Source organism: Bufo bufo, chromosome 6 (genome assembly GCF_905171765.1).
Source record: "Bufo bufo chromosome 6, aBufBuf1.1, whole genome shotgun sequence".
Lineage (NCBI taxonomy): Eukaryota > Metazoa > Chordata > Amphibia > Anura > Bufonidae > Bufo > Bufo bufo.
Window position 1 is genome coordinate 326,185,147 of NC_053394.1, and position 117,954 is coordinate 326,303,100.

General features: G+C 44.7%; 1 protein-coding gene across 4 annotated transcripts; it reads left to right on the forward strand.

Moving 5' to 3' along the window:
* The first annotated feature begins 25,942 nt into the window (after nucleotides 1-25,942).
* ACSS2 (acyl-CoA synthetase short chain family member 2) lies at nucleotides 25,943-109,813 on the forward strand. Of its 4 annotated transcripts, none has more exons than XM_040434942.1 (20): nucleotides 25,943-26,379; nucleotides 26,511-26,627; nucleotides 31,521-31,716; nucleotides 41,984-42,075; nucleotides 43,822-43,925; nucleotides 45,279-45,351; nucleotides 45,455-45,530; nucleotides 46,393-46,504; nucleotides 50,241-50,279; nucleotides 73,187-73,324; nucleotides 74,254-74,424; nucleotides 74,543-74,676; nucleotides 75,948-76,080; nucleotides 76,216-76,272; nucleotides 76,876-76,956; nucleotides 82,112-82,220; nucleotides 94,089-94,157; nucleotides 94,307-94,483; nucleotides 95,259-95,333; nucleotides 108,403-109,813. In XM_040434942.1, the coding sequence occupies exons 2-20, from the start codon at nucleotides 26,516-26,518 to the stop codon at nucleotides 108,528-108,530; spliced, it is 2,076 nt and encodes a 691-aa protein (XP_040290876.1). In that variant the 5' UTR covers nucleotides 25,943-26,379; nucleotides 26,511-26,515; the 3' UTR covers nucleotides 108,531-109,813. The 4 variants fall into 4 exon arrangements, with proteins under 4 accessions (XP_040290876.1, XP_040290875.1, XP_040290874.1 ...); XM_040434941.1 differs by having other exon boundaries at nucleotides 25,943-26,337; XM_040434940.1 differs by having other exon boundaries at nucleotides 25,943-26,627.
* The last annotated feature ends 8,141 nt before the right edge of the window (nucleotides 109,814-117,954 follow it).

The following is a 117,954-nucleotide window of genomic DNA, read 5'->3' on the forward strand; positions in this document are numbered from 1 at the left end:
GGTTGCAAATGTGCAGTTTGCAACTTTTTGTGCCACAAAAGTGGCATAAGCAAATGATAAATATGGCCCAATGGGTTGTTTCTGTAAATATGTGTTACAAATCTGTCACATGTGAATACACCCTTATATATCCTTCCTTCTACATTCCTGTTATACATCTCTACTTATAAAGCAAGGCTTGCTTGGCACTAGGAACAGTCTATGTTAATTTAATATATGTAATTGAAAGCTCACATACAGGCCAGAGCACTAGGGCGGATTAAAATAAAATCAATACAGATTTCTATTTCAGGAAGGTTTCATTTTGTTAATGGCTCAGGGTAATAAATATATGGGTAGCCTCCAAATGACAGGCAGCATTTCGATGCAGAGAGGAATGAGTAATACAAGGCTGCGGGAATGAAGCCAGTCGCATCCTCATCCCGTCCCATTATAAGATTATGAGGACGCTGTCCTGGTTTTTAATGTCCCCTTTGGAAAGTGTTAAGCTTTTCTGTGATATGGCAAATATAACAATACACAGTGCATGCAAAATAAGAAATCAGATAATGTCACTGTCTAGAGCACTGCAGCAGTCTATTGATAGAACTTATATTTTACTACACAGGTTAGAAGCAACCTGATTAATTTATACCCTGTGTGGTAAAGTAGATGGAAAAGTATTGGAAGGGCTGTATATCTCACCCAGGTTCCTCAACTAGGTGAGGTAAGTAAAATCCAGAAAAGCTAAAGTGGTGTCAGCAAGGTGTAGGTTGCTGAGACAGTTTTGTTAAAAGTTCAAGGGCTGGATTTTATTTGGACTGGGAAGGTAGGTTTGGAAGTGGGACCTCCTCAGTCCACCCCCATTCCAGTGCAGATTTTCCCGTAGCTTGAGGAATCCCAAGGTGTAGCCAACTGGGATCGTTAGGGGGAAATAAAAGCAAATCCCAGGCTGTCAGTCAGAGTGCGTTATGCCTGGAAAAGCCTAGGAAGCTGGCTCAGGTAGGTGAGTGTTAGGACCCAAGCTACTTGAGAAACCTTGGTGCGGTGCTCGGGCTCAGACATGTCCTCCACAGTAGGATATGTTGGCTAATCTCTCAATTTTAACATCAGTTTGAGGGTTTTGTAAGACCGCAGCATGCACCTGTCTTTGCTATTATTATATTATTATATTGGTTATCACATCCACATAATTGCTATCTTGTGTAGGATGTTTATTGTGGTACTTGCTGCTGCTTCTGCACCTTTTTTTTCCACACTTGTCCCTTCCACATAACTTTCTATTAATGTGCTTTGATACAGCACTTTGGGAACATCCAACTTCTTTTGCAATTACTGTACCTTTTGAGGCTTTCCCTCAATGGAGGGTGTCAATAATGGTTTTCTGCACAACTGTCAGGTCAGCAGTAATGCCGGATCTGTCTTGCATTGTGAACCAGACTGAGAGACAATTTAAAGGCTCAGGTACCCTTTGCAGGTGTTATGGATTAATTAGATAACTAGAATGTGACACTTTGAGCCTAGAATATTGAACCTTTTCACAATATTCTAATTTTCTGAGATTGTGAATTTGGGGTTTTCATAAACTATAAGCCATAATCATCCAAATTACAACAAATAAAGGCTTGAAATATCTCGCTTTGCATGTAATGAGTCTATCTCATATATTAGTTTCACCTTTTAAGTTGAATTACTGAAATAAATGAACTTTTGCACAATATTCAAATTTTTCGAGTTTCATCTGTATTTAGTAAAACAGACCTGCCAGGAGTGTTGACAGGTCCTCTTTAAATAAATTAGGGATAAACAAATCGATTTGTTCATCTGAATGACTTTTTTGTATGTGACGGAACTTCCCTCTACAGTCGATTCTCTAATGTGTCAGCAGATTATGTGAGATACAGGTGCTACAGTCTCACTGGTCTGGTGGCCGTCTCCTCTTAGCCACATACTCACTGCCTTCCATCATAAGAAGGGAAATACTTCTTCACACCGTCCTTCTTTGCTCTTGACTCTGCATAGACCTGGTACACACTTTCCTGGCTGCCCTGCATCACGCTGGGGGACCTGACCATGTCACAGGATGCACACTCTCTACACAGGAGTATGCCAACCTAGTCCTATTTACAATGTTTCTTCTCCTTTCCCAGTGAATGCTACTGTAAAGGGGGAATATTAATCACCAATATTTATGCAACTATCAATAATTAATATTCATAAATGGGAGGAGCCGTCTATTGATAACTCCGCCTATTTATGCCTTTATATAACAACAACAATACCTTCGCTATGCTTTACACTAGTCACTTATGCTAACTGCATGCGCCTTACTAACTAACTATCGCCAATAACTACACGTTACACAGATACAAATATAACGGTATTTATTAACAATACACTACGCAATACACTAACAATACAGCACTAAATATACAGTACTCAACTACACTACACGTTCCCAATTCCACCCATAAACTAACTATACGATACACACATTCAATATTAACAGCCCACCCACCTAGTACTATATACTATCCCTATGGGGTAGACGAAGGTTGACGGTGGTCTTACAAGGGTGTAAGCCAACCACAAAGCATAAATATACCGCGGGAGGTGATTAGAGTAAATCAGGGATCAGGGCAACAAGGGGCGTAAAGGGTTACCAGGGGTGTAGGATTATCAGGGGTAATAGGTAGGGACCAGGGGTATGTAGGGTAGGGTTACCAGGGGTATATAGGGTAGGGTTACCAGGGGTATATAGGGTAGGGTTACCAGGGGTGTGTATATCAGGGGAGCAGGGGATAGGGTTACCAGGGGATATATAGTGAGGGTTACCAGGGGATAGCAGGAGGGTATATAGTGAGGGTTACCAGGGGATAGGGTTACCAGGGGATAGCAGGAGGGTATATATAGGGTTACCAGGGGATAGCAGGAGGGTACCAGGGGATAGGGTTACCAGGGGATAGCAGGAGGATATATAGGATCAGGGGGGTATATAGAGGCTCAGGGAGGTATATAAAAGATACTTAGGGTATAATGCTCGTTGTCCAGGGGGGCTCGTTGGTCCAGGGGATGATTCTTCTGGCCGGTAGTAAGCTGGACTGCTGAGCGGAGCGCCGCCAGCCTATTTAAGCTTGGCAGCGCCCGCTTGCAGTCCCTTCATTGCCGCCGTGCGCATGCGCACCGCCGGCCTGAACTCGTTGGCCGGCGCGGTAATATGACGTCACCGCGCCGGCCCGAGGATCTTAGAGCGCGCTTCCAGGAGGGGGGATCCTTTGATCCTCCCGCCTGTGAAGCGGACGCCTACCTCCGGCGCTGTAATTACAGCGCCGGAGGTCAGCCACTCACAGGGGCTTGGGAACTCCTTGTTCCCATGTCTCTGTTAGGAGCATCATCTCCGGCGCGGCCGGAGATGGTGACAAAGGGCAGAGGATCTTATTGATCCTCTGTCCTTTGTAGAGGCCGACGCTGGACATAATTGTCCAACTGTCGGTCTCCTCCACCACCGCCAGCAGACGCATCCGAGCGGGGATTTGGGGCACCAGCAACTGCCATATATGTTTATGGATGCTTGAGGCACATCCATAAACATATATGAATGGAATCACATACATATAGGGGGCATATATCTATCTATATGATAAGGGGGCATATATTAAGGGGGCACAAACATATAAATCTGTATGATAAGGGGCGCATACATATAAATCTATATGATAAGGGGCATATATTAAGGGGGCACATACATCTATATCATATATTAAGGGGGCATATATTAAGGGGGCACATACATATGAATTTCCACAGGGGCATGAATGAGCCCCTGGGGAATATCAGAGGCGGATGGGCGCAGGTGCTGGGCACATCTGCGCACATCACCCTCTGAGGGGAACATTATGCACCGCTAATATATACATATATGCATGCCCCAGTAGGCATGCATATTTATATATCTATGTATACCTGCCACCCTTCCTCAACAGCTACCATGCAACATCCTTGCACCCTCATGTTCCATGAAAAGTGCCTCCAGATTCTCAAGAAGTGAAACACGACTAATTACATCAGTAAGGGTACTCCGGCAGGGTCCAGCAAAAATGCTTCCGTTACTGATAATACAACCGGATCCGTTCATAACGGATTCAGACGGTTGTATCTTTTACATTGCCAAGACTTCATTGAAAGTCAATAGGGGACGGATCAGTTTTCTATTGTGGCAGATTGTGGCAGAGAAAACGGATCCATTCCCATTGACTTGCATTGTGGTAATGCTTAATGCGTCTTGCATCCGCATCCCAGGACGGAAAGCAAACTACAGCATGTTGCAGTTTGCTCTCCGGTATGGGAACGCAACTAAATAGAGCGGAATGCATTTTGGAGCATTCCTTTCTGTTCAGTTTTGTCCCCCATGTACCTTATCTTTTTTTTTATCCACCATTTTAGGTGCAATGATAGTTTACCAAGATCTGACCCGCGCTAAGTGACTGTTTCTTTACTTTATATGAAGTAACTGCTTTGCTACTTTATCTGTAGATGTCTTTTATTACTGCTATTATTCAGTAAATCACTTATTCACTTAACCATTGTTTAAGCCTATTTATTCCTGTATCACAGAATTACTGTTGTCAATTCAGGGTCGGGTGACTTTAATAAAAATGATTTTTCTCCCAAAAATACTGTATGTTTTCCAAAATGCCCCAATGAGGTTGCTACACGCTCCGGACCCCTGTACCAACACAGCTCCCTCGCGCGCACGCCAGCCACCGGCCGGGGCGGCATACGCGCTCTGAGGTAGAGCAAGAAACAACAAACAACAAGCATCGCAGAACTATCTTATCTTACTGCCAGACCGGACAGACGGTTCATACCTCATCTGACCATACCCCTGGTCCTGCCGGAATAAGGTAATTACCTAACTAATACTATCTATTACACCCCCAGCGCTGGTACCGAACATTAGTTTGTTCATCTCTCTTTTTACATATACCACTTTGGATCGGAGCAGCCGTAATCCACCCAGGTACCAAGCAGCGGCTCTGTCTGCCTTTGTGCATATAGAGATAAGTTAATAGCGTTAGCGCAGGCACTACCGTATATTTACCTAAAGAGAGAAGTGCTTCAGCTCCCAGTAAGAGAGCAGTTCCTAACAGTTTTTTTTAGGGGGTGAATACCTAGGTGAAATACCTAGGTCAAGTATTTGAGGAAGATAAACTGAAGGATTTTGGCACCTTGGTAAGGGAGTTTGGGATCCCCCAAAAGGATATCTATAAATATTTTCAGCTAAAAAATGCTATGAAGATACCGGTGAATTTAGATAAATATAGAAAGGAACATTCAGATAGAATAGATTCTGATGGATAAAGAAAAAAAAAACGGATTACAATACCAGAGGAAAATGGGAAAAAGAGCTCCAGTTTTTTACGGAAGAAAAATGGAAGGATGCTCTTAGAAGTTATATTATGGTGTCGGAAAGGGCCTCACATAAGATCTCTCAGTTTTTTATAGTTCACAGGCTACATCGATCTCCTTGGGTGTTAAAGAAAATGGGGGTAAGAACTTCTGATAAGTGCCCAAAATGTAAGGGAGAGAAGGCGGATCTAATACATTGCTTTTGGAGATGCCCTAAACTTTTTAGGTATTGGACAGAGATTGCAGAGATTATATCAGTATTTCTGCGTGTTCAAGTTTTTGAAGACCCAGTAGTTTGTATATATGGGGCTACAGAACATCCTAAATTAAATAAAGAGATACGATTGGTTTTAGGCAAAGTACTATTTCAAGCCAGACTTCTCATACTTCGGAAGTGGGTAAATGGAGATTCCCCCACAGTGGGACAGTGGCAAGAAGCAGTTACTAATTTGATTAAATTGGAACGGGTGTCCGAGAGATATAGTGAGAGAGTAGGAAAAACTGATAAAATATGGAAAAAATGGTTGCACTAGGGCCAGATGTGTTTTTTTTTTTTTTTCTCTCCAAAGGGTAGGGGGTGGGTACTTGGGGTAAAATGTTATTATATTGTTGATTTATGTAATATGGATCTTTGGATGGTCTGATTTTGGATATGTTTCTTATATAATAGATAAAAATAAAAAAAATTATAAAAATAAAAATATCACAGAATCCACTGTAAAACACTTATGTAAGCCCTACCCATCAGTGTGTGGGCCAAACTAGTTTTGGGTACATTCCCAGGGCAGGGCTTACATGCCCTGAATTTACCAACTGCAATGTTGGTAAGTATGCAAATAATCTTTTACTAGTTCATAATTACATAAACATGCACCATGAATAGCATTTTAAAAAGTATAATATCATTCATACCCATAAAATATGTGTACCCCTTTTTGCTACCTAAAGTGAAATAAGCCACCCTACCCAAATCAGAACTTGGAAAAGTACAGTGGTGTAAAAAAAAATCTGCCAACTAGCTACCCCTTTCTATTAAGGGAAGAGTGCTGTCCAAGGTGAGGTTCTCACTTTGTCTTATGGATAGCGCAATCTTGGGGGTAAAAGTGTCAGAACTGTACGCTCCAGATATCTCATCTACAGTCTAAGCACCTCTGCACATAAGAAGGTAGACAATGAGTAACTGCAGTAGCTAGCCACTTCAGCTATATGTAGGAAACACTTCTGGAGTTTTGAAGGATAAATCAATAATGTTGAATGACTGGAGTTGCTATGATAATTGATTCAAATGGATTATTTGCTGAAAAGTCCCCGTGGGAATTTGGTTTCACCAATCTACACAAACTAGCTGTGGTTCCGAAACTGTGACTATATGTGCAATCCTGCTATTTGTATTTTTCCACAGTAAGGGAGCTCATTGTTGGCTTAAGCAATGGGAAACAATGGGAAGCCACTACATATAAAGTAGAAGGTGCAGAATTACCAATGTGTCGTAGCTACAAGGCTGGGGATCCACAGCAACTTACTACATATGAGTTTACATGCGTTTGGGGGATGGAGCCTTATCTATAAAGTATTGCATTATGTAGGGGACATCGCAATTGCATAATATCAAATGTGATTTTAATAGAGCCCTATGAGGGGGGAAGTCCTGTGCAATTTTCAAATGTCAGCAGAAAATCATATGCAATATTGCAATGTGACTTATTGTGTTTGAATAAGGTTGGGGCTACATGATGACATACATTTATTTTACAGGTGCGATTTAGAGGTATAAAAAGAGCCAAATCACAAACAGGTCTCAGGCAAGTTGCCGTTAAATGCGACTTGCATTGTAGCTTATGATGGAAAAGTTGCATGCAAATTACGACCTGGCAACAAAAATCCAACAGGGTCTTACTAGAAACCTATTGACAACCATTAGATGTGATGTTGTAGTACAACTTTGCTGTCTTCATATGACACTGGTCTTATTGGGGGTCTGATTGAGGGTCTGGAAGTCTAATGGGGGTCAGATATGGGGGTCTAGAGGTCTAATTGGGGTCAGATATGGGGGTCTGGAGATCTAGTGGGAGTCTGGAAGTCTAATGGGGGTCTAGAGGTCTAATATGGGGGTCTGGAGGTCTAATGGGGGTCTGGAGGTCTGATATGGGGGTCTAGAGGTCTGATTTGGGGATCTGGAGGTCTAATGGGGGTCTGGAGGTCTAATGGGGTTCTTATATGGGGGTCTAGAGGTCTAATGGGGGTCTTTTCTGAGGTCTGATATTGGGTCGGGGTCTTACATGGAGGTCTAATGGGGGTCTGATCTGAGGTCTAAAACTGGGGTCTTACATGGGGTCTGACATAGAGGTCTAAAGAGGGTTTGGTCTGAGATAGGGGGATCTCATTTAGGGTTTTATATGGGGGTCTGCTCTGAAAGGAAGGGGGATTTTTTTTGTACTAGCGCACAATATAAAGGGGTGTTTTTGTACTGACGCACTATCTGTGTGGTACCAGTATTTTCAGGGGGACTGTTTCTGCAGGAAAGTATTGGGGAACACAGTGGGCACAGTATTGGGGGTGGCAGGATGGGGTGTTGAGAAGGTGAGGAGGAGGTTGGAAAAGTAGGAAAGTAAGATGTCTGTTTGTTGAACTCTGCAGAGACAAGGCACGGCTGAAAGAAGTCACCATGGCGGTCTGATCTGACAGGAGAAGAAGAGGAAAGAGAATATCTACATCAGAGAGGAGACACCAGTGGGTGTAAGAGGTACATATGTGGCGCTGTATTACCCTATATGTTCTGTAGCGCTGTATGTAATGTTTTCCAAGTATGTCTTTAAAGGGGTTGTCCGCTTTTTTATTTTTTTGTATGAGCGCTGCCTTCTCTGCTCTGTTTACCTTTATCTCTGCAAATGCTTCGGCGAGCAGGTGAACAGAACAGAGAAAGCAGCTCTCATATGAGCGCTGCCCTCTCTTCAAATAGCTGATCGTCGGGGGTGCCGGAGGAACCCGGCTGATCTGATATTGATGACCTATCCTGAGGATAGGTCATCAGTAGTAAAAAGAGGACAACCCCTTTAACAGTAGGACTGGAGGGAAGGCGGGGGGCATTTCAATATTTACCTTGGGCAGCAGAAAAGCTAGGTGCACCAGCGCTGAGTGAAGGGGGGGGGGGCCAAGCTGAACTCCTGCACCAGGGCCCATAAGCCTTTAGCTACGCCCCTGTGTGTAACACTAGCCTTAGTGCAATCATAAGCTGTGAACTCTACTGACCAAAATGGCGTAAGTATCATTCAGTAGAGGCAAGGTTGCAAGATGCTGTGTGGTCCTGTGAAAGGTGCAGTGTCCATGATGGGAAATCACACTTCCACACGGAGCGTGTTTTCCGCAGTAGACATTCTCGTTTGAAACTGGCCTTAAAGGAGTGGTGCCATAAACTAGTTTTCACTCTAAAGCTTTTTTTCAAGTACTCTAGCTCCATTTCATCTTGGATTGTTTGTTTTGTTTTTTAAATGTGCCTCAATGTGCAGTTTTCTCCTATCCTCCATAGAGAGATGTGTCCCTATGTTTTCTTTATTTTTTTCTGAATCAGATAATTTTTAACAGTTTTTTCTCAATGTACATAAACAAAAGAAGAGAGAAAACATCCCGTCAGGAAATACATGAATGGGTGCATACATTCCTATTAGGCATTTAGGAAATTATCAAGGCATTTTCATGCATCGCATCCAACTTTCGATACCCAAATTGCATATCACAGGAAAATACCCATTCATCTGTAGTACATAATAACATTGCAATAACCACCCCACTCCCCAACCAGGGATGAGGCGGGCACCACCCCACCAAGTCAGGCATAATAGGACAGAGCACCAAGAAAAATATTGCCAACTCTCCACCCATAAGTTCCACACCTGTTCAGTCTAAGATAAACTATTCATTCAGCACCTTCTCGCCTGGTCACCTTCCACACTGCCCCATCCCTGTTCCGGTCTCATGTATGCCTGTTCCAAAATCACACATCTCTCTGAGGACACTCCTCCCACCTCATCCAAAAGTTCTATGTATCAGGCTATATTGCCATAGTCCTATACGCTTCCCATTAGTTCCATATTTTGGTATACTTGGCCAAGCATTGCCTTTTAGAATATATACTTTTTTCCAGGCGCAGGATTTCGGCCACTCTGTTTAAAAATTCAGCCCTAGATGGGGGCTAGGGTCTAAGGCAGTATTTAGCAATTAGTTTGTCCCTACTTTTTCTCCTTTACATATTCAAAATGCTCTGTGTAACTGGATTTCTAACAGACGCCACTTGTGCGAACGTCCATCATTTGTCAGAGCAACATTAATTAATTTTTCTGTTATCGGACTGTCTGTTCATCCATCCATAACTGCTCACACTGCACGTAGAGGAGTGGAAAAGAAGCGCTGTGAGCATGTGCGTCCAATATTACAAGGCTCCATTACAGGACGTAACCAACAGCAACTGAAAATTGGAACTGATTTTCCACCGGATGCAATGGTAAGTGAGTAACTTCAGAATAATAAATGGTGGTATTTGGGGAAAGTGATATAACACTGATATTAGTTGGGCGGGATACATTTGAATTAGTGGCACAACCCCTTTTAGCAGATTTGATGGGAGTTTTCCATGGGAGTCAATGGGAAGGGGGTAAATACATTGATAAGCAGGAGGAGTGTTTTTGGGGGCTTTTCTGATTTCAGCTCCTATTTACACTGGTGATCTTCCACAGATTTTTCTGCTACGTATTTTACCGTGTGAACATAGCCTCCCTCCAGAGTTCAGCTTCCCTTTTGCCCATGCTTTGTGCTATGCTAGATTGGCTGCCTGGTCAATATTTAACCAACCTCAGACAATCAACAATTGGTGCCAAAACAGATAGAGAAGTAGTGGCATTTCTCTCCAGAAACAACAGCAGCAACCTTTCTCTGAGCTCACAGGATGGTGAGCAGAAGATCAAAGTCTATGCATAAATGAATAATGATATGACACCGGAACAGTCGGGGAATGTTTGGAATTATAATGTATTGCAATCTTTATACTGACATCCCAATGGTCTATCACACAGGGCAGACATCAATGTTACTGTAGCCTACTCCTTACAGTGGCGTATGTACCATATGTGTGACCTGCTGTGCACCTGTACAGGGGAAGGATACAGGACAGAGCACACTGCAACCATCTATGCGACATTCTAAGCAAAGGACTGAACTCATGATTTTCATAGTTTATAATCAGTCTCGGACTGGGATTCCTTGGGCCCACCAGAGGAAATTATTCTCAGGGTATAACCCCTATATCAACAATACAGGTTTTTATGCAAATAAGTGGCCCTAGTGGCAAGTGATTGGCTCCAAAGGCAGCTCCAAATGTTATTTTTCTCCTGGACCTTTGGAGCCCACTATGATATCAGAGCCTGGGCCCACCGGAGGATCCTCTAGTACTCTGGTGGGCCAGTCCAATGCTGCCCACAATAATGTATCGGCGGACGGGATCTCAGATACACAGATAAACCAAGAAACAAATTTCAAGGCGAGAAGCTGGGGAAAGGTCACCTCCTAGCAAATCCCTGACTTCTCTCCCTACACTGCTAAACCCACATTCAGACCTTGAAGGTAGGAATAATGTGTCCTCGTACCTGGGCTGAAAATATCCTAGAATCCCTGAGATGGTGAAAGGGGAATAGGGGCAGCCTGCTCCCTCAGAACCTGGAGGGGACAGACGTCACACAAACAGCCTAGACAGAAAACAACAAAAACAGAAACCAAACTTATCTTATCTGAGCTGGAACAGACAATCCTTCCTTCCTTGCTTCCAAGGCCAGACTGATTTCTTTAACCCGCACAGAACACTGGGAATGAGTGAAATTTAAACCAATGACCCCACCCAGTGCACCTGAAGAGAGGCGGATCTAGCACGACTCCAAAACAAAACAAAAAACTAAACACGTGCTGCTATTCTGGCCGACCTCCGCACATAGTCAGAGCAGGGCATGACAAATAACTAGTGGATTGTAAGGCTGTGTTCGCATCTTGTGGCTGTGTTGTAGTTTTTGCCACTGTTTTCCAAAATTGAAGCCAAACTGCTGTATTTTTGCTGTTATTTTGAAAAGAACCAATAAAATCCACAACACTACTACAACATGTGAACACTGCCTTATTGACAAAAGGGGGTTTCTCTATCATAAACTAGGGGGGCCTATACAGTGGCATGACTAGAAATGACTGGGCTCCACTCAAATTCTTGAATGGGCTTCCCCGCCCCCTCTCCCCCCAGCTACTTCTTTCCAACCCCCGACTCCCATGCAACTCCCACTTTTGCGGCTAGTCATGATCACTTTCAGACAAGGCCTGGCAACTGCTCAGTACATTTCCTACAATGTCACTGTATATAATGTAATTGTATAATACTGTTGAGGGGGCCCTGACAATAAAGTCTTTTAGTCCTGCTCCTGGGTGGGCCCCTCCTGAGTTCTGGCCCCAAAGCAGCCGCTTCCCCTGCTTCCCTTATAGCTACGCCACTGGGTCTATATACTGTTCTTGCCCAGAGGCCCTGACTAGTTATTCGGCAGTCTGGGAGAACTGGGCGTCAAGCTTGTTGGAGTTAGTCTAGTGCTGTGCAAAAGTATTCAACCCTCATGGTGTTTTGCTGCATTACAACTTGGAACTAAATTAGATTCTATGTAAGGAACCTGGCAAAATAGTGCAAATTGTTTCAGTGCAATGAAAAAAATACATCTGTTCTGAAAGGTCCTGAGTCTGGAACACTGCTAAGCCACACGAAGACCAAGGAGCTCTCCGAACAGGTCAAAGAGGCAAAGTGGTGGAGAAGTATACTGTAGGTCACAAAGAAAAAAAAACACAATGCAACAGCCCTCTGCAAACCAAATAAAGTACAATAATGCCATATTAATAGAAATTATTCTGGTGCTAATGCTCTCGTCTTACAGAGATCGCTTTGACGTGTGGCAGACGGGCCCAAATGATTTTGTACAAAATGTATTTGCCAAGAAAATTTACAAAATAAGCATAGCATTAGCACCATAATATTTTCTATTACTATGGTATTATTGTACTTTATTTGGTTTGCAGAGTGCTGTTGCATTGTGTTTTTTTCTTTGTGTTTCTAGCCATGGCAGCGTGCACCTGCGCATTGGGATGTGCTGACTAACCCCCTTTTTCTTTGCAGTTTGTACAGGAGTTGTGGCTGACTCCATTTAGTCTTGCATCCCTGAACAGCCTGTCTGCCCCATAGGCTGATTTTAATTAGTGTAAGTATAAGGCTAGATGCACATGAACGTATTTTGTCTCCGTGTCTGTTCCGTTTTTTTTTTTGCGGATAGGATGCGGACCCATTCATTTCAATGGGTCCACAAAAAATGCGGACAGCACACCGTGTGCTGTACGTATCAGTATGTCCATTACGTAGCCTCGCAAAAAACATAGAACATGTCCTATTCTTGTCCAATTTAGGCATTGTTACAATGGATCTGCAAAAAAAAAACTGATGGCATTCGGATGTCATCCATTTTTTTTTGCGGACCGCAAAACACATACGGTCATGTGCATGTAGCCTAAAGCTATAGCCTGCTCTCCAAGCACTCACTGGAAGCCTTTTGGCACCAGGAGAGGTATAGAGTGGGCTCAGCATGCATGTTGGTACCTGCATCCCCTATATTTAATGGAGGCCATTTTGGCACCAAAAATGATAAAAAAACAGAGTGGACCCAGCATGCATGTGGAACCTGCACTCCCTGAATTTTATGGTGGCCGTTATGGCACAAAACAGGTAGCATTTAGTGTTAGGTTTCCGTCTTACAGAGATCGCCTTGACGTGTGGCAGAAGGGCCCAAATGATTTTTTACAAAATGCATTTGCCAAGAATCTCAAATTTACAAAATAAGCGTAGCATTAGCACCATAATATTTTCTATTACTATGGCATTGTACTTTATTTGGTTTGCAGAGTGCTGTTGCATTGAGTTTCTAGCCATGGCTATGCGCACCTGAGCATTGGAATGTGCTGACTAACCCCCTTTTTCTTTGCAGAAGTATAGGTCAGGATTAAAGAAAAAATATCCCAAACTTTGAACATCCTTCGAAGCACCATTAACTCTATTTAAAACAAAATGGAAAGAATATGGGACATCTATAAACCTGACAAGAGAAGGTCACACACCAAAACTCATAGACCGGGCAAGGAGGGCATTAATCAAAGATTCAACAAAGACACTGACAATAACACTTAAGGAGCTCCAAGGATCCACAGTAGAGATGGAAGTCCGTCCATAGGAATACTATAAGGGTGCCTTCACACATGGTGGAATTTTGAACAAAATCCGCACCATAAAGACATTCCTATGTTAGCCTATGTTAGACATAGGTCAGGGGCGGATTGGCCATAGACCCTACAGGGAAATTTCCCGGTTGACCGATGCCTAGGAGACAAAAGATTTCAAGACAAAACATTTCTAAATTGTAAATTTTTTAAGAATGCAAATGGAACAATTTTTTTTATACATATACAGTTATGTCCATATATATTTAGACAGATACAACATTTTTCAAATTTTTGTTCTGTACATTACCACAATGGATTTTGAACAAAACAATTCAGATGCAGTTGAAGTTCAGACTTTCAGCTTTAATTCAGTGGGTTCAACAAAATGATTGCATAAAAATGTGAGGAACTAAAGCATTTTTTTAACTCAATCCCTTCATTTCAGGGGCTCAAAAGTAATCGGACAAATAAATAATTGTAAATAAAATGTTAATTTCTAACACTTGGTTGAAAACCCTTTGTTGGCAATGACTGCCTGAAGTATTGAGCTCATGTACATCACCATACGCTGTGTTTCCTCCTTTTTAATGCTCTGCCAGGCCTTTACTGCAGCGGTTTACAGTTCCTGTTTGTTTGTGGGCCTTTCTGTCTGAAGTGTAGTCTTTAACAAGTGAAATGCATGCTCTATTGGATTCAGATCAGATGACTGACTTGGACATTCAAGAATATTCCACTTCTTTGCTTTAATAAACTCCTGGGTTGCTTTGGCTTTATGTTTTGGGTCATTGTCCATCTGTATTATGAAAGGCCGACCAATCAGTTTGGCTGAATTTGAGCAAACAGTATGTCTCATGTGGCTGCTTCTGTCCTGTGTCACATCATCAATAAACACTAGGGACCCAGTGTCACTGGCAGCCATGCATGCCCAAGCCATCACACTGCCTCCACCGTGTTTTACAGATGATGTGGTATACTTTGGATCATGAGCTGTACCATGCCTTCGCCATACTTTTTTCTTTCCATCATTCTGGTAGAGGTTGATCTTGGTTTCATCTGTCCAAAGAATGTTCTTCCAGAAGTGTGCTGTATTTTTAAGATTTTTTTTTTAGCAAAGTCTAATCTAGCCTTCTTATTCTTGAGGCTTATGAATGGCTTGCACCGTGCAGCGAACCCTCTGTATTTACTTTCATGCAGTCTTCTCTTTATGGTAGATTTGGATATTGATACGCCTATATCCTGGAGAGTGTTGTTCACTTGGTTGGCTGTTCTGAAGGGGTTTCTCTTCACCATGGTAATTATTCTGCGATCATCCACCACTGTTGTATTCCGTGGGCGTCCAGGTCTTTTTGCATTGTTGAGGTCACCAGTGCTTTCAATCTTTCTTTCTCAGGATATACCAAACTGTAGATTTTGCCACTCCTAATAGTGTACCAATTTCTTGGATGTTTTTTTTCTGGTTTCGCAGATAAGGTATGGGTTGTTTCACCTGCATGGAGAGCTCCTTTGACCGCATGTTTACTTCTCAGCAAAATCTTCAAAATGCAAGCACCAGACCTCTAATCAACTCGAGGCCTTTTATGTGCCTAATTGAGAATAAAATAATGAGAAGGAATTGCCCACACCTGCCCATGAATCAACCTTTGAGTCAATTATATAACTATAACTTGAATATGTTTTAGTAAACAGGTAATAAAACAAAATTTGTGTCAGTGTCCAAATATATATGGACCTAACTGTATATACTACTCACAAAAAGTTAGGCTAGTAAGGCTTTTTGGCTTTCGGGTGAAATTTATGGAAAACATAAAAATTTCACGCTACAGCATGCTATCACGAGTTGGAGGTCCAAGGAGAGACCTCTGCGTCGTCAAGCAAAAACAAATGGAAATCAGGTACAGACACACAAGAGTTTATTGCACAAACAGAATCCAAGGAGGGAGACACAGGGAAATTGAGAGCTCTATGTACCGTCCGCACAGTGGGAGGAAAACCCCCACTGCGCCACTGTCTAGTAATACTCCAGAGGGGCGTGACTAAGCAACTCCTGGTATTCACTAGGGCCCCAGATGGTAGGGTTAGGCTTTGCCGCAGGGAGTTGCCAGGGTCCACTCTGGAGCGTGAACTAGACAGTGACAACAGGAGCAAACGGACAACAGGTAACAGAAGCTACCGACGGTACATAGGCAAACATAACAAACAGGCAAATACAAGCAGGCAACTAAAAACACAAGCAGGAGTTCACGCAAGGGAACAGGAGTGGCAATGAGCAGAGAAGGACTAGCTCCACCAGTGGTATACTGCGTGGCCTTGCCCATAGCACGCTGCAGCAAGGGCTTGCTGAACAGAGACAAATGAATACACACAAGGTGACTCAAACATAACTGGCAGAACAGATAACAAAACACAGGAAAGAGGATGGGAATGAACAAGTAGGAAACCCACAGAGCACAGACAGACACGGATCCCATGGGTCAGCAGCATGGGAGAGAGAGTACAAACAAGGATCAGGACAAGACAACACACACCAGGAGAGCTGAGGAAACCTCAGCCTTATATGCAGGTTCCATGGGTGCAGCAGAGAGGCCACACCCATGGAGCAGACAGAGAGGAGTTAACCCATAAAGAATCACAAAGAAAACACAGAAACGAAACTGCAGCGAGGAGCGCCGAACGAGCAAGGACGGAAGGTCACAGCCAGAGATAGTGGCTGTGACACATGCAATGGTGATTTTCTCATCTCAAACAATTTATTGAAACAAAAGCCAACACCAGTGGTGGGTATACCCCCACAAAAATGTCTCAATAACTTGTCAGGTAGCCTTAAGCATCAATTATAGCTTGACAATAATGTCTGATGCTGTTCACTAGACGACTTATTGTCTGCTGAGGCATGGCACCCACTCTTCTTGAAGGGCAGCCTTCAGGTTATTGAGGTTCTGGAGTACAAAGTTATGAGACTCTACACAGCGACTCAACTAATCCAATAAGTTTTCAATGGGATTCAGGCCTGGAGAAAGTGCAGGCCACTCCATTTGAGGTCCCCCAGTCTCCAGCAGTCGTTCCCTAATGATGCGACCTTGATGAGCTGGCACATTGTCGTCCATAAAGATGAAATTAAGCCTGTGTTGTTTATGCAGAGGCACAATGACTGGATTATTGATGTTATTCAAGTAGTATGGGCTTGTCACTGTACCATTCACAAAGTGTAGGGCAGTTCTGTATTGACTTGACACACCAGCCTACACTGTAACACCACCAGCAAGGCTTGTCTTGTCTAGCGTTCTCCTTGACATCTCCAACATTGTTGGCAGTCATCATTTTTTCTCAGCGTGAATCGACTTTCATCAGTGGACAGCACTGAGGCCCACTGGTCCCTCGTCGTAGATGGCCCATGCAAGACGAAGCCGCCTGTGCCTGGTGGTGTGGTCAGGTACCCTTGCAGGTCGTCTAGCACGCAGATCACGCTGATGTAAACGGTTTTGAATGGTCTGACGTGACAGTTAGGTGTCTCTCACCTCCCTTAAATTTGCCTGGAGTTGTGTGGCATTCATCTTCCGGTTCCGCAGGGCATTGTTCACAAAGAAGCAGTCATCAGTGTGGGATATGGCCAAAGGATGTCCACTCTTATGCCTTTCTGTGACTCCTCCAGGCTCTCTGTATCTCTGTTGCAACCTGCTGATGTTACACTGTAAGCTCATTGTCCACTTCTGAGAACATCTTGCTTGAAGCTTCACAATGGCAAGGTACTGTTGATTAATTGTTAGGTGTCATCTTGGTCTCATGATGTCAAAATGTGAACAACATGATGAGGAGCACTGTTTAAATACCAATTGTAAATGACCCAGGAAATTTATTGGGCGATTCATGGATCAAACACCTGTTGTAAATTTTGCAATATTTATGATTTTTTACATTTTATTTTTCTTACATTTTTTATTAATTTTTTTTTTTATGAAAAAAGCTGAATTGATTCATAGCCTATAAGCTCACAGTTAATTTAACAGCCAGCAGGGGCGCTCTCACATCAAAAGGAGTGCCCCTCCGCCAACTTTTTTTTATTTACACTGCGATGGATAGTTGTGCCATGCAGCGAGACCGCTTCTGCTGGTCTTGGTGCTCCCGAATGTGACCTCGGCTGTCTAATGACAGCGTGGTCACAGAGAGCTTCAGTGCCACGGGGTTCTTTCAGATCACAATATTATAGTTAAGAGCTTACCGCCACAACATATAAAGTCTTGCAGTGGTAGACAAGGGATTTAGCAGACTGCAGGTGGCAGACTTCCCAAACATCTGGAAGAAGATTCTCTGGTCAGATGAGACTAAAATTGAACTTTTTGGGCATCATTGGAAACCCTATGTGTGGATCACCCTAAGAACAGCGTCCACAATAAAGCATGGTGGTGGCAGCATCTTGTTATGGAAAACTGGAAAACTGGTCAGCATTGAGGGTAAGATGGATGGCAGTAAATACGGGGTAATTCTTGACAAAAACCTGTTTTAGTCTGCCAGAGATTTGAAATTGTGATGAGATTTAATACTGCTAAAGCTACACTGGAGTGGTTTAAAGATTTATCCTGGAACCTGATATTGATACCCTATCCTCAGGATAGGTCATTAATATCAGATCAGTAGGGTCCAACTCCTAGCACCCCCATAAATCAGCTGTTTGAAGAGGTGGCTAAGCACTGAGGTCTCTTCACAGCTTACCAAACCCTATACACTGTACATTGGCTGTGCTTGGTATTGCAGCTCAGCCCCATTGACTTGAATAAGACTGAGCTGAGCCTAGGCCATGCACCGATGTATGGTGATGTCCCGGCCTAGGAAGAGGCCTAAGTGCTCACGGAATGCCACGAAATAAGACCCTTATTGCTGACCTGTCCCATATTTATTCTATAAAATCTTGCTTAGACGAGTATTTTTGATTGAATACGCCAGACCAGGCCCCGGCGCCCATCATTTGGGAGGCTCGCAAATCTGTAATAAGAGGCAAACTAATTGCTCTAGGTTTAAAGCTCAAAAAACAACGCACCAAGGCCCTACATTCTCTCCTCTCCCAGATTTCCCAGTTGGAAATCACGCATAAACAGACCAAAGCCCTTTCCAATCTGAGAACAGAACTTAAGAATTTACTCAATATTAAGTCGGCTAAATTTAGGTTTTACACTCATAGTGACCTCATTAAGTGTTGCACCATGTCTCCAACCCTCACACCCCAACCCTTTAACCTCCTATCCCATCTTTCCTCTCTCCTTCTCTTTCCCTTTGTGTTAGTTTCTCAAAAATTCCAAAAGAACCTCTTTAAGGGGAAATACGTAAATGTCTTGGAATGACCTAGTCAAAGTCCAGAACTCAATCCAATTGAGAAGGTGAGGCACGACGTAAAGACTGCTGTACACAACACATCACATCTAACCTGAAGCAGTGTCTAGACCTGCTGAGCTAACAGACATAATCCAAGAGACCTGCATCTGTAACTGCAGCAAAAGGTGGCTCCACTTTAAAGCGAACCTGTCATCAACTTTATGCTACCCATACTAACAGCAGTATAAAGTAGAGACAGGTGAGTTGATTTCAGAGGTCTGTCATTTAAAAATTAAAAGTAAGTGGTTGCCGAGAACCAACATCATAATCATTGCAGACCGGGCCTGGAAAAGAGTCACGGCCACCTGAGAAGAGTCCTGGTTATTCATGATGTCCTGATCTACTGCCCACCTGCTGACGACTGACAGTCTTCTACCTAGTTCTCTCCCTTTCTCTCTAGGAGAGAACTGCCAATCATCAGCAGATGGGTGAGAGTGCAGGAGATTAGGAATAACCAGGACTCTTCTCAGGTAGATTTGACTCTTTTCAAGGCCTGGGCTGCAATAATTATGACGCTGGTTCTCAGCAACCACTTACTATTAGCTCATGAGTGACACACCGCTGAGATCAGCATTTCTGTCACTATTTTATGGTGCCTCAGTGAGGTCAACATAAAGTTGATGACAGGTTCCCTTTAAGGGATTGAATAGTTATGCACATTACATTTCTGTGTTTTTTTTTCTTAATCTTGTTTTTGTCACACTACCAAACATTTTGCACCTTCAAAGTGGTAGTCACGTCGTGTAAGGCTACTTTCACACCTGCGTTTGGGTGTCCGCTCGTGAGCTCCTTTTGAAGGGGCTCACAAGCGGCCCCGAACGCAGCCGTCCGGCCCTAATGCATTCTGAGTGGAGGTGGATCCGCTGAGAATGCATCAGTCTGCCAGCGCTCAGCCTCAGCGGATCCGTCCAGACTTACAATGTAAGTCAATGGGGACGGATCCGTTTGAAGATGACACAATATGGCTCAATCTTCAAACGGATACGCCCCCATTGACTTTCAATGTAAAGTCTGGACGGATCCGTTCAGGCTACTTTCACACTTAGAAATTTTTCTAAGTTATAATGCAGACGGATCCGTTCTGAACGGATACAAACGTCTGCATTATAGGAGCGGATCCGTCTGATGAAACATCAGACGGACCCGCTCCGAACGCTAGTGTGAAAGTACAAACCGGATTCCAAAAAAGTTGGGACACTATACAAATCGTGAATAAAAACTGAATGCAATGATGTGGAGGTGCCAACTTCTAATATTTTATTCAGAATAGAACATAAATCACGGAACAAAAGTTTAAACTGAGAAAATGTACCATTTTAAGGGAAAAATATGTTGAATCAGAATGCTCTCCCATTTTTGTCTAATACAGGCCTCTAACTGTTCAATCGTCTTGGGCCTTCTTTGTTGCACCTTCCTCTTTATGATGCGCCAAATGTTCTCTATAGGTGAAAGATCTGGACTGCAGACTGGCCATTTCAGTACCCGGATCCTTCTCCTACGCAGCCATGATGTTGTGATTGATGCAGAATGTGGTCTGGCATTATCTTGTTGAAAAATGCAGGGTCTTCCCTGAAAGAGATGACGTCTGGATGGGAGCATATGTTGTTCTAGAACCTGAATATATTTTTCTGCATTGATGGTGCCTTTCCAGACATGCAAGCTGCCCATGCCACACGCACTCATGCAACCCCATACCATCAGAGATGCAGGCTTCTGAACTGAGCGTTGATAACAACTTGGGTTGTCCTTGTCCTCTTTGGTCCGGATGACATGGCGTCCCAGATTTCCAAAAAGAACTTTGAATCATGACTCGTCTGACCACAGAACAGTCTTCCATTTTGCCACACTCCATTTTAAATGATCCCTGGCCCAGTGAAAACGCCTGAGCTTGTGGATCTTGCTTAGAAATGGCTTCTTCTTTGCACTGTAGAGTTTCAGCTGGCAACGGCGGATGGCACGGTGGATTGTGTTCACTGACAATGGTTTCTGGAAGTATTCCTGAGCCCATTCAGTGATTTCCTTTACAGTAGCATTCCTGTTTGTGGTGCAGTGTCGTTTAAGGGCCCGGAGATCACGGCCATCCAGTATGGTTTTACGGCCTTGACCCTTACGCACAGAGATTGTTCCAGATTCTCTGAATCTTCGGATGATGTTATGCACAGTTGATGATGATAGATGCAAAGTCTTTGCAATTTTTCGCTGGGTAACACCTTTCTGATATTGCTCCACTATCTTTCTGCGCAACATTGTGGGAATTGCTGATCCTCTACCCATCTTGGCTTCTGAGAGACACTGCCACTCTGAGAAGCTCTTTTTATACCCAATCATGTTGCCAATTGACCTAATTAGTGTTAATTGGTCTTCCAGCTCTTTGTTATGCTCAAATTTACTTTTTCCAGCCTCTTATTGCTACTTGTCCCAACTTTTTGGGGATTTGTTGACACCGTGAAATTTTGAATCAACGTATTTTTCCTTTAAAATGATACATTTACTCGGATTAAACGTTTGATCTGTCATCTACGTTCTATTACAAATAAAATATTGACATTTGCCATCTCCACATCATTGCATTCAGTTTTTATTCACAATTTGTTTAGTGTCCCAACTTTTTTGGAATCCGGTTTGTAGAAATCAGTACAAACTCCCAGAAAATCCATTTTAATTCCAGTCTGTGATGCAACAAAACAGGAAAAACAAGAAAAGGGATAATTTCACAAGGCAGTGTATAGGAGACATGGTTGCCACTCAGATACAGGGCCACCATCAGAGCAGAAGAGATGGTGCTGTTGTCAGGGGCCCAGGCAAATAAGGACTCATTTATGACTAATTTCATTTTTGAAAAGTCTGTTTTTCTCAAATCTAAAACTTTTGTTTTTGTGTGGTGGGACTGTGAAAGAGTCCGACCACACAAAAACAAAAGTTTTAGATTTTAGAAAAACAGACTTTTCAAAAATGAAATTAGTCATAAATGAGTCCTTATCAGACTGGAACGGATTACATGGAGTCCAGGAGAAATGGGACTACTTAAAAGGTGCATTATTGAAGGCAACAGAAAATTGCATTAGACTTGTCAGTAAAAGCAAAAAAAGGAAGAGACCACTGTGGTACTCAGCAGAAGTGGTCCAAATCATTAAAAATAAAAAGCTAGCATTTTGTAATTATAAAAAAAAACAGAGCAATGAAGATAAGGAAATCTACAAGATTAGGCAGAGAGAGGCCAAGCAAGTTATAAGAACTTCTAAAGCGCAGGCAGAAGAAAAACTAGCTCAGTCTATGAAAAAAGGGGATAAGACATTCTTCAGATATATAAATGAAAAAAGGAAATTAAAACAAGGAATAACTAAATTAAAAACAAAGGACGGAAGGTATGTAGAAGAGAATAAAGGGCTAGCCGACTGCCTTAATGAATACTTCTGTTCAGTTTTTACAAAAGAAAAAGGAGAAGGACCTCCACTAGAAAGGATGACTAATAAATCGTTTGATGCATGTATCTTTACAGAGGAAGATGTTCTAAGTTTGCTGTCTAAGGTGAGGACAAATAAGTCACAGGGGCCTGATGAGATACACCCAAAATTATTAAAAGAGCTTAGTGGTGAGCTGGCAAAACCGTTAACAGATTTATTTAACCAATCATTAGTAACAGGAGTCGTCCCGGAAGATTGGAAATTGGCAAATGTCGTGCCCATTCACAAGAAAGGTAGTAGGGAGGAATCGAGCAACTATAGACCAGTGAGTCTGACATCAATAGTAGGCAAATTAATGGAAACCCTATTAAAGGATAGGATTGTGGAACATCTAAAATCCCATGGATTGCAAGATGAAAAACAACATGGGTTTACTTCAGGGAGATCATGTCAAACAAATCTTATAGATTTTTTTGACTGGGTGAATAAAATAATAGACGGTGGAGGTGCAGTAGACATCGCATATCTAGATTTTAGTAAGGCTTTTGACACTGTCCCACATAGAAGACTTATCAATAAACTGCAGTCATTGAGCATGGACTCCCATATTGTTGAGTGGATTAGGCAGTGGCTGAGTGACAGACAACAGAGGGTTGTAGTCAATGGAGAACATTCAAAACAAGGTCATGTTACCAGTGGGGTTCCACAGGGATCTGTACTGAGACCAATTTTGTTTAATATCTTCATAAGTGATATTGCAAAAGGCCTCGATGGTAAGGTTTGTCTTTTTGCTGATGACACAAAGATATGTAACAGGGTTGATGTTCCTGGAGGGAAACGCCAAATGGAAAAGGATTTAGAAAAACTAGAAGAATGGTCAGAACTCTGGCAACTGAAATTTAATGTGGATAAGTGCAAGATAATGCACCTGGGGCGTAAAAACCCAAGGGCAGAATATAGAATATTTGACACAGTCCTGACCTCAGTATCTGAGGAAAGGGATTTAGGGGTAATTATTTCAGAAGACCTAAAGGTGGGAAGACAATGTAATAGAGCAGCACAAATGCCAGCAGAATGCTTGGATGTATAGGGAGAGGTATAAGCAGTAGAAAGAGTGAAGTGCTTATGCCGCTGTACAGAACACTGGTGAGACCTCACTTGGAGTATTGTGCGCAGTACTGGAGGCCATATCTCCAGAAGGTAATAGATACTTTAGAGAGAGTTCAGAGAAGAGCTACTAAACTAGTACATGGATTGCAGGATAAAACTTACCAGGAAAGGTTAAAGGACCTTAATATGTATAGCTTGGAAGAAAGAAGAGACAGAGGGGATATGATAGAAACTTTTAAATACATAAAGGGAATCAACTCGGTAAAGGAGGAGAGCATATTTAAAAGAAGAAAAACTACCACAAGAGGACACAGTTTTAAATTAGAGGGGCAAAGGTTTAAAAGTAATATGAGGAAGTATTACTTTACTGAGAGAGTAGTGGATGCATGGAATAGCCTTCCTGCAAAAGTGGTAGCTGCAAATACAGTGGAGGAGTTTAAGCATGCATGGGATAGGCATAAGGCCATCCTTCATATAAGATAGGGCCAGGGGCTATTCATAGGATTCAGATATATTGGGCAGACTAGATGGGCCAAATGGTTCTTATCTGCCGACACATTCTATGTTTCTATGATTGGCCAATCTGGTGCCCAATATGGTACCCATTTGGACTTGAGAGGTTGTGTACAGTGATGGTCAGTTCGCAGTGTTCGCCAGCGAACACATGTGGGCTGCCATCTTTAGTAAGATAGACTCACCCGTCCGGCGATGCACAGGTAAGGCTACTTTCACACTAGCGTTTTTCTTTTCCAGCATAGAGTTCCGTCACAAGGGCTCTATACCGGAAAAGAACTGATCAGGTATATCCCCATGCATTCTGAATGGAGAGTAATGCGTTCAGTTTGCATCAGGATGTCTTCAGTTCAGTCATTTTGACTGATCAGGCAAAAGAGAAAACCGTAGCATGCTACGGTTTTATGTCTGGCGGAAAAAACTGAAGACCTGCCTGAATGCCGGATCCGGCTTTTTTCCCCATAGGAATGCATTAGTGCCGGATCCGGCATTCAGAATACCGGAATGCCGGATCCGTCCTTCCGGCCTGCGCATGCGCAGACCGGTAAAAATGTGAAAAAAAATACAAGACGGATCAGTCTGTCCGCATGACAAGCGGAGAGACGGATCCGTTCTTGCAATGCATTTGTGAGGTGGATCCGCATCCGGATCCGTCTCACAAATGCTTTCAGTCACATCAAAATCAGCGGATCCGGCTGGCAGTTCCGATGACACTGCCGCAAGTGTGAAAGTAGCCTAAGCCCTTACCTGTGCTGGTCTGAAATCAAATGCAGTTCCGAGAACAGCCCGATGAAGGCCCCCGGGGGCTGTTCTCGGAACTGCCTGCATTTGATTTCAGACCGGCTCGAGGCACAGGTAAGGGCTTACCTGTGCATCGCCGGACGGGTGAGTCTACCTTACTAAAGATGGCAGCCCGCATGCGTTCGCTTGCGAACACTGCGAACTGACCGTCACTGGTTGTGTATAGGGGGAGATTTATCAAACTGGTGTAAAGTAGAACTGGCTTAGTTGCCCCTCGCAACCAATCAGCTTCCACCTTTCATTTTTCACAGCTCCTTTGGAAAATGAAAGGTGGAATCTGATTGGTTGCTATGGGCAACTAAGCCACAAGCCAGTTCTACTTTACACCAATTTTGATACATTCCCCACTAGATCTGCATAACATGGAGTCCAGGGGCACTGACCACTTTCCTGTATAAGGCCTCCTGCACACTGTTTTTTCCCCCCGTTTACTGGCCGTTTTTTGCGTTCCGTATACGGAACCATTCATTTCAATTGTTCTGCAAAAAAAAACGGAATGTACTCCGTATGCATTCCGTATTTCCGTTTTGTTTAAAGATAGAACATGTCCTATTATTGCCCGCAAATCACGTTCCGTAGCTCCATTCAAGTAAATGGGTCCGCAAAAAAACGGAACACATACGGAAATGCATCCGTATGTCTTCCGTTTCCGTTCCGTTTTTTGCGGAACCATCTATTGAAAATGTTATGCCCATCCCAATTTTATCTATGTAATTACTGTATACTGTATATGCCATACGGAAAAACGGAACAGGAACGGAAACACAACGGAAACAAAAAACGGAACAACTGATCCGTGAAAAACGGACCGCAAAACACTGAAAAAAGCCATACGGTGGTGTGCAGGAGGCCTTAGGGTGAGGCATTTCTGCTGGGATCTTTTCACACACTAGAAACCTTTATGATGTGACTGGGTGACATATTACTGGGGCCTGTGCCATCTCTGCCTCTAGTTTCCTCTGCTGCCCAGTCCTTCCCCGCGCCTCCTCTATCTCTATTTATCACCGGCCACACCCATACGTCACCGAGCCGCTACGTGCTCCTCCGGACAGCAGGTGGCGTCTTAGAGCAGCTGAGCACAGACCAGGCGCCGCTTCTTTGTGTGTCTTGAAGTCTCCTCCTCCGTAGGGTCAAGCCTGGACATGAGGAAGGTCTCCTCACGCCTCCTGTGCTCGGTGCCGCCCGCACACTGACACCTCAGGGCTTTCTCAGAGGACACTGTCGCCCGCGGCAGCTCTTTGAAGACCCCGCTCCTCCTCAGGCTGCATTGCATTCACAGTCCCTGTCACCTTACTGGGGACTGAATGAAACTTCCTTTTCTCAGTACTTTCCCCCAGAGCGGCTCTTCGTGATTCTTCTTCACCACACTGCACATTGGAAAGATTTTTTTTAATTAGTCCCATTTTTGTTTTCTAGGCTTTCTTGTGTAGAGAACCTCCTCAGCCTGTTGCATAGGACATTAGCATCGTTTTTGGCAGAGGTGGAGTTGTGTTCTGTGTGACTGATTTGTTGCATATTTCATGTTCAGTATTTTATTTTTTTAGCTTTATTATGTTTTTACTTTAGTTGCCTTTTAATATAAATAGCAGTATTTTTTTTTCCTGCTCAGGTGGTACATTTTTTACACCGTTAGTATTTGCCGTTGCTGTATAGCTGCCATGTCTACGGCCGACGTGTTCCCTCCTCCGCCGGAGGTCTCTGCCGCCGCGCACGTCCCCTCTTTTCAGAAATATCAGGAAATGTACGAGAGATCGGTGCGAGAACCCAGCGGTGAGTGATGTCTTATGTTACCGTACAATCCGCGGGGTCCACAAAATCGGGGTTCTCTTTTAATGACCCCCTGTCTATTACTGTATGCCCCCTATTGGAGGGGTGGTGCTTGTGCATGGTCTACGCTGATATAAAAGTAATTCCCCAGAAAATCCCATTTTTACAGTATTACTAATAATTCAAATGAAGGGTTTAGTGTTAAAACCAGAACAGGTTTAGAAGCGACAGTATGTGGCAGAACCCTGCCCATAGTAGTCTATAGTCTGGGACCATCCATCCTTTATGTATAACTCATAGAGATAAAGCAGAGTCGAGTTTGTCACTTGACCGTTTTGCGCAGCCTTGTTTGTGCATTACGCCGGCTGATGAAATGAATCCTATGTGTTCTTATATTATATAGACCCCAGACTGCGCTGAACACACGCACGCATAGTTCATACATCTATGTGTTAATGTCTCTCTCCTGTCTACAGACATCTTTCACCTATTATGTATAAAATTGCTGCTTTCTTGAATCCGTGTTTTCCCTTAAACCTTGACATGGGCTCCTCAGAAGACAGCAGCCGCAAGTGACGTCACTTTTCCGAAGTGGTTTCAGTTTGCCCATAGAGGAGCGGCACGGGGGCAGATAAAGCACTCCAATTTTTTTTGACCGGAAAATAGGTTGTAGAATAGGATTGATTGCCAGCTCCTCTGCCAAGTTTCTTTTAGGTGTGTAAGACAGTAGAGAATCAGATATGGATCCCTCAGACAATCCTTCACGACTCTTGGTCAGAGTTCATGTAAACGCACACATCCTCCGCCTCCAGCCATGATACCAGAGGAGCCGTCCCCTCTTGGTAACTACTTGCATTCCCCATGTACTATTCTATTCTTAGGACTGTATTTTGTGCCATTCCTTTGATATTTCTATTAGAAGTTAATGAATGAATTGCTTGCAGGAAAGGTACAGATGGGTGTTACCAGTTGGGGGTGTGTCCCTGCACAGTCTGACACTGGCAGCGCTGATGGCACAGAGTCAGACACACCCGCTACTTGTAACACCTTTACTGCAGACTGCTGGCAGTTTAGAACCTTCTAGCAGGAATAATAGAGGAATGGCACAACATAGAGCCATAAGAAAAGAGGCTCCAGGATTGTTATTACATGGGGACATGTCTGGAGAGGGGACAGGTTATCTTTAAAAGGGTTTCCCCTTGAATAACTTGTATCACCTATCCATAGTATATGATCTCTGATGGACCGACCTCAGGACCCTATAGGGGGTCCACTGTGTGAATGGAGCTGTGGTGTGGATGTGTGACCATCTCTCCATTCACTTCAGCACTCCACGTTCTCCATCAGTCCCATAAAGGCCCTTGCACATGACCGTATACCCTCCAAGACATACGGTCCGTGAGCCCGCGGTGCTATTGTCCTACACTCATATGTCCCGCGGGTGACCCGACGTGCACAGTATCACAGTAACCTATGATGCTGTGCGCTCCAGTGCGCACGATCAATGCCGCTCCGGGACGTATGCCCCGCTCACGGACCTTATGTTTCGGATGGCATACGGTCGTGTGCAAGGGCCCTAAAAGTGAGTGGAGCAAGGGTCACACACATGCACACCACAGCTCCATTCACACTTTGGATTCAGAGGTCCCAGCGGTCAGACCCCCGGTGATCATACGTTTATCACCAATGAATTTTAGCACTGAGTGCATAAGGCTACTTTCACACTCGCATTGTTGCTTTCTGTTTGTGAGATCCGTTCAGGGCTCTCACAAGCGGTCCAAAACGGATCAGTTTTGCCCTAATTCATTCTGAATGGAAAAGGATCCGCCCAGAATTTATCAGTTTGCCTCCGTTCCGTCTCCATCCCACTCTCCTGCTTGCAGCGTTTTGGTGTCCGTCTGATGAAACTGAGCCAAACGGATCCGTCCTGACACGCAATGTAAGTCAATGGGGACGGATCCGTTTTCTATGACACAATCTGGCACAATAGAAAACGGATCCGTCCCCCATTGACTCTAAATGGTGTTCAACACGGATCCGTCTTGGCTATGTTACGGATAATACAAACGGATCCGTTCTAAACGGATGCAGACGGTTGTATTATCTGAACAGATCCATCTGTGCAGATATTTCACACAGAGAAGATACAGAAAGATTCAACCGATTCACGTTTATAAATTGAATCAAGCTAAGCATATAAAACGAACGTGACTTAAAAATACCTTTAATGTAAAAGTAATGGGTATTGGTACTGTAATGCCCTAGCCTATCCTCAGCCCAGGGTTGCCCCCTAGTGGTGGAGGTTCCCTGTCCCTGTGCCTAATCCTAGAGTATCCCTGTTAAAACCCTGTAGAAGGGGAACATTTACAAACAAACAAATTCGGATAAAGAAAAAAAGGATAATACATAAATATAAGGATACTGTCTGGTGTACCACAGAGAATCATACACCAACACTTCCTTAAACGAAAAACCCCTACGCGTTTCACCTAAGGCAAGGATCATTAGGGGGTGAGAAGGATAGCACAGTAATGAAAAATTGATAATATAGATTTTTACTTAGCTCCCCGTCCGGATACACGGAAACATTGGTCTTGGCTGAGGATAGGCTAGGGCATTACAGGGATAGCATCCCCTGTGGTCCCCTGACCATCCTCTTCTTTTGATTTATCTTTTTCCCGTTGCCATATCATTATTATTATACATCTCCCCTGGAGGATTACATCACGTATTGTTAGCTATTTGGTACCGTTGTACCAATACCCATTACTTTTACATTAAAGGTATTTTTAAGTCACGTCCATCTGTGTAGATCCATCACGGAGCCGCACCAAACGCGAGTGTGAAAGTAGCCTTAGCTGCAGATCTTATTTATCAATGTGTTACTGTGAATATCGGCAGCACCGGCAGTGTTTTATTACAAGGAGGGGTAGCTCAGCACTTGCCATATTGCAACATGCGTATCCTTCAAGACTCCAGTTATTGATGCCAAAACACTGATCACCGTCAGACCGGGCCATTCTGCCTCCAGGTCAGGCTGCCGCAAATGTGCGTGTCATAAGACCTTGTCATAAAGGTGGAACCAGTTCAAGGGCATCTCAGCCGAAACAATTCAAGTTGGACTATGTCCAGACTTAAAGAGGACCCGTCACCTCTCCTGACACGTTGTAGCAACTGCTTGCATATGCTATGTAATAAAAATTCTGGAGCATCTATTCCTATGCCTGTGTTGTGCCATTCCTTTATTATTCCTACTAGAAATGAATTGCTAGTGGTTTACAATGACGTACCAGATGTGTCCCTGCACAGTCTGACACTGACAGTACTGATAGGGTAATTTTTAGATTGTGCAGGAACACCCCTCTGGACTTTCATTGCAAACTGCTAGCAATTCATCTATAACTTCTAGCAGGAATAAGAAAGGAATGGCACAACCTGGAGACTTAAGAATAGATGCTCCAGAATTGTTATTACCAGGGGGATGAAAGCAGTTACTAAAGCAGACATGACAGGAGAGGGGACAGCTCCTCTTTAAAGGGATTGTATGTTTTTGCCAGTCCTACCCAGAACCATATGCTGCAATTTTAGGCACGGTACATGGACAAGAGTGGCATGATTTCTGGGGGAAAAACACAGACAACCCTTGGAAGTATTGTAGAGACCTCTACCCCATGACAGGACCTTGAAGATCAGTGGTCACCAGTAATGGGTACAGATTATCCATATTTTCCTTCAGGAGAAATCCGAACCATCAGTCCCAGGATTATTTTCTTCAGCCTCATGTACAGTGCAGTCTTATTTAAATCCGCTTTCACTGGTGACTAGATATATGGCACCATTCATTGAAGAGAAAGCCCCCGAGATTGTCCGCAGCCTTTATACATAACTGTGTCCTGCTGGCTTACAAACTGCAGTTTTGTACCCTATCCTAATCCAGGTACATATTCTGCTGTGTGTGAACAAGGTCTAAAGCTTGGGCCTTTTGCACATGGCTGATTATGGATGTAAGCTGTACAGATGTTTAGTATGGCTCTCGGAGCCCACTGCTCATACTGTGCAGCACTGCATCTTCTTCTTGATGGACAGGGCCAGGTTCCTGCGTAGTCAGATCATCTGACCCTGTCAATCAAGAAGGAGACGGAGCGGCTGACAGAGGAAGCAGGAGGAGCGAGAGTGCACCGCGTGGCTTGGGCCTGCCCTCTGTGCACTTAACTGCTCATGTGCATATTGATTCTCCAGAATGAAGCAACTGATCACTAAGTGAAAGGTTATGATTGCAATAAGATGAGCTAGTCCTGCAATGCATTGTGCCTGGTTTATCAGATAATTTCCAGGTGACAGACTCCCTTTAAAGGGGTTGTCCACCTTTTGAAACCCTTTTGCGCAGCTCCCTGTCAGTCAGACTTACCACCTCTCTGACATCCAGTTCTGGTTCCTTCGGTTCCCTGTTTGTCAACTTCCGGAGTGGATGGGGCATCACTTGTGCTGCTACAGCCAATGGCTGTCCACAGCGGTGACATGTCCCCCAAGAGGCACAGAACCCAGTGAGATGCCACTTAGGGGACACATCACCGCTGTGGCCAGTCATTGGCTGCAGAGATACACGTCACAGAAGTGGACAAGCAGGTGACTGGAGCACAGTGGATCGAAGGAGCCATAACCAAGTGACAGCGAGCAGGGAAGTATTCTTCTCAGGCTGGCAGAGGAAGGGGGTGCCCAAAAAGTTTTTTAAAGGTGGACAACCTCTTTAATGTTGTCATTTAGATATATTCGAGCAGTAGAAAATGAGTTTAAAAGTGGCCATTTCTTTTTAAAATGTAATGTTAAATGGAAATACTCTTATTTAGTCATTCAGATCTCTGATTTTCAGCGTGCACTTTTTACTACTTTTTGCAGAGTTTTGGGGGGAAATTGCAGAAGATTTCTACTGGAGAGTGGCTCCTGCTCAGCCGCATTTGAAATACAACTTTGATGTCACTAAGGGAAAGATCTATATTCAATGGATGAAAGGAGCTGTCACCAATATATGTTACAACGTCCTTGATAGAAATGTCCGAGAGAAGAAGCTGGGGGATAAAGTGGCCTTTTATTGGTAAGTTGTATTGTGGGGTGTGAGATATACCTGGGCTTTCAATAATCACTTCCTATTGAATAACAGCAAGCAGAGATCTTGAAAACTGCTAGGAATTGATTCAGTATGTTGGTAAAAAAAAAAGCATTTATTTGCTGAAATCAGAATACTTCTTAATAGCTGCGGCCGACAGAGCATCCAGACCGTCCTACACACAGAAAATTGTAAGTTCTTGTCATTGATCTCTTTGATCTTCACTATCCTTGCACGGTAACCCCGTCTGCTCTCGGGTTGTTTTCTGTTCAAAAATATCCAAATTAAAGCCTGTGATTCAGTGCAACACAATAAATCATGAAAATCCTAGCAGGAGAATCCTTTTTGCTGCCGTGTAGCAGTAGAATTGAATCTGCTGATCAGATACAGTATATCAGTCATCCTAATAGGGTTTGCTGGTAATTTATCATTTTATCATAATCCGTCAACAATCAGTGACACAGAGTCTGCAGGCACCCAGCGGTAATGGCCCTATGGAGATACATGTTCTCCAGAGCTCTGAAAGATGGTAGCATGTTAATGACGCTGCCGTAGCCAAATTACACTCCTCTTCATTAGGAAATAACATTAGACATAGCTCATTGGATTCACTTATATGTTTGTACCCAACATCTGTTTATTGTCATCAGAGGATGAATTCACTAGTGTGTTACCAGCCGAGATTACAAGATGATGGTCTGGTACGCATGGGGTGAAAGATTAGTTGTTACATCACTGCTTGCAAAATGAAATGCAGACAATTAAAGAGTTAAAATCATCTATGGAGACCTGAAAGTTGTTCTGGATATTATAATCATTATCTGTACAGCACCAATGTATTCCAAAGTAACAAGCAAGTAAAATGATAGTTGTGTTATATGGTGACAGTCAAAAAGTATTTTTCGCTCTATAAGACTGCCCTAGGTTCTATGGAACTATATCAGTAAGGCTGGGTTCACACGAGCGTGTCCGGATTAGTTCCGGATGCGTCCCGGTGTGTTGCGGCAAACCCGCGCGAGTAGGAATGCAATTGCAGTCAGTTTTGACTGCGATTGCGTTCCGATGTTCAGTTTTTATCGTGCGTGTGCAATGTGTTTTGCACGCGTGTGATAAAAAACCGACTGTGGTACCCAGACCCGAACTTCTTCACAGAAGTTCAGGTTTGGGTTCGGTGTTCTGTAGATGTTATTATTTTCCCTTATAACATGGTTATAAGGGAAAATAATAGCATTCTGAAAACAGAATGCATAGTAAGTGATCAGTTGAGGGTTAAAAAAAATTAAAAAAATTAACTCACCTTCTCCGTTTGTTCGCGTAAATCCCGGTCTCTTCTTTACTTCTCAAAAGATGAACTATGGGCTAAAGGACCTTTGGTGACGTCAGATCACATGCTCCAATTACATGGTCCATCACCGCGGTGATGGACCCTGTGATTGGAGCATGTGATCTGACGTCACCAAAGGTCCTTTAGCCCATAGTTCATCTTTTTAAAGAACTAAAGACCGGGAGAACTACGCGAACAAGAGGACAAGGTGAGTTAATTTTTTTTATTTTTTAACCCTCAATTGATCACCTACTAAGCATTCTGTATTCAGAATGCTATTATTTTCCCTTATAACCATGTTATAAGGGAAAATAATACAGTGTATAGACAGTCACCTAGCAACCGTGCGTGAAAATCGCACCGCATCCGCACTTGCTTGCGGATGCATGCGATTTTCACGCAACCCCATTCACTTCTATGGGGCCTGCGTTGCGTGAAAAACGCAGAATATAGAACATGCTGCGATTTTCACGCAACGCATAATTGATGCGTGAAAATCATCGCTCATCTGAACAGCCCCATTGAAATGAATGGGTCCAGATTCAGTGCGGGTGCAATGCGTTCACCTACCGCATTGCACCCGCGCGGAAATCTCGCCCGTGTGAACGCAGCCTAATACATTCTGAGATTCGTGTGTCCAGGATGCTGCTGCCTTCCCTCTGCAAATTGCCATATATGTGCTTTCCTGCCTATCTATAGCCAATTCTTCAATTCTTTCCATCTCTCTTCACACACCCTCTTGTTGCACTCTCTAAAACTAAGACAATGGTGGGGGAGATGAGAGAGCCGCCAGAAACAAGAGCAGCGCTCCGATGGATTTATTCCAGACTCCGCAGCACCAGCAGTTAGGTGAAGGATTTGCACACACTCTGCCGAAGCAAAGTGGCAGGAAATGGTTAATGAAGGCTATTTAGAAAGTTGCTTCATTTTGCATCTAGGCAAAGGTGTCCATAGCCTTTAAAGGCTGTTCCCATCACAGTAAGTTATTGTAGATCACTATGAGTTTATTGGCTAAATGGTGGGGACTGTTTCTTGAACTGTTATGTTAACATTCTAGATTTATTGCAAACATTTCTGCAACATAAGGCTACATGCACACGAATGTTGTTTGTTTCCGTGTCCGTTCATTTTTTTTTTGCGGATAGGATGCGTACCCATTCATTTAAATGGGTCAGCAAAAATTGCGGACCGCACACCGTGTGCTGTCCACATCAGTATGTCCGCCAAAAAAATAAGAACATGTCCTATTCTTGTCCGTTTTAGGCATTGTTACAATGGATCCACAAAAAAGGATGGCATATGTTTTTTTGGTTTTTTTTGCGGACTGCAAAACCCACATACGGTCGTGTGCATGTAGCCTAAAACCCATTATATAAATATGCATAGGGTTTGTTTGTGCAGCATATGCATAAATTACTGAAAGAAACATTCAGATAAATGGGTGATTTGCACAAATTTCCACAACAAATCTGCCACTTGCGAATATTCACTTATTGTGATGGGATACCCCTGTAATTTTTTTTGTGCTTGATGACAGCTAATACCACTAAGTGAAGGTTTTCCTTTTGTAAATGTGGTGTCCTTCCTCTGCCTCAGATTTTAATGAACAAGCAGCCATTGATTAAAAGGCTCTAAACGGAACCTGCCAGGTGAATTCTTCTGCTGCCACTGAGCAGGATTTGATAGAGGAAGAGAAGCTGAGATCTGGGATGTATAGGTGTATATGATTTGGAGTAAACTAAAAGTCAGAAGTAGAGTAAATCCTTAAAGGGAATGTGTCATCAGAAAATGACCTGCTGTTTAAATCACTTTTTTATGTTTAACGTATTTTTAAATCATTTTTTATGTTTTTAATTTTCCATTTCACTTTTTATATTTAAACTAAAACAAAAAATCCTGCAGTTTTTGCACTGGCCACTATGTCTAATAATTGGAGCCACTTCTTGGTTTGTACAGATCACTGACTGCAGTTATATATCATTCTAAACCTGCCTATAATGAGATCACCTCTGTGTATAGATAAGACAGGATCCTCCATTAACAAGCTCCTCTATTCTTCCCTAGTGCAATGACCTCTGCACAGGTCACAGAACCTGCCTAGAAAACTCTCCCATAGAAGTCAACGAGGTCCCCTCCTCACCATTGTGTCTATGAACCATGTGGCTGCCGTAAAGCAATTTTTTTAATGCTGTTAAGATGGCCGCCTCCATAATCGTGTTCAGGAAATAAAATAAAATAATCTACAATCAGAAAATAAAAACAGATTATAAAAAATGAGACGTGTTACTATCTGGTTTTAACTGTCAGATAAAATTTTTGGGGACACATTTCCTTTAAAGGACTCCTGGAAGAGACCTTGAGAGTCCTGATTACACCGCCCACATAGGATGGTGTTTACAGCCTTCTGTGTTTGTACACTGATGGTCATTGTGTGTGGGAGAGGTCAGGAGGACTCTCACTGTTGTTGCTAGGAGTCCTGTCGGGATTTATTCTGCCTTTTCTCCGAAATCGTGTCATGTAAACCTGTATATGTATGTGTGATATATCGCAGAGCTCAGCTATTCTCCCTCTATCATTTTCTGCCATCAGAGTGGGCAGCAGATGTCTGGAGGCAGGTTCCCTTCAAGCAGTGATGTGTTAGTGACTGGATTATACACAGAAGTCTGTTTTCTCTGCTGTGGTAGATATTTACATGACAACATTATGGTATAAAAGAAACGAGAAAATGTATGCCACAGGGCTGTACACCTTGTACTTTAGTGAAAACCTGTAGTACTAGACATAATATACTATTGTGTATTCTCACAAGTGCAGTCCTGATCTTTTCAGGCAGAACAGGAGGAAATCACGTGATCTGTTTGCATAATACTTTTAGTATTTGAAAAAGTATACATATGTTTTAAACATACACAAATGTACTAAAAGCATAGGCAGGATTCCTTACTGATGATTTATGGCGCTGTTATGTCTCATACCATTGCCTTGGGTGTATTTTTTTAACCTTTTATGTTTGTACTTAAACATATTTTTATAAATAAATCTATAATTCCAGGAAGCAGGACTGCACCACTGTGAGCTCATGTCGTGTGTTTTGATTATTAGTTTATTTATTAACCCCTTCCCAACCAGCGCCGTAATAGTACAGCGCTGTGGGAAGTGACGTCCTAACCAGCGCCGATGGGGGGGGGGGGGGGTGCCGGAGCTGCGCCCGCCCGATCAGCTGCAGGGGACTGGCTGTTCCCGTTAGCCGGACCCCTGCTGTATGCGTCGGCATTGGTGAATTAATGCCGGCACATTAACCCCCACTATGCCGCAGTCAGGGCTGACCGCACGTGTGTGGAGGGAGGGAGTTCGCTCCCCGTCCCCATCGGGTCCTGTGCTGCAGTGATGGGCAACCAATGGCTGGGACGGCAGCCCGATGCCTTCCTTAGGCATCGTGGCTGCCTTGCCTGTTAGCTTGTGAGATCCAGCACCCTGGATCTCGCAGGCAGGAAGGCTGTAAGTGTATTACAGTGGTAATACACTTACAGCTTATGCATTACAATACAGAAGTATTGTAATGCATTGTACAGGGGATCAGATCCCAAAAAGTTGTGTGGAAAAAAAAAAAAAAAAGTTAAAATAAAGTTTTGCATAATTAAAAAAAGCGTTCTTTTCCCATAATTAAGTAATAATTATTTTTTTTTAAATAGGAAAAAAAAGAAAAGTATACATATTATTAGGTATTGTTGCGTCCATATCGACTGCCTCTATAAAAATATCACATGATCCACCCTGTCAGGTGAATGCAGTAAAAAAAACAAAAAAAAAAAACGCAACAAAACAGTGCCAAAACAGCAATTTTTTTTGTCACCTCCCCTCACAAAAAGTTTAATACCAAGCGATCAAAAAGGCGTATATACCCCAAAATGGAACCAATCAAACCGTCATCTCATCCCGCAAAAAATGAGACCCTACCTTAGACTATTGTCCAAAAAATATTTAAAAAATAGGACGGTCAGAAAATGGTAACACAAAAAAACAAGATTTCATTCTGTTCAAAAATGCATTTACTGTGTAAAACATACCCAATATATCTATTATTTTTATTTTTGTTATCGCTGCGTCAGTAACAACTTGCTCTATAGAAATATCACATTATATGCCCCTGCAGGTGAATACTGTAAAAAAAAATTTTTTTTAACTACGCCTAAATTTTTAACTCATTTTAAACTACACCAAAATAGCCTTTTTTTTACCTTGCCTCACAAAAAGTGTAATGCCAAGTGATCAAAAACTCTTATGTACCCTAAAATTGTACCAATGAAAAGGTCACCTCATCCTGCAAAAAATGAGCCCCCACATAAGACAATTACTCAAAAAATAAAATAAAAGCCAATGGCGTCCATAAACCAATCCATCAAAGTCTGCGCTCCTTCCTTTCTGAGTCCTGCCATGTGCCCCCACAGCAGTTTACCACCACATATGGGGTGTTGCCGTATTCAGGAGAAAATAGGTAACACATTTTTGGTGCTTTTTCCCCTGTTACCCCTTGTGAAAATGAAAAATTTGGGGCTAAAGCAACATTTTATTGGAAGAAACAAAACTTTTCATTTTCACAACCAAGTGTTTTCAAATTCCATATAACGCTTAGGTCAAAGTGCTCAGTACCCCCCTTAATATATTCTTTGAAGGGTATAGTTTTCAAAATGGGGTCACTTATTAGGGTTTCCACTGTAGGGGTACGTCAGGGTCTCTTCAAATACAAAATGGTGCCCAAAAAACATTCTAGCAAAATCTGCCTCCAAAAACCATATGGCGCTCCTTTCCTGCTGACCACTGCCGCATGCCCCGACAGCACTTTACTACCACATATATTTCTGTAAACTGCAAAATCAGAGTAATATACACTGCTCAAAAAAATAAAGGGAACACTTAAACAACACAATGTAACTCCAAGTCAATCACACTTCTGTGAAATCAAAGTGACAATCAATTTCACATGCTGTTGTGCAAATGGGATAGACAACAGGTGGAAATTATAGGCAATTAGCAAACACCCCCAATAAATGAGTGGTTCTGCAGGTGGTAACCACAGACCACTTCTCAGCTCCTATGCTTCCTGGCTGATGTTTTGGTTACTTTTGAATGCTGGCGGTGCTTTCACTCTAGTGGTAGCATGAGACGGAGTCTACAACCCACACAAGTGGCTCAGGTAGTGCAGCTTAGGCTACTTTCACACCTGCGTTCAGGTGTCCGCTCGTGAGCTCCGTTTGAAGGGGCTCACGAGCGGTCCTGAACGCAGCCGTCCGGCCCCAATGCATTCTCAGTGGAGGCGGATCCACTGAGAATGCATCCGCCTGCCAGCGCTCAGCCTCCGCTCCGCTCAGTGAGCGGACACCTGAACGCTGCTTGCAGCGTTCGGGTGTCCGCCTGGCCGTGCGGAGGCGAGCGGATCCGTCCAGACTTATAATGGAAGTCAATGGGGACGGATCCGCTTGAAGATGACACCATATGGCTCAATCTTCAAGCGGATCCGTTCCCCTTTGACTTTCAATGTAAAGTCTGAACGGATCCGCTCAGGCTACTTTCAGACTTCGAAAATTTTCTAAGTAATAATGCAGACGGATCCGTTCTGAACGGATGCAAACGTCTGCATTATCGGAGCGGATCCGTCTGATGAAACATCCGAACGCTAGTGTGACAGTAGCCTTATCCAGGATGGCACATCAATGCGAGCTGTGGCAAGAAGGTTTGCTGTGTCTGTCAGCGTAGTGTCCAGAGCATGGAGGCGCTACCAGGAGACAGGCCAGTACATCAGGAGACGTGGAGGAGGCCGTAGGAGGGCAACAACCCAGCAGCAGGACCGCTACCTCCGCCTTTGTGCAAGGAGGAACAGGAGGAGCACTGCCAGAGCCCTGCAAAATGACCTCCAGCAAACCACAAATGTGCATGTGTCTGCTCAAATGGTCAGAAACAGACTCCATGAGGGTGATATGAGGGCCCGACGTCCATAGGTGGGGGTTGTGCTTACAGCCCAACACCGTGCAGGACGTTTGGCATTTGCCAGAGAACACCAAGATTGGCAAATTCGCCACTGGCGCCCTGTGCTCTTCACAGATGAAAGCAGGTTCACACTGAGCACATGTGAAAGACGTGACAGAGTCTGGAGACGCCGTGGAGAACGTTCTGCTGCCTGCAACATCCTCCAGCATGACCGGTTTGGCATTGAGTAAGTAATGGTGTGGGGTGGCATTTCTTTGGAGGGCCGCACAGCCCTCCATGTGCTCGCCAGAGGTAGCCTGACTGCCATTAGGTACCGAGATGAGATCCTCAGACCCCTTGTGAGACCATATGCTGGTGCGGTTGGCCCTGGGTTCCTCCTAATGCAAGACAATGCTAGACCTCATGTGGCTGGAGTGTGTCAGCAGTTCCTGCAAGACGAAGGCGTTGATGCTATGGACTGGCCCGCCTGTTCCCCAGACCTGAATCCAATTGAGCACATCTGGGACATCATGTCTCGCTCTATCCACCAACGTCACGTTGCACCACAGACTGTCCAGGAGTTGGCAGATGCTTTAGTCCAGGTCTGGGAGGAGATCCCTCAGGAGACCGTCCGCCACCTCATCAGGAGCATGCACAGGTGTTGTAGGGAGGTCATACAGGCACGTGGAGGCCACACACACTACTGAGCCTCATTTTGACTTGTTTTAAGGACATTACATCAAAGTTTGATCAGCCTGTAGTGTGTTTTTCCACTTTAATTTTGAGTGTGACTCCAAATCCAGACCTCCATGGGTTGAAAAATTTGATTTTCATTTTTGTGTGATTTTGTTGTCAGCACATTCAACTATGTAAAGAACAAAGTATTTCAGAAGAATATTTAATTAATTCAGATCTAGGATGTGTTATTTTTGTGTTCCCTTTATTTTTTTGAGCAGTGTATATTGAGGTTTAGTTTGCTGTTGACCCTTGCTGTGTTGCAAAAAAATATTGATTTAGCATGAAAAATCTGCATTAAAATTTTTTTTTTTTTTACATTTCGCCTCCATTTTCCTTTAATTCTTGTGGAACACCTAAAGGGTTAACAAAGTTGTAACATCAGTTTTGAATAATTTGAGGGGTGTAGTTTCTAAAATGGGGTCATTTATGGGTGGTTTCCATTATGTAAGCCCCTCAAAATCACTTTATATCTGAATTGGTGCTTAAAAAAAAAGTGGTTTTGGAAATTTTGTTGAAAATTTTAAAATTGCTTCTAAACTTCTAAGCCTTCCCCTAAAAAAATAAAAGGACATTTACAAAATAATGCCAACATAAAGCAGACTGCAGACATATGGGGAATGATGACTAATAACTATTTTATGAGGCATTATCTGTTTAAAAAGTAGAGAAATTAAAATGTTTTGGGGTAAATTTGGGATTTTTTTTAAATAAACTCAAATTTACCACTGTTGTGAAGTACAATGTATCATGAGAAAACAGTCTCAGAATGGTCTGGATAAGTAAAAGCGTTCCAAAGTTAATACCACGTATAGTGACACATGTCAGATTTGCAATAAAGGACATGGGCAGGAAGGTGAAAACTGGACTGGGGTAGAAAGGGTTAATGTATATAATTTATATCTACATAACAAACTAGCGATCAAAACAAGAAAATATAATAAATGACATAAGCTCATAGACTGGTGCAGAAGGAAAGAAGCCCCACCACCACAAAGTATGAGGCAAAGGGGAAAGGTAGAAACTGCTTAAAGAGACAGGGCTTTACTCCTTTGAGGGTGCTAGTTGTTGGAAGACATATAACCTGTGACGGAGCAAGCAGAGAGTTAGAGGAACATGGGGAGCCGTGGATTTAAGTAGAATTTAGGATGTATTGAAGGGGTGAAAGAATTTTGGAAAAAAGGCTGTAGAGAGCATGTTGCAGTAGTCTAGGTGGAATATGATGAGGGCATTAACTGGCCTTATGGTTGACTTGTGCGTGTAATATATATATATATATATATATATATATATATATAACTGAAGTGTTTTGTGACCAGAAAGGAACAAAATAAGTATCACACTTGGGTACCTTGGGTCAACTAGTGAAAATGATGGTGTCCACAAAGTCTGCTTCAAGTGGAGTTGTCTTCTGCTGGATCTTTAGGGTCTGATTGTAGTAGGGCCCAATTATTGTCTCAGAACCTGACCTCTCTGGAGGCTCTCCTCTGGGACATTGGTTCACACAGTTAAACAAACCTGAGTCTTAATTCTAATTCTTGCACACCTGTAGTAGTACTGTATAAGTTGACTGGAAAGATGCATTAAAGGGGTTGTGTCACTTTAGCAAATGGCATTTATCATGTAGAGTAAGTTACAAACCACTTGCTAATGTATTGCTATTAACCATATAGCTTCCTTCACTGGCTGGATTCATTTTTCTATCTTATTATATGCTGCTTGTTTCCATGGTTACAACCATCCTGTAATCAAGCAGCGGCGGCCATGCTTGTACACTATGGAAAAAAGCACCAGCCTATGTGAGCTCCCATGGTCTCAGCTGCCAGAGAGGCCAGAACTTTTTACTATAGTGTGCAAGCATGACCACCATTGCTGGATTGTAGGGTGGACGTAACCATGGAAACGAGCAGTGTATAATGTGATGAAAAAATTTAATCCAGGCAGCGAAGGAAGCAATATGGACAATCACAGTACAATAGTAAGTGCCTTTCATTAACTTTCTCTACATAATGCCACTTGCTGAAGTGACAAAAAACCATTTAAATATTCTGTCTAATGACAAGCTGTGATTGGAATTGCAGTAGGTAACAGACTGAGACTCGTGTTGCCAATTTGATATGATAGATGGTCGGCGGCCACTTTAAGTTTATAGTTTCTTTTGTACAGTACTTGTTTGAGGGTACAGACCAGATTTGTCGCTTTAAATATAAAATATCTTTCACTTTCTTCAAGGGAAGGAAATGAACCAGAAGACTCAACGTCCATCACTTATGTCGAACTCCTGAAGAAGGTGTGCCAGTTTGCCAATGTTTTACGTGACCAAGGTATTCAGCTAGTTTTGTCATTTCTTTGTGCCAATCGGCAATACTTGCATAATGCTAATATTGTGTATGTGTAATAAAATCATAAGTGTACCTGAGTTTAAAAAAAAAAAAGTTTGCATAATTGTTGTGCTTCTTTGTGCAATCATAACTATAAAGGAACAGTTTTTTTTGTTTTTTTTTTGTTTCCCTAATATCTTTTTCAGCCTAATTTGTCCCCCCTTTAACTGCATAGGTAGATGCATTTCTCTCACAAGCAGGGGCATCTCCCTTCTGTAAATCTGCCAGCACTGTACTGCTGTGCTGTCCTTTCCCTTAATTCCCACGATGTTTGTTTTCAGCGCCTGATCTCACAGAACCGATAAGGGGGATGATCACACTTACATGATCATTATTTGAAGCAGTGTAGAAGCAAAACTTTTATCAGGCTCAGAATGTCAGCTAGCATTTACACACCCGCACACCCCCATTTCCTGTGAGCTGTCATCTTCTTTTTTTTAAATAAAATGATTTCAGGATTTTGATAGTTACACCATTCTCTATTAAATGAAATTAAATTGTGTGAAAGTACAGTGACTAACGCTATTTCACAACTGGAATCCATAATCATGTAAAAAATACAGCCATTAGCCAACCTAAGTCCTTAATCGCCATAATAAGAAAGGTGGCCATTCACTTAAAGAAGACCTTTCATCAGTTTTGACATACCATAATTAGGCTATTTACTGTTTATTGTAGGGCGGCCCCCACTGATGCCATGGGTGTTTTTTTTTGTTTTTTTTTAAAAAGCCCTCCATCCCCCGTTCGTCCGCTGTGGCCCCCCGATGATTTGGTGCGCTGTATTATAATGAGCAGTATAGGCGTCTCCTTCTCCCTGGCTGTGAGCGTGATCCAATCAGAGCGGACCGCTCGCAGCCAGGGAGAAGTAATCTCGCAAGAACTTGAGCTTCTTCTCCCTGGCTGTGAGCGGTCTGCTCTGATTGGATCGCAGATGACTGCGTCTCCTCCCCATTGCGAGTATACTGCTCATTATAATACAGTGCGCCAAATCATTGGGGGGGCCACAGCGGACGAACCGGGGGAGGAGCGGGGGTCGGTTGAAAAAAAACAAAAAAACAACCATGGTATCAGTGGGGGCTGCCCTACAAGGTAATACCAAAATTAGCCTATGTCAAAACTGATGAAAGGTCCTCTTTAAAAAGCATCTGTCACCATGATCAGCCCTATAAATATTGCATATTGCCTGGTAGGGTTGTTGATGGTGAACAAAATGAGCCCTCTATTGCTGCAAGCAAATGTACTGTTGCAGCCTAATTATTACTTTTATTTATATGAATTGAGATGCTCGGAGCACCAAGGGGCTGGGCTTGCTCCTCTGAGCATCATTTCACCTCATCTCCCTCTTGGCCTGATAGAAAGGGGTTCAAGTGCAATATTTCAAGGCCAGGCATCCGAAGAGTGAAGATACATGCCCCTGTCTATCAGGCCAAGAGGGGAAGTTGCAAGGGGGGAGATGAGGAGGTGATATGATGCTCCGAGAAGCTAGGCCAGCTCCTTGGTACTCTGAGCATCCCAACTGCATAAAAATAAAAGTAGTAATTATTCCACAATGGTTCATCCATTTGCAGCAATGGAGGACTCATTTTGTTCACAATAATCAACCGTACCAGGCATTATACCTGGTTTACTGGTTTAACACGATAATTTTTATGCCTCAATTATCCAATGAAACTAACATTGTTTTCTTAGGTGTTAAAAAAGGAGATTGTGTGTCCATTTATATGCCTATGGTGATAGAGCTAGTGGTGGCAATGCTGGCATGTGCCCGAATTGGAGCCATTCACTCTATAGTGGTAAGTTAATGTTTGGCAAATACATTTTGTAATCCCAGTTGGAGCGAGGTTCTAGAGCATTGTATTGATCCCATCATTCACTAAGGGTGCATTCACTCTGTGGTGACAGTGTACATTTGATGAATGCTCTGCAAACGCTTCCTCATATATAGCAAATGTATCCAGAGGCCAAAAGTCTCCTAGGCCAGTATATGGTATTAACTAAGCTATGCTATTCAGAGGCAACAGTAAAAATAACAAAGAAACATACTGTATTTTTGCAGTAACATGGAAGCCTAGGTACGACATATGTGTCTACACAGTGGCATATGTCAGGAAATACAGAATACTAATGCATTGTGAAAGCACACTCATCAGTTCATGCAGAATTATAGTACTGTGCACAGTCTTACAGTAAATTGAATATATATTCTGTGTTAAAGGGGTTTTCTCAGGGGTACAATATTGGTGACCTATCCACAAAAGTCAGTGGCCTAAGAAGAGGCTGCAGCACTCGCCGGAGCTCTGCGGCCTCTTCAAACAGCAGATCGGGTGGGGGTACCAGGAGTTGGATCTCCACCGATCAGATATTGATAAGCTATCTTCAGGGTAGGTCATCTATAATCTACTCCTGGATAAAACCTTTAATGAACCAAAGAGCAGATGAGCATGACAGGTTCTGTTGGAAAAAAAGAAACTCTTTTGCATTCACTCCTTAAGGCCTCATGCACACGACCATTGTTTTATTCCGTGTCCGTTTTTCGTGATTTTCTGCGGACCCATTGACTTTCAATGGGTCCGTTGAAAACTCGGCTAATGCACCGTTTGTCATCCGCGTCCGTGATCCGTGGTTCCAGTCCGTCCAAAAAATATAACCTGTCCTATTTTTTTCACGGAAAACGGTTTGCAGACCCATTCAAGTCAATGGGACCGTGAAAAAACGCGGAGGCACACAAGATTGTTGTCCGCGTCCGTTTTTTTCCTATCATTTGCATGGCAAACTTGACTTGGACTTTTTTTTACTTTCCTTCATGTCTGGTGATCCTCCAAAAATAAAGGAAGACACACGGAAACAAAAACTGAAACGGAACAACTGAACCCCATTTTGTGGAACGGAACACAACAACGATCGTGTGCATGAGGCCTAAGGCTGTATTAGACAGCCCGATTCTGCCGGCGATTGCCAGGAGGGAGGCGTTCCCCGATGAACGCAGTATGGCAGTATTACATTGGCAGATCATTGCTAACATGCATTCATACAAACCCTTGTTACTGATGATTGGCCCAACAATCGCCTGCAGTAATACAAGCTTAACCCTCTAATAGGTAAGGCATTGTTTGTCAGTAAATATATCACTCTTTTTTTCTATCTAGTTTGCTGGGTTTTCTGCTGAATCTCTGTGTGAGCGGATATTGGACTCTCACTGCTGTCTCCTTATTACAGCAGGTAGGCATGGTTCTTAAATGCTAGTGCATACAGTAGATCATTTTATAAATGTTGAATACATTTTGTGATTTGCATAACCTATTGAATATGGTTTTCTTTGCAGATGGGTTTTTTCGTGGTGATAAATTGATTAACCTGAAACAGATTGCTGATGAGGCACTAAAGAAGTGTGCAGAAAAGTAAGCGGTGCAAAATTGAGCAGGCAGAAACATATGACTATACCAGCCTTTCATTGAATTGACGTAATCAAATTCCCCTTTTCCTTCTATATTTTTAAAGGGGATGTTTTACAGCAACCGTTTTCCATATGCTTTAGTATGAATTATGAGCTAGAATATCTTTGGTCATTAAAGGGGATATTCCAGAATGAATGGACTTGCAGTTTAGCATGTGCACTGTTTATCTAGTCATAGTCTATGGGAATGCCGGAGAAAGCAGAGTACAGTGCTCGTCTATCTCAGGCAGTCCAGCAATTTGAATGGAGCTGCATGGTAATGGACATGCTCGACTGCTGCTACATTCAAACCAGGGACAGGGGACCACCACTGATCAAATGCTGATCACTTATTATGGGGCTAGGTGATATGTGTGCTTTCTTGGACAAACCCTTAAGGGTACCGGCACACGGGTGAGGGTGAACACGCAGAAAATCCACATAAATTTCCATGTGGATTTCTGTTAGTTTCTGCACCCAAGCTGCACCAAAGAAACACAATTTATAATTGCAGTTTTTGATGCGAATTTGATGTGGTTTTGCTGGAGATCTCGCCCTTCATTTGAAAAGGGTGAAATCTGCAGATAAAACCGCAAACATAATTGACATCCTGCGGTTTTGGAAATCCATGACAGGTCAATTTCCACACATAAAAAGATTTGTTTAACTCTCGTGCACTTGGCTGGCGCACTGTACTACCTTGCGTTTCTTCCGCGCGGGAATCCGTGCGTATTCCTCAACTTGTGCAGATGTCCTAATGTGCTTGTCGTAAGGTGCTTTCATGAGCTTTAGATAAAATATAATCTATGACTGGTGCTTCTTTGCAGGAACTACTTCCTGAGGAAGTGCATTGTGCTTAAACATTTGGGGAGAGATGATATCTGTGATGGAACAAGCAAATCCTCACCTCCATGCAAGAGACTTTGCCAAAATGTACAGGTAAACCCATGGAGACAGATCCAGTATCCTGGCATGCATTTCAATGGACTCTGTGTGAAACATGCACCTGGTGAGGCCTTTTAAGGCTGCCTGACTTATGTTGGAATGACCACAAACCTTTCGGGTTGATTAGAAGTATGACCTGGATAAGGCAGTCCTGGAGCAGAATTTTTATGAGCCTCTAGGAGTAACAAGGGCGTTGCTGTTACACCTAGAGGTTCAGTATTCTCTGCAATTGCTGTGCCCTCTGCACTTTTATTGACAGGGTCAGGCATGATGACTTTTTGGCTAGGTCTACACGACAACATTTGTCGCGCGACATTTTGTTGCACCAATCTGGCGCGACAATTTTTATAATGGCAGTCTATGGTGTCGCACTGCGACATACTGCGACGCGACAGTCGCAGAAAATCCATTCGAGATGGATTTTTCTGCGACTGTCGCAGCATGTCGCTTGTTGCAGTGCGACACCATAGACTGCCATTATAAAAGTTGGCGCGCGACATTGGTGCAACAAAATGTCGCGCGACAAATGTTGAAGTGTAGTTGTGCCCTATCTGTCGCGCGACTTATGGTCGTCGTGTAAACCTAGCCTTTCACTGCCTGGTCTTGTCAAGGTGCAGAGGGTGCGGCGGTTTCAGAGCCTCTAGGTGTAACTGCAACGCCCCCTTTGCTCCTAGAGGCTCATTTGCATAGATTTAAACATAATTTTTCTCAGCAATGTGGGAACATTTGAACATGGGACCAACACAGATGACTTCACCTGCTAAGTGCACATGTAACAGGTCAGCCAGTGTCATAGGTACAAATCTGCTGACAGATGCCCTTTAAGGCTGGGGCTGCATGGTGAATTTGTCTGTGACACATTGTGCAACCAAAGATCACCGTGTAGCACAGCCTGCATTGTAGCTAATGAAAGCAAATGGGGCTGCGTTGTGAACCCCAAATGGCTGCAGATGGGTGACCATCAGTTCATGGTTGCTCCAACTTGTAGGTCGCAATACAACCCCATTCACTATTACTACTTGCAGGGCAGACAGAACTACACTGTAGTCTTTGGATTTGAAAACATACCATACACAGAATCTCTGTCTAGCTAGCCCCAGCCGCTAAGGCTACTTTCACACTTGCGTTTTGTCTTTCCGTTTGTGAGATCCGTCATGGGCTCTCACAAGCGGTACAAAATGGATCAGTTTTGCCCTAGGGCTTTCTGAATGGAAAAACATACGCTCAGAATGCATCAGTTTGCCTCCGATCAGTCTCCATTCCGCTTTGGAGGCGGACACCAAAAGGTTTGCTGTCTGCTTGACGAAACTGAGCCAAACGGATCCGTCCTGGCACAATGTAAGTCAATGGGGAAGGATCCTTTTTCTCTGGCACAATAGAGAACAGATCCGTCTCCCATTAACTTTCAATGGAATTCATGACGGATGCATGCGGTTGTATTATTGTAACTGATTAGTTTTTGCAGATCCATGACTGATGCATGTGGTTGTATTATTGTAACGGATCCGTTTTTGCAGATCCATGACGGATCTGCCCAAAACGCGAGTGTGAAAGTAGCCTAAAGGAGTTTGGAAAGCTGCGGCCCGACATACATACTGGCGATTTCAATGAATCGCCTCAGATACTTAGTGTCCACCAGTGTGGGAGTTGCTCTTTGTTAGCATCTATTCAGATTGATTCTTAGAAGGGGGTCCCGAGATTGTGACAATCTCTTTAATGAACTTAATTGACAGATGTGGCTGACTTTGTATACAATGTAAACAATAACCATTTGTACTTCATAATTTTACGGCCACATGGGGTGGCTTTCGCTGCAATTTGAAGCATAATTTCAGCTGTGGATTTGCAGTAAGCTTCACCCCCCGCACTGCAAAAAAAGGGTGAAATCTGCAGTGGAAATGTGCAGCATAAATTCACACACTGAAAGGTGTAAAATTCACACCGCAGGTTAATTTACACTGCAGAATTTTTTTTTTCAGTGTGTTCTTTCTTAAAATTTCATCCACATTTCTGGCCCTGTAAAAATAAAAATAAAAAAAGGGCAGATTTGCCACACGCGAATGGACGTAACCTAATAAACAAAAATATCATAAAGCACTAGTTTGTTCTGTAGATCTCCCACTGTCCTAATTAAATGTGTGTCTGTTACATTGTTGACTGCACACTGCCTGTAACACCCTATACATCACATGTACAAATGAGTTGGTTTCAGGCCCCAGTGTATTCATGGTTCATACATCCATAATACAATAAATCTCATCTCTACACACAGTTCCCATGATCAATGAGCCTGCCACCCATATGAGGAAGCTTTCTCCTTTTTGTGGAAGCAAGCTCCCTGCTGCAAGGCTCCAGTGGGTCATTGATCACAATTGATTCATTGGATTATTCAGTATATGTGTCCCTGTTTAGTCTCTGCAGGCGTACTAATAGCTTGTTGCATTCTTATTTCCTTTGCCAAGTCTCACCTGGTTTCCAATGCAATAACTGCCTCTCCCTGCTAAAGCTTTTGGCTTTTTTGCCTTGAATTGAAAAAGTCATCAAAGTGACCCATTATCCAATTGTTAACAGCTCTTCTCATCTATTTCTAGTTTATGTATGTTTCTGAGAATGATCCTTAAAGAGCATCTGCCAGCATGTTGAACCCTAGTAAACCAGACATACTGCATGGTAGGGTTGAACATGCTAAGTGCAGCGATACCTCTTTTGCAGCATTGTAGAAAAATGTGTACATCTGTTTTTATGATAATGAGGTGCTTGGAGCACCAAGGGGCTGGCCTAGTCCCTCAGAGCACTGCTTCTCCTCCTCCTCTCCACTGTCGCCCCCTGATTGATGGGGCCTGGTCTACTCACTGTTTAGATGCCTGGCCCTGAAATCTTGCGCACGTGCCAGTGAGAGTACAATTAACACATGTGCAGTTTGGATGTCATGAGCAAGGACCCTGCTCTGAAGAGCCAAACTTTGCATGCGCCGATTGTACCTCTTGCTGGATCTCAGAGTAGGGATAGCTCTCCCACCCTGAGATCCAAGCTGTGCATGCGCAGACTGTAGTCTCGCCAGCACATGTGTGAGATTTCAGGACCAGGCATGCAAACATTGACAGTGCTAGGCACCCTCAATCACTGGAGGAATAGGAGTGGCGACAGGAGAGAAGAGCAAGTGAAGCGCTGCTCCGAAGAGCTAGGCCAGCACCTTGGTGCTCAGAGCATCTCTAACTTTAAAAATAAAAGTACACATTTCTTTAAAATTACACCTCTGATTGCTGCAGCAGAGGAGTTGTTCCACTCAGCATGAACAACCTTACCAGGCAGTATGTCTAGTTTACTAGGGGTGATCATGCTGATAGATGCTCTTTAATATGGCAGCCTTTACAGTCCCTATAGAGATTTTTTTAAAATCTCACGATCTTGCTTTCCTAAATGCAAATCTTTCTAGTTATGCAGCAGTAGGAGAAAGCAGCCAAGCAGATATAACCATTCAAGAGTCTAGGAAATCGGCTATTGAAATAGTGGCTACAATAATTATAAGCAAACCATAAGAAATGGTTGCAAAGAACTGGCCGATCTAGGACTTCTACAAGGGATTTCAGTGGGAATGGTGTATGTGTGTGCATATGCTTGTCTCACAGGAAAGCAAATACAAACCTTATTTTTCCCACCATGTCAGTATTGTGTGTTTTCCTTGGTTTTAAGGCTACTGAATATACTTGTATATCTGGGTTTTTAACAGGGAAACAAGCAGGACAGAGCAAAGCGAGCTGCACTCCAGGTATTTCAGCTGTATCTGCAGGCAGCTGTGTGTGTTAATCATTTCTAGTGCGTCTCACTAACAGCACCGTGGCTTTCTGTCTTTGCAAATGTCTGTCTCACAGGGTGTGTCTCTTACATGTCTCTTGTAGGCATAGTCTTCTCCAACGTGACATGTTTAACTTGGACCAGCGATTCCTTTTTATAATGAACCCTGTTTGGTAAAGGATTACATGCAAACAGGATACACTGATAAAATGTATTTAATTCAGTAAACTGACACGTGCAAAATATATTACAAGAGAAAAGTAGCCGTGAGTTTCTGTATCTAGTTTCCAATGTCACCTTCAAACAAATGCTGTGTTTGCTCGGCAGCTATAGCTATGGCTATCAGGGGGCTATGCCAGATCTCTCTCTTAGACGCTGACATAATCACCAGCCAGTCTCCACGTGTGCCGGCCATGCTTGTGGAAAGTATTTTTAGTTTCAAAAATCATTTATTTGAAGTTTTGTGGTACAGGTAAGGAAAGTTACAGTGTAGAATACATTATAGATCAATAATGTAATACAAAACATTATCATAAAGTTTTGTCAGAGAAGAAAGTAAAAGAAAATAAACATGTAAAAGCAATAAAAGAAAAAAAAACATACAAACGATTCGGATCGATTGTTCTAGGTATGAGTAAATACAGTATACAACTGTACAAATTTGTACAAACACTTTATAGCGTGAAGGTGTATCTGAGGTCTACAGAGAAAGAAGACAACATCCACGGTTCCCATACCTTCTCAAAGACACTGACAGTGTCCGTCCTGATTGCTATGAGTCTTTCGGAAAGAAGCAATTTGTTAATCCTATCTATGACCGCTTGTTTGTTAAGTGAGGGAGTGCGCCACTTGAAAGCGACATAGATTCTTGCCGCTAGCAAGATAAATTGCGACAATTTAAAGTTGGGCATGGACAATCCTGAGGGCTTATCGCCCAATAAACAGAGAGAGATCGTAGCCAAATACCTACAACCTAAGACAGAAGCAATCAGTGAACAGATCTGGTCCCAAAACCGCCTCACTACTGGGCAACCCCACCAAATGTGTAGCATCGTACCATCAGCATCACATCCTCTAAAGCATTTCTGGGAAACCTCTGGATACATCTGATGTAACCTTGCTGGCACCATGTATGTCCTATGTAGAATTTTTATAGAGGTTTCTGCTAAGGTGACCTGCCAGGAACCTTTAGTTAGTGTTTGTGATCTTTGGAACCATGTAGGGACAGAGGATTCAAGACCCATATCACTTTCCCAAGCCAACATATAGGGTAATTTTATCCCTTCTGGATGAACGTCAAGATATCTGTATATTCTAGACAGAAGGCCTTGTTTGTATAGGGAATATGTGATCATTCTTTCAAAGGGGGCAAATTCTAGGTTTTGGGCTGATCCAGCCAAAGACCTTAAGAATGAGAATATTCTATTGACGTTAAAAAGTTCTCCATCAGGAGGAGAATGCTTTCCCAAAAAATCACTTTTAGACTCTAGGGTGCCTCTACGGAGGAATTTATGTAGTATACAGAGATTCTTACTGGTCCACCAATGGAAGGACAGGGGATGTAAGCCTGGACGAAACAGCGGATTGCCAAAAATCGGGGTTAGTGGTGATGGTGTAGATTGCATCTTATACTTGAACCGAACCGACCTCCAGAGTAACAATGAATAATGTGATAAAAGAGATGTGCTACGGACAGTTGACGGCAGAGATGGAGCCATCCATATCAAGGCGGTCCAAGTATAAGGCGCCATGTTAGCCATCTCTAAAGGAATCCATAGTGGTTGTTTTTTCCTATCTAGGTGTGTTAGAAAGAGTTGTGCCAGTCTCGCTGCTCTGTAATATTTCAGAAAGTCCGGTACAGATAGGCCCCCTTGGGATTTATGTTTACACATGATGGACTTAGAAATGCGTGGTCTTTTGTTAGCCCATATAAACTTCATGACGTCTTTTTGTAGGGATTTTAGGTCGGCCGAAGGGACTGGGACAGGAAGAGTCCTAAATAAATACAAGAGTCTTGGGAGTACTACCATTTTAATTATATGAATCTTGCCTACCCAAGATACCGGTAATGAGGTCCAAGATTTCAAATCTTGTCTAATCTTAGTATACATCGGGGGAAAATTAAATTTGTAGACTAGTTCAGGTTTGGTCGGCAGTAATGTCCCTAGGTAGGAAATGTATTGCAATTTAAGCTGGAATGGGAAGTTATATATCAGTTGGTCTTTCAGCTGGGGAGGGACATTGCAGGGGAGAAGTTCTGATTTACTGTGGTTGATTCTGAGGCCCGAGATTTCTGAAAAGGATTTTAGCAATTGTAACAGGTTGGGGAGGGACACTATGGGATTCGTGATGGACATCAACAGATCATCAGCAAATAGGCTCAGTTTGTACTCCGTCCCACCTATAGTCACTCCGCTAATGTCAGGGTTGTTTCTGATGTGAATAGCTAAAGGCTCCATTGCTATGGCAAAGAGAGCAGGGGATAAGGGACAACCCTGTCGTGTACCTCTGTGGATCCGTATAGGGGAGGGACTAGAGGTGGGGAGTTTAAGATTTGCTTCAGGGCAAGAGTACAACGAGCCAATCGCTGTAAGGAAAGGGCCAGTTATACCCATCTTAGTCAGAACTTTGTTTATATAATCCCAGGTGACCGAATCGAATGCCTTCTCTATATCTAGTGCTAGCAGAGTTAGGGGGGAATTGTGTCGATTAGCTTCTTGCACAAGGTTCAGTACTTTTCTAATATTGTCTGGGGCCTCTCTCTCAGGAATGAACCCTACCTGGTCCTTATGTATTAAATCAGGTAGAATGTTGTTCAGTCTCCTGGCCAGTATGGAGGTGAAAATTTTATTATCTAAATTAAGGAGGGAGATTGGTCTATAATTTGATGGGTTTAGAGGATCTTTGTTGGGTTTGGGAATAACAGTAATGTTAGCTTGCAGAAATTCTATTGGGGGGGTGTGACCCTGTAGGAGGAGGTTGCAGTATTTTGCAATATGGGCAGAAAGTAATGGGGCAAATTTTTCTAATATAGGGCCGAAAATCCGTCTGGACCAGGGGCTTTACCTAGTTTTAGGTCTTTTATAATTACTTCCACCTCCTCTTCAGATATTGGTTTGCCAAGCGACGACGAGACCTCCGGTGTCACTCGGGGGATAGGGATCGAGGAAAGGAAGCTTTGTAGGTGGGACTCGGGGGGGAGGCTGGGGGTGGAATAAAGTTTTTGATAAAAAGAGTGAAATGTCTGATGAATCATGTCTGGGTTAGAAGTGAGATGACCTGAGGTCGAACGTAACTGGAATACCTGATTTAGTCTCTGTTTGGCTTTAAGTTGTGAGGCTAACATTTTGTCAGGTTTGTTGGCATACCGGTAGTAATACGAAGCTGTCCAACGCAAGGCCCTTTCCGTGTTGTTGGAGAGTATGGTGTTCAATTGTGTTTTGGTGTCCTTTATAGCTTTTAATAGATACAGGGAGGGAGAGCGTTGATGGGCCCTTACTAGTCTTTCTAGTTTAGCTTCTAAAGCTCTCTGAGCTACAGTACGTTCGCGTTTCAGGCGTGAGGCTGCACTAATAAGTTTCCCCCTCATAAATGCCTTGTGGGTTAACCAAACATTCAGTGGGTCAGAGTCCACCGTGGTGTTATCACTAAAAAATTCACGGATGTCTATTTGTAATTTGTCAACTAGACCAGGTCGGGACAGTAAAGATTCGTTCAACCTCCAGTTAAAAGACATAGATGTTCTGCCTGGGCTATCTATTTCGGCTAGTATCATATCATGGTCAGACCAGGAGGAAAGGATATGCCTTGAATAAGAAATAAATGGGAGAAGACTCAAGGAGGACAGGATCATGTCAATCCGCGTGTATATTCGATGTATGGGCGAGTAATAGGTGTAACTCCTTTGTGACCCGTTATGTTCTCTCCATGTGTCTGCTATATTTATTGACTCAAGAACCTTGCGAATTTTAGTATCATGAGTACGTGGGCGCATTTGGGTGGGAGGGGATGAGCGATCCAGTAAGGGGTTAATAGTGAAATTAAAGTCCCCGCACCAAATAATCTTATGAAATGTGAGTGACTCAATGACTGAGCCCATCTCACCAAAAAATGAGATAGGGTCCTCATTAGGTGCATATATGTTGACTAAACATAGAGTTTCCTCCTGGTATGTCCCCAGCAAAATGACAAATCTCCCATTAGGATCAAGGATTGTTTGTGTGACTGTCATGGGGAAGGAATTTCTTAGTAGCGTTATTACACCCCTGCTTTTTGACTGGAAGGTAGATGAGAAGAATCTAGTGTATTGTGGGTAAAAAAACTTCGGGTGGGACCCCGGTGTATAATGAGACTCCTGAAGGCAGAGAACGTCTGGTTTATGTTTCAAATAAACTGTGAATGCTGTCTTCCGCTTTCTAGGGGAGTTTAGACCCCTTACATTATGTGACAATACTTTATACATGGCCCTTGACATTTAAGGGGATCTGATGTGTGCTAAGTGCAGTAACGTTCTCTGTTTCAGTTACCTCAGCATACCCTTCCACTCCTATTATCAAGTTCTCGTCGATACTGTGAAATGGTTGATCCATAACATAAAAACCGAACATCAAAACAAATAAAATTGTGACTAATGCATAAAAAGCATAGTCTAACATTGACTGACTCAAGTCAGCTGACATTGACAGGTTGGATGAGGGGAGACCTCGCCCAAAAATGGCGCGAATCTCCATCTCCGTCAACCTATTCAGGTGAGGCAACATGGAAGTCCACTAGGCCGTTCCCCTGGACTTGGACTCCAAGATAGGGTAAGAAAACCAGTTAAACAGCCGGTGAGGATAACCCGGTATGGTGAAAGTCATCCAAGAGGTAAGTCTGGCTTACAAATAAATCAGGGCACAACAAAACAGGGGTAATGATAGCCCTTAAAAACAATAGAACAATAAGATCAGTTCTGTAGGGTAACCTGGCATCTTGATCCAAACTGATCAGCTTCTTGGGGAGCGACCCGCAGCACCGGAGGACGGAGCAACTGTGGTCCAAACTCTAGCTGGTCTTTGAGGCATGGGAGCCGGCTCAGGTCCATCTCTTTGATCATGCGGTATTCCTACCCTATGTAAGGTCTCCAGACCTTCCGATAGTGAGCGGATTACATGGGACCTGGAGTTGATCTGGAAGGAGAGTGTGAAGGGGAATCCCCATCTGTACTTGACTTGTGCCCTCTGTAGTGCTTGGGTAACAGGCCGCATCTCACGGCGACGTCGGAGGGTTGATGGCGCCAAATCTGCATAGAGGTGCACAGATGAAGGAAGGCCCGGTAATTCAGGGATGTTTCTGGCCGCCATTAGGATCAGATCCCTGACTTCAGGGTGGTGAAATTTCAGAATAACATCCCTGGGAAGGTCATTTGAGCGCGGTTTGCCCAAGGCCCTGTGGACTCTGTCCATTTTCAAGCGGCTCTGATCCTCCTGTGGGAGAAGGGCGGTAAATAGTGCCGTCATAGTGGTAGGCAAGTCTGTGAATAATTCCGGCAGACCTCTCACCCGGAGATTACCTCTGCGGGATCTGTTCTCGAGATCCTCGATCTTGAGCTCGAGTGCTTCTAGTTGTGCAGTATGTGCATCTATGTCCACTCTGTCTGCCCCTAGCGCGTCCGCTACGTCATCAGACCGGGACTCAAGGTCCGAGACCCGTTGCCCCAGATCATGTATCTGGCGTGTAAATTCGGCAACTGCTTGCGAAGTGGAAAGTATTTTTAAAGGAAGTCTGTCAGCAGAAAATTCACTGTTAGGCCTCATGCACACGGCCGATCTTGCGGTCCCCAATGCACGGACATCATTCATGTGGATTCCGCAGACTGATCCAGACCCACTCCATCCAGACCCTACTCCGTGGGGTTCTGTGCCTCTGTTCCGCACCGACCTTCTGGATTGCGGAACCATTTAAGTGAATGGTGCCCGTGTATTGCGGACCCGTTGTTTGTGGCCCGCAATACGGGCACGGCCGTGTGCATGAGTCCTTAACCCCTTAGTGACCAGGCCTGTTTGGGCCTTAATCACAAAGCCAGATTTTGGAAATCTGACATGTGCCAGAGAATATCTTCGTAAAGGTTTTGCACATCAAAGTAATTCTGACATTGTTTTCTCGTCACATATTGTACTTTACTTAGGTGGTAAAATTTTACCGATAAAATATGCGTATCTTTATTTAAAAAAACTCTATGAAAATTTTTAAAAATTTGCATATTTTCTTTTCAACTGCAATATTTCACATACACTCACCTAAAGAATTATTAGGAACACCATACTAATACGGTGTTGGACCCCTTTTGCCTTCAGAACTGCCTTAATTCTACGTGGCATTGATTCAACAAGGTGCTGATAGCATTCTTTAGAAATGTTGGCCCATATTGATAGGATAGCATCTTGCAGTTGATGGAGATTTGAGGGATGCACATCCAGGGCACGAAGCTCCCGTTTCACCACATCCCAAAGATGCTCTATTGGGTTTAGATCTGGTGACTGTGGGGGCCATTTTAGTACAGTGAACTCATTGTCATGTTCAAGAAACCAATTTGAAATGATTCGAGCTTTGTGACATGGTGCATTATCCTGCTGGAAGTAGCCATCAGAGGATGGATACATGTTCTCATTCTGTTTACGCCAAATTCGGACTCTACCATTTGAATGTCTCAACAGAAATCGAGACTCATCAGACCAGGCAACATTTTCTCGTTCATTCCATTGGGGGACACAGACCATGGTATAGCTTAGAGATATTACTAGGAGGGACACTATGCAAAAAAAGAAGCTCCTCCTCCTCGGGCTATACCCCCAGGCACCTCCAGGAGAACTTCAGTCTTTGCTTAGTGTCCGTTCAAGGAGGTTGACATTTATTCTTCTCCTGTTTGTTATTTTTTTTTCTGGTTTCAGATGGGGACGCAGGTCAGCATTGCGCTTTCCTGGCCCCTGTGGAGGGTCTGCCACGGTCTTCTGAAGGTTCCTGGCTACCTCCCATTCCCCCACAGAAGAAAAGTGGATCCAGACTCGACATGTTAGCTCTGGCATCCCACCAGCTGCTGGGACACCTGCTGCCTACCCTCCACCAGAGCACTGCTCTCCTTGATTGGAGTCAGACGTCTGAAGAGGTGAATCCCTGCTGGTCTGGACATCGAGGGAGCATGCTGTGCAGATAAGTATTGCCTGCTTCAATCTCCCTCCTTTCCCCCCCTCCCCCCCACCCCTTCATGTCGTCTGTCTGGCGCTCTGTGACCTGAGGTGAGCTAGAGAAGGACCGGCTGGGGGCATTTTTTCCCGTTGGGAGGGGGCCTTTCTGGGGAGGGCTGGTGATTCCACTGATACCTGCCTGCAGCTCAGACTATGGCCGCATCGGCGGCAATCTTGGCACTGAGGGAGTGTATTTTATCTTATGGCCGCTGCGCTCTCTGCAGCTCCCGCCGGCCTGCTCCTCCCGATATTAACCCCCGCTGCGCCGTATTTGGCGAAGGGGTGTATTTGAAATGCGCGCGCGCTTATTTCGCGCTGCAATGACGCGTCCAAGGGGGCGGAGCCTCGGCGTCCAGCTCTGTCTCTCCCTACGCCGGAGACTCCGCTGGATTGCGGCCGTGCAGCTCCTCAGTTTTCTCGGTGACCGGAGACTTCTGCTGTTGCCTGGGTGGTAGGAATTACAGCAACCTGGTAGGAAATCTTTTTTGGAATACCATCATGCCTAAACCTGGGGCCCCTAAGCCTTCCAAGGCTTCCTCTCAGGCTCCACTGGAGTCATGTAAAATATGCCTTAGGCTTTTTTCTGTCACTGGTTCCTGTGACTCATGCCCTGCTCCCGGACAGGATCAGCCTCCTTCTCTTGCTCAGCCCGGTCCTCCCTCTGCCCCTGCGGATACAGCGGTACCCGCCTGGGCCTCCGCCATGTCTAATGTGGCAGCTGATCTGGCCTTAGTTGCCAAGGCAGCCATGTCCTTCATGGAGCGCATGGCGGCTACTAATCCAGTGGCATCCACCACTCCATCCCCTCTCAGCGACTCTCACAGAGGGCGTCTGACTTCTAAAAGGCAGCGTGAGCGGCAGCATTCCTCCTCGGATGACTCCGCTTCTCCCCCTCGCCTTGAGGCATGCCCGGTTGACTCTCCCCCTCGCAGGGAGCGCAAATCCGATGGGGAATTGTCCGGATCGGACGAAGTCACGGAGCGGGAACCCCTGCCTAAGCTTTCCACCATGGTAACCGAGTTGGTGGCAGCTGTCCGTGACACTTTTAATATACAAGGGGATTCTCCTCCCTCCACTAGTCGGGAGTTCTCCCTTTTTCCACCCAAGAAACAGGAGTCCGCCGTGTTCCCTATTCACGAGGAATTCACTGCGGTCCTATCAAAAGCTTGGGATCGACCTAATCAAAAATTTTCGGCCACCAAGCGTATGGATACGCTTTATCCTTTTCCAGCTGACACAGTGGAAAAGTGGACTTCTTCCCCTAAGGTAGATCCTCCGGTGGCCAGGTTAGCCAAGAACACGGCCCTTCCCGTCCTAGACGGTTCCTCTCTGCAGGATGCGGTGGACAGACGTTTGGATTCACTTTCCAAGTCCATCTTCTCGCTGGCGGGCGCTTCCCTGCGACCGGCCTTTGCGTCGGCTTGGGTCGCCAGAGCCCTTACAACGTGGTTGCAGCGCCACCACCAGGATCTGTCAGAGCAGGACGCCTCTGCAGATACTCTGGATTTTATCATCCAGATGTCTCAAGCGTCTAAATATCTCTGTGAGGCTTCAATGGACATCGGCTCCCTCTTTGCCCGTATTTCGGCCCTCTCTGTCATTCAGCGCAGGGAGGTCTGGCTGAAGGTGTGGGATGCTGATGCCTCATCCAAGCGATCCCTCGCTAACCTTCCCTTTGAAGGGTCCAGGCTCTTTGGGGCTCAACTAGATGAATTCATTTCTGCCGCAACAGGGGGCAAGAGCACTCATCTACCCCAGCCCAGGACCAAGCGTCCCTTTCGGTCTCGGCCTTCAGGTTTCCGGGGCCAGTCCTTTCGTCGCTTCTCCACTGCCAGGACGCCGTCGTCCTCATCGGCAGGGGGGTCCCAGGACTCCCGCAAGAAGCCTTTCTTCAAGCCCCAGCCTTCTTGGCGGCCTCGGGCGCAGTCAGCCCGTCCTCCTGCTCCCAAGCAACCCTCCGCATGAAGGGGTGCCCCCACCCCTCGTGGTGGGGGGCCGTCTGCTCTCCTTTCAACAGGTCTGGAGGGCTCACGTTCAGGACGCCTGGGCTCTGGAAGTGGTGACGTCCGGCTACAAGTTGGAGTTCGCGTCCAGCCCGCCGGAACGTTTTTTCCCTTCTCGCGTTCCGGGGGATCCAGCCAGGGCCTCGGACCTCTTTTTTGCGGTCTCCTCTCTTCTGGACCGTGGTGTCATTTCCCCCGTTCCCCCAGAAGAGCAAGGGACAGGTTTTTACTCAAACCTGTTCGTTGTTCCAAAGAAAGAGGGGTCAGTGCGTCCAATCTTGGATCTAAAACTTCTCAACAAGTTTCTACGGGTGCGGAAGTTTCGCATGGAGTCCCTTCGCTCCGTTATTGCTTCTCTGCTTCCAGGAGAATTTCTCGCGTCTGTGGACATTCAAGACGCCTACTTGCACGTCCCTATTGCAGAGTCCCACCATCGCTTTCTGCGCTTTGCCATAGGGGGGCGTCATTTCCAGTTCGTCGCCCTACCTTTTGGGTTGGCAACCGCCCCTCGAGTTTTTACGAAGATTCTGGCGCCTCTCATGGCGCTTCTTCGCACCAGGGGCATCTCTTTGTTACCATACCTAGACGACATCTTGATAAAAGCTCCGTCTCTTCCACAGGCCGAGGACAGCATCCGAATCACGGTTCAATCCCTGGAACGGTTCGGATGGCTGATCAATCTCCCCAAGTCCTCTCTGCACCCCTCCCAGAGACTCTCGTTCCTGGGGATGATCTTGGACACCTCGATTTCTCGGGTGTTTCTTCCAGATTCCAAGGCTTCCCAGATTCGTCTGGCAATGGTGCTCCTTCTACGCTCTCCACGTCCCACCATTCGGGAGTGCATGCGGGTGCTGGGCCTTATGGTCTCCTCTTTCGAGGCGATTCCGTACGCCCAATTTCACACTCGTCCGCTACAACAGATGATCCTTGCCCTCTGGAACAAGAACCCTCGGGGTCTAGACACTCCTGTTCGTCTGTCCCGGCAAGTTCGAGCGTCTCTCCCTTGGTGGCAGTCTCCCCTGAACCTATCGTCAGGAAAGTCCTTCCTTCCGTTCTCCTGGACGATAGTCACCACCGACGCCAGCCTCATCGGTTGGGGAGGTGTTCTCCGGAACCTCACAGTTCAGGGTGTCTGGTCGACGGAGGAATCCCGTCTCCCCATAAACGTTTTGGAATTGAGGGCGATTTTCCACTCCCTCTCCCATTGGACTCCTCTCCTGGCGACTCGCCCGGTGCGGGTTCAGTCGGACAATGCCACGGCTGTGGCTTATGTCAACCATCAGGGCGGGACTCGCAGTCGGGCAGTAATGCGGGAAGTAGCGAGGATCCTCTTATGGGCGGAGTCTCATGTTCCGGTATTGTCGGCAGTGTACATCCCGGGAGTCGACAATTGGACGGCGGATTTTCTGAGTCGCACCAAGGTGGATCCGGGAGAGTGGTCTCTCCATCCGGAGGTGTTCGAGGACATCTGCCACCGATGGGGCCGTCCGGACGTAGATTTGATGGCTTCCCGGCTCAACCACAAGGTGCCGGTGTATCTTGCCCGCGCTCGAGACCCACGTGCGGACGGGGTGGACGCGCTGGTATTTCCATGGCAGCGGTTCAGCCTCCTTTACGTCTTCCCTCCGATTCCTCTGTTGCCGAAGGTGCTGCGCAAGATCGAGGCGGAGGGGATACCAACCATTCTCGTCGCTCCGGATTGGCCTCGTCGCGCCTGGTTCTCCAGCGTCGCTCGTATGTTGGCGGACGTCCCGTGGCCTCTGCCCGACAGAGAGGATCTCTTGTCTCAGGGGCCGCTCTTCCACCAGAATTCACGGCAGCTGCGTTTAACGGCATGGCTGTTGAGACCGCCATCCTGAGGAAGAGAGGCTTCTCTGAGGCGGTGGTAAGAACCATGATCAGGGCTCGAAAGCCGGCTTCTTCACGAATCTATTATCGCACCTGGAAGGCCTTCCTGGTGTTTTGTGAGAAATCGGGCTACTCGCCCCTACGTTTCTCTGTCCCAGTGGTGCTGTCTTTTCTCCAGTCCGGCCTCGACATGGGTCTGTCGCTCAGTTCTTTAAAGGGTCAGGTTTCTGCTTTGGCTATCTTTTTTCAGAGGTCCATTGCCTTTTTGAGACCTGTAAAAACCTTCCTGCAGGGGGTGGCGCATTCGGTTCCTCAGTATGTGCCTCCCTTGCCCCCCTGGGATCTCAACTTGGTTCTGCGCGCCCTTCAGGCGGCGCCTTTTGAACCTCTGAGGGAGATCTCTCTGGTTTTACTCACCTGGAAGGTAGTTTTTCTGGTGGCCATAACCTCCATCAGGCGAGTTTCGGAGCTGGCCGCACTTTCCTGCCGGGAACCTTTTCTGGTCTTTCACCAGGATAAGGTGGTGCTCAGACCGGTGCCTTCTTTTTTGCCCAAGGTGGTTTCTCCCTTCCACCTTAACGAGGATCTTGTCCTGCCCTCTTTTTGTCCTTCTCCGGTGAACCCCAAGGAATGCGCTCTCCACTCCCTGGACGTCGTCAGGGCCCTGAAGGTGTACCTGGGGGCTACCGCTTCCTTCCGGCGTTCAGACTCTCTCTTTGTGATTCCTGAAGGGTCCCGTAAGGGCCTGGCGGCTTCCAAGGTCACCGTGGCGCGGTGGATCCGTTCCGCTATTGCTGCGGCATATCGCGCTCGCAGCCACGTTCCGCCGTCGCAGATTACCGCTCACTCCACAAGGGCAGTGGGTGCTTCCTGGGCTAGGCGCAATCGCGCATCCGTTTCCCAGTTGTGTAAGGCGGCCACTTGGTCGTCCTTACATACTTTCACAAAGTTTTATCAGTTACACTCTCTGGCCTCGGCTGATGCTGCTCTTGGGCGCAGGGTATTGCAGGCTGTGGTTCCGGTTTGACTACTGGACGTTTATTCCTGGCGGTGTTGGATTTGTTCTTTTTTCCCACCCCATGGACTGCTTTGGGACGTCCCATGGTCTGTGTCCCCCAATGGAATGAACGAGAAAAGGAGATTTTTGTGAAACTCACCTGTAAAATCTTTTTCTCGTAATTTCCATTGGGGGACACAGCTCCCGCCCCCTTTTTTGGTTTACGCCTTAGGGTGTGCTGTGTGATGGTTTCCATAATGTTTTGTTTCCGTTCTCCTTCTCCTACTGCTTTTGCAACGACTGAAGTTCTCCTGGAGGTGCCTGGGGGTATAGCCCGAGGAGGAGGAGCTTCTTTTTTTGCATAGTGTCCCTCCTAGTAATATCTCTAAGCTATACCATGGTCTGTGTCCCCCAATGGAAATTACGAGAAAAAGATTTTACAGGTGAGTTTCACAAAAATCTCCTTTTTCCAGTCTTCAACAGTCCAATTTTGGTGAGCTCGTGCAAATTGTAGCCTCTTTTTCCTATTTGTAGTGGAGATGAGTGGTACCTGGTGGGGTCTTCTGCTGTTGTAGCCCATCCGCCTCAAGGTTGTGCGTGTTGTGGCTTCACAAATGCTTTGCTGCATACCTCGGTTGTAACGAGTGGTTATTTCAGTCAACGTTGCTCTTCTATCAGCTTGAATCAGTCGGCCCATTCTCCTCTGACCTCTAGCATCCACAAGGCATTTTTGCCCACAGGACTGCCGCATACTGGATGTTTTTCCCTTTTCACACCATTCTTTGTAAACCCTAGAAATGGTTGTGCGTGCAAATCCCAGTAACTGAGCAGATTGTGAAATACTCAGACCGGCCCGTCTGGCACCAACAACCATGCCACGCTCAAAATTGCTTAAATCACCTTTCTTTCCCATTCTGACATTCAGTTTGGAGTTCAGGAGATTGTCTTGACCAGGACCACCCCCCTAAATGCATTGAAGCAACTGCCATGTGATTGGTTGACTAGATAATTGCATTAATGAGAAATAGAACAGGTGTTCCTAATAATTCTTTAGGTGAGTGTACATAAATACTATCCAATATTTTTTTATCAGAAATATATTTCCACATCTTTACTTTACTTTATTTTGGCTGCACTTACAAAAAACTTAAACTTTTTTTTTTATTTAGTAGACTTTTTTGAAATTTTTTTTGGAAGTACATATTTTTTCCTGCAACAAGCCTAGTTTGCAGGGGCTTAGGCCCCTTGCAGATGACCGTTCCTCCCGCAGCGAGTCCGCATCGCAGCACCTGGCCTGACTGCCATCGCTGCTGGCAGTCACACAGCATTATATTGATTTATGATGCTATGTAACCCTTACAGTTCTGGAATGTATTGGATAACACTGACATAATGCTGCCAGTGTTATCCAATACATTCCAGAACTGTAAGGGTTACATAGCATCATAAATCAATATAATGTTATGTGACTCCCAGCAACGATGGGAGGTCAGGCCGGGTGCTGCGATGCAGATTCGCTGCAACAGGTCTTATAAGTGTCAGAATAATAGAACCCCCCCCAAAAGTGACCCCATTTTGAAAACTAGACCCCTTAACGTATTCATCTATGGGTGTAGTGAGTTTTTTGACCCGCTCATTATTCTGTTCAGATGTATTATTTGTAAATTGAAAATAAAGAATATATATTTTAAAAAAATGAAAATGTAATTTAGTTTCATCTTCTTAGCATTCATTTCTTTAAAAGACTAGGAGTCTTTTAAAGAAATGAATGCTAAGAAGATGAAACTAAATTACATTTTCATTTTTTTTAAATATATATTCTTTATTTTCAATTTACAAATAATACATCTGAACAGAATAATGAGCAGACATCGCAAAGACTTCAGAGAAATTACATCGAATTTCACAGCTTATTGCTAGTGATACTCTAAATTTGCTTTGTTACCCATTTATTTCGTATCTGTATATATTGAAAAAAGGGGGTGGGAATAACAGGGCGGGGGATAAGAGGATGGGCCATCAAGGGATGGCGGGGGAGGGGTATATGTTAATTTTGCTTCTATCATATTGACTGAGTTAACTGTTATTGGTACAATCCTATGAATTGCCTTATCACAAACTGAAGGAGAAAGAAGGCCCGTAGTCATATAGAGTTTGCTATGTCTCGCCATCGCTACCAGATTTTTAGGAACTTGTCATGTGTTCTGCTGATCCAGCTGGACATTTCTTCAAATTGGCATATTAGGTCCACCTTCCCCTCCCGAATCGAAAGGGGTCTCATATCTAGCCAGTGTAATGGTATTAACGATCTAGCAATTGCAAGTAGGTGCGTGGTGATAACAAAATTGTTGGAAGGTATGTATAACTTGAAATACTAAAATCCTGGTGTGTGAGTTTCTTAAGAATCTTCTGGACTTCCTCCCAGAAGGGCCGTATTTCCAGACAAGCCCACCAGATATGAGATAAAGAACCTACCCCACCTCTACATCGCCAGCACTGTGACGTTTTAGCCCCTAGGCCCCTTCTGTAAAGGAATTCAGGAATTCTGTTACCATCTGGATAGTAATTTATAATGTCCTTCCTGCATGCGAATACATGATGAGAAGCCATGAGATGATGTCAAAATGCTTTTCACTTCCCCTTCTGTCAGCGATAATCCCAACTCCTTTTCCCACTCCACCAAATAGGGGGGTTTGGACTCTCTCGCCTGACCTCCCAGCAGCGCATAAAGGACAGAGACTTTCTTATGTTTCAAAATTGGAGAAACAATTAGCTTTTCAAAGGGGGTCAATGAGTCCCTTATTACATATTCCTTCAGCACATTGTGGCAGATCGTTTAAAAGTGAGATTGGCATAGGGAAAGAGAAGCTGGTTGATTAAGGTGTGTGGGGAGAGCTTCAATTGGCGGGAATTTATATTCCTGAAAAAAATTCTCAAGAGTAGTGGAGGAGAATAGTCTCCAAAGTGCTTGGTATGTCCCTGTTGGTGATCCCATAAGTTTTGGGAGTAGGCTTGCTGGCATTAATGGGGAAAGACCCCCTAATGAGTGTGGTGCGCATCTTGGACTTTGTCTCCCATAGCCCCCTTAATAATGGATCACAGTTCCCTAAGTCTGTGGGGAGCTCCTTTGCCAGCCATAGCCTACCCTGGAATGAAGGACCTGTAGCATAACCTGCCAACTTAATTACATTGGGCTGTCTTCTTGGGTCTACCATTTCCAGCCATCTATTTAGTTGTATAGCTTGATAGTACAAGTGCACATCAGGCAGCCCCAGACCCCCCCCCTCTTTACGTCTAATAAGAACATGGTAGGGAATTCTGGATTTCTTTTTATTCCAGAGAAATCTCGAGAAGGCACGTTTTATGACTGAAAAGAAACTATTAGGTAGCTTAATTGGCACCATTTGAAGTGTGTATAAGAGCTTGGGGAAGACATAGGCTTTCAATACATTCTTTCGGCCCATCCATGATAGAAAAGGGATGTCATATTTTCTTGAGAGCTCCTTAAACTTTTCCAATAAAGGGACATAGTTTACTGTATAGAGGTCTCTAAGATCCCCCTGGTATCTTTATTCCTAAATATGTCAATGGACTTTTCAATACTGGAAAAGGTGAGATGTTGCTCAGCAGTGCTAGTTTCTCTTTGGACAGTGTGATGTTTAACAATTCTGATTTTGTGGTATTCCGAGAGTGCGCTAAACACTTTCAACTTATTATCCAAAGCCAATATTCCTCCATCTGGGTTGGTGACCAGAAACAACAAGTCATCAGCGAATGCTGTGCACTTGAGATCTCTCTCGCTGTACTGAATACCCTGGATGAGAGGGTCCTGGCGGATTGACTGAATTAATGTTTCTGCCACCATAACAAAGAGAGAAGGGGACAGGGGGGCAATCCTGCCTCGTCCCATTTGAGATCTCAAAGGAGGTAGACATTGTCCCATTTATTCGCAATTTGGCATATGGCTGTCCGTATAACGAGAATATTGCCTGTACAAATATATCTGGAATATTAAATTTAGGGAGCGCTAGTCTCATGAAAGACCAATTTACTCTGTCGAATGCCTTTTTGGCATCTGTACTCAGCAGGACCAATGGGGTTTTCCTATTTTGAGCTTCATGTATGGAATGGAAAATGCGATGTGCATTGTCTCTTCCCTTCCTTCCCTTCACAAAACCAGACTGTTCACAACCTATGAGTGACGGTAGCACAGAACTCAATCTGAGGGCCAAGATTTTTGACCAAATTCGATGTTTAATAATGAGATCGGTCTGTAGCTAACGCAGCTCAACAGGTCCTTTCCTTCCTTGGGTATGAGAATGACGCACGACTCTAGTGACTGTCTAGGGAATGGTTCGCCTCTCATTAACCTGTTACATACCTCCGTGAAAATGGGGAGGTAAGCTTTCATGAAACTTTTTGCAATAAAGTAACGGGAAGCCGCCTGGGCTCTTTCCTGGTGCAAAGCTGAGGATTACAGCTCGCACTCCCTTTTGTGTGATTGGTCTAATGAAATGAGCACCCATTTCTGCTGAGAGTGAGGGTAGATTTAAAGTGCTTAAAAACTGTGATGTGAGTTTAAACCTATTTAGTACCTCGTCTTGTCTGCTTTCTTTGTTTAGATTATATAGCGGACGCGGCAATACCTAATGTTACTTTTTTTAATTTATTTTACTTTAACACAATAAAAGCATTTTAGAAAAGAAAACATGTTTTTGTGTCTCTATTTTCTGAAAGCCATATTTTTTATTTTATTTTTTTTGGGCGATTTTCTCATTTAGGGGCTCATTTTTTGCAGGATGAGGTGACTGTCTGGCACCATTTTGGGGTACATACGACTTTTTGATCACTTTTAATACTTTTTTGGGGGGAAGTGAGGCGGGCAAAATGTAAATTCCATCATAGTTTTTCTTTTTTTTATGGCGTTCACCGTCCGGGGAAAGTAACATGACCCTTTCGTAGATCAGGTCGTTACGGACGCGGTGATATCAAACGTGATATATATTTTCTTTTTTCAATTTTTAATCAATTATAAATGTGCGGCTATAAGAAGAAATTAGATTATTAAAATTTATTTTTTACATTTACTTTGACCCAGACCCACTTGGTTCTTGAATATCCAGTGGGTCTAATGCCTCTATAATACACTGCAGTACACAATACAGTGTACTGCAGTGTATTGTGACTTTACACTTAGCCTGATCAGGCTCCTGACTTTAGCAGGAGCCTGATCAGGCTTAGGCTCCATTCACACGTCCGCAAAATGGGTCCGCATCCGTTCTGGAATTTTGCGGAACTGGTGCGGACCCATTCATTCTGTATGGGGACGGAATGGATGCGGACAGCACACAGTGGGCTGTCCGCATTTGCGGTGCGCGGCCCCGATCTTTGGGTCCGCAGCTCCACAAAAAGATAGAGCATGTCCTATTCTTCTCCGCAGCTTGCGGACAAGAATAGGCATTTCTATGGGGGTGCCGGGCTGGTGTGTTGCGGACCCGCAATTTGTGGGTCCGCAACACACCACGGACGTGTGAATGCAGCCTTAGCTACACCATAGCAAGCCTGTGAAGGCATCCGCTTACCATGGTAACTATCGGGACACTGCCACAGCAGTGCAGCAGCCCGATGGGAGAGGGAGGGAGCTCCCCTCCCTGTTAACCCTTTCCATACAGCGGTCCCTATGGAGACTTTCTCCCTCCTCTTACATGAGAGGAGGGAGAAAGTTTATTTTCGGTGATCGCCGTGATACAGTGTATCACGGCGATCACGTGATCAGAGACCGCTTGTCACGGTCTCTGATCACTGCCCCAAGCCCTCAGCTACCTCTGGTAGCTGCTGGCACGGAGCTCCAGCGCTTGAATTAAGCGCTAACGGGCTGAAGTGGTGGCGTAAGTGGTCACTAAGGGGTTAAACCAGGCCCAATGCCTTGTAGGACTAGCTCAGCTTAATGTAATAATACTTTTCACTTAGCAGAATACATGCGTTTTTTCACCACAGATTCCGGTGTGGAAAAAATGCAGCTTAGTACAGTACCAGCAAAGTGTATAAGATTACAGAAATCTCATGTACACTTTGCAGGTTTTTGCTACGTGGAAATTGACCTGCTGTGTGGATTTCCAAATCCGCAACATGTTAATTATGTTTGCGGTTTTAGTTGCCAATTTCATCCTTTTTCTAATGAAGGGTGAGATCTGCAGCAAAACCGCATCAAATCCAAACTGAAAATCGCTGCTAGAAATTACGGGTTTTGGTGCGGATATGCTGCAGAAACACACATTGTGCCTAGTTTAACAGTGAATTTACTGGTGACAGATTCCCTTTAATGCACCCCAAAGAGTCCTAATGGAAGATAGCTGATATTTCAAAAACTAGAAGGATAAATGTAGTCTGCAATATTGCATCTTTTTTACTGAGGTTACTGATGTGAGATTTTAAGCAGAAGTTACTCCTTCATTATACGTTGATTTATTTTCACACTCCTTTAAACATGCTTTGTGATCTTGGGTCAGACTCTTCTTCCCTTTATAATATGCTGCTATTTGTGCTGCAAGGTGAATGTCGGAAGAGCTGTTTATTTTCTATTCCCTCCCAGAAAGAGTTGATGAAAATTAATTATTTTAAGGGGTTGTCTCACTTCAGCAAATAGCATTTATTATGTAGAGAAAGTTAATACAAGGCACTTACTAATGTATTGTGATTGTCCATATTGCTTCCTTTGCTTGCTAGATTCACTTTTCCATCACATTATAAACTGCTCATTTCCATGGTTACGAGCACCTTGCAATCCATCAGAAAAAGCATCAGCCTATGTGCGTCACCAAATATTCCAGCGCTTCTTCCTACAGTGTGCAAGCACGACCACTACTGAGGATTTGGAGGGTGGTCGTAATGATGGAAACAAACTGTGTATAATGTGATGGAGAAATAAATTTAGCCAGCAAAGGATGCAATATTGATAAACACAATACATTAGTAAGTGCCTCGTAATAACTTCCTTTACATAATAAATGCTATTTCCTGAAGTGAGGTCATGTGTACCCCAAAATGATGCTACAACTTGTCCTGCAAAAAAACAAGCCCTCATATCACTGCATTGATAAAAACAAATGAAAGCTCTTGAAGAAACATTGCTTGGTCTCTAAGGAGCAAAACAGACTGCTCACTAAGGGGTTATACTATAATTTATGTCCGGCTTGGTGAGCACAGGCCGCTCCTGTCACATTTCTGGCTTGCAAGACTGATTTCTGACTTTGTGCTGTCATTGCAGCCGGTTATATACCGTAAGTGTCTCTTGATGTAATCTGACGTAACAGTCTGATCTGTGGACTGATTCAGAATAGTAAATATGAGATTGCTGCTTTTTTTTTTTACCATATTCTGAGTGAACCTGTTATTGGCTAATGGTTCTTATTAGGCTAATTTCACACTAGCGTTTTTGTGGATCCGTCATGGATCTGCAAAAACGCTTCTTTTACAATAATACAACCGCATGCATCCGTCATAAACTGATCCGGTTGTATTATGCCTTCTATAGCCATGACCGATCTGTCTTAAACACCATTGAAAGTCAATGGGGGACGGATCCGTTTTCTACTGTGCCAGATTGTGTCAGAGAAAACTGATCCGTCCTCATTGACTTTCAATCGTGTTCAAGACGGATCCATCCCTATTGACCTACATTGTGTGCCAGGACGTATCCGTTTGGCTCCGCTTCGTCAGGTGGACAGAAATACGCTGCAGGCAGCGTTTTGGTGTTCGCCTCCAGAGCAGAATGGTCACTGAACGGAGGCAAACTGATGCATTCTGAGCGGATCCTTTTCCATTCAGAATGCATTAGGGCAAAACTAATCCGTTTTGGACCGCTTGTAAGAGCCCTGAACAGATCTCACAAACAGAAAGCCAAAACGCAAGTGTGAAAGTAGCCTAACTTGTGATATATTTCTAGAGGACTTTTCATCACTTCAGACATCTCAGTTTTAGTTATTTATTGCTTCCCATAAAATAACAATTCTGGAGCATGTGTTCACTTAAGGCTACTTTCACACTTGTGGCAGAGTGATCCGGCAAGCCGTTCCGTCGCCGGAACTGCCTGCCGGATACGGCAAAACTTATGCCAACTGATAGCATTAGTAGGACTGATCAGGATCCTGATCAGTCTTAAAAATGCCTGATCAGTCAGAAAAATGCATTGAAATGCCGGATGCGTCTTTCTGGTGTCATCCGGCATTTATTTTTTTCACCTTTTTTTCTGTCTGCGAATGCGCAGACCGGAAGGACGGATCTGGCATTCAGACAAGTCAGTTTTTTTCGTCGGAGATAAAACCGTAGCATGCTGCGGTTTTATCTTTTGCCTGATCAGTCAAAATGACTTAACTGAAGACATCCTGAACGGATTACTCTCCATTCAGAATGCATGGGGGATATGCCTGATCAGTTCTTTTCTGGCATTGAGCCTTTTTGACGGAACTCAGGGCCAGAAAAGAAAAACGCTATTGTGAAAGTACCCTAACTCATACCTTGTTTCCTCCGCTCTTATTATATAAATAATATATGAATATTATATAAATAAATTGATTGAAAAATTTATGCATAAAGATTTCAGAGAAATAACATAGGAAATGCAGAACACACAGGGGGGGGAGATTTATCAAGGTTGGCGTTCCCATAAGCCAAAGAGTAGATGCCTCTTAATAAATTTGTTGCATATCTGGCCTCCCATGTGCCAATAACTGAGATGTAGGCCAGCTAGGGGCTATAACCTGTGTTGGAATTTTTGTATGATCCCCAAACAAAAGATCTAACCATGTTGTCTGCAATGCTCCAAATCTTAACATTTAGTCTAGGGGCAAAAGAATGGAAAGTACACATGATTCATGGTGGTATTTAAGTCTTCCTCCTCTCAAACAGCAGAAGACCCTTTTTATTAACAGAAAACTGGGTATCATCCTTACAACCTAAAAATACGAATGAGCGAATAGTATTGTAACGTGTTTTAACAAAGAGTGATGTATATATCCTCATAGTATGCACTGGATGCAGATAGGATACTCTAGGCGGACCCTGTGTAGCCATCTAGCTTTCATACTAAATATTGTAACCTAGGTATATCCAAAATGTGATTATGTTTAATTTATTCTACTATATCACCTACACCAGTTATTGGCGTATGTTATAGGGAATCTGACGGGCTGTGCAAAATCCCATCCCCTTTTAATAAGACCAGAAAAGCTCAAAAAGTCTCGCATTATGGCACAAATATGGCGTGCGCCATAATTTTCAACTTTTCTTTTATATATTAATGGCGTAAATAGTTTTACAAATGTCCCCCACAGAGATTTAAAAAAATAAAAATAATTCCCCTGAATTGTTTTTCATGTGAAATACAAGTATTTACTAAAACAGACATATTAGGTGAGATGAACGCTCCTCTTAAAGGGAGTGTGACCAGGAAATTCTCTGATAAACCAGGCACAATGTCTTTTAGGGCCAGGTCAGCTGCATTTAGTGATACAGTTCACTTAGCGATCCGCTGCTTCATTCTAAAGAAAAAGTACTTTTAAGACCTGTTGCACACAACTGTGTGTCCCCCTTGGCCGTACATGGGACACCGGCCGTGTGCATTCCGCATCATGGATGCGGACCCGTTCACTTGAATGGGTCCAAAAATCCAGAGATGCGGAGCGGAATGGAACCACGGAACGGAAGCACTACGGAGTGCTTTCGTGGGGTTCCGTTCCGCAAAAAGATAGAACCTGTCCTATCTTTATGCGGAACGGATGGATCGAGATCCGCATATGGCTGGCCCATGGTCGGTGCCCATGCATTGCGGACCGCAATTTCCGGTCCGCAGCACGGGAAGCACACGTTCGTGTGCAAGAGGCCTAAGTGATATGTTTCCTCTGCCAGCCCCTCCTTCTCCTTCTTGATGGACAGGGCCAGCTTCCTGTATAGTCATCATGCCTGGCTCAGAAAAGAAATGGAGGGACTGGCAGAGAAAGCTATAGGAGCTTGAGTGCACAGAGTGGTTTGTGTCCACCCTTGGTGCACTTAACAGCTAATTTGCATATGCATTAAAAGTACTTTTTTTTCAAAAGGAAGTAATGAAGATCTCTAAGTGAACGGTATCATTACATACAGCTGGGCTAGTCCTACAAGGTATAGTGCATGGTTTAACAGTGAATTTCCTAGTGGCAGTTTACATTATAGTAAAAAATACCGTATATATGTTAATTTGTCCAGTGTTTGGCTGGGATAATTCCCATGTTACTTTTTACCTCTTGCACTTTGGAACTCTCTAAAAATCTCCCAGTTACATCTAGCCCTTTTATAATACATCTTTATTATACATTTTGTGTTTTGTAGAAAAATCTGTTAGCGTATGGCAGCCATAATCGTATGGCATTATTTTTAGGCTGTGTTCACGTGTCATGGCTTTCTTGCAGTCTTTATACCTAAACTAGCAGTTGGCACTTGGCACCTTCACTGGCATGTTTGCGTTCACCATATTTGGGGGGCGGATGCACTGTTTGTTCACATTCTCGTATTAACTTGTGATACCTCTTACCTTTTCTGACCTGTGCACTGTAGGTTTTCATGCTCTTGTTCGTGGAGGTGTGATACTTCTTGTGACTGGTTGATGGCCTTGACAAGAAGTCAGGGTTGCTGTACATTGATAGCCACCTATGATAATATTTCCTGTGCCTGCTGAGGATTGTGTCTGTAATCGCAAAATTGTTCTAAGTAGTGCTTCAAGCCGATAATGTTGTTTGTTCATAGATTCTATACAGTGAAGATGGTGTTTTCATTTCAGACCACGTGGAATCCATCCGTGGACATGTGGTGGCATGAGCTTGTGAAGAGTGCCGGCACGGAGTGTGAGCCAGAGTGGTGTGATGCTGAAGACGAGCTGTTCATCCTTTACACCAGTGGGTCTACCGGCAAGCCCAAGGTGAATACATACACTCAGGGTCACATAGGGGGGATGTGATTTTGATTTATTGTTGCTTTAGAGAATTTTGACTGTAAAAAAGATGTCCTCAATGCAAGAGTGGATTAAAGGGATTGTCTGGTTTCTGGAGGAAATCGAACAACACATGTGATCCAAATGCAATATAGAATAGATTATTACTTACCTACAGTTCCCATGCTGCTGCTCTGGTTCTCCCGGCAGGGCTCTGTTTATCTGGCAGCAGTAATGTCACGTCGATAACATGTGACCCCTGCAGCCAATCACTGGCCTCAGCAATGCACATGTTTTCGTTGTGACATCACTGCTGCAGCCAGATAAACAGAGCCCTTAGGGGAGAACTGGAGCAGCAGGTAAGTAATAATCTATACTGTAAAGGGGTTTTGCCATGATTGATATAAGAAAATCAGCCATCATATAGTACATGACAATATCTTTCTAACAAAGCTAGAACAGCCCTGTACCTTACATGGGGCCAGAGATCTCCACATTCACTGCTCCCAATTGCTCTGTTAGATTCTCTTCAGCCTGACAGATCAGGGGCATGTCCTTTCTGCTGCAGCTCTCTCCCTGTAACTGCCACAACTTCTTACAGAACATATGGCTGGTAGTAGTTGAAGATTTAATGTGACCATGTTCAACCAGTTCAGTGAGACTGATCAAAAAATAAGGAGAAGAAGAGACAGCAGAGCAGTTGGCGCTATGCAGATGCATTTTATTGAATAGCTCACTAGCTGTACTAAATTTTTAATTTCATGCAATTACAAAAGTATTCAGATGCTGATGCTGGTTTGAAAAATGTAGACTGTTTTGTGACACAACCCCTTTGATGCTGACAAGATCGCATGTGCCTTCTGGTTTCCTCCTGAAACAGGACAACCCCTTTAACGTGCTGTTTCTCTAATTTACAGGGAGTTGTCCACACTGTGGGAGGTTACATGATCTTCACTGCCACCACGTTCAAGTATGTGTTTGATTACCATCATGATGATATATACTGGTGCACTGCTGACATTGGATGGATTACCGGACACTCCTACCTAGCCTATGGGCCACTTGCCAATGGGGCAACCAGTGTCTTGGTAAGTAAATGTTTTAGATGACGTGCAGCCGGTTTTGTTTAATTGCAGACTTGTTTTTGCTTCTTTTGCCAGTTATTTGACATACATTTTAGCTTTACAACTGTCATTCTGTTCTCAGTTTGAAGGTCTTCCCATATACCCAGACATTTCCCGCATGTGGCAGATCATTGATAAGTACAGTGTAACCAAATTCTACACTGCACCAACAGCAATCCGCTTGCTGATGAAGTTCGGAGATGAGCCAGTTAAAAGGTATGGTGCCACATTAGCAGTTACTGATTTGTCATTTTCATTCTCAGCGATGCATGCTGTGCACAGCATGAATCTCTTAGCCCCACTGCAAGGCTATATTAAAGCACTCACATTGCTTATAGAGCGGTCAAAAACTCACCTGTCTGCGCTCCTGCCATTCCCACACCACTGCCCAATTCCCAGCAGCTTCTGGTGTCTACTGGACTGGAAGTGGCCTTGTCCAGTGACGCCCACTACCATTAGGTGGGCAGCTGTTTACAGCTAGCCATGGGAGCTTATGGCTTCCTTTCCCGCTGTTCAGCCTCAGGCCACTAGGATTGAGGCTTGTTAGGCAGTAGAACAGCACTGGAGGTCGCGATGACATCACTGTGACCTCTTGCATCGGGTCCCAGGCGCACAACGAAATGGTCACAAATGCCTACATCAGGATGCTGGAGTTTGACCACGTCATCACGCTGCCTGAGATCTGCCGCAGGAGATCGCATTGATGTTATTGTGACCGCCATTGCCGATCACAGGCGGCAGTGGGGAATGGGAGTCAGGTGATTATTTTTTTTTGTTTAATATGTGGCCACTACTGGGGACATTAATTACAGGCCGGAGCACTTGGGGGGGGGGGGGGGTGGTGTATTATAAGTCATGGGGTGTTTATTTGTTTACTCCCACTCTTTTCAAGCCAAACATGAGAACGGGGGCCTCGTACCCCCTGTAGCTGTACTGGGCTATCTCCGGAACTCCAATAGAAATGAATGGAGCCCGCATGTGCAACGGCCGCACCATTCTTTTCAGGGGAGCTGCAGGGGTTACAAAGCCCCCCGTTCTTGTGATCAGTGGGGGTCGCAGCGGTAGGACCCCTGCCGATCTGATAGTTATGCCCTATCCTGTGGATAGGGGATAACTTTAACCAAACTGAATACCCCTTTAACTCTAACAGGCTTAGGTATCTGAGAGCTTGGTGAGCTGTTAGAAGGCAGTGGCGCTCCTGTGGGCGCTACTGCCTTCTCAAAACAGCTGATCAGTGGGGGTCCCGGGTGTCAGACCCCCACCAACCAGACACAAATGACAGTAATTTTGACCAGCCACTGTATGTTTTAATATTTGATGACTTAATGCAATACCAGATCTAGATGTAGTGGAACTGTATGTGAATTTGTGTGCACTACAAAAAATATTGTGAATGGGCTCGGTCTATTTTTCACCCCATGTCAAATGACACAAGTGCTCTCACAACCCGCAATTGTCATTCATCTTGTATACTTCTCCCCTGGTAGGTACAGTAGAAAATCCCTGAAGATTTTGGGAACAGTTGGAGAGCCAATTAATCCTGAAGCTTGGCTTTGGTATTACAATGTGGTAGGAGAGAAGAGATGTCCAATTGTGGATACATTTTGGCAGACAGAAACGGTGAGAAATACTGCTTTAGTGTCTGAGAAAGGTCATAAAGAGCAACTATGGGCCATTTTGAAATGTGGTAGTGGAGTGTAATTCAGCGTAATAAAAAAAAAATACTTTCTCCAAGTTTTTTTTTGTCTTTTGCAGGGGGGTCATGTGTTAACTCCACTTCCAGGTGCAACAGCCACCAAGCCTGGCTCAGCAGTAAGTTAAACCTGAACAGTAATGGCTGATAAAAAAATAATAATACAGACCTTCCTGGGTTCCCACCAGTGCTGTTCTTTCCAAAAATAACAAAAGGACTAGATCAGGCACATAACTGATACAAATGGTGGCGGATGGGCCCCATTGGGTCCACCAGGTTTCCGTTTGGAAGCCCTGCATTTTACTATACAAAATATAGGTTTTTTTTACAAAATATAATTTTTTTTTATACAAAATATCGTAGCATTCTGTGCTATTTTTTCCCATGGTATTCATAGTTTTCACCATGCACTGAGGTATATTTGTGTAGGAGCCTGGCTGAAATAATATACCATTGATACAAGGAAGCGTTGTTAAAACAGTAGAGTTGGGACTAATCGGCGACTTTGGCCAAATATTGTAGCACAGCGATTCTATTTTACATTGCAACATGAGACTTACATTGCAGCCAGAGAGATACAGTATAGCTCCAGCTTAAAATTACATTGTAGCTAAAAAATATTAACAGGTAGAGGGAGTAAGCAGTTAATAAGGATTACAACATGATCAGCTTATACAGTATATTGCCGATATTAATGGTCTTTTCTCCGTTTTATTTTTAAGACCTTTCCATTTTTTGGAGTAGTTCCTGCCATCTTGAATGAGTCTGGGGAGGAATTAGAAGGAGAAGCTGAAGGTTATCTGGTAAGTAGAAGGTTTTGTCCCAAATTCAGTCTCCTAGGGAGCCTCTTTTACTTTTCCACCACCTCCACTCATACTTAGCCATCGGTAGACAAATCTTTTAGAGACCATACATAGCCACAGTGGTGTACCTTTCATAGAGGCGGCTAGTCGCTTCTCCTGGCTCCTAAAAGCCCCCATGCACATTAGTATTTCTCATTCGTATCATTGGGGGACAAAGGCTTGACCATGGGTGTAGCTGCTGCCACTAGGAGGCGGACACTAAGCACAAAAATGTGGACTCCACTCTTCAGCTATACCCTTCCTACAGGGACTAAGCTAAAAACAGTTTGCAGGTCTGCTGATCTCTTTTTTTTTTTCTTTCTTTCTGCTGGGCTGCTCCGTTGCCTGTGTTTCTGCTCCGTTGCCTGTGTTCCCACCCTGGAGAGGGGAGTCCCCAAGCCCGCTGCTCGTTCCCGGTCTCCTGAAGACAAGGAGGACCAGAGGGTCCCAAAGCCTCTGTATCCCTCCAGCTTTCGGGTCACCATGTCTGGCCTACCTTAAGTCCCCTCTGTTACCGGTGTAGCAACCCTCAAGGGGCAGCACACCGAAGGTGGTGACCCGGCTGGAGCCAGGGGGGCAGAAAACGACAGATGGGTGAGTATTCTCTCAGTCCCCAAGGCTCCCTCCTCCTTCTCAGGTTACCCCATGGGTGAATGTCCCCCACTAAGGCCTGCTTACCTTCTCCTGAGGCCTCAGTTCTGCAGGTGTCCCTTCCCATGGGGAGGGGGGGAGGCTTCATAGAAGAACACGTTTCTACAGGATTCTGCCCTGGGGCCACCTTCCGCTTGTTTCCTGGCGTTCCAGTCCTGTCCTCCGTCGGGGCCGCTGGTAATCGAGGCCCCGGCTTCTCTGCGGCCTATTTTCCATCCGGCTCCCCGCAGCAGATCCCTAGCACCCGGCCGGCTTCTCCGTTCGGCCGGGGCATGTTGCGGCGCCTCCGCTATCTTGGAGGGGGGGTGGAAGCCTTCCTCAGGGCGCAGTGTGTGTCTTCTCCCCCATCGACACGTGATTGCCAGGCCGACATTTAATCATGGGGGCGGGGCATGAGGTGCTCCCCACTCCCTTTCATTCCATCATCTTCTGGCGCTCTTTTTCTGCGCTCTGCCCACTTCCTGCTTCAGAAGGACCTCTGCAGGACTCTGACACTCATCCTCTCCACAAGGCGCTCTGGACAAGCTACACTGAGGGACACAGGCCGGGTAAGCTGCTTTCCCCTTTCTACAGGGTCTATCCTACTCCCCTCATTTTCCTACCTGTCACTATAGGGTGATCACTATGTCCGAGTCCAAACCCCCAGGTCCCAAAACAGGTGGTGACTTCCGTGCGCCACTTTGCCTGTGCTTTTTGTCACTCAAAAATTCCCATGCAGTCAGTTAGATCCCCTCTGCTCTTCGTGCTCTGCCCCACCACCAAGTGGCTCTGACGCTGACCCAGTCGCCCCTCCTGCCCAGGAGTGGGCGCCTTCCCTGTCAAAGATGGTACAGGACAGGAAGATTTGACAAAGAAGTGGTCGTCCTCTCCTATTGTGGACCCTCCCATATCCCGCTTTGCTAAACATACCACCTTGCCTATGGCGGACGGGGCTTCCTTTTCCGACCACAGGGCTAAAAAATTTGAATCTTTTGAAAGTCATCCTTTGAAGCAGTGGGCACAGCGCTGTGTCCAGTTTTTGCCTCTACATGGGTGAGTGGGTGGGCAAACAAACTATGCCAGGGCCTCTCCTCTGGGGACCACTCGAAGGAACTTTCTGATATTGACCTAAAGCTCTCCCAGGCCAGTTCTTACGTTTGTGAAGCCTCTCTAGACTCAGCCAGACTTATGGCCCGCTCGTCAGCTCTCTTAGTGGCTATTCACCGTACCCTTTGGCTGTCCTGCTGGGCGGGAGATAATGCCTCAAAACGAGCCTTGACGGCCCTCCCCTTTTGCCGGCAGCAGACTTTGTGGCAAATGCCTGAATTAAATAATCTCTGAAGCTACAGCTGATAAGAGCACTCATTTACCACAGAACAGGACATGTTTCAACAGATCAAAAAAGCGTACGCCTCTTTTCCCCCCCCAGCCGACAAGGCTACCCCGGATCAGAAGTGCAAGCCTTTCTTCAAACCTCGGCCTTCCTGGCGTCCCCACAAACAGGGCTACAAGTCCTATGCCCCCAAGAACTTCTCGGCATGACAGGTGGTTTTCAACACCCCCTCCCCCCAAAAGTGTCATCTCAGAGGGTTACAAGCTGGAGTTCAGCTCCCCCCTCCCTCCACCCCGATTTTTACGCTATTCTCCCTCGACCTCCCCCCATTCTTTTTTTCAGGCTATTCTTACCCTTCTGTGGCAGGGAGTGATCGTTCAGGTTCCTGCGCAAGACCGTTTTTGGGGGTTTTACTCCAGTCTCTTTGTGGTTCCCAAAAAGGAAGGTACAGTCAGGTCCACAAATATTGGGACATCGACACAATTCTAACATTTTTGGCTCTATACACCACCACAATGGATTTGAAATGAAACAAACAAGATGGGCTTTACCTGAAGACTGTCGGATTTAATTTGAGGGTATTTAAATCCAAATAAGGAGAACAGTGTAGGAATTACAACACTTTGGAACCAGGGGAGTACCTGGCCTCGATAGACATCAAGGACGCTTACCTCCATGTCCCCATTTGCGTCAGTCACCAGAAATTTCTCCGATTCGATGTGGGTCCTTTTCACTACCAGTTTGTAGCTCTCCCGTTCGGTCTGGCCACAGCTCCCAGAGTCTTTACAAAGGTTCTGGCCTCGGTCATGGCTCTGCTCCATGCCAAGGGAAAAGTAGCGATTCAATACTTGGCCGATATCCTGATAAAGGGTCCGTCAGTCTGGACAACGGCAGACAGTCTGCACATCGTCCTGGACACCCTGGAATGCTTCGGATGGGTTCTGAACTGGCCAAAGTCATGTCTCTATCCATCTCAGCGGCTGACCTTTCTTGGCATGTTATTCGACACCTTTTAGGCCAAGGTATTCTTGCCCCCGAAGAAGCTATCCACTCTCCGGCTTCAGATTCTTCCCTTGTTGCGGCCCCGTCCTCTCACCATTCGTCACTGCATGAGGGTTCTGGGTCACATGGTCTCTGCCTTCGAGGCAGTGCCCTATGCTCAGTTCCATACCAGGACTCTTCAGCGAGATATTCTAACCTATTGGGACCGATCCCCAGTCTCTCTGGATCGGCTTGTACGTCTCCCTGCTCTTGGTCCGACCCACCAGGCTTTCAGGTGGTGGTTGGTTTCCCTAATGCTGACGTCGGGCTGCTCTTTCCTTCCCCTCCGCTGGACAATGTTGACAAGGGACACCAGACTCCGGGGCTGGGGGAGAGTATTGGAAAAGCTCTCTGTTCAGTGCACGTGGTCGCACGAGGAAAGCTCCCTTCCCCTTCAACATTCTGGAATTTTGGGCGATTAGTATCTCTCTGCTTCATTGGACCGACCATCTCCGGCGACGTCCGGTTCAGGTTCAGTCCAACAATTCCACGGCTGTGGCATACCTCAACCATCAGTGCGGCACCTGGAGCCCGGCAGCTATGGCAGAAACAGCGCTGATTCTCAGCTGGGTGGAAAACCATGTCCCAGCGCGGTCGGCAGTTCACATCCTCGGCGTCGACAACTGGATCTCTGACTCTTTCAGCCTGGAGTGTCTTGATCCCGGCGAGTGGGCTCTTCACCCGCATGTTTTTTCAACCACAAGGTTGAGAACTTTGTCACGCGGTCCAAGGATCCCCTGGCATACGACGCTCTCGTGATTCCGTGGAGTCAGTTCACGTTTCCTTATGTGTTCCCTCCTCTTCCCCTCATTCCGCATCCCTAGTCTCCCTCTTCGCCGACGAACCCTGGTGTCTTTCCCTTTAGGAGGACCTCTTGTCACAGGGACCGATCTTCCACCCGAATTTAAGGTCTCTACATTTAGCGGCATGGCTGTTAAAGCCGCCGTACTAAGGGCTCGGGGGTTCTCGGATGCTGTTGTCCAGACCATGATTCGTGCCAGGAAACTGTCGTCCTCACAGATCTATCACCGCACCTGGAAGTCCTACTTTAGTTGGTGCGAACGCCACCAGCTGTCTCCCATTCATTTCTCGTTGCCGCGACTCTTGTCCTTTCTGCAGTCGGGCATGGACTTGGGGCTTGGCTCTCAGTTCTCTTAAAGGGCAAGTTTCGGCTCTTTCCATTTTATTTTAGCGGAACTTTGCTTCGCTTTCTGCAGTTCGGACCTTTCTGCAGGGGGTTGTGCTTGCTGCGCCCCCTTACCGCCCTCCGTTGAATCCTTGGGACCTTAATCTAGTGCTCAGCACTCTCCAGTCCTCACCGTTTGAGCCTTTGCAGCAAATCTCCCTTCGCTTTCTGTCCTACGAGGTGGCCTTTTTAGTGGCAATTATTTCCATCCGTAGGGTGTTGGAACTCGCGGCTCTTTCCTGTTGGTCGCCCATCCTGATCCTCCATTAGAGCAAAGTAGTACTCCGCCCTGTTCAGTCCTTTCTTCCAAAGGTTGTCGGAATTCCATCTCAATGAAGAGATTATTCTACCTTCTACAGAGATTTTTTCACCTCCTGTTCAGTTTGAAAACAGCTGTCCCTTATTGGTGGCTCCAGGCACCCATCGTTTTAAAATGCAATTCTAGGTGTAAAGGAATAAGCAAGTTTGGAGCCTGTTTGGAAAATGAGGCTTGTTGCATCTGTGTCAGGGAGTAAAGCCCATTCAGAATTTTGCTATAAGAATCTGTGATGTCTGTGTACAGCCCTGCACAGCTGGCTTATAATTCTGCTTGCTAAAATATAGCAACATTTTTTTATTAATAAAAGCAATAACTTATTTTGATGTGTCCAAGCATATGTATTGGAGAAGCATCCACAGCTTTATGTGATGGCCTTTTGAACCACACAAAAGTTAACATACTGTACTCAAACCAAAGTAGTATATATAGTTGTAGTATAAGTCTCTACACCCTTAGCCCAAAACTGGAGAACTTAGCCATCTCTATATACGTTCTGTAAAAAATGTTGAAATCTAAAAGTGAAATCTGGTTTTGCTTTTCTAGAAGATACTTTTTACTGGATTTATACATTCCTTATGATAACTATTGTATATCTTTTGCTCTCAAGGTATTTAAACAACCCTGGCCTGCACTCATGCGCACTGTTTACAGGAACCATGAACGGTTTGAGACAACCTACTTCAAGAAGTTTCCTGGATATTATGTCACGGGAGATGGTAAGTAATATACTTGCCTGAACAATTTTCCACTGTACTTTATCACCTCCTGACTTTTTTCACAATCTCTGCTTGCAGTCATTCGATAGGAACTTTTGTTGTTCATTTCAAGGGGATAAAAAGCTGTCCTCGTATGATGGAGTGCAGTTATCAAAGCTCTGTCTTATTACAAGCCGTGCGCCTGCGGGATCACCGCAACCAGGAGAGATTTAGAATTTCTGGTGTCATTGATACTACATCTGTTGGGCCAGGCTACACCCTCTCCTGCTAAGCCCTACACGCTTTTCTGACCACTTCTGAAAAGCAGTGAGAGAGAGAAGTGAAAAGTCACAAATATGGCATGCGCTATAATTTGCACTTTTTTTACAACACTATTGTGGCATGAAATATTTGATAAATGTGCCTTTATGACTGCAAGCAGAGATATAGAAAAACCCCAATAATCTGGTCAAATAGTATATCTGGAAAATTGTATACATTCTCATTATACAAGGAAAAACTGAAATACCTCTTTAAAATATCTAAGAAGCATAAGGAACAAGAAGAAAACTCTTACAATGTGTTTGCGGCGTATGACTTAAAGGGGATGTGCAGGTTGTATATGTTAATTAGGGCTGCAGTAAACTATTATTTTAGTAATCGTGTATTCTATTGATTATTTTTACGATTAATCAAGTATTCCAATAAGAAAAACCTTCTTAAAATAACGTATTGCTTTATAAAAACAATATTTTTATTTATTACAGTGGCATAGCAAATAATTGCACACAGATAAGGCTTCTTTCACAGCTGCAATATACATTGTCAGAAGAACAGCCAGCATGTACCATATCGGGTTATAGCTGGATACTGCCGGCTGCTGCAGCAATTTACTGTAATGGGGTCCGGCCTTGTTACAGCATTCAAGCTGGGTTTTGGCCAGACAAAAAAACAAAAAAAAAAAGCTTTGGATGATACCCAGCATGTATGCCGAAACATGGCCAGATGGCCTTGGACCACATTATAGTCAATGAGAGCATATAGCTGGTTGTATCCAGCTATACCCAATTCGGTATACTCCAGCAGGCTGTTCTTCTCCCAGAATGTGTATCTAAGGCTATGTTGTGAACTCCGTCAGTCTGTTCCGGTGGAGGACCAGACTGCCGGAGTTCACTGGCTGCATCTGTCATAGCTGGATGCCCATTGACTGTAGAGAGGATCTGGACAAAAAATGCTGCACAGTGACATAGCATTTTGTGACCGGACTCCGGCCAGTCGCCAGATGATCAGAGTCCTAGTGTTCACACTGCAATGTGAACCTGGCCTAAGCTGTTAAAGAAACCTAAATAAGATGATCAGATTTCTTTTACGGTTCAATCATTATTTTATTGAAGCATAAAAGTATATATTACAACAAACATATCAAGTATATAGATATAGGAAATGATAAATGATATGACCAATTGCTGGCCACGTAAATGCCTCGGAGGTAGTACGGTATAAAGGAGGCCAAATTAAGTATGACACAACATGTAATAGCTGGTGGAATCTATCAAGATTGAATAAATATAAGTATGTCACACATTTCCAAATAATTGGTCAATTATTCACATTAATAAGGGAAAAGGACAAGACGAGACTCGACACACCAAGACATAACATGAACAGGAGGTAGGGGAGGGAAAGGGAAGAGAAATGAACTTAACATATCATAGCCATTACTTTAAGAACTGCTAACAGGTATATTACCAGTTGTCAACCACCCAGAGAAAGAAGTGGAAGTGCGGAATTGGTTCCATGGATCCCATGTCCTCCAGAATGTCGCTGAAGAATCTGTGTCAGAGGCACTTAACTCTTCCATATGAACTAGAGCATCCATAGCGCCAGACCAGGTTACTCTTAAAAGGCTTTTGGTCGACCGCCATTGGCGGGGAATTATCTGTCTCATAGCTGAAATGAACAGACGTAAAGCCCCTTTCTTAATCTGAGAGATTCGCCCTGAGGAAATGGATAGGAGAGCTATCGAAGGATCAGGTATAACAGTAGTTTTGTATAGATAGTTGTATAAAGCAAAAACATCCCACCATAGGGAGGCCACACGTGGGCAATCCCACCAGATATGTGTCATTGTGCCCTTTGCTGTGAGACACCTCCAGCAGGCATCTGTTACCAAGGGGTAAAACTGGTGCAATCGAACTGGGGTCCTATACCATCTGGTAAGAATTTTATAATTGAGTTCCTGTAAATTACAGGACACAGTTAACTTATGTGTAAAGAGAAGAGATCGAGACCATTGGTCTGCCGAGAAGGTGGATCCCAGTTCTGATTCCCAGTCAGACATAAATTTAAGTTTGGCTCTGTGTGCGCCCGTGGAGGAGCCCTCTTTCTCCCCAGAGTTCAACGTGGCATATAGCAAAGAAATAGCGTGACCGGGAGCAGAGCTAGCCGTACACAACTTTTCAAACTCCGTTAAGGGGGGACAAGACTGCAATCCAGGCATCAGGAAATTAATAAAACTTCGTAGCTGAAAATAAAGGAGCCAGCGTCCAGGATTCGATGGTATGATATGAGAGATGTCTTCAAGGGGGAGTAGGCCAGCCTGTGTGTATATGTCCATCAACTTAATTGTGTGGCTACTTCGGGATCCAAGGGCCGGAAGTCGATTCAGACCAACAGGAAGACCCGGATGGCCCGTAAGTACTGTGAGAAGACCAGGGGCATGTATAAGATTAAGTTTAACGGCAAATTTACTCCAAAGTCTAGCTAAAGAATAGAGAAGCATCTGAGAATGCGAGTCAGGTAATTAATTTAAGGAGCCAATTCATGCTCAATTTCAACCCATAATTTAGAAGAGCGGTTATGGAATATGTCTAGAACACAGTTCATAACTGTTGCTCTATAATATAAGAGGAAATTTGGCAATCCTGTACCTCCTGAGGATTTAGAACAGGATATCAAATTGTAACCAAGTCTAGCCCTGGGTTTCTTCCAAACAAAAGCCAAAATCATTCTCTTAAGTCTTGTAAAATAAGTGAGGGAGATTGCGCATGGGATCGTCTGAAACAAATTTAAAAGGCGCGGCAAAATATCCATTTTAACAGCATTAATCTGTCCAAACCATGAGATCTGAAGCGGGGCCCATTTCTGGATATTGGATTCAATGGATTTAAGCATGGGTAAGTAATTAAGCTTAAACACGTGTGATAAGTTCGCCGGGATAAGAACCCCCAAATATTTAATGTAGTGAGAGGCCCACCTAAAGGAGAAAGATTCTTTAAGGTAGTCCGCTTCCCGATGGGGTATATTGATATTCAAGATCTCTGATTTCAGCACGTTAACTTTAAAGTTGCTAAGGCGACCAAAAAGGTCAAATTCTTGGAGAATCGAGGGCAGTCCTATTCTGGGAGAGGTCAAGTATATAAGCAGGTCGTCCGCAAACAAGGATAACTTATGTTCTGTTTTACCAAGCCTAACACCTGGGATCGAGGGGTTCGCGCGGAGGGCATTCGCCAGGGATTCCATCACTAATGTATATAAAAAAGGCGACGGGACACCCCTGACGGGTACAGTTTCGTATATCAAACGGGGCAGATAAAAGACCGTTAACACGAACACATGCCGAGGGCGAAGAGTAAAGAGCTAATATCCTATAAATCATTCTGTCTCCCAGACCTATGTGTCGCAGAGTCTCCTCCAGGAACCGCCAGTTTACCCTGTCGAATGCCTTCTCCGCGTCTACAGTGAGAAGGCACAAAGGTATTTTAAGTTGTTGCGATCTCGCTATCAATCCTAATGTTTTAAGTGTATTGTCGCGAGCTTCACGTCTCGGGACAAATCCAACTTGCTCCTTGTGAATACAACCTGGGATGTGGGGGTGGAGTCTCAAGGCCAAGAGCTTGGCATACATCTTGAGATCCACATTGAGCAAGGAGATAGGCCTGTAATTGGAACAAGTCGCAGGGTCTCTGCCTGGCTTGGGAATGACCGTGATATGTGCCTGGAGAGCTTGACGTGTGAAGGGGCAGTCCTGTGAGATGGAGTTAAAGGTCTCAACAAGTGTAGGGGTTAGCTCCTCCCGAAGGATTTTATAAAATCTAGAGGTCATCCCGTCTGGGCCCGGGGATTTCCCGTTCTTCAGATCTTTGATCACTGCTCCAAATTCAAAGGGGGTAAAATCATCTTCTAATGTGACCGTATCTGTGGCGGGTATGGGGGTGGGGCCAATTTGAGACAGATGGTTCCGAGCGTCTTCTCTATGTGAGGGTTCTTGCGAAGAATCTAATGTTTGAAGATTGTATAAAGAAGCATAATAAGACCTGAATTCTGAAGTGATGTCTACAGGATTATGTACGGAGCCTCCCGATCGTGTGTTGATTGAAAGTACATGAGTTAGCGTTGTTCGGGGATGCAATGCTCGGGCCAGCCAGCTACCGCACTTGTCTCCATATTAAAAGAATCCATGCCTAATTTTGTCCCTAATACATAGTGACTTCTGGTTTAGAATTTGGAGTATTTGTTGTTGCACTAGGGAAATGTCCGATTTTAGAACATCTGAAGGGGAAGTTTTTTTTATTTTGAGTTTCCTTCAGGGTGAGATCAGACAAGAGAGATCTCAATTTATGGGAGCGTTCTTTTTTCAGTCTAGTTCCATGGGAAATAAATATGCCCCGTAGCACGCATTTGAGAGATTCCCATTTTATAGGCGGGGGCGTCAAATCTGCTCGATGATCACTACCAAAATCTGAGATGGCTTTCCTAATATCTGTCAGGCAAGCTAAATCTGAGAGCAAGTTATCATTTAATCTCCACGAGAAAGGACGTGGGCAAGAGGGCTGGGAAGAAATAAGGCCAAATACAGGCGCATGATCGGACCATAAGCGAGTGTCAATGGAGCATCTAGGACCAGAGTCCAACAGTTGCTGAGAGATAAATATGTGGTCAAGTCTACCATAACTATTGTGGATTGGGGAATGGAAGCTATAATCCCTGACACCTGGATGCAGAATACGCCACAAATCTACCAGACGAAGTGCCATGAGTTCAGATTTGAATCTGCGAAGAGAACTCGAGGAGATTGAGGACCTACCAGAGGAGGAGTCCATCTTCGGATCCATCACCAAGTTGAAGTCACCTCCAAGGATGATCGGGGAGCCGTCAGCAAATTTGGACAATTTTTTTCAAGATCTTGGATCCAAAAGTAATCTGCCCCTGGTTAGGGAAATAAGCATTAGCAACAGTGACAATAGAACGATCTACCGAAAGCTTAATAAATATAAACCTGCCTTTCAAGTCTATCTCAGAGGATAAGATCGCATGACGGAATGACTTGTGTAACCCTATGGAGACACCCCCAGACCTTCCGGTAGGATTGGGACCATGGAACCATGTCTGGTAATATCTATTAGTGCATTTGGGCACGGCACCCGTCTTAAAGTGAGTTTCCTGAATCATAGCAATCATAACTCTCTTTTTGTGGAGACTATATAATATCTGGCTGCGTTTCTCGGGTTTATTGAAGCCCCGAACATTAAAGGTACAAAACGATATCGGCGCCATTTTGTGTAATGGTAGTGAGGAGGAGGCCTAATCCCTGAAATCTCTTCAATGACAATAGGAATGTAATAAAGGTAGGACAAGAGAAACATAAGGCAGGGGAGACAAAGAGACAAACATCTAAACACATATTAGTGCACATAGAACAAATGAAATCCTATAGGGAGAACCAACAACGTCAGTTCAGGAGGTACTAAGTAATGACCGTGTGTGCCGCAGTCCCTATGTGGGGTAGGGAGAAGACAAGGACTGAGTCGTCTCCCTACTTGACCAGCTAACGAGAGAGAAAAAATATCATTGCAGTATATAACAGGACAAGTGTGCAAACAGGTCAAAAGGACCCAACAATGTGATAACACTATGCATATATAACCATAATAATGCAACACAGTAAAGTGAATAAGAGGGTGAAGAACCCCTCAAGTGTGCAAATTTGGAGGTAAAGATATCGCCGACAGTCAATCGTCAGGATCAGGTGCGCATCTAGAGGTCCTCTTCTGTTTAGGCGAGGTCGTCTGCCATCTTTCCCTCTGTGGGATGGAGATGGGTTGTCTGGCTCTTGGCCAGTGAGGTAGCTCCAGGCGTGGAAGATCAAAGGCGGCTCGGAAGCTAGTAAGGTCATCCAGGGATCTGAACACTGCTGATTTCCCATCTTTAGAAGCAGATAGTTGAAACGGATATCCCCATCTGTACGGTATATCCTTAGCTTTAAGCAACGCTAAAAGTGGTTTCAGGGCTTTACGTAGCTGCAGGGTACGTCTTGCTAGATAGTATGATGATCTCTTTTTCAGCATGCATGGTTTTCCCTGCGTTTCTGGACGCTTTAAGGATAGCTTCCTTATCTTTGTAGAAGTGAATCCGACAGATGACATCGCGAGGGCGATTAGGATCACTCAGTTTAGGACCTAGGGCTCTATGTATGCGATCAATTTCAAGGGATTGTCCCAGATCTCTGGTCAATAAGGTATTAAAGAAGGAGAGATCTTGTGGCAAAATATCTTCAGGGAGTCCCCTAATGCGCAGGTTGTTCCTCCTGTTTCTATTTTCAATATCGTCCAAATGAGTGAGGATATCCTGTATCTGGACCGAGTGTGTCTGGACAGCTTGTTGGTGGGAATCTAGAACGTAATACTTGATCCTGCATTGTTTCAACCTCTTCCACCCTCTGACCCACCTGTTTAAGATCATGCTGCAAGGCCTCAATGTCCCGTTTATGAGAAGTTTCCAGCCTTGTGGAAAAGGCATCTATTTCATGCCTGGTGGGGAGGGACTTGAGGTGAATTTTCCAGTCCTAGTCCTCATCGTCACCCGGTGGGGCTGGGGAGCCTCCCGACCCGGACATCGCGGCCTGAGAGCAGCGGTTTCTAGGAGAGTGGCCTTGAGCTGCTGCGGAGGCCGTCCCTGCAAACGAGGGAGACGAAGTGGCCGACGAACCGGAGCTAGCTGCTGCAGCGTATGAGGCCGGAGAACTGGTGAGTGTACCTCTTGCTGGCTGTGGTGAAGCCGAGGCCTGTGAGTCTGGTCCCTTATGGCACGAAGGGGACGCCGCTCTGCGCTGTCTCGACGCCATCTTGGGGGAATCGTCTCTCTCCTGGTGAGCGTCTGGCTGGCTTGATGAGGCGAAGAAGCGGGAAATGGCTCCCTATTTGCGCTGGATCGGAGCAGGGGTAGATGAGGGTCTCCTTCTGCGACCTTTCATGTGGCTGGCGGGGTCTGGTTGTCCTGTAAGGGCTGTGTGAGCTGGAGTCTTTCAGGAGCCGAGGTGAAGCACGTCTTACTCCGCCATTGGCAAGCTCCGCCCCCCCAGATTTCTTTTAAAAGCAAAATAAAAAAATAAAAATGCTAAATTACAAAAAAAAAAAAACAAGTAAACAAAGTAGTATGACATAAAGATTGCCTTACCCTTCATGTTGTTCAACTTTCAGGCAACTTTTGTTCTGACTGTCTTGCACACATCTGTACTGTTTTCTTCTAAGGCTTTCTGGCATTTTTAGACTGCAAAAATAGATCTTATAAAAAGTGGTGTAAAGGAAAACTGGCTTAGTTTCTTAATAGCAAACAGTCAGATTCCACCTTTTTCATTTTCCAAAGAAGCTCTGAATAATGAAAGGTGGAATCTGATTGGTTACTAAACCAGTTGACCTTTTCACCAGTTTGGATAAAGCTATCTCCTGAATAAGGTACATATGGTAAAGTGCATGTAAGCTTGCATGAATCAGCTTACCCTAAAGCAGTGATCAGCAACCTCCGACACTCCAGCTGTCCAGGAACTACAACTCCCAGAATGCTTCAATCACTTCTATAGTGGTAGTTTCACAGCAGCTGGAGTGCCAAAGGTTGCTGATTCGTGGCCTAAAGGATCATTTGGCTGTTGCAATGAAGAAAAGTGAGCATATCCACATGCTCAGAACTGAGGCTGGCCCTGCGCTTTTGATGCTATATTTCCTGCTGCAGAAAACAGACGATCTGATGGCGTGGATGTTGCTGGAATACACAGAAAGCACTTTGCCGGCTTTATTATTACTGGGTAGCATGTTTCATAAGTTTTTCACCATGACAGCGAATTCTTTCTTGGATACGGGATGTTCTCCAAAGTACATCAAGACTTCCTTCTGCACAGATTGACTTAACTGCTGCTCCTTATCCTCTTCTTCACTGGAGCTGGACTCTGATGATCCCAGTATATTCTGGAGGAATGATGTGGCTGTTGCGTGATCATTGGCATGCTTTGCTGCAGCAGGGTTATCTTCTTGTCCTCTTCTAGAAGAAGCTCCATCATGTTCACTAGGCCGTATCATTACCTTTTTGGCAACAAGTGCCAGGCTCTGTACTGTGCTTTGGACCTTGATTGAGTCATCAGCAGACAAGAATTTAGGTTTCTTAAATCTGGGATCCAGAGCAGCGGCAATTAGGGCAGTGTTTGAAGAGTCAGGTTGAAACATAGACAGTTCTTGTCATCTTGTGATCTGTTCTACCACATGAGCCTGGTATGACCTTAATGGTGCAGTCTCAAAAGCTAAACCCTGTATGGACTTCTTTAGGTTCTGCACTAGCTGTGGAAGTGCAGAGAGGGTAATGTACTTCTGGCCACTCAGAAACACCATAGCTCCTTCACATGGCTCAAGGGCCTGGGTTAGCTCCTCAATCAGGCTCCACTGTTCAGGCTTCAGATCAAGCTGGTGGTGTTTTCCTCTTGGAGTCACTTCTGGGTCTGAGAGAACAGCAGTCATTGGCCATCTTTGTTCCAGCAGTCTTCATAACATGTGATAAGTGCTATTTCAGCACGTACTTACATCATGAACCAGCATGTGTTGTGGTGTGCCCATCTGCTGTTGCTTTTCATTTAGCTTGGTGCATGCCAACTCACTCTTCTTAAAATGCTGAACAAGGCATCTTACACAAGTCACACACTTAGGCCCCTTTCACACGAGCGTGACAGATTAGGTCCGGATGCGTTCAGGGTGCGTTCAGTGAAACTTGCACTATTTTGCAAGCAAGTTCAGTCTGTTTTGTCTGCGATTGCGTTCAGTTTTTTCCGCGCGGGTGCAATGCGTTTCAATGCGTTTTTCACACGCGTGATAAAAAACTGAAGGTTTACAAACAACATCTCTTAGCAACCATCAGTGAAAAATGCTCATGTACACATACCCATTGAAATGAATGGGTCAGGATTCAGTGTGGGTGCTATGCGTTCACGTCACGCATTGCACCCGCACGGAAAGCTCGCTCGTGTGAAAGGGGCCTTAGAGATAGCTTGGTGGTTCTTCAGAGCGCTTTGCACAACCAAGTCCAGGGTGTGGCCTGCACATCGCACCGATGCCCATACATGTTTTTCTTTTAAAATCTTCACTCCTGCTACAACATTAGCACCATTGTCATGGACAACATCTTTGACTTCCTCTGCTGGAATGCCAAATACGGCAATAACATCAAGCCACTCTGCATTGTTGTTAGGCTGTAGGACTCCATTTGCCAATCCTTACCAAGAAAGTGACACATCATCCCCAGATAAGCAATGCTGTCAGTCTCCTTAAGGCTCCATTCACACGTCCGTGGTGAGTTGCGGACCGGCCCGGCACCCCTATAGAAATGCCTATTCTTGTCCGCAAGCTGCGGACAAGAATAGGACATGTTCTATCTTTTGCGGAGCTGTGGACCTGAAGATCCGGGCCGCGCTCCGCAAATGCGAATGCTGACAGCTGTCCGCATCCATTCCGTCCCCATAGAAAATGAATGGGTCCGCATCCCTTCCGCAAAATTGCGGAACGGATGCGGACCCATTTGCGGATGTGTGAATGGAGCCTAAGAGTGTTCTTCAACTTGCCTTTTGATTTCTTCATACTTTTTCTCAATAATTTTCATGAAGTAAGTTCTTGAAGGAAGAGTGTATCTTAGATTGAAAGTGGAAATGATCCTCTGAAAACCTTCATCCTCCACCATGGATAGCAGACTCATTTCTGTGACAATCCTGTTCAGAATGCTGTCTGTAAGCTCAGCTGCTTCAATTGAACGTGATGCAGCTCTCCACACATAGCTGTCCATACATCGCTGTGATTGTGATGTACTGAAAATGAGGTCAAATAAACAATTATTCTTACAATACAAAGCCTGTGTGTTGTGCGTCACTAAGATCATCTAAAATGTTTGCTTTACTTACCTTGGGTCCGGTCCGCTTGGTGAACTAAATGCGAAAACTGGGTGTTTTCTGGCAATGTTGAAGAGTTCATGTTGTGCTATTATGGTAGGCTAGTTCGGTTTTACAATAGACACACTGTACAGAGCTTTCGTTCTTTTTCAGCTTAAAATGATCCCAAACTTTGGGCACTCTATTGTGGTTTTTCTCTGTCCTGTCTCTTCTGTTCGCCCCTCGGCCTCACTATTTTCTATCTTTCTCCATTTCGCAGTTGAAGTAAAGTAATACTTCTTTAGGTCTTGCCTCTTGTAACAGTAAAAGAGTCACACCTTAAGGGGGGGTAAAATATGAATTTCAGAAACAAAATATTTTTCATCAGCACACACAGTTAATCAGATAAAACTACACTCCCCAAATCAGACTATCATCTCAGCAACAATACCCCCCCCCCCCCCCAAGTCAGTCAGCCTTGCCCTCAAATCAGTTCCCCCATGCCGCAAGCCCGCAATCAGACCCCCAGGCTGCCACCACCACCATCAGAACGTCCCTTGCTGCAATCAGATACAGACCCCCATGCCATCCATTGCCATTTTTCCGGCCCCAAACCCACTCCCCCAGTGCCTCCATGCTATCCATTGTGATGTCCCCCAGTGCCATCAGATCAGCCCCTCCATGCCATTTCCCTCACTCCCCCAGTGCCATCAGATATCAGCAGCCCCTCCATGCCACTGCCAATTTCCCATCAATGTCCCCCAACGCCATCACTTCAAATCACAGGTGCCCCCTTCAAATCTGCAGGTCCCAACACCCCCACCCCCAGATTCGGACCCCTGCTAGTGCTATCTTATACTTACCTTTCCTGGCAGTGCGCTGACATGGAGTCCGCAGGAGACGAACGCGTATTCTTCCCAGCATGCACCGGGAGGGACCTGACGTCACACACAGCGTCAGCCAGCGCGCCAATGATATTTGCACGCCAGGCCCTGCAGCGCGGTGCCGACTGGAGGCCACGGAGCGGTGAGTGAAAGGCTTCATTTCACTTGCGCTCTGTGGTCACGTGATTTAAACGAATCCTCGATGCAGGAAAACTGCATCGAGAATTGTTTGTAATCGATTAAATCAATGAATCGTTTAAGCCCTAATGCTAATGACCTGTCCTCATGATAGGTGATCAATATCTGATCAGCGGGGGTCTGACACCCGGAACCCCCATCGATCAGCTGTTCCATGTCAGCGCCACATCCTCTTCATTACACTGCCCGTCATCTCGGCTGTGCAGTATAATTAAGTACTCACTTCATTCACTTAAATGGAGCTTAAAGTACTTGTAAATACACTGCACCGCCCCTGCATGGGAGACGACACATCGTGTAATGAAGAGGAAGCAGCACTCCCATGGAGCACCACCTCCTCTTCAAAAGCTGATGGGCGGAAGTTATGGCTGTTGGGCACACTCCGATCAAGTATTAATGACTTATGCTAAGGATAGGTAATCAATATAAACTGCCTGCATAACCCCTTTAATTAAACATATCCCATGATAATTGTGTTATTTACCGTTTCCACAAACCCAAAGTCTTCCATTTTTAAAGGAATGACTACTGAGATTCTTCTGACCTCTAGTGAAAGTGTCCTTTATGATAAAAAGGCCATTGACTGTCTTCTTGTTTGAAAACTGACTTCACCTAAATGTCTTTGCTTAGGTTGTAGAAGAGACAAAGATGGTTATTATTGGATTACTGGGAGGATTGATGACATGCTTAATGTGTCTGGTGAGTTGTTTTCATCTGTTCTGTAGAAGATTCCATCGTAAATTCACAAGAACTATCTCTGACTGGAGGACTGATTGCATCTGTGATCATGGCTCTATGTAGAAATTGATGTAACTGATCAGTGCTCCGCTCTCTCCTTCCACCCTCAGGTCACTTGCTGAGCACAGCAGAGGTGGAGTCCGCACTTGTTGAACACTCTTCTGTAGCTGAGGCTGCAGCCGTAAGTCATCCACACCCTGTGAAGGGAGAATGTCTGTATTGCTTTGTCACTCTGCGTGATGGACAGGAGTTCACTAGCTCGCTAATTGATCAACTAAAGAAACTAGGTAAAGGACTTTTTCTTCTAAGGGGACATTTGGTAGCTTAAGGGCTATGTACACCTTTGGGGCCAATTTATTTTTTATTGCATTGTACTCCTTTTGAGCTAAAAATCATATTTTCATTTGGTCTTTATTAAAAAGTTTGAACCACTGTCTTTGTGCAGCCGTGACTTTATCTAGTAGCAGGATCTGAATTTAATTTGGTTCCATCAGCCAACTAATCTGACTGCCTCTTTATCTTTGCTCTCTGACATTCTAAACCCTCATTATAGCTCAGTTCTCACCTTACTGATATGAATGTGTTTGTGACCTCTTAGTAATTTAGGGATAAGGTTTATTATATGACCAGCACAAAGTAAAAGTAAAAAGTAGATAGAAAAACAGTTAACCCTTTGTGTTTTTATAAAGACCAAGTAAAAAAATTATTTTTAGCCCAAAATGAGTAAAATGTAATAAAAAAATTGCCCCCAAAGGTGTACATAGCCTTTAAGGCTCTTTTACATGGGCCCTTTTACAAATAATTGGCCAAGTGACCGTTCATAAAAATGCTCAGTTTTGATCATTATTTCCTCACCCCATGCTGTTTACATGGTGTGATATGCTGCCAACAGATGATTATCTGTCAGCTGATCAGATACTTTATCGGACCTATAGGAATAATAATTTGTCGACTGCACATCTCACTATGTAAACAGAGGAAGTGCTGCGGACATTATGCAAACTGTATGTATATATTATTTATTTCACTCTAATTATTGTTTTTACTTACTGATATTTATAGTAAGAGAAAAGATTGGACCAATTGCCACTCCAGATTATATCCAGAATGCCCCTGGACTGCCTAAAACACGCTCAGGTATGAAATGGTCCATTATATTTTTATTTAACTTTTTTCTTGCTGGATATTTTATTAAAATGCCAATTGTGTCTTCAAAATGAATCCTCCTTTTCAATCACATAGTGGCTGCCTGATATGATACGATACACTTTATTGAGGGAAATTTCAGTATCACAGCAGCACAACATATACATGGATCACAGTAGACAATGGACAGTATAATCCCATACATTACTGTTCATGACAGGCCAGTACAATACACCATTAGTACAACAATAATACAACAGTCACTTGAAAGATTTCACACTTAGGTAGTTGTTATACATTCCGATAGCAGTCGGCACTATGGGGAGCTTACTGTACATGTTGTTATTTTGGACTTCAGTAGAAGTACAGGAAATTTCAAAGCTCCAACTACAGCCAGCATGTTATATTTTATATCTGTGTCAATGTGGAGGAGTTGGAGCACTGTAAAAACTGAGATCTGAATGCTATAAAGAAATATTAAGACATTATTAAGCACCGCATTTTGATCCTATTTAAATGTAAAAAAAATTAAGACTATTCAGAAAATTACGGAAAACAAATGACATAACATCCTGCACGATATTATAATGAATATACGGATATGCACGGCTGCATTTATAAAATCATGGAAAATAATGCAGTATGCAAACACAATATATGGACTAAGCCCTCACTCTGATATTATAAAATCTGAGACTATAATAAAAGTAGGATTTTTGTCTAACCTGTAAGTTCATTGGGGGACACAGAAGACCATGGGTATAGCTGCTGCCACTAGGAGGTGACACTAAGCAAAAAAGTGTTAGCTCCTCCTCTCAGCTATACCCCTCATGCAGACACTGAGCTAATCAGTGTGTACGAAAGCAGTAGGAACAGCCAGGAGAAGCCAACAGAAAACAATAAAAAGTAACGCTGGGTTCACACCAGAGCGTACTGAACGTACGCTCTGTATGCGCGATTGTACTGGCGTTTACTATCGCACCGCGGAGACAAGCGAACGCCCATTGTCGCGCGTTCCCGGAAGTCTATGTACGGGAACTCGCGACACTACGCCCCAAAGAAGCTCCTGAACTTCTTGGGGCGTCTGGCTTTTTACAGCGCGATCGTACGCGCTGTAAAATGCCCAGGTGAGAACCATGCCGATAGGGAAGCATTGGTTTCTCCTTGTTGAGCGTTTTACAGCGCGTAGGAACTCGCTGTAAAACGCTCAAGTAGGAACGCGCTGTAAAACGCTCAAGTCTGAACCGGCTGTAAGAAAGGCAAAGATGGGTCAGAATCAAGAACTGGAGGGACCCATCAAGGAGAGCCAGCAATGTACTTACAGGGTGGGAGCTGTGTCCCCCAATGAACTCAGCGAGAAAAGGATTTTACAGGTAAGACAAAAATCCTACTTTCTTGCTCGTATCATTGGGGGACACAGAAAACCATGGGACGTTAAAGAGCAGTACCATGGGGGAGAAAACAAGATCAGAACGAATCCAAGGCCTGTCATAAGGCCCCGCAATAAGGCCCCGAATTGCGGGGGGAGGACACACCCGTACCCCTGAAAAAGGACAGGAAGAGCCAGTCCTAGGAAGGCCATCCAGAGAGCGTCTGAATACCCAGAAGAAGAACAGCCCCAGGGACATAAGCCACGGCTTAGGAGACTTCGGAAGAAGTGGCGAGCACACCGAATATCCACAAGATGGACAAGAATGAAAATAAGTCAGGCGCCAGAGCAAACAAAGTGACTACGGAATATTCCGGAGAGAGAAAACATAGCCTGGGCCCAGAAGACTTCTAAGGAAGGTAATACCCAAGGACCAGCACCCCCAAACTTACACAAGAAGGGAACGCTGATGCTGTCACCATAGCAGATGGTAGAGGCAATGCACAACATGTGAAGAGAACAAGGCGCTAAATCAGTGCCAGAGAAATCGGTAGGTTATACCAGGTACAGAAAACCAGCACAAAATTCCAGGGGATACCCCACATGGAGGAAGGGGATGTGTCAAGAACCTCTGGTGCCGCTCCCACTGACAATGTGTCCTGTAAGCCAGAACCAGAGACTGTCGGCATTTGAAAGAAGAACGCAAAAACTCCCCCTGGGAAGGGGTCTCACAGTAGTGGCCACAGAACAGGAGTAGCCCAAAAACCTACGGCCAGAGCAAAGACTTCCTCATAGAGGAAGGCCATACCAGCACCCATGACCTCTCCAGAGGGGAGACTCCACCTGAAAATGAGGTCAAACAGCAGTAGCCAACATGAACTGTAGGTAGCTCAATACTCCACTGGGGAAGGAAGAAAATTGGCAACCTGTGCAGACGTTCCACCTACTGAAGGAGTGTGGACGCTGAGCGTGCCAAGGAAAAGCAACAAAATTAGAATGCTCCACATGGGGACTGAAGGCAAGAGGAGAGGCATGTCGTGGTTCCAACACCCTGGAAAGAAAGAGGCTGCCACGTAGGTGCCTGACCCCAATCCGTACAATGACTACCTGAGGAAAAGGATAGTGTAAAAGTAGTCACAGTATCCTGTGGTAGTGCTAAAATACCAACTATGACAGGGGGTAAGGCGATTGTCTGTGTCTAGCAAGGAGACCATCCTTGGAACAAGATTGAATGCGACAAGGGGATAATGCGATAGAGTGGAAGATTCCAGAGGTAGTGGGAATACTCTGCCTAAGGAAAGAGGGGAGCCTGACAAGATATACAGTATTCACTGGAAGAACAAGTACCACTGGTTGTGGAACTACCCGGCCGATGGAAGGAGGGTAATGCTACAGGATCTTACAGTATGCAGGTGTGGTACCCATCTCCACCTAAGAAAGACGGATAATGTAACAGGATAAACAGTTTCCAGTTGTAGTGGAGTTACTCCCCTGACGGAAAGAGGGAAACCCGACAGATGTACAGGGTCCACTGTTAGTGCAGGCACTACTGGTTGTGCAACTACTCAGTCAGTAGAAGGAGGGTAATGCAACAGCATCTACAGTATGCGATTGTGGTGCAACTAGTCCACCTATAGAAGGTGGAAATCCAACCGGACAGAAGATAACATGGATTAGTGCAATTACTCTGCCTGCGAAAGGGGTAATACGACAGAACATATGGTCTCCGGTGAAGGTGCAATTACTCCATGGAATGAGGATAATGTCACAGAATATACAGTACCCAGTGGAAGTGTAAATACACCCACTATGGAAGGAGAGCAATGCTACCGGGAATATATGATCCAGTGGTAGTGCCAATACTCCACCTATGGAAGGAGGGTAATGGTACAGGATGTACAGTATCCAGTGGTATTGTCAGTACTCCGCCTATAAAAGGAGAGTAATTTGACAAGCTATACAGTATCCAGTTGTGAAGCAAATACTCTGCCTATGGAAAGAGGCCTTGCTACCGTATGTATAGGGTCCCATGTGCAAATACCCTGCCTATGAAAAAAAATGGAAGGAGGGTAATGGTCCAAGCTGTACAATATACCATGGTAGTGCAAGTACTCCACCTATGGAGGGGGTAATGCTTAAGGCTGTATAGTATCCAGTGATAGTGCAAGTACTCCGCCTATGGAAGGGGGTAATGCTACAGGATGTACAGTATCCTAGTCGTAAGTAGTTAGAGGTAGGGTGAGTACGCCGCCTATCCATTGCGCCACTGGCTCCGCTGTAGCTGTAGAGAGGACACAGTGTAAGCCTGAACGTGGGGCACTACAAGCACTAAGATAAGCTGGTCACACACTGCTATAGGGGGATGAGAACTAAGCCCAAAATAGGAGCGGAGCTCCAAGGGTTAATAATAATAATAGCTGTGGGAATTACATTTAGCCCCAATGCTATCAACCCTTTTAAGAGTGATAGGTAATTATTTTTCCCCCAGCCACAGAAGCACTGAGGCAAGGAATGGGTTAAGAGGGTTGGGGGCGAAACTCAGTGGGCCGAAGGTATGGGCGTGAAAGTTTTGCGCTCTGAGGGTACAGTCCCCGCCCCCCCCAAAACACTGTGGGAGAACGCGGCACAGCAGGCCGCAGAGCCGGGGCCTCGAGTACAGGTAGGGTGACCTAAAGAACTTTCGGCTGGGGCGCCCAGTGAGAGAATGCAGTGGCCGCCCAAGGAGGCCTGTGAGCGCTGGAGTACCACGGAGCCTGGAGGAAGATGAGGGAGCTGGGGACCGGACTGAGGGCCGGTAAGAGGCCAAGGTTTTGAGAAAAAAAAAACATTTTACTGTGTTCACTTTAGAGAACACAGTAGAAGGGGACCCAGCAGAAGGTTAACCCCTAGAACCTAGTGACGGGAGGAAGGTTAACCCCTTGGGGGGGGGGGGGGGTCAGGGGATGGTGGCAGGGGTCAGCAGGGAAAGCTAGGTAATACTTACCTGGACAGTTTGTTCCCACCCCGATTCTAGCAGTGTCACCTTCCTCAGTGTGCTGCCCCTTGGGGAGGGGGCTACACTGGTAACAGGGGGGACTTCTGGAAGTAGCGGCAAGGTGACACTGTAGCTGGTGGGTAACAGAGGATTTGAGATCCACTGTTCCTCCTTGTCTTCCAGAGGTGGGGAACGAGCAGTGGGCTTGAGGACCCACTGTTTCCCCCAACCCCCCCCCCCCCCCACCCCCTTCAAGTGTGGGGAAAACAGGTGTTTGGAGAACGCCTGTAGTCCGATCGAAAAAAGAAAAATCGGAAAGAAAAAATCTTTGGCAGACCTGCAGGAAAACATGTCTGCCTTCTACGGACACTAAGCTAAAACTTATTAGCTCAGTGTCTGCAAGAGGGGTATAGCTGAGAGGAGGAGCTAACATTTTTTTTGCTTAGTGTCGCCTCCTAGTGGCAGCAGTTGTACCCATGGTCTTCTGTGTCCTCCAATGATATCAGCGAGAAATCTGAGACTCTGAGTAAATATATTTTGATCAAAACACATCCATGCCCGCCTACCCGTGCCAAGTTGGTCTCAGTCAGGCAGGTCCTACTCTAAACCTACCTGTGCCATATTGGCATTTTCATTAAGGAGTGCAGACCCTGCACATATATTCTATTAAGGATCTGCTCTCCTTAATGTAAATGCCCATACGGCATTCGTAGGTTTAGAGTAAGATCTGCCTGACTGAGACCACCTTGGCGTGGGTAGGCGGGCACAGATGTGTTTTGATTAAAATATATTGACTCAGAGTTTCAGATTTTATTATTAGAGTGAGAGCCTAGTTCATATATTGTGTTTGCATAGTGCATTATTTTCCGTGATTTTATAAATGTAGACATTCACTTTAAGGCTTACATCAAAAAAAAAAAAAATCTATAATTTTATTCTGTTAACACTATAATTTAAAGGGGTTTTCCATATTATAACGTAAATAACGTGCAAATAAGTAGAATATGTCATCACTGTATGATTACTGAAGGTCTAATTCAATGGAACCCCATGATCCTGAGAAAGGGGTTTCTGGACAACCACAATAACCAGTGTTGTGGCCTCTTCAGTTTACCATCATACAATGATGGCTTATCCGAGCATTGTGCCATCGCTTTATAAAGGGAATGTGTCAGTGAAATGTTTCATGTCACTATCCATTTATATAATCCTGCAATTCTTAAATTGGCCACTAGGTGTAATAATAGGTCATGATTTCTTGTTCTGGATTCACACAGCCTGATGGTGCAGGCGATTATCGGGAAGTTTTCCTTCTCTACAATTGCCTGCTCATCAGTGGAGGTTAATGCTGTATTTGCATACTGTGATCACATCCACATAACCAGTCATTATCAACACTGACGGGGTTACAGTGACAAGTAACACCTCTGTATAGATAACACAGAATCCACCATTCACAAAAGGTATCTCAGTTTATCAGCTCCCTCCTGACCACTGGACAGGTCCCATAGCATGCCTAGATAACTCTCTCGTATAAATCAGTGGGGTCCCATCCTGACTATGGCTCATGTAGCTACCTTCAAAAGACAGGTCCCGTATTTTAGGCTTAGTGGTCAGTGTGAAAACTGCAGGATTTTTGTATGTTTTGTTTTTAATATAGTGTTATGGCAAAGTAAAAAAATAAAATAAAATTCTTATAAAGTTGTTTAAACATATCGGAGGTTTTTGCATTTTCATTTTTCTTCCCTATCTTCCTTGAGCCATAACTTTTTTATATTTCTGTTCAAATAGCTGTATGAGGGCTTATTTTCTCGTGCATGGCATTGGGGGACACAGCACCATGGGTATATGTCCAACTACCACTAGGAGGCACTAGACACAAAAAAGTGTTGGCTCCTCCCCGTTGGGCTATACCCTTTCCACAGGCACAAGGCTATTCAGTTTTTGTCTAGTGTCCGTAGGAGGCAGACCTGTCCTGCTTTTTTTGCAGGTCCTGCTGTTTATTTTTTATTTTATTTTTTATTCTTTTTTTCTCTCTTCTGCAGGTCTCGGTGATCTCCACCGTTATACCTGCTGCAGGCTGGGGCTCCATCGTGTTCCACTTTAGTTGCCCCCCCCCCCTGCGGGCGCGTACTTCTGTACCATCGCCGGTCACCCAGTCCCCACAGACTGCATCCGCAGTGGCTTGCCGGCATTCCCACGGTTCCCGTGTTGTCTGCCGAAGGGGTGACCCTGCGGCGCCCGAAGACATCAGATGGTGAGTATAGTGAGTATATTCCCCTGTCCCTGCCCCAGGGTTAGGTTCCCTCCTGTGGCCAGGGGGGTGGGATCCACCTTAGCTGGGGGTCCTGGGAAGCTTCCATCTTCCTCCACCTTTCTCTTCCCCCTTGGTTGTTTTTTTCTCTCCTCCCTGGCCACACAGTCTTCTCCTGGGCCTTCCCCGCTACTTTAGTCCCCGGCTTTTGCAGGGACTAGGCCTCATCTTCCATGGCCCGTTCCCGGCTCCCAGGTGCTCTGTTTGCCCTGTTCCGCCCACCCCCAGGCGTCGCTCCCCCGCCCCCTACCCTCCTCACCTAGTTTTGTGGGTCCGGAGGACCCTCGGTCGGTCGCGATTCGCCCCGCCCCCCTCGCTCCATTCCCGGCCGCCTCATAAATCGAGGCCCCGGCTTTTGGGCCTGCTGGGCCGCGATCTTCCCGGCCCCTCCTCCTTGCTTCCCGGGCTTTTCTGACCCCGCCCGGCCCTCGGGAGGGGCTATCTCCTCCACCCTTTACTGGTCTAACGTGGGTTATCTATCCAGTGGATAGATCCTCAGTTTAAAAGAACTGCAGGCCCCCTTTAAGTCATTGTCCTATGTACTGTGTGAAGGCAGCTAAAGCTGTACATAGGGATCACTCAAGTCGTTCCCCCCACCCCTCCTCAATTGCTTCATTTCTCCTGCAGCCTCTATAGCTGCTGCAGCACCTCTTTGGGGAACATGGCATCCGGGTCCAGATATGACAGCCTCTGCTGGCTGCTCTATGAGGGTCTCCTCTCCCAGCCTCTCCTCGGATCGCCACGTGTTTTCACGTGCGTCCGCTGTCTACGAAGGCTGCCATGCGGTCGGCCTGTCCCTGCTTGTGTGCAGTACCTCTTCCCAGACCCCATTGTGTCCCCTGACCAAATCCTTTTGTGTAGGTCCCTTCTGAATGGTCTCCCTCTTTGTCAAAGCCATGGGAACCTTGTCCGACTCTCCCAATCTCTGGCGGAGTCGCTGGACCGCTACCTATCCAATTGCGGCCACCTATGCCCTCCCAGGGTCCTCCCTGCAGATGAGGCATGCTCAGATACCGGGTCCGGCAAGGGGTAGCTCACAGTACAACCTCGGGTGGTCTCAACAGGATTCCACCCCTCCTCGGGTCCTCCCCAGGACAAGCCTGAGGCTGGTGACGAATCCTTTCCTGTCACCCCATCCGTTGCCTCTGGGGACACCTCTGCACCGATTCCCTCGGAACAGAGCATCAGGCGGTCTTCCTCCATACAGAAGCCCTCTGGGAGGTCAAGACTAACGTGCACGGAGGAACCTCTCCTACCCAGGGTTGGTATCCCCTCTAGTGGATTTTCGGATGGCGCTCCCCTGACTGCACAGGTAAGGCAGCCGTCCCCGTGTTTAGCATAATGAGTCACCTACTTGGTGTCTCTGGTACGTACGCCTTCTCCTTAACAGGGGGGTACCTGCACCACTGCCATAGGCTGTACCTGACAAGCCTTCCTGGTTCCCCTATACCAGGGGCTATGCTCTACACATTTGAGAGTGTTTCCACCGGGTCCCCATCCTGGTGCTGGTGTTCGCCACTCTACCTCATAACAGGGGGTCCCTGTTCTAGGCAAGCGCCTCCTGTAGGTTGGTAAGGAAAAGCAATTATATCTGGCTGTTTCCATCCGCCTTGCTCCTTTTCATAGGTAGAGTACCTACACCTACTCCAGATGCTGAAGCCATTACTCCTGGCTGGCTCTATGGTGTTCCATGCGGCACTATTTCTCCCTTCCGGGCGGGATATACAGGCCGCCTTCAATTGCCGTAGCAATTGCTCCTGTCTGTTCCCAGACTTTTTTGCTCCCTTTCATAGGTAGAGTACCTACACCATCTCCGATGCTGTAGCCAATACCCCTGGCTGGCTCTATTGTGTTCCATGCGGCAACATTTCTCCCTACGGGCGAGATATAGAGGCCACTTTCAATTGCCGTAGAATTGCCTCTGTCTGGTTCTAGTCGGCACCAAGCTGCCACCTTGGTCCCTTCATAGGTAGAGTACCTGCACCATCTCCAGATGCTGTAGCTGTTGCTCCTGTCTGGCTTTATGGTGTACCATGTGGCATTTTCTCTCCCTTACCGGACGAGATATTGAGGCCTCCTCCAATTGCCGTGGTCATTGCACCTACCTCATCATAGTGTGCACCAAACAGCCATCTTACTCCCTTCATAGGTAGAGTTCCTGCACAGTCTCTGATGCTGCAGCCGTTACACCTGTCTGGCTCTATGGTGTACTATGCGGCCCTGTTTCCCTTTTTTTCAGGCGAAATAGAGGGCCTCCTTCAGTTGCCATTTCACCTACCTGATTGTATTGTGCACCTGTCTTGTTCTTTGTGGTACCGTGCGGCCCTATTTTCCCCTTCCCGGGCGGAATATAGGTACCATTGCTAACGCGGTAGCTGTTGCACCTCTCTGGTTCTAGGGTGCACCATGTGGCCACATTGCTCCGATCTTAAAGGTAGTACCTCTACCATCTCCAGATGCTGTACCCATTACACCTTTCTGGTCGTATCTCTGCACTACGCAGCCATATTTCTACTTTACAGGTTGAGTACCTGTACCCTCCAAATGCTGTAGCATTCCCAGATTCTGTGGCTATGTTTCCACTCTCCTTAGACATGCAGCCACTTTCCCTATATTTTAGGCGTGTGGTTGTATTACTCAAAGTGCTGGGCCCTATGGTGCAATCTGTGGCCCATACAGTTTCTGTATTACTGGGTGCTTTCTGCCCCCAGGTTCTAATCTGTGCTGGGGATGTTGGTTTCACCCTTTTGGTTCTTCCATACATCTCCGTGCTCAATGGTCTCCTTGTACTTCTCAGGGCACTGTCTACAACAGGCCATCCTGGTTTTGCATGTGCATGGTTACCATATCTGGCAGGGGTGGGCCAGCCCAACCCCCACCTTGTCGGTCTAGTGCTACTTATTATAGCTCCAGTATATGGCTGATCTGTTCTGATCTGCCGGTTGGTCCACATACAACCATGCTCCCTACACCATGGCCAGGTGGTTGTTGGCCTTTGTGCTAGGGTTGCTCTTGCCATCTCTATAAGGTACTACGGTATGCTGGGCTTCGCGTTACCCCATGTTATAGAGGAGTCCTCGCGTTGTTTCCTATTACAGAGTGGCCCATTCCTGGTGGAGTACAGGGATCTCCACTGGATCTTCTACCTTGTTGGGGCACGTAGCTTGGTGAGCACCGGCTGCTGCAGCAGTTTTCGGTCATCGCTGGATGTCCTCCGCCACATGGAATCCTTCTGGGGTCATCTGCATTTTTCGTCGCTGGACGTCCTCCCTGACGGGTCAGGGACAGGACCACTGAGCGCCACACACCTGCCTGGCAGGTAATTTTTCAGCTGATTGCTCTGGCATCGGACAGGGTCCCGTAGTTCCTTCTGGGTCCAGGTGTTCTCGGTATTCCCTTATATTCTCTGCTTAGTTGTACTACATGTCAGAGGGGCAGTCGTTTGCACCTGTTAGGTACTTTCTCCCCCCTGGGAGTTTTCAGTACGCCGGTCGCAGCTGGTTTCTACATTTCTGTGTAGTCTCACCCGTTTTTTTACATGGCGACTTCTGCATTCCTTATGCATATGGATGTCTGTCAATTTAGTGGTACATCCCGAGCTGCTGTACTTGCCCTCTCTGGGACAATGTATACAGTTTGCTAGTCACTGTTCTTGGAATGGCTAGTTGTCCATGGCCAATGTCCCTTCCCCTATGGTAGTTTAATTTCTCCTTTCCTGGATATTCTGGCTTGCGTTGTCTTCTGGTGGTTCAGCTCCTGGTTCCTTGTGAGCCCATTCCGGGTACTCCTTTCTGGAGTCCCTGTCCCCGTTCATTTGACCACTCAGGTTCTGCATGACAATCGTTTTTTTGGGGGGGTCGGGGCCTGGGTTGATTGTTCCCTTTATGGGTTCCAATAGCCTTGTGGTCTTCTTGGGATTCGTGTCTCTTTTCCCATCCTCCCACGTCAAGTACCTGGTATTGAGTGGTTTAGCGCTACGGTTTGCAATTCCGCCGTATGGTCTCCTTCAGGAGGGACCTCCTCCTGTTGTAGAACCTTTCCTCCTTAGGCTGTTGGAGTACTCTCCTTCTACTTCCATGTCTTTCAGTCCAGTGTGTCCTGCTGAGATTTCCTGGGCCTGTATCTGGTTCCTTTTTTCCCTGATGCTTCACATGCCCAGAGTTTCCTCTGGTCTTACGCTTCACAGTGATATCTTGTTTTCTGAGGCTCGAGCCTCGTCTCCTGTTTTTGGGACGCAGGTCTTACTCCTTTTTCCTGGCTTTTACCTACAACCCCCTCCTTCTGCAAGGGTTGGCGGTTTCCTCTAGCAGCCTTGGGTTTTCGCCTTTTAAATAGGGCGCTTAACTTCATCACCTGCCTTGCGGTGAGGAAAGACCTGCTCCCTTCACATGTGAGCCTTGCTATGGCTTCACTCACTCGTTTGGCTTCCAGTACTTCCTTGTTTCCTTTCTCCCCTGGCCTGTCAGGGGTTGGCCACAGGTTTTTTCGCTCTTTGGGTCTGAGACAATTTAGAGCGTTAGGTAGTCCCAACACGCGGTGCTGTCCTAATTTTTTCTCCAGCCCTTGGCTGAGCTCGGTGTTCCCTTTTGCCGCCTTCTTGCATCTGGGATTTTCTTCCAGGCATTTTTCCTGGGGTGCTGACAGTCTTCACTGATTCTTCCTTGAGGTTTCTTCCTTGTTATGGAACCTCTTGCCCATTCCGTGTTTTCTCCTGTTGGGTCACATGGTTCTCCTGCACCTGTATACCCAACCGGTGGCATGGCTGTTCTTTTCCCACCCTCGGGGACTGCTTTTGGACGTCCCATGGTGCTGTGTCCCCCAATGCCATGCACGAGAAAATTTGATTTTTTGTACTCACCGTAAAATCCTTTTCTCGTAGTAGGCATTGGGGGACACAGATCCCACCCTATGTTTTCACTTCCGATTTTCTGGGCTGGTCTTTTGATCTTTCCCGGTACGGGAGTTGTTGGTTCCTTGCTTTTTTTTCTCTCTCCTACTGCTTTTGGTACAAACTGAATAGCCTTGTGCCTGTGGAAAGGGTATAGCCCAACGGGGAGGAGCCAAACCTTTTTTGTGTCTAGTGCCTCCTAGTGGTAGTTGGACATATACCCATGGTGCTGTGTCCCCCAATGCCTACTACGAGAAAAGGATTTTACGGTGAGTACAAAAAAATCAAATTTTTTGCTGGACAAGTTGTACTTTCTAATGCCACCATTAATTATGGCATACAGTGTAGTGGGAAGTGGTAAAAAAAATCCAAATGTGGTGGAATTGGAAAAAAAATATGCAATTCCTCCATTTTACGGGTTTTATTTCCACGGCGTTGCGTTTGCGGCAAAACTGACCCATGTCCTTCATTCTCTGGGTCAGTACGATTACAATGATATTTATGTCTAAATAGTGTAGAAATAAATGTAAACTTTCAAAAAATGTTTTTACATCACCATATTCTGACCTCCATAATTTGCGGGATCTGTAGTTTTTATTGATTACATTTTGGAGTGTGTGTGAATTTCTGATCACATTTTTTTGGGGTTAGAGAAGCAATGAAAAAAATGCCAAATTGGCCAGTTTGACCCTTTTTTCTGTTACGCCATTCGCCGTATTGGAAAAATATTTTTATATTTTAATAGTACGGGCGTTTTTGGTCACTGTGATACCCAAGATGTTTATATTTTGTGTTATTTAGGTATATATTTTTTTTATTATACGGCAAGGATGATGGGCAATTTAAACTTTTTATATATTTTTTATTTTTTTATATATTTTTAAAGTTTTTTTTTTTACTTTTTTGTAATGATTTTGAAGTCTACAAAATCTATTTTTTAAATTTGAACAATCATGTATTTTTAAAATTAATTTATTGCTGTCTATTGCTCATTTCTTATGTTGGCCTGCCACCTGGTGGCTAAAATAGGCCACATAGGATGCCGGTAGCACGAGCGTCCAGGTTTTTGACGTTTCACTTGATCATGGCATCTAAAGGCTTAAATTACCGCGATCGGCATTATTGCCGGTCGCGGTAATTAGCCACAGGTCTCTGTTGTTTGAAACGGCAAATACCTGCCGGCCATGATGCCCCCGCTGCACATGAGATCAGGCGCCATGTTTGCCTATTGCTCCAGCGACGTACATTAAACAATAGGTGATTTTCTGATGACACATCCCCTTTAAAGTTTCAGTTGTATGTAGCTAAGCTTGCTATTACATGATTATAATTTATTCTTGGCTGTCCCAGTGACATTTCCCATCCAGTCACACAATCCCAGTGGAATTTCTCGTCTAATGGGGCCACAAACACATTATCTTGAAAATCTTTAGGGACTGATGCAGTCCAAAACTTTTCAATTAATGTTGCTAAAAAGTGACAATTTCTTTGCTTTTTTTTTTTATCCTTGTACAGGTAAAATAATGAGACGAGTGTTAAGAAAAATTGCCAGAAACGATCGAGAACTGGGAGACACGTCAACCCTTGCAGACACAACAGTCATACATCAACTGTTTGAGAACCGATGTAAAACTATTCACTAGGACATAAACAAGAATTCTGTAAAGGGAAATCTAATGATAATCCCAGGGATGAGTTACCGTAATGCCTCCTGGGTGTTGCAGCCATATAATCATTTGGGTGTTGATAAGGGATATCGTGTGTGTATATTTTGTGTTTCATGACTGGCATTTTATTTTATTTTTTTACAAGTATATGTTACGGTAAGTAGTTTCCATGCTACAATCTGTAACATCAAAGCTTGATGTACTGGATTAGTCCATGATGAATCAGAATGAAGAAAACTGGTTATACACATTGGTGAACTATGCAAGTATGCATGAAATTATTCCATGGGATTACAGAGGACGTACCTGGTCTCCTGATATGTTTTAATATATATTTATATGCCTTTTAAAATAACACATCTGGACCATCTTTTCTTGAAACTGTGTTGTTATTCCTCCTGGAAATGTATGGATAAATCAGCAACTGTCTTTTACCATTCCCCTTAATACAGTAAGGTGTGTGTGTGTACAGATAACAAGCTATTTACAAGAGGAATGGTAATACCTGGTCTTCATTTTTCTTCATACAGCAGCAGAAATGATGGTGGAATGGCTAAATTCAGGATACCTAAAAAAAAATTATGCTCCAGAATTGTTATTTTATGGAATTATGGCATAATTAAAACAGGAAAAGGGACAGGTCCTTTTTTAAAGGGTTATTTCCAGTATCTGATATGCCATAAAAAACAGACAGGTCACACCTTGAAGACCTGCACCTGTGGAGAACAGGGTCCCCTGTCCTACCTGGATAGGCAGCCGCCTCCTGATATACTCTAAATGTCAGAGTTCGGAATACAGATTTCTCTGGGTTCTAGTTTTTACAGTGAGCACTTCCATGACAAATGATTTTGATGTGACCATTTCAGTTTTATGGAACCATAGGAGAGATATTTTTGTATAAGAGGGCAACAGACAATGGGGCTTTTTTAATAGCCAATGAATAGGGACAGTCAAGAAATAGGACATGTCATTTTATACCACCAAACGGACCCTATTGAAATCAATGGAACTATTTTTAATGGCCGTTAGACAGGAGTGCACCCATCGTGGCTGTTAAAAACAGGTAAACTAGTGGAAAATGGCTTTTTAGGGGGTTGAAATAAATAAAAAAAATGACTCACCTCATCTACTTGCACGCACAGAGTCCGTCGCTCCTATCTTGATGCAGTAGGACCTGTGCTTCCAGTGTGATGTCACCATGCTCTCTCAGCATGATCGCCGGGAGCGCATGGTAATGTCATCACCCTGGGAGCGCAGGTGCTTAAAGGGGTTATCCGAGTAATGGGAAAAATAAAAAATGATAAAACGCATCAGGATATACATTAGTTAAGCTTCATTTCTTAAGAGAAAACCCATACTTACACCTTTGAATGGTTCTGTTATTCAGGCTTTGTTTACATGCTGCAGCAAAGTTGTGGGGAGTGTACCAACAATGCCCGAGCTCTCCCTCATGATTATTTGTGGGCGTGAATCATCTGACCTTCCCCTCACCCTGCAATGCATATATATACCGATCTGTATCTCTATCTATCTATCTATATATAATGAACTATATATATGATGACCTATTGATCAATATCAGATGGCCCCCTTTAATCCAGGTCATCCCCTTCATTGTGCCCTGAGTTCCCACCGGCATATACACCGGAGTCTTCACTGGCCTGTGGGGTAATAGCAATTCGCAGGCCCGAGCTTTGGTTACCGGACATTGTATTTTCACATGGCTGCCGGCACTGGTAAGGATTGTCCATGCGCCATCCCTCACTGGAGCTGCGGCAGCCAGAGGAGGGAGAGGGGCAGGCACAGAGCCAGGCCACTCCCTTAGGCAGGGGTAAAGCCTGTACAAAAAACGTCACCACAGGGAGCCTGGTGGATGATGTTGCGGGTCACGTGACCTGCCTCAGCTCCGCAGAAACAAGATAATATAGATAAAAGAACTACATTAGAAAGGTACTATTTGATAGGTTTAAAGGCATATGGGAATATATTTATATAACTCAGACAACACCTTTAAAGGCTATGTACACCATTAGAGGAATTTTTTTATGCATTTTACTTATTTTGGGATAAGGGGAGAGAAAATTCATATCCTGCTACTAGAAAAATTCGGCCCTGTACAGAAAAACGGCTTTGTATTAAAGACCAATTTAAAAAAAGATTTTTAGCTCAAAATGAGTACAATGCAATCATTTTAAAAAATTTGCCCCCAAAGGTATACATAGCCTTTTAAAGAGGACCTTTCACCAGAATAAAACATCTAAACTGACTATACAGACGTGTAGAGCGGCGCCCAGGGATCCCCCTGCACTTACTGTTATCCCCGGGCGCCGCTCCGTTCTCCCGGTATAGCCTCCGGTATCTTCATAGTTAGGTTCCACCCAGTTGAGCCTGCCGGGGTCTCCTTCTCCCAGGCTGTAGCGCTGGCCAATCGCAGCACTCGGCTCATAGCCTGAGAGAAAAAAAAACTCTCAGGCTATGAGCTGAGCGCTGCGATTGGCCAGCGCTACAGCCTGGGAGAAGGAGACCCCGGCAGGCTCAACTGGGTGGAGCCTAACTATGAAGATACCGGAGGCTATACCGGGAGAACGGAGCGGCGCCCGGGGATAATAGTAAGTGCAGGGGGATCCCTGGGCGCCGCTCTACACGTCTGTATAGTTAGTTTAGATGTTTTATTCTGGTGAAAGATCCTCTTTAAGCATCAAGAGAGAAGCAACTGCCTCTGCATGTGTAAGTGGATGAGGTGAGTATTATATTTTTTTTCGACTTTAAAAAACCCTGCACATTACTACTGCTGGGAGTCACTATGGGGGCATTATGGATTTAAATAAAAATATATATATATGAAAATCATCCATTTTTAATGGCTGTTAAAAACAGATGCAAAGCGTCCTTTAAAAATAGCCAGACAGTAAATAGATGTAAAAATGATTGAAAAATGGTGATGAAAAACACCGATCAATTGTTTGAAGAGGAAGCAGTGCTCCATGCTAGTGCTACTTTCTCTTCATTACATTGCCCATCATCTCGGAAACAGTGTAATAATAGGTACATGCTCCATTCACTTAAATGGAGCAAGCACTTGTAATTACACTTTACTACCGCTCCATAGGAGACAGCGCGCAGTATAATGACCAGGAAGAAGCGCTCGCATGGAGCGCTGCCTCCTTGTCAAACAGCTTATCGCGGAGGTGCTGGGTGACGCACCCCCACCAATCGGATATTGATTATAAATTGCTGCACAACCCCTTAAGTGTATTGCTTTCTCCCTGGCGAGCTGCTACTTCCTCTGCAGAAGCATGAAATGAAGGATTCGTCTGGGTTTGAACACCACTAATAAGCTCTCAACCACAGATTTTAGATTTGTATGTAGGGCATAGTCATGTAATACTATATACATATAATAGGGACCTTCTGACGTCCCCCATAAAAACAGAAATAAAATAGACATCCAAGTCTTTAAATGGAAGCTGGGCCTAGCATTCCAGTACCTAGCAGGTTTTAATTTTTGTTTAGAATATAGCTTGGCACTTATCTTGGAACCCCTAAAGACTGTATTCATTTCAGGCGTTGGTTGCCAGCTTTAATGTGGATGGGTTTAAAGGTTAAATCTGTTGAGATCTATTTCCACTGGTGACCATTTTCCCTCTGTTAATAGGGTTCTCACAGAATAGGGTAAAAAAAAGTTTCCCTCTTGCACTGTTTTCATACAAGAGGGTCAAAGTACATGTATCTGCTGCATTAGGGCTCGTTCACACAAACGTATACGGAACCATTCATTGCAATGGTTGCACAAAAAAAACTGAATGTACTCCGTATGCATTCCGTTTCTGTTTTTCAGTTCCATTAAAAGATAGAACATGTCCTATTATTGCCCGCAAATCATGTTCCCTGGCTCCATAAAAAAAAACTAAACACATACGAAATGTACTCTGTATGTCATACGTTATGTTTTTGCGGAACCATCTATAGAAAATTTTATGCCCAGCCCAATTTTTTCTATGTAATTACTGTATATGCCATACGGAAAAACGGAACGGAACCGGAAACACTACTGAAACAAAAAACAGCCTGCAAAACACTGAAAAAGCCATACAGTCGTGTGAACGAGCCCTTAAATGGAGGTCTCCTCCAGATATCTATAGAAAGTGAGAGGTTATGAGCATTAGATCCTGGGAGATAATTTAAATGATGGGCATTTTATTGTGTGATTGTTGAACAGCTATTTTTGTATTTTCCATCAGCTATTTTCATCTTCATATTTAAAGTTAAAGGGAATGTGTCATCAGAAAATGACCTGTTTAAATCATGCTTTTATGTTAAACGTATGTTTTTAAAGAATTTTTGGCAATGTTATTTTGAATTTTCCATATCACCATCTATATTAAAAAACAAACAAACATAAAATCCTGCCGTTTTCACACTGGCCACTAAACCTTTACTGCAGTTATCTGCTCATCATTACAGGTAGAATATACAATGACAGATATCACATATATATTTACAAAGAGAGAGATAACACTGGATCCACCATTCGCAATAGGTGATATCACAGCTTACCTACTCCCTCCTGACCAGTGATGGTCAGTTCACAGTGTTCGCCAGCGAACACATGCGGGCTGCCATCTTGACTCACCCGTCCGGCGATGCACAGGTAAGCCCTTACCTGTGCCGCGAGCCGGTCTGAAATCAAATGCAGTCACCGGGAGCAGGCAGTTCCGAGAACAGCCGCCGGGGGCCTTCATCGGGCTGTTCTCGGAACTGCCTGCTCCCGTAGACCGCATTTGATTTCAGACCGGCTCCCGACACAGGCAAGGGCATACCTGTCCATCGCCGGACGGGTGAGTCAAGATGGCAGCCCGCATGTTTTCGCTGGTGAACACTGCGAACTGACCATCACTGCTCCTGACCTCTGTACAGGTCACATAGCATGTCTAAAAAAAACTCTCCGGTAGATGTTAGTGAGGTCCCCTTCTGAACATTGTGTCTCTGGCCCATGTGGCTGCTGTAAAAGCATATCTGAATACTGTTAAGAACAGGATAGCCGCCCCATGTTCAAACGTTAGAATAAGAGAATCTGCAGTCTGAAAAATAAAAACCGGTTAGTAAAAAAGAATATGTGCAATCTGGTTTTAACTGGCACAAAAAATATTGGTGACCCATTCCCTTTAAACAACACCTGGAAAGCCACAGGTAGCTTTCATGTTGTATATATTTAGATTTTCTTGAATGTACTACTGCCATTATTAGATGTAAACCGTCCTTGGAATCGTTATTAAAACATGCCTCTGGAAAAAAATGTGCTTAGATCTTCATGATCAGTACTTGTGTGTTGCCTTTCCCTTCAAAGCTCAGCTGTTTGTGCAGCAGAGGTCTGTTCCTTCCCAATTCAGTAACAAGGTTATTATTGTGTGCCATGTTATCCATACAGTGGAGCTGCAGTCCAGTCCTGGTCACTCTGCCTACAAGCCTCCTGGCCCACATTAAATTGGCCACCCCTCCAATCTCACTGCATAGAGACAGAGCAGCATTAGCACTTATTCAAGACTTTGTGTCTCTAGAAAGGAAAGTTAAAGGTTTTGTCCTAGTTATGAAAAAAAAGGTGCCCCCTTCCCCAAAAGCTGGAATGGGCATAATAATAAAAAAGAACATATACTTTCTGGGGGGTTTTTTCCACCCTCTGTTACTTGCACTACTACTATTCTGATCCATCCTGTATGATTGGATGCTGTGACCGCTGCAAACAATCACTGATCACAGTGGTCATGTGCCATATGATGGGCATGTCATCACTGCAGCCAAAAATGATGATGTCATGGCTATAGCAATGAGGAGGAATGGTACAACAGCAGTAGGTCAAATAAGTACAGTATCTCACAAAAGTGAGTACACCCATCATATTTTTGTAAATATTTTATTATATCCTTTCATGGGAAGATCAATGTAAAGTAGTCAGTGTACAGCTTGTATAACAGTGTAAATGTGGTGTGCCCTCAAAATAACTTAACACAACCATTAATGTCTAAACCTCTAGCAACAAAAGTGCGTACAACCCTAAGTGAAAATAGCCAAATTCCGCCCACAGCGTCAATATCTTATGTGACCACCATTATTTCCCAGCACTGCCTTAACTCTTTTGGGCATGGAGTTCACTAGAGCTTCACAGGTTGCTACTGGAATCCTCTTCCACTCCTCCATGACATCACGGAGCTGGTGGATGTTAGAGACCTTGTGCTCCTCCACCTTCTGTTTGAGGATGACCCACAGATGCTTAATAGGGTTTAGGTCTGAAGACATGTTTGGCCAGTCCAGCACCGTTATCCCCAGTTTCCAGAGGGAGGGGATCTTGCGCTGCTTCAGTATGTCACAGTACATGTTGGCATTCTTTATTCCCTCAATGAACTGTGGCTCCCCACAGCCGGCAGCACTCATGTAGCCCCAAACCATGACACTCTCACACTTGTCTTTGTACTCCTCACCTGGTTGCCGCCACACACACTTGACACCATCTTAATCGAAAAAGTTTATTTTGGTCTCATCAGACAACAGGACATGGTTTCAGTAATCCATGTCCTTAGTCTGCTTGTCTTCAGCAAAATGTTTGCAGGCTTTCTTGTGCAGCATTGTTAGAAGAGGCTTCCTTCTGGGACGACAGCCATGTAGACCAATTTGATGCAGTGTGTGGCGTATGGTCTGAGCACTGACAGACTGACCCCACCCCCCCTTTTAACCTCTGCTGCAATGCTGGCAGCACTCATATGTCTATTTTGAAAAGACAACCTCTGGCTATGACGCTGAGCATGTGCACTAAACTTCTTTGGTCGGCCATGGCGAGAACTGTTCTGAGTGGAACCTGTCTTGTTAATTTGCTATATGGTTTTGGCCACTGTGCTGCAGCTCAGTTTCAGGGTGTTAGCGATATTCTTATAGCCTCGGCCATCTTTATGTAGAGCAACAATGCTTTCTTTAAGATCCTCAGAGAGTTCTTTGCCGAGAGGAGCCATGTTGAATAAACTTTCAGTGATCAGTATGAGAGAGTGTGAGAGCGATAACACCAAATTTAACACACCTGCTCCCCATTCACACCTGCTACCTTGTAGTCACATATCACCAGGAAGGGAAAATGGCTTTTTGGGCGCAGTTTGGCCATTTTCACTCAGGGGTGTACTCACTTTTGTTGCCAGCGATTTAGACATTAATGGCTGTGTGTTGAGTTATTTTGAGGGCACACCACATTTACACTGTTATACAAGCTGTACACTGACTACTTTACATTGTATCAGTGTCAGATCTTCTGTGTTGTCCCATGAAAAGACAGAATAAAATATTTACAAAAATTTGAGGTGTGTACTGACATTTGTGAGAATACTGTATGTTTTATTAGTGATTAGCTAAACACTAAAACTGATATTTGTTTTGTAAGGGTGGCTGCATACAGTGCAGATTTATTTGCAGAAAATTGGCGTGAAATCTGCACCAAAACTGCACAAGACTTGCCCAATATTTATCATGTTTTTTGTGTGGATTTGAAAATTAAAAATCTGCACAGCAGGTCAATTTCTGCACCTAAGTAAAAAAGCAAAGCATTTTGCTGGTACTGAATTACAATGCAGGTATTACAGACATCTGCACTGCACACAGGAACCGTAAGGAGCCGTGTTATCATAGACAGTAGGGTAAATACTTAGCTTCCATGAATGATGTGCTCCCATGTGTGAGAGGGTCATGTGACACATCAAACTTATTGGGAATTTCACAAGAAAAACAATGGTGTGCTTGGTTTTAACTAGGGATAGACCGATATAGATTTTTTTAGGGCCGATACCGATAATTTGTGAACTTTCAGGCCGATAGCCGATAATTTATACCGATATTCTGGGAATTTTCATTTTTTTTTTAATTCCTACACAAATCTGCTGAAAATTAAGTTATTGTTAACGTGTATTTTATATATTTTTTTTTAAAATCTTTCTTTTTCATTTATACTTAATATTTTTTAGTTGTTTTTTTTTTTTTTACTAACTTTTAGCCCCCTTAGGGACTAGAACCCTTGTCCTATTCACCCTGATAGATCTCTATCAGGGTGAATAGGATCTCACACTGTCCCTGTTGCTCTGTGCTTTGTGCACATAGCAGCATGGAGCTGAACATGGCAGCCAGGGCTTCAGTAGCATCCTGGCTGCCATGGTAACCGATCGGAGCCCCAGGCTTACACTGCTGGGGCTCCGATCGGAGGAGGAGGGGAGAGGGGATCCTGTGGCCACTGCCACCAATGATTAATACTTGGGGGGGGGGCGCACTGCGCCACCAACGTTTTTAATACTGGGATGGGGGGCGCACTGCGCCACCAATGATTAATACTGGGGGGCACACTGCGCCATCAATGAAGATAAGTCTTTCATTAATTCATATACAGGAGGCGGGAGCTGGCTGCAGAATCACATAGCCAGCTCCCGACCTCTATGAGCGGTAGCTGCGATCCACGGCACCTAAGGGGTTAACTACCGCAGATCGCAGCTACCGCTCATAGAGGTTGGGAGCCGGCTATGTGATTCTGCAGCCAGCGCCCGCCTCCTGTATATGAATTAATGAAAGACTTATCTTCACTGGTGGAGCGGTGGCCACAGCCCCTCCCCTTCTTTTGTCCTCTAATTGGCGGCAGCAGCAGCACAGGGGGAGGGAGACATTGCTTCCTTCTCCCCTGTGCTGCTGAGGGAACACAGAGCAGCGCGTTCTGTGTTCCCAATACGTTATCGGTATATCGGCAAAATAGATGCCGATAACGTTCAAAATCCTGAATATCGGCCAATAATATCGGTAAAACCGATAATCGGTCGATCCCTAGTTTTAACGTAACTTTATTATTTCATGAGTTATTTACAAGTTTCTGACCACTTATAAAATGTGTTCAATGTGCTGCCCATTGTGTTGGATTGTCAATGCAACCCTCTTCTCCCACTCTTCACACACTGATAGCAACACCGCAGGAGAAATGCTAGCACAGGCTTCCAGTATCCGTAGTTTCAGGTGCTGCACATCTCGTATCTTCACAGCATAGACAATTGCCTTCAGATGACCCCAAAGATAAAAGTCTAAGGGGGTCAGATCGGGAGACCTTGGGGGCCATTTAACTGGCCCACGACGACCAATCCACTTTCCAGGAAACTGTTCATCTAGGAATGCTCGGACCTGACACCCATAATGTGGTGGTGCACCATCTTGCTGGAAAAACTCAGGGAACGTGCCAGCTTCAGTGTATAAAGAGGGAAACACATCATCATGCAGCAATTTCGCATATCCAATGGTCTTGAGGTTTCCATTGATGAAGAATGGCCCCACTATCTTTGTACCCCATATACCACACCATACCATCAATTTTTTTGTTCCAACAGACTTGGAGGGA

Excerpts from the sequence above, each read along its gene's own strand:
- ACSS2 (XM_040434940.1), top strand. The coding sequence starts at position 26,516 with ATGTCTACGGCCGACGTGTTCCCTCCTCCGCCGGAGGTCTCTGCCGCC. Across the intron at positions 82,221-94,088 it reads ATATTATGTCACGGGAGATG|GTTGTAGAAGAGACAAAGAT; the intron begins GTAAGTAATATA and ends GTCTTTGCTTAG. Across the intron at positions 94,484-95,258 it reads TGATCAACTAAAGAAACTAG|TAAGAGAAAAGATTGGACCA; the intron begins GTAAAGGACTTT and ends TGATATTTATAG.